The sequence below is a fragment of the Oncorhynchus masou genome, chromosome 15 (assembly GCF_036934945.1).
Source record: "Oncorhynchus masou masou isolate Uvic2021 chromosome 15, UVic_Omas_1.1, whole genome shotgun sequence".
NCBI lineage: Eukaryota > Metazoa > Chordata > Actinopteri > Salmoniformes > Salmonidae > Oncorhynchus > Oncorhynchus masou.
In genome coordinates, this window is record NC_088226.1 from 2767609 (window position 1) to 2874296 (window position 106688).

Genomic DNA, 106688 nt, shown 5'->3' on the forward strand with positions numbered 1-106688 from the left:
AGCATGATGTCAGGGACCCTGGAGTCTCTGTCTGGCCTGGGGGAGGATGGAAGCTCTATCGGGTCAGACTCAGAGATCAACGGCCTGGCTGTCAGACGCACTGACAAATATGGCTTCCTCGGTGGGACCCAGTACAGCGAGGGCAGGTGGGCATGGTAAAACAAAAACACACCCTCACTCTATGCACACACCCATGTAAAATACACATCTATTGTGTCTTCACTCTGACTGTAGATGGGCAATTACACTGGTTTGTTTTTTTCTCTCTTAAAGAAAATTATCATTGTCACATGCGCCGACTACAACAGGTGTAGTAGACCTTACCATAAAATGCTTACTTACTAGTCCTTCATTAACCAACAGTGCAGAGTTAAAAAAACAAAAAAACATTTGCTAAATAAACTAAAGGAAAAATAGTAACACAAAATAACTAAAATGAGGTTGTATACAAAGGGTACCGAATCAATGTGCAGGGGTATGAGGTTATTGAGGTAATATGCACATGAAGGGAGGGGTAAAGTCACTATGCATAGATCTAAACAGAGAGTAGCAGAAGCATAATGTGAATGGATATGTCTATGTGTAGCGTCAATATGCATGTGTGTTGGAATGTCAGTGTCGTATGTGGGAGTGTGGTTAGAGTCCTGTGAGTGTACAGAGTCTGTGCAAGAGAGTCAGTGCAAAAACGTATCAATAACAAAGGGGGGTCAATGCAAATACTCCAGGTGACCATTTGATTAACTGTTAAGCAGTCTTATGGCTTGGTGGTAGAAGCTGTTATGGAGCATTTGGTCCCAGACTTGGTGCCGCTTGCTGTGCGGTAGCAGAGAGAACTCTGACTTGGGTGGCTAGAGTCTTTGACAATCAACCGTCTTTCCTGGCTTGGTCATCTTCTCTGAGTCACCCACCTTGCCCTAAGTGATCTCTTCCCTCCCCACCCTTTCTGTCCAGTCTTCCCTATATCCACTCTAAACTTATCGGTCTGTCCTTCATCTCTCCTTTGTGTGACTCAGATAGATAGTGCTGAGAGCGCTTTTGTGACATATGTACTGACTGTGCCTCGCCCAGCCACTCATTTCCCTCTTTCTGGAGAACGTATCTTGCCCCTCCCCTCGGACAGTCTCTCTAAGTGCACTTCCTCTTCTGTTTTATTGATTTAGTTTGGTATTGATTAAGCCTGTTCCACTTCAGTGTCGTTATCAAAGGGTGTCTGTGTGAGAGAGAGTAGTGTAGGACAGAACTATTGTAAATGAGCATATAATATGAAGTATAATATAAATCTGTAGTTGAGTATTCCTTTTAAAGAATCTCAGGTCGCACAGCTTCTATTTAAAACAACTCTAGCTCCTGTTTGGAATCTACTGAATGAGCATGACCCTGTGCATCCAATCTTAGGATATCCATATTTAGATAACAGGGTTTTTTTCTGGATAAAAAAATGTGCTTAAGTGGTGGGCATGGCAGGGGTTGTGACAAGGGGCACAGTCAGCCCGTCAGTGGGGCTAGATTTTATTTAAGACACTTTCCTGCAATTCTCCAAACTTCTCCATGGCACTGAGATACATTTTGCTGTTTTAAATCTACTTTCCTGCAATTCTTCATATTCTGCCATGAAACTGAGAGAAAATGTTGCTAATTTCCTGCGTTTCTACACATTCTGCCTTGGAGCTGAGAACATTTTTGCAGTTTTTTTTAAGGTGAATTACCTGCAATTCTATGCATTTTGCCATTTCTAATGCTGTGTTCTTTTGCTCAAACATAACACATTTAATACTGTTCAATTAATTGTTTTTGTAATTTGTAGCTTTTATTTTGCTGATGTTCTCAGATTCTATTATATATTTTTTTAATATATGTTGGTCCATTATATTTTCTACGTACTTTGTAGCGGTATTGTTAGAGGGGTAAAGATGAGAGGTCGGCCGATTATGATTTTTCAATGCCAATACCGATTTATTGGAGGACCCAAAAAAAGCAGATACCGATTAATCAGCCAAATTGTTTTACATTTATTTATTTGTAATAATGAGAATTACAACAATACTGAACTTAACTTAATATACAGTGCCTTGCGAAAGTATTCGGCCCCCTTGAACTTTGCGACCTTTTTCCACATTTCAGGCTTCAAACATAAAGATATAAAACTGTATTTTTTTGTGAAGAATCAACAACAAGTGGGACACAATCATGAAGTGGAACGACATTTATTGGATATTTCAAACTTTTTTTAACAAATCGAAAACTGAAAAATTGGGCGTGCAAAATTATTCAGCCCCCTTAAGTTAATACTTTGTAGCGCCACCTTTTGCTGCGATTACAGCTGTAAGTCGCTTGGGGTATGTCTCTATCAGTTTTGCACATCGAGAGACTGACATTTTTTCCCATTCCTCCTTGCAAAACAGCTCGAGCTCAGTGAGGTTGGATGGAGAGCATTTGTGAACAGCAGTTTTCAGTTCTTTCCACAGATTCTCGATTGGATTCAGGTCTGGACTTTGACTTGGCCATTCTAACACCTGGATATGTTTGTTTTTGAACCATTCCATTGTAGATTTTGCTTTATGTTTTGGATCATTGTCTTGTTGGAAGACAAATCTCCGTCCCAGTCTCAGGTCTTTTGCAGACTCCATCAGGTTTTCTTCCAGAATGGTCCTGTATTTTGCTCCATCCATCTTCCCATCAATTTTAACCATCTTCCCTGTCCCTGCTGAAGAAAAGCAGGCCCAAACCATGATGCTGCCACCACCATGTTTGACAGTGGGGATGGTGTGTTCAGCGTGATGAGCTGTGTTGCTTTTACACCAAACATAACGTTTTGCATTGTTGCCAACAAGTTCAATTTTGGTTTCATCTGACCAGAGCACCTTCTTCCACATGTTTGGTGTGTCTCCCAGGTGGCTTGTGGCAAACTTTAAACTACACTTTTTATGGATATCTTTAAGAAATGGCTTTCTTCTTGCCACTTCCATAAAGGCCAGATTTGTGCAATATACGACTGATTGTTGTCCTATGGACAGAGTCTCCCACCTCATCTGTAGATCTCTGCAGTTCATCCAGAGTGATCATGGGCCTCTTGGCTGCATCTCTGATCAGTCTTCTCCTTGTATGAGCTGAAAGTTTAGAGGTGAAAGTTTAGAGGGACGGCCAGGTATTGGTAGATTTGAGGTGGTCTGATACTCCTTCCATTTCAATATTATCGCTTGCACAGTGCTCCTTGGGATGTTTAAAGCTTGGGAAATCTTTTTGTGTCCGGCTTTAAACTTCTTCACAACAGTATCTCGGACCTGCCTGGTGTGTTCCTTGTTCTTCATGATGCTCTCTGCGCTTTTAACGGACCTCTGAGACTATGACAGTGCAGGTGCATTTATACGGAGACTTGATTACACACAGGTGGATTGTATTTATCATCATTAGTCATTTAGGTCAACATTGGATCATTCAGAGATCCTCACTGAACTTCTGGAGAGAGTTTGCTGCACTGAAAGTAAAGGGGCTGAATAATTTTGCACGCCCAATTTTTCAGTTTTTGATTTGTTAAAAAAGTTTGAAATATCCAATAAATGTCGTTCCACTTCATAATTGTGTCCCACTTGTTGTTGATTCTTCACGTTTGAAGCCTGAACTGTGGCAAAAGGTCGCAAAGTTCAAGGGGGCCGAATACTTTCGCAAGGCACTGTAATACATCAATAAAATCAATTTAGCCTCAAAATAAATAATGAAACGTTCAATTTGGTTGGAGAAGTAAAAATGCAATATGTGCCATGTAAAAAAGCTAAAGTTAAGTTCCTTGCTCAGAACATGAGAACATATGGAAAGCTGGTGGTTCCTCTTAACATGAGTCTTCAATTTTCCCAGGTAAGAAATTTTAGGTTGTAGTTATTATAGGACTATTTCTCTCTCTACCATTTGTATTTCATATACCTTTGACTATTGGATGTTCTTATAGGCACTTTAGTATTGCCAGTGTAACAGTATAGCTTCCATCCCTCTCCTCACCCCTACCTGGGCTCGAACCAGGAACACATGGACAAAAGTTACCCACGAAGCATCGTTACCCATCGCTCCACAAAAGCCTCGGCCCTTGCAGAGCAAGGGGAACAACTACTTCAAGGTCTCAGAGCGAGTGACGTCACCGATTGAAACGCTATTAGCGCGCCCAACTCTAACTAGCTAGCCATTTCACATCGGTTACACCAGCATAGTCTCCGGAGTTGATAGCCTTGAAGTCATAAACCGCTCAATGCTTGAAATACAGCGAAGAGCTGCTGGCAAACGAACTAAAGTGCTGTTTGAATGAATGCTTACGAGCCTGCTGCTGCCTACCACCGCTCAGTCAGACTGCTCTATCATAGACTTAATTATAACATAACACACAAATGAGTCTTAGTTTCTGGATTTGACCATATTAATGACCTATCATTTCGTTCCGTTAGATAAGATACAGGTGGCAGTCTAAATATTCCTGTTACGTTGTACAACCTTCAATGTTATGTCATAATTACGTAAGATTCTGGCAAATTAACGAGCCAGGAGGCCCAAACTGTTGCATATACCCTGACTCTGTGTGCCATGAACGTAAGAGAAGTGACACATCCCTAGTTTAATATTGCCTGCTAACCTGGATTTCTTTTAACTAAATATGCAGGTTTAGTAAAATATACTTCTGTGTATTGATTTTAAGAAAGACATTGATGTTTATGGTTAGGTACATTCGTGCAGCGATTGTGCTTTTTTCGCAAATGCACTTTTGTTAAATCATCCCCCGTTTGGTGAAGTTGGCTGTCTTTGTTAGGAATAGTCTTCACACAGTCCGCAACGAGCCAGGCGGCCCAAACTGTTGCATATACCCTGACTCTGTTGCACAGAATGCAAGAGAAGTGACACAATTTCCCTAGTTAAAATAAGTTAATGTTAGCAGGCAATATTAACTAAATATGCAGGTTTAAAAATACTTGTGTATTGATTTTAAGAAAGGAGTTGATGTTTATGGTTAGGTACATTTGGTGCAACGACAGTGCTTTTTTCGCGAATGCTCTTGTTAAATCACCCGTTTGGCAATGTCGGCTATGATTCAATGATAAATGAACAGGCACTGCATTGATTATATGCAACGCAGGACAAGCTAGATAAACTAGTAATATCATCAACCATGTGTAGTTAACTAGTGCTTATGTTAAGATTGATTGTTTTTTCTAAGATACGGTTAATGCTAGCTAGCACCTTACCTTGGCTCCTTGCATAACAGGTAGTCAGCCTGCTACACAGTCTCCTCGTGGAGTGCAATGTAAGTGGCCATGATCGGTGTCCAAAAATGCTGATTACCGATTGTTATGAAAACTTGAAATTGGCCCTTATTAATCGGCCATTCCGATTAATCGATCGACCTCTAGTAAAGATAAAGATTTTATTTTGGGCACCAGGCAGGTATTAACCCTGCAGAAAGGAAAAGAGTAGGATAGAGTACCTCTACCAGACCCACTTACATCAGCAGAAGACTGCCTAGAGTGTAGCCTGTGTGCCAGATAGCCAGTGGAGAGAAAAGATAAGACACCATATAAAACACATGTCACAGCACAGGGGGAACCCAACCAATAATAATGGCAGAGCAATTTAAAGGCAACTTCATAGAAACAATTGACAAGAAAGAACCCAGTCATCAACATTAAATTATTTGCAATATTCTGCATTACCTCAGAGGGGGGCGGTATGAATGGGTGTGTGTTCATAGACAATACAAAGAAGGCCTTAAAATGTCCAAAAATCTTCTTGGCCAAATGTAAATAGTCCCACACAAAATCAATACAGTTCAAACTACAATAAACAATAACTAAAATGTCACACCAAATATGACTGGCAGGGGACTAATAGTCCAACGACACTGAACACCTCAAGGAGCATCTAGGACAAAAAGAGTCTGCTGCAGTAAAAAGCACAGGAGCGATAGAGGGAATATGAGAGGGCGGGGGGACTTGCAGTTACACCGTCTGTATGTCTGATACACCTGATGGTTTGTTTTTCAAAGCTTCGCAACAATGTTGTTACTACTCCATGCGAACAATGACGGGAGCGGTCCCAAAAGATTACAACCACGACCTAGAGCGGTAACACCAGTGATCGACTTAAACACTTTACAACTAAGCATGCTGAAAATGATCAATACTTCTGCAGAGTTGCACACATGGTCAAACTCACGCACCAACCGAGAGCTCTTCACAGAGCCGGAAGAGCTATCGTTATTTCCTCCTTCCTGACTGCTGATGCGCTCTTAAAGTGGCAGGACATGGTGAAGACTCTATGCAGGATTTTGCCAAAGCCTGTAGAAACAGAGAGGATGCAGGTTTTGGCAGGTTCAGATTTCTCCTACACTAAACCGGGGAAGTCCCCCTCCAAGAAGGGTTCCTGCAGGTGTTGTTTTTTTCCTCTTCTGCCGTAGGGTAGCAGGGCTTTAGGTCAACAACATGCACCGTCCTGACATCTTCCCAAGTGTCCTCCAAACAGACCAAGTAGTTCACCGGCCCCAACTGCTGCACCACGCGGTATGGATCTTTCCATCTTGAAGCTAGTTTGGCAGTGAAGCCTTTGACAGATTGATAATGGATCCAGACATGAGACTGGGGTGGGAAACACTCGTCTATGTTTGTCTTAGTTTCTGACCTGTCGTTGTTTGGCTTTGATTCTGCTGGCATCCACTCTGGCTAGCAAGGTGTGGTGCTGTTGGACTGCTTCAAATGCTGGGCAGTCGGGTGAAACGTTGAAACTTTGCAAGACTCTGTCCATCTGACTTTTAGTGGTCTTCCCAGGTGGAGTTTGCTGGGAGTGACCCCAGAAATCTACTGGACTGCGGATTTCAGTGCAAAGCGAAACTCGGAAAATACCGATCCCACCTTGGGTGCCGATCCCCCTTGAATGAAGTAATCGTCTCCTTCAAGGTGCGGTTTACCCTCGGTCAGGGTGGTCTGAGAATGGTAGGTCGTGGTCAGTTTGCCAGCTACACCCCAGTAGGTACTGAGCTCTTTGTAGATTCCTGATGTGAGCCGCAGACTTCGGTCAGAGAGAATTTGGTCTGGAATCACGAATCTGGTTAAAAACCCTCTTCGCGGATTTAGAGCGATAGCGGATGCAGTGGCTTTGCGGAGTGGAACCGACTCCAACCAGTGTGTGGTAGTCCACTACCACCAATAAAAATTAATTCCCGGTTCCCACGGCTGGGAGGAAAAGGTCCCATGAGGTAAATTCCCAGCACTTCATTGGGATGGTTCACCATGTCTGCTCCAGTTTCCAGGCATGTCTACCAATGTCTGGTTTGTATTTCTGGCAGACTTCCCACTGCTGTACAAACCTCTTAGTATCAACCCGTAAACCTGGCCAGTAAGCCACCTCCTGTAATCTTTGTTAGGTCTTGTAAACTCAGATGGCCACTCATGGGGTTGGCATGATAAGCTTGGATCATTTGGTCGGTAATGTAGAGGGGATGAAGATGTGGTAATGGGTGCTATGTGTTCCATCTCCTCTTAGAGTTTTTCGATACACTTAATCCTGAATTATGCTGAACTTCTAATTGAAGCGACTCTTCAAGTCTTCTTCAGACAGACTTGTGGATCGCCATCATTCTGCTGTGCTCTCCACACACTCTGATCATCCAGATGAAAGGAATAATCCAGACACTTAGCACCAGTGTAAGTGCTGCCCAATAGAGGACAAACATTGGCAGTCTCAGTAATCTGAGCTGGTTTAAATCGTTTACGCTGACAGTGGAAGCGTTTTTCCATCCTGAAAATATATTCTATATAAAAATAATTAGGTGCCCTGCCCAAGGATTTCAATGGCAGAAATATCCCTGGAAAGCAATAAATACACTGTCTTACATGCCCAGTGTGGTCCACATGCATGTGTGTTTGTTAACTCTTTTTCCATGTGTTACAGTGATAAGGAGATCAGAGTTGATGTAGCACGGCAGAGAGAGCTGAAATGGCTGGACATGTTCAACAATTGGGACAAATGGGTCTCAAGACGCTTCCAAAAGGTACTTAGCTACTTCCGTCTATGTATGGTATGAGATTGTTTCTATTACATACATTGTATGTGAGTATAACATAAGTGTATGTTCCAGGTGAAGTTGCGCTGTAGGAAGGGGATCCCCTCTTCTCTCAGGGCTAAAGCCTGGCAGCTGCTCTCCAACAGCAAGGAGCTCCTGGACTCCAACCCCGGCAAGTTTGAGGTACTGCCACTAACCCACACCCTTTGTCTTCATACTCACACTTCCACTATGCAAAACATGTCTATTGTGAAGCAGACACTCAAAGACTAACTCTGCCTATGTACTCTTCACCAATTCAAATCCGAGGCCATCTGTTACGAATCCCTTTTGGCCCGACAGTCTAGGGGGGGATGGTAATGAGACCCGTAACATAACATAACTCAGGCAAATTATAATAGTGACACAATAAAAGTGTGAACAAAATAACCAGGACAACTGAAATCTACTGTCAAACTCAAGGTTTATTTGAAAACACACAGTAATGGGGGGGGGTGCAGGAAAAAGGGCTGAGCTGGACCCAAGGAAAGAAAGATAAGTATTCAAAAACACCACTAAGCTAGACGAGCCTACTTTAACAACAGCTAACTAACCAAAAATACAGTGGGTGGTCCGCCCAGTTCTAACTAGTGTATTTAAAAGTTTACCTACGGGTAGTGTATGCCCATGGGCGACTTGTCTTGGTTTCCCCTTTTCCCACCAGCAAACAAACACCATAACCAAAACAATACTCACAGGTGAGGACAAAGTGCTATGGAGGTGCTCAAACAAAAGAAAGGTTAATACACCAAGAGAGAGTGAAACACAGAGACCTACAGACATGGCATTTACAGAGAGATTGAGCTCTAGAGTAAACAACTGACAGGGTTTTTAAACCAAGGGAGAGGAACTGTGATAGGGTAGGAAACAGGAGGAGGTGTGTCTTCTGATTGATGATTGGATTGGTGACTGATTGGGGAGTGATGATTTTCACCTGTGAGTGGAGAAGGAGAGAAAAGAACACAGGATACACACACACACAGGATACACACACAGGATACTGGTATCCGTAACACCATCATTCCTACAGCCTCTATTTAGGGTCATTGTAGTCCAACTGTATTTAGGGTCATTGTAGTCCAACTGTATTTAGGGTCATTGTAGTCCAACTGTATTTAGGGTCATTGTCGTCCAACTGTATTTAGGGTCATTGTCGTCCAACTGTATTTAGGGTCATTGTAGTCCAACTGTATTTAGGGTCATTGTAGTCCAACTGTATTTAGGGTCATTGTAGTCAAAGAACGTATTTGAATACAGAAGTTTTTCAGTGACCTCTAGGTAGACAGACTAACTCTCCAGGGGTGTTTATTAGGGGGCGCAGAGACCTCCCCAGCTCTAAGCCTCTTATCCTGGGTAGTAATCCAGCCTGACTGGGTCTACCTTCACAGACCTGGGGGTCTGGACAGATCATATCAGATAAACCCTTTTCCCTTCCCTTTCTCTGCTTTCACTCTGACACAGACATGCTTTGTTAAAGGCCAAGTTATACTCAGTCCTGTTCCATATTATGCTGCTCCAACTAGATATGTTGCTTTAAAGTTGCTCAATTAGAAATGATCTGAGCATTTCTTTCTCTAATCTCTGTAGGAGTTGGAGAGGGAGCAGGGAGACCCTAAATGGTTGGACATTATAGAGAAGGACCTGCATAGACAGTTCCCCTTCCATGAGATGTTTGCTGCTCGCGGTGGACACGGGTAAATGACCATTCTTTACTTACTATAATAGGATTTATTCAGTCCATGTAGAGCATGCTGACATGTACAATAAAAATGTACTTTGAGTGCATGTGTGCTAACTGTCTGTTCTCTTCTGGTGTGGCCTCCAGGCAGCAGGATCTGTACCGGGTACTGAAAGCCTACACAGTGTACAGACCTGAAGAGGGATACTGCCAGGCCCAGGCCCCGGTGGCTGCTGTCCTGCTCATGCACATGCCTGCGGAGGTGAGGGGCTGCTGGGGGACACAGAGAGAGAGGGGGACTGTGGAGGAGACTGGGAATGGGAACAATGTTCTAGAATGATGAAGTAGTGGGAAGGGGCTAGGTGTTTATAATGTGGTGTAATGTGTATATTCCCAACTTGCAGCATGCCTTCTGGTGTCTGGTGCAGATCTGTGAGACGTACCTGCCTGGATATTATAGTGCTGGATTGGTGAGTAAACAAACACACACACACACACTGTATCTTCTTCTTCGGTGTACACTGAGCCGACTCATCATTCTTTTAGGAAGCAATCCAGTTGGACGGAGAGATCTTCTTCTCTCTGCTACGTCGTGTCTGTCCCATGGCCTACCGTCACCTGAAGAAGTTTAAGATAGACCCCATTCTCTACATGACCGAGTGGTTCATGTGTGTCTTCTCACGCACCCTGCCGTGGTCCTGTGTGCTACGTGTGTGGGACATGTTCTTCTGTGAGGGTAAGACACACAGACACACACACACAGTGCACATGATGCTGTGGCTAACTATTAGCTAACTGTGCTGTTTTCTAGGAGTGAAGATAGTGTTCCGTGTGGGCCTTGTGCTGCTCAAGCAGATGCTTGGCTCGGTGGATAAACTGCGGGAGGTCCAGGGCATGTACGAAACCATGGAGCGCCTCCGGAACATCCCACCTGAGTCTGTCAGAGAGGACCTATTGGTGCAGGAGGTGAGACTGTAAACAGTGTATACACACACAGACATACACACACATACACGTGTTCTAAACATACTCCTACTCTGACTCATTGACACGAGTCAACTGACGTTTCACTGTCTGTGTGTCTAGATCTGGTTTGATGACTTCCTCTGTATGTCTCTGTCTGTGTGTAGGTGGTGTCCCTGGCGGTGACCGAGGCTCTGATCGAGAGGGAGTGCAGTATTCAGGTAAGGAAGTGGAGGGAGTCCAGGGGCGAACTGACCCACCAGCCTGTCCGAAGGCTCCACGGGACACGGGACATCCACGAGCACAAGCGTCGGGCCGCCGCCATCAGCTCCGGGGGTAGCTTCTCCTTCCTGGGGTCCATCCCCCCTCCAGGGCCTCTCAGGGCCTCCTCCAGCCTGCTCTCCCTCCCCGGCTTCCGCAAGTCCAAAACTCCCTTCCTCTCTCAGAAGAAGGGCTCCTTCTCTGGGGCCTCTGGGATGGAGGCCATGCAGCGACAGAACCCCTCAGCGGCAGCTTCAAGCCCACCCAGAGGCCCCGCCCACAAACCACCTATGTCTAGTGGCTCTGTAGCTAGGGCACCTGCCTCTCAGAGTCCTTTGGTTGGGTCTGGTCCAGGCCCCTCTTCTGGCCCAGCCCAGACCTCAGCACAGAGCCAGCCTGGTGCATCAGCCCCAGTACACCATACACCACCCAACACCCTCTCCCCCAAAGTCACTTCTGAGCAGATCACACCCACCATCCCATCACCCACTGCTAACAACACGCCTCTGCCCCCGTTCCCAGACGGAGGGAGGAGGAGGAGGAGGAGGAGGAGCAGCAGCTACAGGAGGAGAGGATGACAGGAAGAAGAGGAGGAGCAAGGAAGACAAGAAGAAAGAGAAGGAGGAGGAGAAGAGGAAAGAGAAGGAGAAGAAGAAGGACAAAGCAGACAAGGAGAGCCAGAAGAAGGAGAAGGAGCGGGCAGAGAAAGAGAAGAAAAGGGAGAAAGGGGGGAAGAAAAAGGACAGAGGGGGAGGAGAGGCAGAGGAGAAGAATGGAGCCACAGCACCAAGAGATTCGGCCTAGTTTCTCCTGTTTTCCTTCAGAAAGAAAACGGGGAAGGAAAAACAGAGGACATGGAAACAAAAGACCCCCAGAAGTGGAATGAGAGCGAGAAAAGGAGAAGGCCTCCTGTATAGTGCATCTTGAGGACTACATATAGTCAGGAGACATCTGGATCATGGTTTTATTAGCACCCCAGGGGTCATGTCCCCCCATATAACCCCCCATGCTTTCTTCATCAATGAGTTTGAATAAGTAAGATGGGACACGTTTCCTTTTGCAACTGGAGAATTGTCTGTGTGGTTCACAATGAATCTCCCAAGATCACACAACCGTTTCTCATTTAGTTTTTTATTTTATTTAGTTTTTAATCAGACTAAAGCTGGTGGACAGACAAGCCTTTGGACATAGAGTAGGTGGGAGTTATAAATTGGGTGTAAATGGAACATCCTAAATCCATGTAGGACCCTTGAGTCGTTCCCCATAATGCCCTGTCATGTTCAGTTTGTGGTCAGATGTCCAACCGGAATGCCTGCAGATAAAAGTAAACAATTTAAAAAATATCTCAAACCCAGGCACTGAGGACTGATTGCTGGTAGTACTATGGTATTTGGATGTCTGGGAGGACCTATTTATTGTAGTGTTTAGTGTTGTGTGAGTGTGTGCCTTAGTAGCGTAGCGAGCTGAGTTACCGTTCAATATTGCCACCCAGTTTCTCTGCTCTTTCTCTCATGTCTTTGTCTTCCTCTTTATTGAGTTGCTTGTTTTCTCCCCCCTTTCTCTCATCTATTGATCTTTAGTCCTCTGACCAGTGACGGAGGAATATAATCCCAACAGGTAAATGGAGATATGTTCACTGCGATAGGGAGAAATGAACATGACATTCTGAGCCTTGACAGACAGACATGCATGGATCAGGATGGCACCTCCCTAACAACACGGAGTGATTTAATTTTAGAATGCAATTATTTTTGTTTGTCTTTTCAAGTCTCTTGAGTATGTTTATAGTGGGAGATGATGATAGATACTGGTAGTTTAGCGAGGGAGGGTCCTTCTACATTCAATGACAACTCTGAATCTGCCCATCAGACCAAATGTCCATCTGTTATTTTTTTGCTTGTGGTAAATGAAATAATCTATATTTTATTTAGCCAAATGTTAATAAGGGTGAGGCTTTTAGTAAATTAACCCATTGGAATGTGATCTATTTAGAGTGATTTGAGAAACTTAAGTTGACCATTCCTGTTTGGTAGGTAGGTAGGTTGTTGAATCTCATCTGGATAGTTCATAGAGAATAATAGAGGCCTCTAGTGGCCAAAAGGCTGTTTTAGCATGAGCAAGGCCATGAGGGCTTCCACCATTTGAATGTAGTCAACTGGGTGGGACGTCCAACTTCATTGACCGATCCCTACTGGTGACCCTGTTGGAGTCGTGCAACCAGGTCATCAGGGGGGATCAGCCATTCGGGAAGAAGAAAATTGACTACTTTGAAATGGAGATTGCCTCAATGAAGCTGTCACAGATGCCATAATGGCACGGATACAATGATGAGGCCTCTTTCCATCTCTATGGGATAGTTTCACCTCTTACACCTGCGCCTTTAGGACCCATAGGAAGCCACTTTGTGCTGGGCGGGTCAGGTGTGCCAATGTAGCATTAACCTCTGAACTCTGACCTTCAAGCTCTGATGTATTTATGTACAAAGTTGGTTAATTTAATCAGATATTATATATGTATTATTCTTTATTTTGGATCTGACTGCTATTTTTCTATGCAAGTAAAGGACACCTGGTTAACTGGAAGGATGGCTGGCGATGTGAAGCCCAGTTTAAGGAGGATAATGTTAAGTATTGTTTTTTTTTAGATACTGGTATGGCTGTTTTGATTTCATTATTGCACATTTGTCTTCATCTTCTAAGATAAATCCTATTTATGTAATTTCATATTTCAAGTTTACTGTGGTTGCTATGGGTAATGTTAGGTCCACAATTCTCCAGTTACCTTATTACAGTATTAAACCTGACAGTGATTGGTTGATGGTCATTCCTCTGTTCTTCAATCAACTAAGATTCACATGAGTATTTCAGATATGACATAATTTGAGTGAGCCGAAGGTCATAAAGTACTGTATGAGATACTGTGAGGCGTTTAGTCAACTCTGACACGGGTTGTAAATTGAAGATCTGAAGTTGTCTGTCTTTGTCACGCCAGTATGTTGTAACCAACCACCATGATGATGTTTTAATAACTCCCTAACCCACTCACACACAGTGTTATGTAACGTATCTATACTGTACATTAGATGGATAGTGTCGGTTAGTTACTGTAACACCATTCCTTGGTGGAAACCGTTGATTCTCAACACTGATTCTCTGTACTGTTTTTGTAGGGCAGGAGAGGAGGGTCTTTAGTGTAATTGTAGCCAAAATGTCCTTTGTGTTCACTATTTCTTTTTTTTCCCAACTCGTGTTATTTTTTTAAGCTTCTGCTTTCCCCCTTCTTCCTCCACATTTTGCTTCGTCTTCTCAGAATCACTTAGATCAGAGTAGAGTCGGCGAAGATGACTTGAACATGTTTATGCAAACCTTACTGTTCACAAAGCATGTTGTCAAATAGCAGCACTGACGGCCACAATGCCACTGCTGAGATCAGTAGTGTTCATGGCAATAATTAGAAGTTGGAGAACCCTGAGAATGCTACAGAACCAATCAGGATAGAGCAATATTTCTCCAAGCAGGCCCTGGCCTCATCCAATTGGGTAGGCTCCTTAAGGCCCTCAATTCTGTGTTGAGTTATCAAGAGGTCATGACAGTCATTGCTTCCAAACTGATCTGGAATCAGTCCTCACGCCTGAAATAGCCAGGATGAGTCAACAGAGACACTTAGGTCCTGAGTGCATTTCTGCTTTGGTCCTGAAAGCCTTGAGCTTGATTGATTTTAAATGGGAGCATCCCACTGATTTGATTTTTTTAAAGTTTGTTGCTTTTATGTTTTTCTATTTTGTCATTGCTTTCTCCCCAACTGTGTCTTTTGTTTTAAGTTTACATGGAACTGTTATTGGTGGAAAATAAAATCCTAGATAATGAAATGCATTCCTTACCTGCAGAAAATCTACACATAATGTATTTAATTAATAATGACAGTTGTGATGAATAATAAACCATAATATATTAAAGAACCCTGCTCTGCCTTGCATTCTTGTTTCATATTGGTTTAGCCCGCATTCTCCCAATGAGCTGTGCATGAACATTTTATTCCATTCTGGAAAAACTTCATATTTCAGACAATCGTCCAGCAGGGGGCAGTAAAGGTGTATTTTTGCTGTCTTTACAAATGGGCCTCGTCTGCTGATAAGATTTTGGTGGTGTCAGAATTTGTATTTCTTCCCCCAATGCACACAGCACAGGAAATACACCCACACCAGCCCTGTTTCTCAATCCCACTCTATCAGAACCACTCATGAACAGAGACACTAGTGTACAAAAGATAAGAGCTTTTATTCACAGTTAGTCCCTTTTTTATTTGTTACAGAGGAGTTTCTGGTAGACTAAAGCTAGTCCAGGTGCAGAAAACAAAGGAGCTTATAGAAAACAAAGAGGTAGAACTAAAGGAGGAAAGGGAGGAGGGAAAGGAGGGGAAGACGAGTGTTTTCTTTGGGTCCTTTCTCTTCTCTCTTAGCAGCCTTTCACTTCTTGAGAAAAACGTAGCCGTCACTTTAAGGAGACCATGTTTTTCTCTAGCCTCATTCCTTCTTAGAATATCTCCTATTTTCGCACCTTATCTACAGGAGATAACATCTACAATATTTATAGATCGATATCCCTCTGTTTGGTTTATTTGCCCATCTGAGAGTTAAATTAAGGGGGAGTGAAAGGACTTCCAGGTCTAACCTCAGCTGTTGCAGCCGAGGCAAAGACTGGTGCTCCGTTTCACCTTGGGGTTTACACATCCATACCACAGCAGTGGAATACGACTTGCTGTGTGCATTTCTTCTAACAGAGAGACTGGGGAAACAACCAACGATAGATATGAGTAAGAGATGAAAAGGAGGAAGAGGGTTAAGGGAGGGGAAAGTGGATGAGAAAGAGATGGAGATGTTAAAAGATCATTTTTATTGAAAATAATCCCATATCCCCACAAACAAACATAGACAACCCATGAGCACCCGCTCTCACACAAATGTCTTGAGTGGAGACGAGTCTTTTAGAGAATTTGTGTGAGTGAGAGACAGAGCACATGAGTACACATAAAGAGAAGGAAGGTATGAGAGAATAGAAGGAAGAGAGGAGCAGGAAGATAGAATGGCAAGGGAGGCTGTTTTCTTTTCTTCTGTCTGTTTCATTACTCCTCCTTCTCCTCTCCGTGTGTGATGACATAGCAGATTTGCTTGTAGTCTACGTTGCCGGCCACATCTGGGGGGAAGGCAGCCCACAGGTTCTTCATCTGTGTGGAGGAGAAGGAAGGTCAGCCACTCGCCAAGTCAAGGGACAACGAGAGATCATGATGATATTCAAACTGAATGATTAGAAATGTATTCACCTCCTCTGCAGAGAACCTGTCGCACTGAGTGGTCAGGAGCTCCTGAAGGCTAGAGACAGAGAGGGAGACAAAGTCAGAAACATTCATGAAGCTGTGGATTCTGTTATGGAGTGCACTCATTACTACAACTGTAAAATAAGGAAGGAAATATTCTCACAAGTCCTTCTTGATGAAACCGGTAGCATCGGGGTCCAGGACCTTGAAAGCACTAACGATGACATCCTCGGGATCAGCCCCTGAGACACACAGAGCGTCAGTCAGGCATGTTACACTGGCAGCAAGACACCTGCAATGTCCTCAGATATGGAAGTGTACTTAGAAAGCCACTAACACTTTGAAGAGATTATAACCTGGTTATAACAAGTTAGACAGTGAGCCTAACAGAGTCAAACCAAGAAATGAGATTGTGAAACATAAATAGAGCAAGCAAGTACAGTGAGTTATAGACCCACCCTTGAGCTTCTCTCCGAACATGGTGAGGAAGACGGTGAAGTTGATGGGGCCGCTGGCCTCCTTGACCATGGCTTCCAGCTCCTCATTCTTCACATTCAACTGGCCTACAGAGCAGGGAGGCAGTGGAGGTTAGCTAGCACCATTATCTATCTCTCTCTCACACACACACACACATATACAGTACATATAGGACATTGTGGACATACTAAGGCACACTTTTAAGACAAATCAGTCACATAATATGTCCTCAGAATCTTAAAAGGTCTTAAATGTAACCCTTGCTCACCCATTGAGGCCAGCACGTCCCTCAAGTCATCCTTGCTGATGATACCGTCTCTGTTCTGGTCAATGATTGTGAAAGCCTGAGAAGGAGGGAAGGAGGGAGGGAAGAAGTGAGGAAGACAGAGAATGTCTGACATGACATGAACACCAGTCACCAGAGTCTGCCAAGTTGTCATCCCCAGTGGGACATGGAGGAGGGGTGTTCAGTCCTGTGTGTAGTGGGGCATGGGGGAGGGGGGGGGGTTCAGTCCTGTGTGTAGTGGGGCATGGAGGAGGGGGGGGGGTTCAGTCCTGTGTGTAGTGGGGCATGGAGGAGGGGGGTTCAGTCCTGTGTGTAGTGGGACATGGAGGAGGGGGGTTCAGTCCTGTGTGTAGCGGGACATGGAGGAGGGGGGTTCAGTCCTGTGTGTAGTGGGACATGGAGGAGGGGAGGTTCAGTCCTGTGTGTAGTGGGACATGGAGGAGGGGGTTCAGTCCTGCGTGTAGTGGGACATGGAGGAGGGGGATTCAGTCCTGTGTGTAGTGGAACATGGAGGAGGGGGGTTCAGTCCTGTGTGTAGTGGGACATGGAGGAGGGGGGTTCAGTCCTGTGTGTAGTGGGACATGGAGGAGGGGGGTTCAGTCCTGTGTGTAGTGGGACATGGAGGAGGGGGGGGGGTTCAGTCCTGTGTGTAGTGGGACATGGAGGAGGGGAGGGGGGGTTCAGTCCTGTGTGTAGTGGGACATGGAGGGGGGGGGGTTCAGTCCTGTGTGTAGTGGGACATGGAGGAGGTGGGGTTCAGTCCTGTGTGTAGTGGGACATGGAGGAGGGGGGGTTCAGACCTGTGTATAGTGGGATGTGGGTAGCATGTGGTAATTTAAGTGCCAGGTGCTGCCTATTTATGGCACAATGCTATCTAACCCTTGTTAGGCGAGACCTAAAAAGAACAGAAGAAATTGAAATTCTTACACGTTCATTTATGGAGAGCTCATTAAGTTACACCTATTAAATCCTTCTTCCACTGTCCCAGCCTGTCTCTGGACCTCATCTCTTACGTCTATGAAACCCAAGAGGACCCCCATGGATGGTCTTGAACTTAAAAAAGCAGCTGGTAATCCATCTTCCTGACTCACACACACATGCACACACTCCCCCCATCCTGGCAAAGTGTTAAGACTGTCCCAATGATGATGCCAGACATTCCTAAGTGAAACTTAAGAAGTCTGTATCACATACAGCAGCAAGAATTCCCTCCGTTAAGTCTGTGCCCATATTCCTTGACAACACTTTTGAAAACACATACTATCATATACAATCTCCCACCTACTGCCAGATCCCCATTTCCTGACCTTATCCATCCTTCCATACACACAGTATCCTTCCCTACACTCCTTCCACTTTCTACCCTTCGTCTTTCATCTACATACCGTTCACCTCTCCAACCTTCCTCTCCTCATAATCAGGTACACTATCCTGCCTTCAAAACTCTAGACCTTATCAGAAGCTCAAGAAGGTGCCACCCCCCACCCCTTCTGTTTCACTCTCTCCCCACCTGTTCTCCTCCTGTCCACCCCCCCCCCCCCCCAGTCACCCCCCATTCATCCCCGTCCCCCTCACTGCCCTTCCCTTCCCCTCTCCTCTGTGTGCAGAGTGCCAGCCAGGGCCCAGTTGTCCTGCCATACTTAAACATGCAGCCCTCAGCAGCAGAGGACTTAAGATGAGAGGTTGAGTGACAGCTGAAGGCTCAGACGAGAGGGAGGCCTGGAGAGCTCCAAAAGGTTACAGAAACTTCAGAGGGGGGTGGGGGGCAGACAAAATAGCAACTGCACTGAGAATTTACCAATCAGAGGCCAGCCCCCACAATCTAATTTGGGGTTCGCTCCTTTAATGAAACAAGGAAAAACAGTACATGATTGACTTATGTTTATAACAGTATCAATTTAGCCGCTGTGCCTGTCTGTTTCAGCCACTCTACAGCAGAATTAGGTTACAATGAAACTGACTGGTGGCCAGACTAGAGTCACTCACTCTCAGCCCAGATAGGGAGTTGAAAGGAAATCTGTCCCATTGACATTTTAAGGTGTGAAAGTGATGAGGTGCTGCATAGTGTGTTAAGAAATCCTCACCTCCTTGTACTCCTGGATCTGGCTCTGCTCAAACATGGAGAACACGTTGGAGGAACCGCCCTCTGCTGCTGCTCCCCTCCTCTTGGCCTTCTTGGGTGCCTGAAGGACAAACACATCAACTGCTTAACAATGGGACCTTCTAGGTCTGTTCATCCTGCAGCTGTAGCCCTCAGGAGGCCAATTAGTGACCTTTGACTTCAGTGTCAAGCTGTTCCTGGTCAGCGACAGGTGAAAGGCTGTCCTTGTGTGTAGGTCCAGTACACGGTTCCGTCTGCCATCTAGCGTTACAGTCTTTGATCTGACTATCAGTGTGATGTGGGGTGAATATATGTGGCCCACCATTAAATCCTGCCTCTATGTCTTACTAAACTAAATGTAGTTTAACATCCCTTACTACCGAGCTCTTGAAATGTTCTCAGAACAGTTCAGGTACAATCTTTCTCTGGCTCAGGACAGAGTACAGTGTTTTTGAATGTGGATGTATTAAAACATTAATTGTCCTCAGGTAGCTAACCTTTTACAGCATCTTCTATATAAATGTTGTTAATAAAGTGTTAACAAAATGTTTAGATCCTGTGAATGATATTGCATATCCAGGAACAGCTTTACACAAAATGTCTAAAAATGTCACCACCCAAAAATGTCCAAAGTACAGTTGAGTTTTAAAAAGTTCCAAAATGTATTTTTCAATCTTGCAAAAAAGCTTAAAATAGAAAAACAAGAAAATCTGGGAATGCTGTGTTATTCCTGGAGGTTCCCATCGACAGCACACAGTGTAGTGGACAGGTAAGCAGTCAGAAAGTGAGGACCGGTGTTACTCACCATCTCGAGACGGTATGTATGGAGGTTTGGATGGTCAACAAGAGAAGAGACTGATGTGAAGCCGCATTAAACCTCTATCCTCGGGGGCTTATATACCTCTGTAGACCGCGCTAACTTTAGCCACAGCCTCAAGTTTGGATTTGTAGAGGCAGAGAGAGGGAGAGAGGGAGAGAGAGGGATGAGTTTGAAGCAAAAGTTAAGCGACAGGCAGAATGAGGGACAAGCTATCACCTTACAGGAGATCAGAAATAGACCCAGGAGTCTTGGAATGAAGGGAACCCGATACAACAGGGACCAGGCCATACGTTTAGTGTCCCACGTGGACTAATATGGACATTCAGGACGTAAAAGGCTTGATGGACTGCTGGCTGGCTGGACACATCTTGGCACCGTCCCACCCCTCCATAGTCTCCATCATCATCACCCTTCAGTGTGGCTCATCAACCTATCATTGACTTTAGTTTTTACATTACAATATTAAAGGCTTAAATAAACACATTTTGTGCTCTTAGTGACTTGAAATGTACATTTGTATGCATGTGCATGCATGGGTAGATATATTTCTCTGTCTACACTTTCTATATTCATATGTCCAGCGATGTCCACAGGCAATTGCCTTCTCACATTTTGCATGGCACTGCACTGTCCAGCATGCATGTGTAATGTCATTACATAAAATACTGTCACTGCATCAATATTTTGAATATTTTGGGAACACTCTGGTACAGTGTTTGTGTATATTAGTGTTAATTGGTGGCGGTAGTGAGGTCTCCCATAATCGCTCTAGAGTCTAAGGGCCCGAGCCTGGGTTTCTATTCGGCTAACATATGGAGTTGTAAGATGGTTACACCAAGGACCATTCGGCTGTTTGATTTTGAATTGAAGGACCTCTAGTGGTATATATCTGAGTTAATAGGAAAAGGCCAAATTCAATGTTTCATTAAATAATAATAATAAAACAAATCATATATATATATATATATACAGTGCATTCGAAAAGTATTTAAACCCCTTGACAGCTTTATTCTAAAATGGATTACATACATTTTTTCCCCTCGTCAATCTACACACAATACCCCATAATGACAAAGAGAATTAAAAAAAATTGTTGTTGAAATTTTAGCAAATGTATTACATTTTTTGTTTAAATACCTTATAAGTGTTCAGACCCTTTGCTATGAGACTCAAAATGGAGCTCAGGTGCATCCTGTTTCCATTGATCATCCTTGAGATGTTTCTACAACTTGATTGGAGTCCACCTGTGGTAAATTCAATTGATTGGACATGATTTGGAAAGCCACACACCTGTCTATATAAGTTCACACAGTGGAAAGTGCATGTCAGAGCAAAAACCAAGCCATGAGGTTGAAGGAACCGTCCGTAGAGCTCAGAGACAGGACTGAGTCGAGGCACTGCAAATTGTGCAGCATTGAAGGTCCCCAAGAACACAGTGGCCTCCTTTATTCTTAAATGGAGAAGTTTGGAACCACCAAGACTCTTTCTAGAGCTGGCTGCCCTGCCAATGAGCAATCGGGGGAGAAGGGCCTTGGTCAGGGAGATGACCAAGAACCCGATGGTCCCTCTGACAGAGCTCCAGAATTCCTTTGTTGAGATGGGAGAACTTTCCATAGGGACAACTATCTCTGCAGCACTCCACCAATCAGGCCTTTATGGTAGAGTGGCCAGACGGAAGACACTCCTCAGTAAAAGGCACATGACAACCCGCTTGGAGTTTGCCACAAGGCACCTAAAGACACTCAGACCATGAGAAACAAGATTCTCTGGTCTGATGAAACCAAGATTGAAATCTTTGGCCTGAATGCCAAGCGTCACTTCTGGAGGAAACCTGGCACCATCCCTACGGTGAAGCATGGTGGTGGTAGCATCATGCTGTGGGGATATTTTTCAGTAGCAGGGACTGGGAGACTAGTCATGATTTGAAGGAAAGATGAACAAAGAAAAATGGAGATCCTTGAGGAAAACCTGCTCCAGAGCGCTCAGAACCTCAGACTGGGGCAAAGGTTCACCTTCCAACAGGACAACTACCCTAAGCACACAGCCAAGACTACGCAGGAGTGGCTTTGGGTCAAGTCTCTGAATTTCCTTGAGTGGCCCAGCCAGAGCCCGGACTTGAACCCAATCAAACATCTCTGGAGAGACCTGAAAATAGCTGTGGGCGACGCTCCCCATCCATCCTGACAGAGCTTGAGAGGATCTGCAGTGAAGAATGGGGAAACTCCAAATACAGGTGTGCCAAGCTTGTTGGGTCATACCCAAGAAGACTCGAAGCTGTAATCGCTGCCAAAGGTGCTTCAACAAAGTGCTTAGTAGGGTTCAGAATACTTAAGTAAATGTTATATTTCAGTTTTTTATTTGGAATAAATTTGAAAACATTTCTAAGAATCTGTTTTTGCTTTTTCATTATGGGGTATTGTGTGTAGATTGAGGATATAGTAAAATGTTTAGAGTAAAGCTGTAAGGCTGTAATGTAACAGAATGTGAAAAAGTCAAGGGGTCTGAATACTTTCCGAATGCACTGTATATAGAGTACCAGTCAGAAGTTTGGACACACCTACTCATTCCAGTGTTATTCTTTATTCTACATTGTAGAATAATAGTGAAGACAACACTATGAAATAACACATATGAAATCGTGTAGTAACCAAAAAAAGTGTGAAACAAATCTAAATATATTTTATGTTTGTGATTCTTCAAAGTAGCCACCCTTTCCCTTGATGACACTTTTGCACTCTCTAGGCATTTTATATATTATTAGGTAGAAAATGAAGGAAAAACCCTTGAATGAGTCAGCGTGTCCGAACTTTTGACCAGTTACAGTATGTGTATATGTTTCACAGTTGGTTGGTGGCACCTTAATTTGGGGGTGACTGGCTTGTGGTAATGGCTGGAGTGGATTAAATGGAATGGTATCAAACACATGGTTTCCATGTGTTTGATGCCCTTCCATTCATGCCGTTCCAGCCATTATTATGAGCCATCCACCCCTCCGCAGCCTCCTGTGTAGTGTGTGTGTGTATATATACAGTATTTTATTATTTGATGGAACATTGAATTTGGCCTTTTGCTATTAGCCTACAGAAATGCATTGAATGATATTCATACATGGCAAAAAAGGAAGTATGTTTTAAAAGTGTCTGTCCAATATCTGAGAGATGCAAGAAAGCTCAGGAAACTAATTTTAAATGAGTCATGTAATTTCCTGAGCTTTCTTGTATCGAATGGAAGATCACGAATGGAAGGGCATCAAACGCAAGTAAACCTAAATGCATGCTTTCCAACCGATCGCTGCCTGCACCTGCCCGCCCGTCCAGCATCACTACTCTGGACTGCTCTGACTTAGAATACGTGGACAACTACAAATACCTAGGTGTCTGGTTAGACTAAACTCTCCTTCCAGACCCACATCAAACAAGTTAAATCTAGAATTGGCTTCCTATTTCACAACAAAGCATCCTTCACTCATGCTGCCAAACATACCCTCGTAAAACTGACCATCCTACCGATCCTCGACTTCGGCGATGTCATTTACAAAATAGCCTCCAATACCCTACTCAATAAATTGGATGCAGTCTATCACAGTGCCATCCTTTTTGTCACCAAAGCCCCATATACTACCCACCACTGACCTGTATGCTCTTGTTGGCTGGCCCTCGCTTCATACTCGTCGCCAAACCCACTGGCTCCAGGTCATCTACAAGACCCTGCTAGGTAAAGTCCCCCCTTGCCTCAGCTCGCTGGTTACCATAGCAGCACCCACCTGTAGCACGCGCTCCAGCAGGTATATATCTCTGGTCACCCCCAAAACCAATTCCTCCCTTGGCCGCCTCTCCTTCCAGTTATCTGCTACCATTAACTGGAACGACCTACAAAAATCTCTGAAACTGGAGACTCATGTCTCCCTCCCTAGCTTTAAGCACCAGCAGTCAGAGCAGCTCACAGATTACTGCACCTGTACATAGCCCATCTATAATTTAGCCCAAATAACTACCTCTTCCCCTACTGTATTTATTTATTTTGCTCCTTTGCACCCCATTATTTATATTTATACTTTGCACATTCTTCCACTGCAAATCTACCATTCCAGTGTTTTACTTGCTATATTGTATTTACTTTGCTACCATGGCCTTTTTGCCTTTACCTCCCTTATCGCACCTTATTTGCTCACATTGTATATAGACTTATTTTTCTACTGTATTATTGACTGTATGTTTGTTTTACTCCATGTGTAACTCTGTGTCATTGTATGTGTCGAACTGCTTTGCTTTATCTTGGCTAGGTCGCAATTGAAAATATAACTTGTTCTCAACTTGCCTACCTGGTTAAATAAAGGTGAAATAAATAAATAAAGGCTTGTGGGTGTCGTAGAGCCAAACAACGATTTGTAGGTGTTCATGAGAGTCACAGCTTTCAATGGTGGGGTAATATTAATTGGATGCTACAGACATTTTTGCAAGAAGACTGACAAACACCACTGTGGCTCCGTCACTTTCCACTGCAGATGTAGAAGGCCGACATCGGCGAATGCGATGGATTGGAGACGCAGCCCATCCCAAAACAATTCAGATATCTCAAGCTTCAACAGATAGATTTTTATGGGGATTTTTTTTATTTTGCTAATTTGATTAGCACAGGGGTCCCGTTAAGAGGTTTTACCATCAGTGGCAGGAGTGCTAAAGAAACTATACTCCCTAAAACCAACCTCAGGTTGTTAACCTTTGGCAAAAACCCAAGAAACTTGAGGCACTGTTAACTTCTGACCAATGCCCTTTTTCTCCTAGGTTTTATTAGAGATCCTACTTTAGCGAAGCACACACGTTTATTGGTTTTCATAGTGCCATACACAAAGTCAGACAGCCCCCCTCCTCACACACACACACAAACACACAGTTTTATATTGCTATCCTTGTGGTGACCAAAGAATTGATTCCCATCCTAAAAATGATTTACCCTAACCTTGAACCTAACCGTAACCCTAACTTTATTCCTAAACCCCTAATCTTAAACCTATATCAAACCGTAACTCCTAACCTTAATTGTAACCCAAAACCTAACCCATAAGCCTAAAATAGCATTTTTCCTTGAGGACTCAGGATAGTTACACACACACACACACACACACACACACACACACACACACACACACACACACACACACACACACACACACACACACACACACACACACACACACACACACACACACACACACACAGTGCTCTCTCTCCTTCCTCAAGTGCTTCACTCCTAATGCCATGTTGGAGGGGATCACAGGGAGGGGGACTGAGGGTGCAGGAGGAACTCTGAGGAGAATATATATGAGGGACAGCTGAGAAAGACCAAAATAGCAAAGGAAACTTGTCCCCACCCACACACACATCATCAATTTTAAAACTGTCCATCCATAGTTCATCCACTCATCTAGTTATTTTTATATATCCCAGTCTGGTGTCTTTTATTTTATTTTAAACAACTTAAACCCAAAGTGCCGCCAGACAGGTGAGAAGCTTCCCCAGTGTCGGGAGACTAGGGTAGGGCCTGTAACCTGCCGTCGGTTGTCTGTGTTGTTCTATGACCTCTGATCTGCCTTGTTATTGCCATGGTAAACTGTAAAGTAAAGTCATGTTTCGTTATCCTTTAGTTTATTTAACCAGGGTAGTTACATTCAAGGATGTTTGGTCATATGGTGTACCATACATTATCTACACACATTTCTGTAACAGGACCCCATACTTCCTTATATAGAGTGCACATAGCCTACTTTATTATAAGACAGATTACTAGGGCTGTTCAATGTCGGTACTGGAGGGACAAAATACTTCTGGCTTTCATCCTCTCCTTCTAATAAGGGACTAATTCAGACCTGGGACACCAGGTGAGTGCGATTAAGTACCAGGTAGAAACAAAGTGTTTTGGCCCTCCAGGAAGGGAATTGAACAGCCCTGGGTTACACCTTATGGCTTGTTTATATCCTGTCACAGTGTGAGGAGGTGTTAGTATACAGATGTATGTGCTTTGTGTAAGGTGACACACTTCCACGCTCCCCTGGACAAATCTATCACATTCTATATGATTGGTATGAATTTCTGCTATGTGGTGAAGCCAAAGTCTCATCTTTGAGACGCACATAGAAAACCACTTTCACACTTCAACTTAAAAGGTTAAAGTTTCAACTTTTAGCTGACCCAGAGCATATATGGATGTGAGCCTTGCTCAAGGGCACATTCACAGATTTTTCACCTAGTCAGCTCAGGGATTCAAACCAGCAACCTTTGGGTTATTGGCCCAATGCTCTTTACCACTAGGATACCTGCCACCGTGTGAGCTTCAGTTTGATCCGTTGATCTGATATTCTTAAATACGTAACTTGTTTATTTTACCACTGGTGTCTCACTAGTGTACATTATATTAATCCTCATATATCCTTATCTCAGAACCCAGATCCAAATCTCACATCTGTCATGAGAGACTACATTGGTCCTGTTAATATTAACTCACTTTCATCTCTTGGTTTTTCAACTGAATGTGTTACATGTTGGCTGGTGGATGGATGTCCCATCAGGGCAATACCAGAGAGGGCTCTTTAATACTTATGTCTCTCTCTATAACAATATGATGATTGAATTAAACTGAGTCTTGTCACACTTTTTAATCGGTGGACATTAATGGTTTAATTCACAGCTAGTGTTTGTAGCACCCTCTGGTGGTCCAGCATGGCTGAGCTGCATCAACCTTTGTGAGCATTAAAGTTTCTTAAAAATAATGAATACATTTAACATGAAGGATATACACCTAATTATATAGTGCTGCACTGTAACTTATTTTTTTTGTTAAACGGGGATGTGAAGCCTTTACTTGACAGTGTGTAACAACACATCAATATATATGAAGTTTAACACATCACAAGGATGTTTTTACATTTTACATTTGAGTCATTCAGCAGATGCTCTCATCCAGAGCTACTTACAGTCAGTACATTCATCTTAAGATAGCAAGGTGGGACAACCACATAATCACAGGCATATAAAGTACATATATCCTCAATAACATAGCTATCAGTAGAAGCAGAGCTGGAAGGGGGGTCAAGCGCTGATGAAGTGTTGCCTGGTGCCAGGACAGAGAAGAGCTTGGACAGGGCTGATCGGGAGCTGCCCTCCTGTAGGGGTGGGAGGGCCATGAGACCTGAGGTGGCAGAACGGAGTGCTCGGGTTGGGGTGTAGGTTTTGAGCATAGCCTGAAGGTAGAGAGGGGCAGTTTATCTTGCTATTCCGTAGGTAAGCACCATGGTCTTGTAGTAGATGCGAGCTTCGACTGGAAGCTCTTTGCTTCAATATTGCATAACTACCCTGATTGCTGACAGAAAGTTAAGCTTCACACTTACCATCAATATTACCTAGAAAATATACCAGTGATTTTAATGATAATTTACAAACAGTAACAGACAAACCAGTAGGAGTGCCAGTACTCTGAAATAAGAAAGTGACTATAATTTGAGGAACTAGAGTGTTTAAGAGGAACCAGTCACCTGTGTATACAGCTTGAGCTGATTATAGTCCTATAGCCTAACGTAGCAGGCACAAAAGAAACACCCGAGCAGAGTTCCCACATCAGGGCTGTATCCCTGACAACCAGATGCATCTGGTTGTTTGCAACACCACTATGTGTGATAGTCTTATGAGTTTGATGATGAGTCTCTGCTTAGTGACAAGACATTTTTAGGCTCACCATCAACCTCATAGGACTATAATCCCATCATGATGTATACACAGGTGACTAGTTCTTCTTTAATGCTCTAGTTCCTCAAATTATAAAGGCACTTTCTTATTTCAGATTACTGGCATTCACACCAAAGTCCTCATCAAAATAACCAGAGTGGTGACTGTCTGATCTCTGTGGGTCAGTGTTCACTCAGGTCAATGAGATCCTCCTCAAGGTGCTCCTCTTCCTCCTGCCTCCTCCTCAGCCAATCAGCTCTCAGCTGCTTCACCTCCTCTCCATAGTAATCATGTAGCTTGGTGAAATCCTCTAGAGGATCAAAGTCCACTTGTGGCCATTCCCCATATGGTGGTGCTGGTCCATTTATAGGTGTGACATGTGCGTTTCTCTTGGGCCAATGCTTAGGGGACTTCTTATTGATGACTTTGCTGGGGATTGGAGGGGCTTGTAATACATTACTGGCACTGTGGCTTCCCCCTTCTCTCCTCACTGGTCCTGGCATGAGGAAGGAGGAGGAGCATGAGTTCAGGTAAGTCATGGATTGGGTAAGGCACATTGAGCCTGGACCAGTCACAGTGGTTCGTTGATGGGATTCAGCAGGGCCAGCTTGGCGTTTAGCCTCTGCTTAGTGACAAAAGAATACAGGTTGAGAGGCAGGAAAGGAACACATATTTTTGAAGCATGAATACAACAATACACACACACAGCGCACTTTCTCCACACACTCACCTTCGTACTGCTTCCCCAGGTCTCTGACCAGCAGTGAAAGGTAACAGTGGCTGGCTGTGAGCAGGGCTTTGACCCAGCTCTCCTGACCCAGCTGGTCCTCAGCAGCAAGCCCATAGGTTTTCAGCCCTGAACCTCTGAACACCATGGAGAAGGCAAACAGTCCTCCCTCAGACTCACAGCGCTGGACAGCACAGCCCTCTAGGACAATAACCCCCAGCAGGTGTCGATCTGCCGGACGCTCCTGGTAGAACAGGAGATTGGCTTTCAGGACAAACCAGCGCCTCTGGTAGGAGGAGGTCCTCTCTTTCTGATGTGGTATGTGTAAGAGGAGGATGCCAGGGTGGTGGGGTGAAAGATGGAGATATGGAGGAGTAAGTTACAATATTTGTGATGAAGGGAAGTTGTAGAGTGAGAGAATAGATACAGAGATAAATACAGAGATCATTTTACCCAAATGAGTGCCATTATACAAGCCCTCCATTTCAATGTTCTATTTATGTCAGTGATATATAAATAGAGGGGAGGGAGGAGGGGGGGGGTGACATTGATAATAATAAAGTAGCTTCATATATCAAATGACATATAATTATTATTAGGCAGGGAAACGCAAAATGCCAAGAGAAGACTGTGCTATAACATAATCTCACAGCATTTTGATATTGTAATTTGGCTCTTGCTTGTGTCTGTCAAGTTTTACAATACCTTTTTGTAGAGATATCCTTCTTTATCTATCGGTGAGGTGCAGGATAGGTAATGGGTTAAAATCTTCTCATGGATCTTCATTACAACGTTCTCCAACAAAGAGAGGATCCTTTAGAGGATGAAAGGCATCCTTGATAATATCAATCCAGCACCAGTAGTACAAACACATAACATTTGAGCCATGTTTGTCTGTCATAATACCTCCTTTCTTTTTCACCAGTAAAGCAACATTGCCAGTAACCAGTTGCCATCATCCTGTATTCAACTAGTCCATTCTTTATGACAATGATCTTAAATCTACACACAATTTCCACCTCTATCTCTTGCCAGTCTAGCGGAGGAGTAATATGTCATCCAAGCTTACCTCTCAGGGTCACTCTCTATCCATCCAATTGTATATGTTTTAGATTTTCTGCCACAAACCTTCACTTGTTCCTCTCAGTCTAATTCCCACAGTAGTTTGTGTTCACTGCAACACATCTAGAATAAGACATTGTTTAAATATAAAGTTTCAGGTTACGAACACAGGTCCTCCCATGGGTACTAGAGGACAAGTGTTGAAATATAAATAACTCAACCCACTTCCTGGAAACAAAACCCTGACACACAATATTCTCTTTCCCCTCAACGCTTAAGTCCACACCTACTACCCAGATAGTATACATTGAGGGGGTGTTCTTCCTCACTTCCCTGTTCTGTGTAAAATGTTAAGTTAATTTCCTCAGTGATGCTTTAGAAAAAAGTCTTACTATATCAAATTGTATTAAATGTGTTCTTGAAGTTGATTAAATGTTCCTTACTTCCTCTGGTGATCGATTCATAACCAAGAATCAATCCTCTCATTAAGGCCTAGTTGGACCCTATAGCACCACTACATTAACATGAGTGGTTATGAGGGCCAGAGCTTTATCATTGCAGTTTTTAACCTATTTAAATTAAGCATTTTTATGAACAATAAAAACAAAAAAGGACTAGAGAACAATAACAGTTATCTGACCTCGACCAAGGGAAAACTTGTGCTGGCACTGAAATCATAGAAGCCCAAAGATTATAAAAAATACTATGTGGCTTACCTGAACATAGTAACAACACAAGGACCCTAAGAAAAGGAGGAGTGTCATTGGCCTTCAATAAATTGGTGTCTAGAGGCAAATACACCCCCCCCCCCTCCCCTCCCCTCCAACATGGAGATAGATACGTTACAAAACATTTAAACACCTCGAAATTAACACACTCTGAATACACCCCGTTCTGGTGCTGAACGTTTTGAATTGTTTAGAGAACTTTTTGAGACCGTGACACCTCTTGAACATGCCGAAGAACTGTACGCATCAAGTTCGACATCACTTCCTGTTTAGTTGAATGGCGCTTGCAGACTTTTCGTATCGATAGCTAGTAGCTAGCGAGGTAGTTTTTGTTTTCCTTAGCTATCTGCATTTAGATACATGTTGTATTTTTAATTATCCTTATCCATACTCAGATGCACGCAAAGTGTTGTGAAGCTAGCTAACTTACGCCCCTTTAACGTTACTTACTAACTCTGCATGTGTCGATGTTTTCTTTGTACCTGCTAGTATCTTAACGTTAGTCAGCTAGCAAAACAAAACTAATTTAGCTAGCTATAGCTGTAGTAGTCACACTATTGTGGAGATAATCGTATCACGTAAGTTAACGTCACGTGGAATAGTGTATCGCTTAAATATCGATAACATACGTATTCAAAAGCTTCAGTAAATGGTTAGCTAACTAACATTAGTTAACGTTTGCTAGCGCAGTAGTTAGCTAACGTTTGCAAATTAGATTGCTTCCGTTTGATTCATTATAGTACAGTAATATGTAGACATGTATACTACAAACATGTACATTTAGATTTGTTTTTTCTTCTGTCATCAACAGAATGTCAAAAAGAAAAGTCACGTTTGGGGACGGCGATGGTGGAGAGTTGTTGGATGAGGACGTTCCAAAGAAAAAGGTACTGCAACAAACACTTGTTCTCAGATCAGTACAGTGCTACATTAAATTTTAACAGCATAGAGCGGGACATAATAATTACATATGCTTTTTGATGTAAAAATCTTTGTTACTTGTGTTAGCTAGAGGCATTTGTTTGAGGGTTTTCTATACTGACCAGTTTGCTTTATCTCACCTGGGATCTCGCCAGTTATGTGAGGACGTGGTTGGGCCGGGCTCCAGGTTCAAGGGGAAACATTCTCTGGACAGTGACGAGGAGGATGAGGAAGAAGATGGAGATAAGAGCAGCAAATACAACATATTGGCCAGTGATGATGTGGAAGGTTTGTCTTACCAATTTGATTGTCTTCATAACTGAGACCTGGCCCCTACAGTTATTTAAAGGTGGACTCTGAGAAATTGCATTGCCACAAGCAGCACCGCAGATATTGGGATGAGTGAGACACAAGACTTCCCTCTGACACAGTCACACACAGCATCTGCATATGTGCATGGGTTCGCCTTACCCATTGCAACGTGGTAGCCACAGGACCAAATCAGCAGAGAAGTTGAGCATCGCGCTTCAACACACTTAGCTGTTACGCAAATTGATCCACTATGCTGTTTAGTTTTTGCATCTGTCATATCGCTGAGTCTACCTGTTAATGTCTAAAAGTGCATGTTTTGTTTTAGGTCAGGAGGGGCCAACAATTGACTGTGACGAGGGAGTTCCCATCACACCCTTTAACCTGGATGAGGAGATGCAAGAAGGGCACTTTGACTCTGAAGGAAACTACTATGTCAAAAAGGATGAGGAGATCAGGGACAACTGGCTTGACAACATTGACTGGGTAACTGTGTCATTAGTTATTTGATTAGTTGTTCACTGCAGAAATGTCACACACAGTGAAGTAATGTATTTGTCTCGCTCTTTAGGTGAAAATAAGAGAGCAACCTACTAAACGAAAGAAGAAAGGTCTGGCAGCCAAGAGGAGGAGGAGAGTGGGGGATGAAGATGAGGCAGAAGAAGAGAAACAGCGAGAGGAGAAGCAGGCAGACAGTGACGAAGAGGAAGACATGGAAGAAGAAAAGGAGCCAGTTGAAGACCCCCTGGCATCCTTCAGCCAGCATCAGCTCACAGAGGCTGTGTTGGAGCTGCTATTACCTGGGGAGACTGTTGCCACAGGGCTTCGCCGGCTTGGAGGCCTAGGTGGGCGTAAGAAGGGAAAGCAGAGGGGAGAGAACGGAAAAGCAGAAGAAACAAATAAGGATACCGAAAAACTGGACAGGCTCACGGCACTTGCAGACAGACTGGTTGGGAGTGGGGTGTTTGAAATATACCAGCAGACGTATGAAAAACTGGCCTACACACTGAAAGGGAAGAGCCAGCAGCAATCAGTGGGGAGGTGTTTAAATGGGGAGGAGGAAGAAGATGAGCTTGACATGTTTGCAGACAAAATTGACGAGAAGCACAGTGTCAAAGCTCCGGACAAAGAGGATCAGGATGATGAGACAGGTTAGTGAGAGTAAATTGGTGTGCGGTCAGCTGGTTCCAAACCATTTACACTACTATTACAGGTGCAATTTTTGTTGACTTTTGAGATGTGTAAACATATTTTGTTTGTCTTAAGTGAGTGATGAGGTGATGTGGGAGTATAAATGGGACACAGAGGAGAATTCTGAACTCTACGGCCCCTTCAGCAGTCAGCAGATGCAGGTTTGAATTATCTCTCAATTTTCTATTACAGTATATTGGACAATAAATTAAGGGCAGTAGTATCTGCACTTCTGCTCTAGCAACTGTCCTAGGGGTAGGAACATCAACAGTACCTGCCATTCTGCTCATGGTCTGTTTTCCTGGTGGTTTATTGTCCTTCTTCCCTTATGATCCTGTACCTGGTTATACTGGATTAGGCCAGGCCGGTTCTGTCCAGTAATCTCTATTTTCTGTCTCTTTCAGGGCTGGGTGGATGAGGGCTATTTCAAAGATGGTGTTTACTGCAGGAGGATTGAACAGGGAAGCGCTCAGTTCTACAATTCCAAGAGACTAGACTTTGATCTTTACACATGACCATGATTAGTTCTTGACTAATAATTTGATGTATTATGTTGTTTCATGTGGACCCCAGGAAGAGTAGCTGCTGTGTTTGCAGTGGCTATTGGGGACCCTAATAAATACCAATGATAGTCTCTCGCTCACACCCACACACATATCCACATTCTCTGTTATCTGATCTCTTATTGTATGTAGCCTTCCTGTTTAAAAATAAACAAATTGGTCTTTTATATTGTCTATTTCTTGTCTGCTGCTAAGCCTACAAGCAAGGTCTTGAAACATTGCTAAATGCATTTTACTAAATATGTGTTGGGTTTCTATATAGTGCACAGTTACAACATTGGTTTTAAGAGCAGTTACACAAATTTGATAAAAATATTTTGTATTATACTAGCTTCTGAACCAGCTACTTTCTGGCTTTCTGATTGGTTCTAATATACATCACTCGAGGACAAAGACTGCTTTCTGACTTGTATTGGCCGTCCTTACCAAACAAGATCCCTTCACTAGAATGCAGTTGGTTGAGAGACGTTTATAGCTTTCCTTCATTGGTTAGATTTTCTGGAGGGATTTCTTCCATGTGAACGCTACCCTCTGATTGGTTTCTTGGTCGGCGTGCCAGTGGAACTTTTGATGAACGGACATTTGTGAAATGGTTAAACTTGGGCGCCGTCCTGCGTCGTGTTTACGTTAAAGATGTCTACACAATTATATTATAACAAAACTTCATATTTTTCTTACTAAATAATTGGGGCCGTGCGGTAAGTTTACTACTTTAAGTTGGCTTCATAAAATATGCATATTTTTAATGTTTATGACTATAACGTTATCTCAGCAGTGCATTGGCTGGCTGTGAACGTTAGCATATTTGCTAACGCTAGCTAGCTACTAATACTCACCCTACCGTCATTTTACGTTATCTTCCTTGAAATTATTGAATTCTCCGACTTTACCAAGCTAACTTAGCTAGCTGACTACCACATAGACCTTTCGCTGGCTATTGCATTGAAGTTCGCGATATGCACAACACAGACCTACTGCGAGTTAACGAATAACGAGCTCTTGTAGAAGTGGCCTCCACCGGTATACCATCCCCATGACAACACAAATAATGTGCTTTGTTCAAAAGAGTGCATGAAAAAGATATTGTCAATAGGAGGCAAAAATTATGCATTTGATCAAATACGGGTAGCTATTAGTGGCTTATTCACGTATTTGTTAGCTGACGAAGTAAAACTAATCAAATCACGTTTTATTGTTCATTCTGGAAAGGTTAAACTAGAAGGTGATCTGTATATGTGTTAGCTGGATGAAAATAAAAGCACAAGCTTGCTAACACTTTCCATTTGTGTACATTTTGCACAAATGTTTACTGTACAATTGTTGAACATATACCATAACCAAGCAAGCCAGTTCCTACCTATTTTGAAAATGAGATAAAAGCATGTTTATTTCTGTTGTCTTTACAGAGAAAGACAGATAGGGGGAGAGTGAGGATGTTGATCTAGTTCCCTGACTTGCTCCTCTAAATAGTCTGTCCAATGGAGGGAGATGCCAAGGTTCCCCCAACCCCTTTCTGTAATCCCCCTCACAGCGAAACTCCACCCCACCTTCTCCCTCTTTCCTCCATCACCCCCAGGTATAGTTCCCCTGGCACCTTTTGCTTTCCTCTTCCCCTATTGTATTTATGTTCTTGCTTGTTTGAAACCCATGTTTTTAACCACCATTGCAATTACTGAGAGCTACTGGTGAAGAGTCCAAACCATAACTGTTCATCTCCCACAGCTGTGAAGATGGCAAAAATCCTGGTGACAGGAGGAGGAGTGGGCGCATTCAGAAGACACCGAAGAAGCAGGAGCCCAAAGACACAGTGGCGGAGTCCAGACAAAATACATCCCCTGCCAAGAGGGAGAGCAGTGTGGTAGTTTCATGTTTAAGTCTTAATGGTTTCTTAGATATTATAGGCTACTTAAAAGGGTCTTGTTTGGTCATCAGTTTACTCCTCTCTGATCCTTAGATGCAACTGTCTCCGTCCCTGTCAGTAAAGCTAATGAGAGTTGATCCCCTCCGCAAACAACCGCTAAAAAAGGTATGCAATAAATGTCTATTTGTGCACGGGCCACTTTCTACTGTATCCACTCTAGATAATCTGTCTGTACATCAGTGGTGGTCGGTGCTGGTTAAGATTAGGGTGGACAATATTTTTAAACTACATTTTTATGAGCATGGCCTTATTTCTATTATAGCATATTGGATCACTGTCATTCATATTCCATTTATCCAGCTCAATGTAACATCGATAGGTTTAGGCTATTACATGATACTTCCACATGATTTTCCCTATACTCATCATGAGGTTGATACAACGTAGCCTTCGAATTCAAGTTTATAATGTAGGCGCACAGGCTGCGCAACAAATTGGAGTTATCAAGGTGACAGACAGTAACACATTAAATACCTCCTTGCACACTTGCCTGCATCTAGCTGATCTTGGTGTAATCATTAGTCCAAACAATTGCAAACGAGAGTTTCAATTGGACAAATTCAGGTAGGTTTATACCCGTTTCGCTCCATTTGCTTCCGTTTAACAAAAGTTTCTCAACAGAGTCGGCGGAATGAATACACCCAGGATCACCCGCACACACGGTTCACTTTCATAGCAGCCACATACAAACACCATCATCAATTTGCTCTACGTATAATTCCTTCTCCTTCCATCTACGCACTCTCCGCTCACCTTTTCCCTTCGCTTGTGGTCTACTGTTGGAATGTAGCCTAATGGAAGAAAGTCACAAATGCGCTTGCCCAGGTGATCAAGATGAAATAACAATAGCCTATGATTGGACCGGCTATAATATTAGTCTTTTAAAAGGTAGTGTGATCAGTCCAGAGGGGTTCCGATCTATGCGGTAGCAAGGGTTGACGTAAACCGAGGAAGAGTCGGGTTTTTAAGTTGCAAAAACAACGGATGTATTTAATGTTCACAGAATGGCACTTGACCGGTTCAAGAAAGGAAACAAAATCCTAGCTTGGTTCAGAGCACTTTACTTACACACCAATGAGCCTTTTGATAATCAACAAATTAAATAGTCTCTCTTGTGGCTTAGCTTGGCAATGGCTTGTGTTTACGGGAATCACCCACGCACGTTCTTCATCTTTTAATCCGTTCTTCTGTCCGTTTCTGGTTTCTTCGTTCTATATTTCTCCCTATTTCTTTGTCCATTCCTTCCTCTCCTCCTGCGTTTCCCACTGTTCTCTTTTTTTCCCCCTGTGCGTAATTGTCTCTGTGCCTTCACCTGCGCCGGTAATAAGTTATGTGATCGGAGAATCCTGTGACGTCGGCAGGGATTCCCTGAGCGCCCCCGACTCCCATTTACCCCCACACCTCCGGATGGTAATATAACTGATATCTGAGTTGTTTTTATGTACATGAGAAACATAGCCCTACCAATTTGTAAATCATTCTGCAACCCCCCTTCCTGAGAGAGAAAATAAACGATACGATCGCATATCAACGACGTTTGGACAGGACCATGTGTTATTCCAGACATGCCCAACCCTAGTGCACTGTGTTTTGGTAGTACAGTGCCCTACACAATGCCGTGGTGTAAAAGGTAGAAAGATGTAAATTAATCCTCTTACACGGTCTGCTGCATCTTAGAGATGCACAGCAAGGAGCAATAATTAGTGTCTGCAAACATGACTGACCTAACTAGCCGATAGCCAGACATCCTCGGTGATGTTTACATTAACAATCAGTTTTGTTGCAGATTGACTGACGGTGTCTCTATAAAAGCCATTTTGCAACCAAAAAACAAACACATTTTTTTTGTTTTGCATAAACTCTTTAATAACCTATTTATTTTTCATGGTCACTGCGTGAGAAAGGCAGAGGCAATTATTGGCAAAGTGATTACACTATATGGATATGTTTATGATGTAAATATTTACTTATTTTGCAGAGCGGTTTGGATCTCAATGTTGCATCAGAATGTCAAATGTCTAAGTGAGTATGATGACTTACATAGAAGTTCGATGTTTTTTGTGTGCATATGACTTGATTTGTTCAAATGTCTAGAAACTTAAGTGTTTTACCATGGGTGGAGAAATTGATTGAGTCAGTGGCTGTTTCCATTAACCTATCAAGTGATTTTTGTCAACATTTAGCAAGTTCGCATAGAAAATAGATACAACATTTACCTGCTTCGGTGCGTTTCCAATTAACTATCTTGTGTCGATTTAAAAACAGTTGGACGTAATGCCGTCACACCTAAACATATATATTTTTTAAATGAAGTGGTTGAAGTCTTTCCATTAACCATTTAGGCAAATTGCGCATTAATAAATTGGTTACTGCCTGTATGCCCTCCTACCCATCTGTTTCATGTTTTGTTTGGCCTTCAAAAGCCAGCATGTATAGAATGCTATATGCAGTTGTAATAAACAGTGATTTCTGTATTTATTTTTTACAAATTTTGATAATTTGAACTGTTTAAGCAACAACATATTATGACCCCATCACTGAAAGATGCAACTTTGTTTCCCTCTACAATGCCCACAAGCCGCACAGGCTCATTAGAACAGAGTGGACAAGACCAGGCACTAAATAAGACTGGGAGGAAAAGAACAAAACCAATGATAGTATTTTCTACAGAAAAGATCATACAAAATGATGGCCGATCTTTTGAACTTCCCAATACCTTTCTGGTGCATTTCAGTCACTTCAAACCATACTTCCGTCAGATTTAAATATTATCAAAAGCACTGTCGGACAGATTTGTAATAGACTGTCATAGTCCCAATGAAGAAAGTGAACATTGGCCGTTGATTCTATCACTTTATTTACATGGTAGGGTCCCTCCCATAAGGGAACCTCTCATATAATTCTCATGTGCCACTGAAACCTGCACTCCTGTAGATCTGAAATAATTGGATGGTGAAACTTGCATCCAGCCAACCAGAAAAGCAAGGCGAAGCAATTCAGGCTTTCTTGAAAGTCAAGACCAATCTTATCCTGCAAAGATACATTATTTTCATAGTTGAATAATACATTTAGTACACAGTAGGCATTTAGAATTAAATGTTGAGTGGAGCTTTATAGTTGGGTGATAACATGACGTGCCTCGCCCCGCGTACCCTAAATGATTCAGTAATAACTTGTTCAGAAAAAAAATATTTCCGTTTGTTGCAATAAAGATAAAGATAAACAAAAAGAGAAATCCTCCCCTGTCGAATGGATACAAATGTTGTTGATCTTTAGAAATGTTCTCCTATAGCTGCTGTTTTTGATTACACGTTGTTGTTTTACGGCATTGCTTTTGTCAAATAAACCTGGGTCAATGGAAACCTGCCAGTGAGATCAGTGATCATGGATGGTGTTGCTCAGTTGGCCAGGTTGATCTCTTTTGGGATGAAAAAGGATGGAGGAAAAATAGATGAAGTGAAATGGATGGAGTTAACATTTCAGATTAGTGGAAGGCTTGTCTGATTACGTTCAACTTCTTCATATCCCCAACTGTAGTTTAAGTTAGGGGTACTAGTCAGAATTATTTGGTTAAGATTCATTCATAAGTATTCATAAAAACAAGCTGGTAGTGCCTAGCCTTAGTTTGGATGAATAATACCATTCCACCTAATTGTAGTTTGTTAAACATACCTGTATTTTGTACAATAGTGTTGTTTTTCTCTGTTCATGTGTTCTTTTTTTCTCTTTTTTTCATTGTAGGAACAAAGATACAAAAGGCTCAAATGACAAAGTGATTCCATCCTCTTCCACATTATCTTTAGATGTAAATACTACTGGCAAGACTGAACATGATTTCAACCAATCAGGCATGGAGGCGGATGAAGAGGTTGGCTGTGGAAAGTCCCCTGCAAGCCCGAGCACTGTGAAGCGATGGGTGATTGGCCCTTTGTTTCAGTCATTTAAATCCAAGATGGCCAGTTTCACACAGATTGTCATGAGTCCCGTCCGACTTTTCAAACCCAATGGCTCCCCACCTGAACCAGATGTAGACGTCTTCTCTGCCTCTCATAGTTCTCACCAACAAGGACCTGGGTATGAGCTAACCTCTGGCACAGTGCAACACTTTGAAGCTGGAAGAGTAGGAAATGACCCTGCCTCTCGTAAACACTTAAAGTTCAGCATGGATCTAAAAACCCACGGCACTCCAGAAGAGGATGAGTTTTCTCTTGAGGGGAAACCAAATATAATGCCACCTGGAGATGCGCAAAGGGACACCTGTATGTCAAACAGCTCAGAAAAGGAGACTAATAATAATGATTCATTACCTTGTATGCAGCGTAGTCCTCTACTCAGAAGCAGTATCGAGTGTTGTTCTGAATCAACGGAGTCCCAGTTCAACTCATGCTCTTCCACATCCTTTCAACCCCCTGACCCCTCAAGTTCCTCATGTGGGTCCAAGCTGTCTCTCATTGTTCAAATGAAGGAGCAGGTGGATTTGACAGGAGCTCACCGGAGACCATTGTGCCGAAAATGTGTTTTTCTAAATGAATCTGCATCACAGAGCAGTCCCTCTGCTGCAGTTAACCGCATCTCTAGTTTGCCAGCTGAAGTAGGAATCTGTGAGCCCAAGACTAAACGGCTTGCCACAAAATCGTATGTAGAGTACAAAATCTGGGACTGTATTGACAGTGAAACATCTAGTCCATTATCATCTTCTATCTACAATACCCCTTCTGAGAGTATATGCCAGGCAGATGATGACAGCATAAAAGCTGTTGGTCTGCCTCAAGACCGAAACATGTTGGTGTGTGGTTCCCAGTCACATATGTCTATCCGGAAAAGTCCCAGAAAACCTGTAAACACAACACTGAACAACTGTGCCTCAGTCAGTCAGTGTCTTCAAAAGCAGATAGGTGAGTGTGAAGGAAAGCAAGGCTATATGGCAGGCTCAGCAAAGGAAGTTAAGAGGAGATGCAGAGCAACTCCTTTTACAACGATCAAGAGAGATGCAGAGAAAAAGAAAAGAGTGAAACTGATGAATAGAGAGCGATGTGAAGAGGTTAGAAAAGAAGAAAGGGTAGCTGTTGATTTAGAAAGTTACACATTAACATCGGTAGAGCACGCAAGTGATGTAGAACTTGTCCAGCCGGGGGTTGGATCAAAACCGTGTGCAACTTCTAAATCTCAGTCTCTTAAAAGTAGGGTGCTGCTTCGGGTTAGCCAGAGTTCTACCGTATACATTGAAACCACTCAAAAACCCTCTGAAACACATGTACCTCTGATGGAGGTGATGAAGGACAAAGGTAGAGGTCGAAGTGGGCGTATTAAGAAAAATACGTCTCTCACAGTAATGGCCACTTCAAGTAATGGGAGTGTGCTAGAGCACAGTAATGACAGTTTGTGTGACAACAGCATAGCAGCCAGCAATAGTAGGGGTATGACCAGTGCCTTGAGTTATGGTGACACTGACTCTAGTTCAGCATGTAATATGGAAATGGTAACTACCATGACAACTGCTTTGATGAAAGAAAATCATGAACTGCCTGTCTTTGATCAGCACTTGGATATCAAGGGGAAGTGGCCTCAAACGGCATCCAAAAATCAGCAAAAATACATCTGTAAGAAGAGGAAGATTTCCCCAGTGGTTGACGTGGAGTCATCTCAAAATCAACAAAAGTGTCTGAAGTTGAATGAGATCACTTCAGAAGTGAGTCGTCCACTGAAACCACCGAAACAAAATAAATCCAAGAGGTCTCATAAATCACGCTCAACCCAACAGATTGGCACGTCTTCAGGGCTGACTGGTGTTGGTGACGATCACTTGCACTCTTTGAAGCCCAGCAAAGATGACAATGTCCATGTAGCTTCTAGATCTTCAGACGTTACACAACAGACATTACAGACGACCGCAGTGGTGGCTGTCCACAAAGACGCAGGTTGGGGAGCAGAAATGAGTGGGTCTGACTCTAGCAAGAGCCCAAAGAAGAGTCGGAATGGATCTAATAAAATGTCTGTCAGTGATGTGTTACTGGTGGATAAGAGGTTTGTGGAACCCCTTGGTGGACGTAAGAGAGTCAGCCGAGGTCCGTCCACAGAGGACAATGCCGAGACAACTCAGTCCCTGCAACTTACTCAAATAACAGTTGAAGAAAAAAAGGGAACTGTGCCTTGGCCTGTGCGAACTTATCCCAAATGTTCAATCAAGCTGAACAAAAATATAGTGAAACATTCTATGGCTTTGCAAGGAAATTATGTGGCAATGGACTCTGATGTCGAAGTGTTTTCGACTGCCTCTGAACCATCTAACCTTGGCCAGAACAAGACTATTGACCAGGTGATGGAGGAGGAGCAGGGGAAGGAGGATGAGTGTTCTGAACTGCCTGTACCCTCTGAGATGAGGCTCAGGGGGAGGGGGGGAAAAAGAAGCCAAAGAAAGCAGCGACTCAATGTAGGAAGCACAGGCCTGTGACTAGGAAGAGGGGGCAGGAAGAAGAGGAGGAGAGAAATACCGCGCAGATGGACTTTTCATCAGATAACAACACCACCCTTAACAAGCGTCTGTTGCGCAGCTACTCCTGCCCAGAGATCCCTGCTCTCCTCCACCATGACAGCCACTGGACCACCTCTCTGCATGGCAGGATCCTCTCCGTACCCCGGCTCCACCCCGCCCTCTTTCCTCCTGTCCCCACTCCTCCCGCACCGTCCAGACGTCCACGCCGTCATACTGTCTCTAGTGTGGAAATTGAGCGGGAGATAGCTCCGTTATGCCTGCGTAAAGAGGTGTTCCCCTCAAAAAGGTCCTATTCATTGGGCAACCCGTCCTACCACCTGTTACCCAGTGTGCCACTCTCCACTTCCATCTCTGTCTGGGCCTCCTGCTTCCTGTCAAGCCCCCTGGCCTTCCTCTCCAGGAAATTGCAAAAAGGAAGTCTAGCTGCCACTAGTAGTGCTTGCAATCATGATACCTCCCCTTCCTCCTCTTCCATTTCACCATCCTGCTCTTCTGTACGTCACCTGTTCTCCAGTTCCGACCCCTGTGACCTGACATCAGACATATCCTCTGCTTCAGTCTCCTCCCTTTGCAGGTAAAACACCACTTTGTCCTTTGTTCAAAAATACATATTTTCCATTTTGATTACAGTAGTTAAAAATGATTAATTCCACCATGTTTCCAGTGCATTGTCAAAGATTCCCTTGGAGAATGAGACAAGCCAGCAGCATGAGGAGGATGGGGAGAATGTGGAGGACAGAAACCGTTTCAGGAATGAGTTCGAAGCCATGGGGAGGAGAGAAGAAAAAGCATTGTCAGATTCTGAAATTAAGGTACACTCACCACGTAATATTTAATGTGAACTATGTCATTTACATATGACATACAGCATGTGATTAGTTACGAAGATGAGTAGATAACTGAGTCTGGCTTTAACCCACCTTCACCACGGTAATACTGTGGTGGTGTTTGCACAGTTGGAAACCGGCAAATATGAGGAACGAAGGAAAGTGTCATCCATTCGAATTCGCAAAGCCTTACCCAAACCCCTCCACAACCTCACACCCATGGGCCTGCCCAAGCCTATCAGGTATGTGTATTTGAAGTGTGTGATGGTGTGCCTGTGTGTATATGGTAAACTTGCCACCTGTATTTGTAAAATGTTATGACATGGATGACAAAAACCCCAACTAATCTGTTGTGTTCCAACAGGGTGAAGAAAAAGGAGTTCAGTTTGGAGGAAATCTACACTAATAAAAACTTCACCAAGCCCCCTGAAAGGTTACTGTTCACTCATGCATCTTATTGTTCATCATACAGTACATGTAATCATCATTGTAATGACTGACTGTCACTTTCCTTTCATTAACAACTTCCTTGCTCTGTGTTTGTTTTTATTCGTCCCAGACGGCTGGAGACCATATTTGAGGTGCCACTCAGTCGACGCGATGGGTCTCATTCCCTCCTTGGTCTGAAGCGCATGAAGCGTTTTGTGGAGTTCCCAGAGGTTGGTGTGGCCAGAAAGCCAAGGAAGCCACTTGTTGGTGCTGGGGCAGGGGGTGTTTTACCCAGGAAAGCTGGGGTTGGCTCTCCTTTTGGAAGGCCCAAGCGCGGGGGTTGCCTCTCTTCTAAAGATCACCCCACCCTCAATCTGCAGGAGCTTGATTCACTTCTTTGCTCCAAGCTTGACCAGCTGGATTCCTGGTTATCTTTTGACCAGAATATCTATTGACAAATGCCAATCAAAGGGGTAGACAATAGCACATTTACATTTTCGAAAATATTGTTATTACAAATTGCCCAGCCCCGTTGCCTCCCATCCAACATCAAGCTCGTCCTCATCTTCTGTAATTGTTTACAATGTTTTTCTTTTGTGGGGGTGTATTATTTACCTTCCATTGAGTCGTTTAAAATAATCATTGAAGAATTTTTGTATTTTCATTGTGTACTATTTGTCGATAACGATATAAGAATATACTGTTATTGTAATATTTGATTATCTATGGATGTAATGCATTTTATATCATTGGTTTAGGTCAGTGAGTGCATAAGTGTTTGTATTTAAAACTGCTACTATTTCTGCACTCAGTTTTGTTGATAATCTGTATTCTTAATATGCCAAAGCCTCAGCCTTTTAATCATTATTAAACACGTCCTGCTTTATTAATCACTTGCTACTGAATCCTACATTTGGAAGCTCACATGCAACTCAAATCTTTGTGGATATTATCCATTGACATCAATGTGTATTTACACAGCAGTTATTGAATGCACATACTTCTCAAGTAAGGTTTCTTACTAGCCAAACAATTTCCAGATGATAATTCCCAATTGCGCTGTAGGTGCAAACCTGTTATTGGCAACTAGCATCAAAATGGCAGATACTTTCAATATATATTGAATGTTGAGAATTCTGTTTTTGGCCAAATTACAGCTGTAAGAAAATGTTTCTGGTTCTGACAATCACAGACTTCATATTTTCTTTTAGAACCGTCCTTTAATTGTTGCCTGACTATTCCTGCCAATTCTCGCCTTGTATACACATTAAATTGTATTGTTTTCTTCACCTCCGGATTATAACTATAGCAAATAAAATGTATATTGTCCGTTTTATACAGTTTTGTAAAAAATTCTATGTAGAATTGTTACTTGTGTAAAATTGAACGTAAACGTCATGACACTCCAATGAGTATTTCTATGGAAACATTAGCATGAATATTTTCATCAATGCAGTTAGTTTAATGTTTTGTATCATTGTGGATTGTAATATTTGTTTTGATAGCAATATTTAATTGAAAATTACTAGTATATACAAATTACTTTTCTATTACATCACATTTTTTGTAATTATATTTCTGAAAATATTTGTCTTTACTGTGTGGTATTGAATAAATGTATTTGTATGCATTTTTCTGTTACAGCTAGAGAGTGGCTTTATATTAAGTAAAAGGTATTTGTAGCTATATTAACTTAATGTAAATTAGGAAAATAGCCTGAAAAGAAACTTAATTCAGATCAAATTGATGTAAATGTATTTTCATTTAATTACAAAATCCTTTAAAACATGCAATGTATAAATATAAAATACAAAGGCAATAACACGAATACAGTAAATGTAGAAATAGTCATGTAACCAAAATGAAGTATTGTAAATTCTTGGTATTTAAAACCAAAGGCAGTTTTCACTATTACTGTAAATCAGAAACACTGCCCCGATTTAATTATACCTAGTTCACAATCTGTCCTTTATAATTAGACATTTATAGTTCGTTCTTCACATATACAAATAATTTATTTCACTGCTAAATAAAAATATAACATTGTTAAAAAATAAAGTTCATGTTGCATATCATAAATGATAAAAGTGAAATGTCAAGGTTGAGACAGATAGTGGACATGGGAGTGTTTTGAAATCAGGCCCCTGTATAGTGGCTCACAGTTTGTTTTGAATTTATACAGGATTTAAAAAATCTCTGCTGTTTTATACTCATACAGTCTTGGAGTCATGTATGTCAGCAAATAAACCGTGTCCATTAAATTCTATCTCAAAAACAAGTGGTTATTTTGTGTCCACTTGCTCATCTCTCGTCTCCGAACCAACCTCTTATTCAGGAAGAAGGTAGTTTAACTACAGTCCTTACTCTAAGTGCTAAAAGTCTGGTTGGGCTACTGATAAATGTCAATATTTAATATTTATAACATATTTATAGCTGTGGCATCACTTGAATGTTAACTATAAACCAGTCTTCCAGCGATAAATTCCAGAGTGACACAAAAGAAAGTTAAAGGTGCCTTTGTAAATCCTTATCAGCAAGACTTATCAGAATGATACTCAGGAAGGCTGTATACAGTGGAGTCTCCCTGAGTCACCAGAGGTGCTTTTCCATCTGTTCCCACCTCACAGTGTCACGGCAGTCCAAGGTCAATACTAAAGAAGTTGGACCGCTGTCCTGTAGCCATCCTTATGGTACAGTACATCCACCTTGGTGGTTCCTGGGAATTGGTCAGTCTATCAGAGTGAGTATGTATGACACCAGTACCAATAGTAGTGGGCTGAGTACCAGAATCACCACCCACACCACAATAGAAATGATCCCAAACGTTCTTGCCCGTTGGGAGTATTGTTTAGCCTTCTCTGGAGTCGTCTTCCTTGCCTCTCGAGCCTGTCATAGGGATAGAAGAGTACATTATATTTTGATATGACTCATATCTAAGATATAGACTCTAAGTGTAGATGTGTACATTTTGAGAACCAAGATGGTCCCTAAAGGGGCAACACCTTTTATTACATTACAGAATGTTTACAAAAACAGGTTTAAAAAAAAAAAAAAATTGAAATTACCTTGACTGAGTTGACCAAAGCTAAAATGCCAATGCAGGAGAGTCCACAGATGATGCTGCTAATGGCCAGTCTCCTATAGTCCCTGTCCTTGGCACAGGAGGGAACAGTATGGTCACGACCACAGCAGGTGATCACTTGAAGGCAGGTGGTGTCATTTTGGGCATCTGTCGTTTTACCTGTACCTGGGACAGCAGTCAGTGGAATGTCCTCCATTGTTGCTGATTGGGAAGACATTTCTGAGGAGAAAATAGATGCAGCAGAGTTCAGAGGATAGATCAAATGCAGAACAAGGGAATACAATTATTCAAGTCTGATAGTACTGTATTACTTGCAGTTGTGACATTGTCATAAAGGATATAAGATATGGGTTTACTGAAACTAAATTAGTTTGTTTGTAATAGTCTTTCACTGACATGCCAAAAAAAATGGTTTGAGATGCTCATTCTTTGCCAGGGTACTTTCTACAGACAAAACACTGTTATGCCCCATGGGATGAGGTATGCATTGCTATCAATCAAACAGGAGCCTGAAGAACTGGAATGATTACACTGCAGTGTGCAAGTGAATATATGCCCGAGTTAAATCATTAGCCATGGAGAAATGTTATGATTTTATGTCCACTGAGTATACCAAACATTACAAACACCTTCCTTATATTGAGTTGCACCCCAACAAGTTGGCTGGATGTCCTTTGGGTGGTGGACGATTCTTGATACACATGGGAAACTGTCGAGCGTGAAAAACCCAGCAGCGTAGCAGTTCTTGACACAAACCTACTACCATACTCCGTTCAAAGGCACTTCAACATTTTGTCTTGCCAATTCACCCCCTGAATAGCAAACACCCAGTCCATGTCTCAATTGTCTCAAGGCTTCTTTTTTTACCATGTCCTCCCCTTCATTCATCTACACTGATTGAAGTGACATCAATAAAGGATCGCCTGGATTCCCCTGGTCAGTCTATGTCATGGAAAGAACAGGTGTTCTTCATGTTTTACTCAGTGTATATCACATTTAAGGGTGTTAGATGTCATTAGATACCATCAACATTATCTTACTGCTGTAATGTTAACATGAGAAACCTTTTCCTGTCCCAGTTTCAGACTTGACCTGGTGAATTCCAGTAACTTGATATGTATTCTTACGGCAAAGATCATATCAAGAATAGTTACATTGTAATCGTCCCTCCCTTCAGCCTTTGACAACAGAACATTATTGGGGGCTTTTCTTGACCTCTCCTCATCAACTGATCATAAAGGAGAAGTATTTTAGGGAAATGACTTCTCAAAGGGAATTACATACGGAACAACATAACAGTATTTTTGTGGATTAACAAAGCACACAGAATCTGAAATGAAACAATAGTATATGACACACAATAAATATAGCACAGATAATAATTGGCTTACTAGTCCAGGCTTGATCTTGATTGGGAAAGTACAGCTCTGTATGCCTCTGTCTACTCTCCAGTCAAACTGAAATCCTCACTTATGACGGCTGACAGAGCTGTGAAGAAGAAAGCTGATCTTTTCTTTGATTTATTTTCCTTCCTGGATTTAGTTAATGATCACAGCTGCTAGTTGGTTGTGGCTTCAGGATCGTGAAGATTTGAGTTAACATATCCAAATGTTATCCAGATATTTCTTGTTTATAATATTTTCTTGAGCAATCTGGCTGTCTTTCTTTTGCAGTCTCAGTTTTGGTTGTGGTCACCATGAACTTTAGTGGTGTCTGAAAAAGGAGAAGGCTGGGAGTGGATTTTAACTCTTTCTTGTGTGAAACCTCCACGCCCCTTTACTGTTCACACTTTAACCTCCTCTGTCGTCCCACACGTCGCCCTATCTTTATCTATATCTAACTACACTCTACCTCCATACTTGTTGGTTCTCCACATTCTATGATTCTATCAATCACGATGTTATGGAATACAGTGCCTCTTAGCTCCTCTTCTCTCTCTCTCTCTCTCTCTCTCTCTCTCTCTCTCTCTCTCTCTCTCTCTTGCTCTCTCTGTGCAACATTCCTGAAAACTTGCATAGGTGAGTCAAAACATGCCTTGCCTTGAGGGAAAACAAACAGCTTGGTTTCATGTACTCTGTTCTTCTTTATCCTCCTCTGTACATATTAATAGTATTTTTATGACACTGTATTCATGTCTGTCTCCCCCTGTATCCCTCTTTTAAACTCACACCTTTCATGCACGCTTTGTTTCATTCACACACATACGATTCCCAATATGTTTGGTCCATCGTAAGTGAGAATGATTTAGGTAATTGGATAACTATGTGTTGAGACATGCCCACTCTCTCAAGGTCTCTGTTGTCTATATCTAGACAGCAAATTGTTTTGCTGTCTAGTCTAAGTTAACGTGCACACCCTGTTTCAATACTTCTGCCAAACTACTCTCTGTTCTCTGACCCAGAGGTAAGGAATATTTATTTCAGTACTTGGGGACAACCAGACTGCATTCTTCAACAGTGATGTCACTCAAGCAGACACACATAACACTCGCACACATGCATTCTGACGCCACACACTCCCACACTTTCACACACACTGCTGCTACTGTCTATTATCTATCATGTTGCCTAGTCACTTTACACCTATCAATATGTACATACTGTAGCTACCTCAATTACCTCGTGCCCCTGCACTTCGACCCGGTACTGGTACTTCCTGTATACAGCCATGTTATTTTACTCATTATTGTTATTATTTTACTTTTCCATTTCTGTATCTTTAACTCTGCATTGTTTGGAAATTGCCGGTAAGTAAGCCTTTCACTGTTAGTCTACAGTTGTTTTTTACGAAACATGCGACAAATACAATTTGATTGATTTTATTTGACACACACAGACGCCCACGCACAAATACTTACAAACAAGCAAAATACAAATGTCTGTGGAAAATTATCTGTGACTTCTGGATCAAGCTGTCCCAGAGCAATCGCGGGATTGGTCTAAACTGCAGGGACAGTTTCAGTCCTTAGCCAACAGAAAATACAGAATTTGTACAGCTGACATGGATTCTGAAAACACGTAAGTAAAGTACTAATGCATAAAATTCACAACTAAATATATTATTTACAAACATCTGTCTCACCGTGCAGGTGGTGTTTCATTAAATTGAGAAAGAGAAAATGCCAGTGGTGGCAACGGAGAGATATGGCTCCCTCGAGTCATGGAAATATCAGTTGAAGGATGGAGTAATGGAGAGAGAAAGAGAAGGGGGCAACGGTGGGACGACTGGAAAAAACATCATTGGCGTGTTCAAAGTGAGACATTTTTTTTAACATTATAATGAATTTTGATAAAGGCTCACTGAATTTTGTCTCATAACTGCTAAGGGAGTGAACGTTATTTATAATAAGGGTTACATGGAGAAAATCAGACATCTCTGAAATGAAAATGGTTGGACCTCTCTTCAGCAAAATATATTTTTCCTAAACCCTCCCTGAACGCTTGAAACAATAAGTGACCCTCATGTATACCCAAAATAATAATTAAAACAGACCAGGGGCCTAATTTATAAACCTTTCATAAGTACAAAATAATACCCCAAAATGTGCTTGTGCCACTTTTCCCGCAAAAGTTTACTTTAAAAAAATGTTAATTGTGACTGTGAGAATGTTCTCACCTCTCTCCAAACTTTAGACCATGTGTACGCACATCTGCTAGTGATTGAAATAATGTATTGCAAGTAAGCAGTGGCGATTTTAGCATGTAAATCTTGGTGGGGCAAAAACAAAAATGTGGGATGCATGCCAGCAAAGCCACAACACAACACAACACTAAACAGTCCATTAATTGCACTATAAAGGGGACAAATGGTGCCCACAAACTGTTAGGGCCTACATAAAGCTGTCTGAGCGAAACAGGGCCTTGTCTGGCAGCGAAACAGGGCCTTGTCTGGCAGCGAAACAGGGCCTTGTCTGGCAGCGAAACAGGGCCTTGTCTGGCAGCGAAACAGGGCCTTGTCTGGCAGCGAAACAGAGCCTTGTCTGGCAGCGAAACAGTTCATTCAGCCTCATTTACTGCCCTATAAAAAAACATAGGTGATATGGCTGACTTGCTTCAACAAATGTAGTTAATACTGACAATTGAGATACAAACTAACTATGGCATAAGGGGACGACAAGCGGATAAGAGGAAATCTGTCATTTCGATTAAGACATTAATGAGCGAGCGAGAACGGACGTAGTCAATATAACTATTTTTTTCAGCACTTTTGAAATGTACAGCGACAGAATTCAGAACACGGGCCGTTCTTACAGTGAACTCCCTGTACAACAAGTCAGAACCGTAGGATAAATAAAGGAGGTATATAAGCAGACAATGAAAGTTCTTGCAATATTCAATGATTACATTTCTCTAAAACAGGTTATAGGCTACATGTGCACCACCAAGTTAGAACAGTAGGTGAAATTAAGGGATGAAAACAGACCAAATGATTTGGGTGAGGCACATTGAACGATGTTTGGGTCTTTGCGTGTCAAAAAAGATGCACGTCATAACACTATTTGACGCATTAAATAAACTTTTAATTTGACATGTCAAATAACAGCATTCTATTGTATAATGTTGTGCGTGCTGAATTTGCACGTGCAACCGAGACACCACCACTGCTATCAGTAGCACTGTCAAAGCTGTACAAAATAAGTTGGCAAACAAGCACACACCGGCCATGAACGGCATGGGCTACTAACAGCTTACTACACAACATACACTTAGTATTACATTCTTAGTTACAGTATACATATCTTCCTGGCATATTACATCATTTATGCAACAGCATACAATACATTTTTGGACTCACCTTGTGAAGGTGGTGCGGCGGGCCTTTGTGGGCACATTTTGTCAACAAACTTTGTCATCAAAGTCTTCCATTCTCTGGATTTATGGTGGGAACTCTGAAAAAAACACTCCATTGAATAGAGGGCTAATGTTAGTGGTTGCTTTGCAGTGCTTGCAGTTAGCCACTGAATCCTTCTAAACAACTCATTGGTGAATTTGCTATTTCCAACTTGTTGTGTAATCTTTATGTCCAATGGACGATGAGCACCGATACGTTTTATCTATAATTTATCTTCATATGACAAGGATTTAAAAGCATTTGCCAGTAGATTGTCAACTTTTTTTTTTGTTTGCTCAAAACTGAACCCCACCTGCCCTGAATGACGGGTCGCCACCGCAAGTATGTATTTTGTGCAAATGGGGGATATGATGAAAAGCTTCATAAAAAAAACTAAAAACAGGAAAACATATGAACAAGAATTCAACCATTTACCATTAGTGAGAAGAATGAAAATCTACGTGTTTTATATTTAGAATCTAAAATAATTAGACATAGAAATCTTATAATTAGACATAGAAATCTTATAATTAGACATAGGAATCTTTTTCCCCTTTTTAGGGAATATATTTGCAGTATATATTCCTCACTTTTTCTGGCTGTGATGGGTTCACATTCTCAAAGGAGCCATACAACAAATTACCATCCACATCTCTCATTTAATTGGACCAAGTGGCCTTGTATATAGATAGGCTGTATGTGTTTCAAGTTTTGCAAAATCATAGACAGCGTGGATTATAATTTATTTATTTAATTGTATTTATTTCACCTTTATTTAACCAGGTAGGCTAGTTGAGAATAAGTTCTCATTTACAACTGCGACCTGACCAAGATAATGCATAGCAGTGTGAACAGACAACAACACAGAGTTACGCATGGAGTAAACAATAAACAAGTCAATAACACAGTAGAAAAAAAGAGAAAAAAAGACGAGTCTATATGCATTGTGTGCAAAAGGCAGGAGGTAGGCGAATAATTACAATTTAGCAGAGTGATACTTGACTGGAGTGATACTTGATCAGATGGTCATGTGCAGGTAGAGATACTGGTGTGCAAAAGAGCAGAAAGGTAAATAAATAAAACAGTATGGGGATGAGGTAGGTAAATTGGGTGGGCTATTTACCGATGGACTATGTACAGCTGCAGTGATCAGTTAGCTGCTCAGATAGCAGATGTTTAAAGTTGGTGAGGGAGATAAAAGTCTCCAACTTCAACGATTTTTGCAATTCGTTCCAGTCACAGGCAGCAGAGAATTGGAAGGAAAGGCGGCAAAATGAGGTGATGGCTTTAGGGATGATCAGTGAGATACACCTGCTGGAGCGCGTGCTACGGGTGGGTGTTGCCATCGTGACCAGGGAACTGAGATAAGGCGGAGCTTTACCTAGCATGGACTTGTAGATGACCTGGAACCAGTGGGTCTGGCGACGAATATGTAGCGAGGGCCAGCCGACTAGAGCATACAGGTCGCAGTGGTGGGTGGTATAAGGTGCTTTAGTAACAAAACGGATGGCACTGTGATAAACTGCATCCAGTTTGCTGAGTAGAGTATTGGAAGCTATTTTGTAGATGACATCGCCAAAGTCGAGGATCGGTAGGATAGTCAGTTTTACTAGGGTAAGTTTGGCGGCGTGAGTGAAGGAGGCTTTTTTTGCGAAATAGAAAGCCAACTCTAGATTTGATTTTAGATTGGAGATGTTTGATATGAGTCTGGAAGGAGAGTTTACAGTCTAGCCAGACACCTAGGTACTTAGATGTCCACATATTCTAGGTCGGAACCATCCAGGGTGGTGATGCTAGTCGGGCGTGCGGGTGCAGGCAGCGAACGGTTGAAAAGCATGCATTTGGTTTTACTAGCGTTTAATAGCAGTTGGAGGCCACGAAAGGAGTGTTGTATGGCATTGAAGCTCGTTTGGTAGACTGCCCTACTATGTTTCAGAATTTACGGGTTCTGAATCATATTTAGGTTGGGGGAAAAGTCCATGTAAAACATTGTTGAATTATAATGTTCTGCTGACAGGTCCACGAAAATGTGCCATTGTTTTCTCGTTCAGAAACTGACAGTTATTTTCCAGTTACAGCATAAATTACTGCTTAATACATTAAATAGGGCAGTAGTTTAGGTAAAATATTTCACAGTATGTATAGGCTACAGTATTGCTGTGCGATAGAAATGCGACATCATTGCCTATTTAATCTCAGAGCCTATACCAAGGCACGGCATATAAACCGTGGCCTAATGCCAATAGTTCCAAATTATACAGCAAATAAAGGGTGTTATTGTCACCATAAAAGGTGAATGTAGGGTGTTATTGTCACCATAAATGGTGAATTGAGGGTGTTATTGTCACCATAACAGGTGAATGGAGGGTGTTTTTGTCACCATAAAAGGTGAATGGAGGGTGTTTTTGTCACCATAAAAGGTGAATGGAGGGTGTTTTCCAGGCTGAGTTGTAAAGCTTGTTCACACCAGTGGAGGCTGGTGGAAAGAGCTATAGTAGGACGAGCTCATTGTAATAGCTGGAATGTAATTGATGCAACGGAGTCGAACGTGGTTTCCATGTGTTTGATATGTTCCATTTATTCCATTCCAGCCACTATAATGAGTCTGTTCTCCTATAGCTCCTTCTCATATTCACCCTCTCCTTCTTAACCCGAATCACCTTTGTTTTCTGAAGAAGCCTTTGACTCTCCTGAACTGCCACCGTAGGCCTACAGAGCACAGCCATTGGTTAGGCATTGGTCAGCAAGAACAGAGCAGGCTGGGGCTCAGGGTTGGAATATCCATTGCAGTGTGTAAGGCAGTGTGTAAGGCTTCTCCGAGTTGGGCATCTCCGGTGCAGGCCCACGCTTGGATTGCGTTCTACCTGACAGGTCGCTCCTACCAGGTGGCGTGGCGAGAATCTGTCTCCTCGCCACGCGCTCTCACCACTGGTGTCCCCCAGGGCTCTGTTCTAGGCCCTCTCCTATTCTCGCTATACACCAAGTCACTTGGCTCTGTCATAACCTCACATGGTCTCTCCTATCATTGCTATGCAGACGACACACAATTAATCTTCTCCTTTCCCCCTTCTGATGACCAGGTGGTGAATCGCATCTCTGCATGTCTGGCAGACATATCAGTGTGGATGACGGATCACCACCTCAAGCTGAACCTCGGCAAGACGGAGCTGCTCTTCCTCCCGGGGAAGGACTGCCCGTTCCATGATCTCGCCATCACGGTTGACAACTCCATTGTGTCCTCCTCCCAGAGCGCTAAGAACCTTGGCGTGATCCTGGACAACACCCTGTCGTTCTCAACTAACATCAAGGCGGTGGCCCGTTCCTGTAGGTTCATGCTCTACAACATCCGCATTTTGAGTACGACCCTGCCTCACACAGGAAGCGGCGCAGGTCCTAATCCAGGCACTTGTCATCTCCCGTCTGGATTACTGCAACTCGCTGTTGGCTGGGCTCCCTGCCTGTGCCATTAAACCCCTACAACTCATCCAGAACGCCGCAGCCCGTCTGGTGTTCAACCTTCCCAAGTTCTCTCACGTCACCCCGCTCCTCCGCTCTCTCCACTGGCTTCCAGTTGAAGCTCGCATCCGCTACAAGACCATGGTGCTTGCCTACGGAGCTGTGAGGGGAACGGCACCGCAGTACCTCCAGGCTCTGATCAGGCCCTACACCCAAACAAGGGCACTGCGTTCATCCACCTCTGGCCTGCTCGCCTCCCTACCACTGAGGAAGTACAGTTCCCGCTCAGCCCAGTCAAAACTGTTCGCTGCTCTGGCCCCCAATGGTGGAACAAACTCCCTCACGACGCCAGGACAGCGGAGTCAATCACCACCTTCCGGAGACACCTGAAACCCCACCTCTTCAAGGAATACCTAGGATAGGATAAAGCAATCCTTCTCACCCCCCCTTAAATGATTTAGATGCACTATTGTAAAGTGGCTGTTCCACTGATGTTAGAAGGTGAATTCACCAATTTGTAAGTCGCTCTGGATAAGAGCATCTGCTAAATGACTTAAATGTAAATGTTAAATGCTTCCTAGTTTTATTTACTCCATCCCAACAGCTATCTTAGAAATATAACTTTGCTCTGTGCTTCTCCTAGCATGCACATATAGGCTATGGATCATTTGATTGAGACCACACTAAATAGCCTATAAGCACACTTTGCATGCCCAGTGGAGAATCAGAGATGAGTGGAGGCATTGGGCACACATCGATATATAGCCTAGTTGTAACGGATCTCGTCCTCCTCTTCTGAGGAGGAGTAGCGAGAAGGATCGGAGGACCAAAACGCAGCATGGTAGGTGTTCATGATGTAATATTTCATGAATCAAAACTGAACACTGAAATACAAAAACAATAAAGTGAACGAACGAAAACCGAAACAGTCCTGTCTGGCGACATACACAAAGACAGAAAATAAACACCCACGAAACCCAGGTGGAAAAAGGCTACCAAAGTATGATTCTCAATCAGAGGCAGGTGTCGTTGGTTGTCTCTGATTGAGAATCATACTTAGGTAGCCTTATTCCACCTGGGTTTCGTGGGTGTTTATTTTCCATGTTTGTGCCACACGGGACTGTTTCGTTTGTTTCACGTTGTTTGTTTTGTATTTTGTAGTGTTCAGTTTTTCTTATTAAATTATGGACACTTACCACGCTGCAAATTGGTCCGATCTATCTTACTCCTCATCAGAGGAGGACGACGAACATTACAGAAACACCCACCAACCTAGGACCAAGCAGCGTGGTATCGAGCATCAGCGATCTCCGGACTCCTGGACATGGGAGGAGATACTTGACGGCAAGGGACCCTGGGCACAGGCTGGGGAATATCGCCGCCCCAAGGCAGAGTTGGAGGAAGCGAAAGCTGAGCGGCGGCGATATGAGGAGGCAGCGCGACAGGCACGAGAGGCAGCCCCCCAAAAATGTTTGTGGGGGGGGCACACGGGGAGTGGGGCAGAGTCAGGTTGGAGACCTGAGCCCACTCCTCGTGCTTATTGGAAGAAGCGCAGTACTAGTCAGGCACCATATTATGTTGTCAAACGCACAGTGTCGCCAGTACGCGGTCATAGCCCGGTGGGCTATAGGCCAGCCCCCCGCAAGTGCCATGCGAGAGTAGGCATCCAGCCAGGGCATGTTGTGCCAGCCCAGCGTGTTTGGTCTTCAGTACCCCGTTTCGGTCCAGGGTATCCTGCGCTGGCGCTGCATGCTGTGTCTCCAGGGCGCTGGGAGGGTGCAGTGCGTTCTATGCCCGCGCCGGGCGAATGTGGGTATTGAGCCGAAGGGAGAGGTGCAAGCGGTATGCACCAGAGCTCCAGTGCTTACCCACAGCCCGGTTCAACCTGTGCCTGCACTCGGGAGGGTCCGGGCTAAAGTGGGCATCCAGCCTGAAGGAGTGGTGCCAAGGCTGCGCACCAGAGCTCCAGATCTCCCCCACAGCCCGGTCCATCCGGTGCCTCCTCCACGCACCAGGCCTCCTGTAAGTCTCCCCAGCCTGGTGGGCCCTGTGGCAGCCCCACGCACCAGGCTGTCTCTCTGTCTCCTCCCTACAGGTGCTCCTGCCTGTCTGGCGCTGCCAGAGTCGTCCTTCACTCCGGCGCTGCCGGAATCTCCCGTCCGTCCGGCGCTGCCGGAGTCGTCCTTCACTCCGGGGCTGCCGGAATCTCCCGTCCTTCCGGTGCTGCCGGAATCTCCCGTCCATTCGAGACCCGTGGCGAGGGTCCCCAGTCCGAGGTCGGCGGCAAGGGTCGCTGCTCATAAGAGGCCACGGGGGCGGTTGAGGAGGCGGACAAAAACTATGGTGAGGTGGGTCCACGTCCCGCGCCAGAGCCGCTACAGCGGACAAGTGCCTACCCAAACCCTCCACTATAGGTTCAGGTTTTGCGGCCGGAGTCCACACCTTTGGGGGGCGGGGGCAGTCTGTTTGTTTTTCTATGTTGGTTTTTGCGTTCGACCTAGTATGGTTCTCAATCAGAGGCAGGTGTCGTTAGTTGTCTCTGACTGAGAATCATACTTAGGTAGCCTTATTCCACCTGGGTTTCGTGGGCGTTTATTTTCCATGTTTGTGTTTGTGCCACACGGGACTGTTTCGTTTGTTTCACGTTGTTTGTTTTGTATTTTGTAGTGTTCATATTTTTTCTTATTAAATTATGGACACTTACCACGCTGCAAATTGGTCCGATCTATCTTACTCCACATCAGAGGAGGACGACGAACATTACACTAGTAAGCAACTAATTCTAAAACACTGAGAAATATAGAAATGTATGCAATTACAAATTAAATTACCCTCCCCTGGACTATATTTAAAAAATACTAAACCCTCCCCTTGACTGAAATTGAAAAAGCATGACCCTCCCTCATTATCCTCCAGGTACCCATACTGTACATTTCAACCCCCCCCCACTCTTTCTTTCTCACTCTCTCTCATATCTCTCTCTCTCTCTGTCTCTCTCTGTCTCTCTCTGTCTCTCTCTGTGTCTCTGTCTCTCTCTCTGTCTCTGTCTCTCTCTGTCTCTCTCTCTCTCTCCTGCTAGAGTGTTTTCTTGCCTCAGGGGTATACAGAGTGTGTCAGTGGCGATTACCTGCAGTATCAATTTTGGGATACTCTTCAGGTAGGTCTGTGTGAGAAAGAGAGATGATGTTGTTTTGTGGATATGTGTGCCGTTATTTTGAAATGTAACATTTATTATGTACATTTTAACACTGTTGCACTCTCTCGCTCTTTCTCTCTGACACACACACACACACACACACACACACACACACACACACACACACACACACACACACACACACACACACACACACACACACACACACACACACACACACACACACACACACACACACACACACACACACACACACACACACACACACACACACACACACACACACACACAGGCCTTCTCCAGTTCTCTTTCTGGTACTCTTGGTACCCAGGCCTCTTTAAGGGGTGTTGGTGTTGGAAACCAAGAGGCAACAGTTGCTGCTGCAACAATTACCTGGTTATTACGAGGTTAGTGTTAATGACTGTGATAAGACTATTGTCTTCTTTCCTGTTAAGGGGTTTTATTTTTAAAAAATCTACATTTTAGATGGCACAGGCATGCTTGGAAGAATCCTATTTGCCTGGCTTAAAGGGTGAGTTTTGATTTGTTTTGTAATCTACTATTAGTCGTTTTCAATATTATTTTTCAAATGTTGTCTTTCTCTGTGTTTTAGGAATAAACTAGACTCTGATACCAAACAATGGAGGTAGGGATGTCAAGCATCACCAAAGTGAGTGTTCATTGTGTGTTATGGAATTATTGGGTATGTCAATGCTTGTGCTGTTTTCCTTCGGCTTGTTGCTGATGTTCTCAATGATATTGCCATGGTCATGGAAATACTGGCTTCTAACTTCCCAACATGCTTCACTCTAACTATGCTCTGCTGGAATATTCAAGGTAAATCTGAATACCATATTCTCACAAGCATTGATTTTGCAGATAGCAACCAGCTATTTTGAAGGTTTTACTTGCAATGTTCCAAATATGTGGTTGTTTTACCTACTTTGGTTGAATGCAATGATTGTAATTCACCCTGAATAAGAGCGTCTGCTAAATGTTAATGTACACTGTTCGATCTCTCTCTGTGTTTGTCAGTCCATTGTCGGGGTTGCAGGGGGGGCCACCAGAGCTGCTTTGACTCTTCACCAAGCTCGCAGAGACAACATGGCGGACATCTCTGCCAAAGATGGCAGCCAGGTGCTCCATAAATATTTCTCTACTTGATGATACAGTAACTAACCCATGGCTTTTACTGTCCTGTCTGCTTTAAGATGAGGATCTTATTGTAATTCATGTGTTCTTTACAGGAGACTTTAGTGAATCTGGCTGGCCTGCTGGTCAGTCTGATCCTTATTCCTCTTGTCACTGACAGTCCACTGTGAGTCCTCTATTGCACTGCTTACACTGCCACTGTATGAGATAGGACATGACAGCTCTATATAGCCAACCTATTGGTTTTTTGATGGAGATTGATGTTTTCCATCCCTTCTCAGATCCTCGGGCTGATGTTCGTCCTCTTCTTCCTATTCACCATCCTCCACCTTTTTTCAAATTAAAAAGCAGTGCATTCGGTTGTCATGGAGACACTCAACGAAGCTCGGCTTGCTATTGTGCTCCACCAATACCTGAGAGATGGACGGGTCCTCGGTCCAGTAGAGGCCAATCATAAAGAGCCTGTATTCTTGGGTATGGCTGACATTCAGTGAATAATAAACAATGAAATGGCTTGTTGATCATTATGGCTATCAACTATCAATGGCTTGAACATACTTTTCTGCTGTTTATTTTTATTTAGAGTTCAGGAGGACCATGCCAATCAAACTGGGAGTGAGGCTAGGGGAACTTGTTTATACGTAAGTTGGTCTGGCTGGACTGCTGGTCAGTCTGATCCTTATTCCTTTTGTCACTGACAATCCACTGTGAGTCCTCTATTGCACTACTTACACTGCCACTGTATGAGATAGGTCATGACAGCTCTATGTATTATGTACATTTTGGTGTGAAAGTGAAGTGTGCTCAGATTTGGATGTTCGTGCTCAATGATATAATTTCTTTAATTTTGTAGGTCAGAAGACCTTAATTTGGCCATGAAAAACAACCACAAGCCCTTCCTTATCGGAGTCAAATGTGGTGTGTATAACATCTTTCAGTAATCCCCCATCAACTGCTGTACTCAGTTGTGATGTGGGTTGTTTCTAGATGGGTGTACATTACATCATGTCATTTTAATAGATGGTGTATGTCATCTGAGTGTTCTTGAATGTGCTATTTCTCTCCCTTAGGCTCTGTGTGTGTTTGTTTGGGACCTAATGCATCTGTATGTGATGAGATCAGGGCTGTGTACCAAGCAGTGTGCCTCTGCACTGTGTTACACCCTGTCTCACCACTAGAGGGGGCTCTCAAACAACTCTCAATGTCACACAGCAACAGCGAGCCTTTCATGATCATCTTTATATGACAGTTTAAACCAATGTCTTTGTCAATGCTGTGTTATAACTCTGTTATCCCTTTTTCCTCTGTTATCCTTTCCCTCAAGATCATTGGGAGCTGGTGCATGAGAGTCATAAACTTATGGACCAAATCTTTCAGCCATTCCTCAAAGGTAAGCTCAGTGTAACAAGGTGTGCTCAGTCAGTAGCTGTTTACTCCCACCGTGTATGTTGGGATGTTGTAAGTGGCGTCCGTTCAGCTAAACCTAGGGTATGCCCCTCTCCCAAGGAATTGTTTGGAAGTTGAAGCTCATTTACTGCATTTCTAGACAGTTTAAAATGCTATTTGGAGAACAGCAAAAACCAATAAAAATGATCCCAGCCATTAATTATCACCTCAATATTGGGTTTAAAGGTCTGTGGAATGGTGTGTAAAATGTCAACCACTACTCAACTTCCAAAATTGACTCATTTACTTGTGAAACAGCACATACAGTGAACATGAAATAGATGCATAATACAGGCTAACAAGTCACAACAAGGTCGATTTTCAAATGCCGATATCAATGTTATTATTTTTTTATCCCAGGCCCCGTCCCCGCAGGAAGGCTTTTGACTTTTGGTAGACCGTCATTGTAAATAAGAATTTGTTCTTAAGACTTGCCTAGTTAAATAAAGGTTAAATACATGTGAGTATCAGGTGCATAAAACAACTGACCGTGAATGTAAACTATGCCAGATAAATCATAAACATGTATTGAAATAAAAAGCATAGGACTACAAAAAATGACTTACTTAGGCCTACAACTGACAAGGACGCATGACCCGACCAAAGAATGTCCAAAATCACGAAATGGAAAATCTACACATGCCTTTATAAAAAGGGAGCTAAGACCCCTTTAAATGTCACCTTATCAAACCATAGAGATAGATAGAAGTTTAATCTTTTATATGTGCCATCGTAGCGTATATGAGCAGCGTCATTGAGGCAATCTCCATTTTGAAATAGTCAATTTTCTTCACTATTGGCCGAACACGGTCACCAGGAGGGCTCAGGCAATGAAGTTGGAAGTCCCATCCAGTTGACTACATTAAAATGGTGCTGCCCATGCTAAAATGGTCTTTTGGCCACTAGAGGCCTTTATCATTCTCTGTGTGAAACCTATATACAGTATTTCCAGTAGTTATATTTTCTCTTATTGCGCTGCGTAATGTGTGCGCCAAGCTCATTTTATAATCTCTGAAATATTCACCAGGGAAGGAAAACATTCAATGAATATTGAGACATTTTTATCAACAAGATGCCTCAGATTATTTAAACATTCTATTAACCAATGATGTGGCACTGAAAATATTGATGTAAACGTCCCTTTTTCAGGACCCTGTCTTTCAAAGATCATTCGTAAAAATCCTAATAACTTCACAGATCTTCATTGTAAAGGGTTTAAACACGGTTTCCCATGCTTGTTCAATGAGCCATAAACAATTAACTAACATGGAAGGGTCGTTAAGACACTAACAGCTTACAGACGGTAGGCAATTAAGGTCACAGTTATGAAAACTTAGGACACTAAAGAGGCCTTTCTACGGACTCTGAAAAACATCAAAAGAAAGATGCCCAGGTTCCCCGCTCATCTGCGTGAATGTGCCTTAGGCATGCTGCAAGGAGGCATGAGGACTGTAGATGTGGCCAGGGCAATAAATTGCAATGTCAGTACTGTGAGACGCCTAAGACAACGCTACAGGGAGACAGGACGGACAGCTGATCGTCCTCGCAGTTGCAGACCACATGTAACAACACCTGCACAGGACCGGTACATCCGAACATCACACCTGTAGGACAGGTACAGGATGGCAACAACTGCCCGAGTTACACCAGGAACGCACAATCCCTCCATCAGGGCTCAGACTGTCCACAATAGGCTGAGAGAGGCTGGACTGAAGGCTTGTAGGCATGTTGTAAGGCAGGTCCTCACCAGACCTCACCGGCAACAACGTCGCCTATGTGAACAAACCCACCGTCGCTGGACCAGACAGGACTGGCTAAAAGTGTTCATCACTGACGAGTCACGGTTTTGTCTCACCAGGGGTCACATGTCAGGATGCACCGGACTGGGGACACGCACTTCAGGGAGAGTGTGAGGAGTAGGCACAGGACGTACCTGACTGGGAAGGTGCACTTGAGGGAGAGTGCGAGGAGCAGGCACAGGACGTACCGGACTAGGGAAACGCACTTCAGGGAGAGTGTGAGGAGGAGACACATGATGTACCGGACTGGAGAGGTGAACTTGAGGCCAGAAGCGTGGAACCGGCACAGTTTGCACCAGACTGCTAACCGGATCCTCTGGTCGAATGTTGAGCAGAACACACTTGCACAACATCTCTCTCATCTCACTCTCTCCCAACTTCGCCCTTGCCTCCCTGACAGTCTTTGGCTCTTCCCTCTGCTCAGTCGCCAGCTCCATGTGCCTCCCCCAAAAAACTTGGTTGTTCTTGGGCTTTCTGTAGCCACGAACCCTGTCGTCATCGCTGTCCTCCATTATGTCCTTCTGATGTCCAGAAATCCTTCACCTGGTGAACACGCTGATTGGTCCTGGTTTGATGGGATATTCTGTCACGGTAGTCGAAATAAATATCGGACCAAGGCGCAGCAGATGTTGAGTTCCACATAATTGAATGATAAAGTGAAACTTAACAAAGACAAAAAACAAATAAACAATAAACTAACAACGAACTGTGACTACAGAGGTGCTATGTGCACTCAAAACAATATCCCATAAAACACAGGTGGAAAAAATGCGTCTTAAATATGATCCCCAACGAGAGACAGCAATCACCAGTTGCCTCTAATTGGGAACCATATCAAGCACACTAACCTAGAAATATGAAAACTAGAATACAACATAGACATACATATACTAAATCACCCCCCTAGTCACGCCCTGACCTGCTATACCATAGAGAAACATTGGTTCTCTATAGAGAAACAATGGTTCTCTATGGTCAGGGCGTGACAGTCACGTATCAATGCCCTTTTATGGACATCCTGTCCGGATGTTCTCACGCTATAGAGTGAGTGCTTACCTAATATGATAGTGCAGCTCTTCCTTTGAAGTCAAGCAAAAATGTAATGTTGATTGATGTGTACTGACTTTGTTGAACTGTTGAATGTGTTTGAACATTTGAAACAGTTGGGAATGGTGTGATTGATACAAGTAAAGGACATATGGGTTACATTTTCCAACAAGACGATTCAACAGTGAAGATTTTGACAGCTGCCTCAGCACACTTTTTCAGCCAGAAACTGGGAGTTTTTCACCTTTGTTGCGCATGAGAGAATGGCTTTAAGATAAGACTTGCTCTATGTCAGATCGAACAGGCCCTGAGTGGAACATCCCTGCTTGGGTAAGCATTGGAAAAGGTAGTCTGTGGTCGAGATGATTTGAAAGCCATAAGAATCTCTTCAGTGACCAGACTCCAAAGTGACAATTTTAGGTTGTGCCGAATTCAATAGCTCAAATGCCACCAAATCTTTTAACAAATACAATTGAAGTCAGAAGTTTACATACACCTTAGCCAAATACATTTAAACTCAGTTTTTCACAATTCCTGACATTTAATCCAAGTAAAAATTATGTTTTAGGTCAGTTAGGATAACCACTTTATTTTAAGAATGTGAAATGTCAGAATAAATAGAGAATTATTTATTTCAGCTTTTATTTATTTCATCACATTCCCAGTGGGTCAGAAGTTTACATACTGTACACTCAATTAGTATTTGGTAACATTGCCTAAATTGTTGGGTCAAACCTGTCGGGTAGCCTTCCACAAGCTTCCCACAATAAGTTGGGTGAATTTTGGCCCATTCCTCCTGACAGAGCTGGTGTAACAGTCAGGTTTGGAGGCCTCTTTGCTCACACATGCTTTTTCAGTTCTGCCTACACATTTTCTATAGGATTGAGGTCAGGGCTTTGTGATGGCCACTCCAATACCTTGACTTTGTTGTCCTTAAGCCATTTTGCATAACGATGGTCATGATGGCCAAACAGTTCTATTTTTGTTTCATCAGACCAGAGGACATTTCTCCAAAAAGTATGATCTTTGTCCCCATGTGCAGTTGCAAACTGTAGTCTGGATCTTTTATGGCAGTTTTGGAGCAGTGTCTTCTTCCTTGCTGAGCGGCCTTTCAGGTTACGTCGATATAGGACTCGTTTTACTGTGCATATTTTTGGACCAGTTTCCTCCAGCATCTTCACAAGGTCCTTTGCTGTTGTTCTGGGATTGATTTGCACTTTTCGCACCAAATACGTTCATCTCTAGGAGACAGAACGCATCTCCTTCCTGAGCGGCATGATGGATGCGTGGTCCCATGGTGTTTATACTTGCGTACTATTGTTTGTACAGATGAACGTGGTATCTTCAGGCGTTTGGAAATTGCTCCCAAGGATGAACCAGGCTTGTGGAGGTCTACAATGTTTTTTCTGAGGTCTTGGCTGATTTCTTTTGATTTTCACATGATGTCAAGCAAAGAGGCACTGAGTTTGAAGGTAGGCCTTGAAATACATCCACAGGTACACCTCCAATTGACTCAAATTATGTCAATTAGCCTATTAGATGTTTCTAACACCATGACATCATTTTTCTGGAATTTTCCAAGCTGTTTAAACAGTCAACTTAGTGTATGTCAACTTCTGACCCACTGGAATTGTGATACAGTGAATTATAAGTGAAATAATCTGTCTAAACAATTGTTGGAAAAATTGCTTGTGTCATGCACAAAGTAGATGTCCTAACTGACTTGAATTAAAAGTGAGTGAAATCAACCTGAAATCTGTCCACGTTAAGCAGATCCTTAATTATTAAGCAGGCAGGGAGTTTTTGTATGGGGGGCAATGAGTGTCAAATATAGTCAAGAAAAACATGAATTGCTATTTTGATAAGTGAGACTTATCTGATCTAATAGAAGTTTCGTAATGATTAGGTTGTTACGAGTGTAGTGATATAAGTGTGATGCAAGTAAAATCCTGTCAACTTTGATTAAAAAAAACACTTTACATCGGAGTCCCTGTTGAACTTCAAGATGGTCTAAGCATCTCACTTTCCATTGAATACACATGGTTGACGTCAACACTCCTCATAAAATATTCAAAATGATTATTCAAATAAGATGATTCCACAAATCCAAAGAGGAATAAGCAGGAGCAACGAATCCCATTGTCATTATATATCTCTGGTTTGATTATGTGTGTGTTTATGTGTGGTCAGAGTGTGATACTTCCATCTGGTGGCATCCAGTCTTGCCAATTTAGGGACTTTGTCACTATATTTTTGCGAATTTTCAGTACCCTCCAGTGACTATTGGTAAAAGGGTCTATCAACAAATTCAGCTACTTTTCAGTCTGCATTTGGGGAGTTTTCACACCGAAGGTTTCTGTTTTCTTTTATCTTGTGATCCATCAATGATTTGGTTAATTATTAGCTATAATAAAACCAACGTTTTTAAATGCAAAGTGGTAATCTGATGTCTTATACAAACTCAGCTTGCAAGCTTAACATGATGTTTGCCCTTACTCATACTTTTCTTGACCCAAAATAGGTTTACTACAAGCATTGTTTTTAGAATGGCATGTAGACAAACAAATTGACAAATATTGAGTTTATTTTCAAAATCCACAACTAATCCGCAAGTAAAACGTACACAGTTTCACAGAAATGTCTATTTTTGAAATTGGCAGATTTTTTTTCTGATTTAAGATAAACCCTGCTACTTTATTTGGCACTTACTATAGTAATTTATTTAACATCTTGAAATGAGAACATGTTATTATGTTGAACTCATGACCGAATGTTAAAATTAGGTGAAAGAGTTACACTACACAAAAGGTACTCAATTGGTGGAACAACCCGCACACTTTCCTCCCAGGTATTTTGTACCAGTTTCCGTCTCTGTACAAAGGCATGGTCTTAAAGCTATGGAAGATGGCAAAACATTTAATAATAATAGATTGGACTTACAGGGCACTTTTCTAGACACCCAAAGCACTTTACAGTGTAAGGGAAAACTCACCACCCTAACCCCACTGCGATAAGTGCCATGGAAGTGACCACAAAGTTGGGACATCCGTTTAAGTCCCATCTTCAATTTTATTGAGGAACATTACATTGTTCTTTAGCACTTCAACATTATTAAAAGGAAATTGTTGTAAATTGGTACAGTATAAATTACAGTGATCTGTCTTTGAACTTCCTGCCTTTCTGTTCATTTCAGAAGCATTTTTTTATTTTGTTAAGCTGTCTTTCCCCCTGGTGGCATTCATACATCTTCGTGCACACAATTTGAAAGGGAACACCATTGAATGTGAGACTTTTACTCACCCAACTCAGTTTTTTTTCCTGACAAAGGCTGAGCATCTGAAGATCAAGAATATGATATATTACTATTAGAAATATAGTGCAACGTTGTTAGTTTCCCTACAAGCCTATCAAATAGAATAACTCCTCCATGCTTGGACTGGAATCCCTTATACTAGATAGCTAATCTTAAGTGAGTAGCAGAAGGTTAGCCTCATAAGAACCATCCTGATGTCACGTTCTTTCAAAATCGAACCCAGAAGCAGACCAGGACAAGGAGAGTAGGAAGTAGGTGAGTATTTAGTTACAAGTGAATATGAATGGGTAGATTTATCCAGGTGGCGTAGCGGGCAGCTGGTGGTGAGTTGATGGGAGTAAATAGGTGGATCCAATGGGGTAGCGAATTCTCCGACGACCAGGCGGGAATGGGGTAAATGATCCGGGTGAGTAACTGAAGACAGAACAAACGGAGTTAAGTTTAAGGCAAGCAATACCTAAAAAAAACAACAAAACAAATTCTATCTAACTTGAGGCTGATACTATGGCACAACATACTGTTCATGGCTAACGATCCGGCAGGGAATGGATGTCAGGTCCGGGCTTATGAAGAGGAGAGATGATGATCAGGACCAGGTGTGCAGATGGGAGTTCTGATTACCCGCAGCTGTATCCCAACTGGCTACATTGCCCGGCAACCAGACAGGGTGTGTTCCAGGATGCTGGAAAAAAAACACTCCAGGACAGAACACAGGCAAAAAAACAGACTCAGGAAACTGGATTCGTGACAGTACCCCCCCCCTCCGACGAACGCCACCGGGCGGACTACCCGGAGCGCCAGGGTGGAGGCGGTAAAAGTCACGAAGCAGGTCATCGTCAAAGATCTGACGCCGAGGAATCCAACTCCTCTCCTCAGGACCATATCCTTCCCAATCCACTAAATACTGGAACCCTCTACCCTGCCATCTGGAGTCCATGATGCGGCGCACTGTGTAGACAGGACCACCTCCGATCATCTGAGGAGGAGGGGGCAACAGAGGACTGAGGAGAACCGGCTTGAGGCAGGAGACATGAAAGGTGGGATGTACTCTTAGTGTAGCAGGCAACTTGAGTCGGACCACAACAGGATTAATGATCTTCTCCACTACAAACGGACCAATGAACTTCGGTGACAGTTTCCTCGACTCAGTCCGTAGAGGAAGATCCCGTGTAGCCAACCAAACCCTATCTCCGACGGTATAAGCGGGGGCAGGAATACGGCGACGATTCGCCTGGATCTGATACCGGTCAGAAACATTAAGGAGGGCCTTCCTGGCCCGATGCCAGGTGCGGTGGCAACGACGAATGTGGGTCTGGACAGAAGGAACTGAGAGATCCCGCTCCTGAGAAGGAAACAAGGGAGGTTGGTAACCGTACAGGCACTGGAAGGGAGACATCCCAGTGGCAGATGAAGGGAGAGTATTATGAGCATACTCGACCCAGGGTAATTGAGAGGACCAAGAGGTGGGATCAGAGGAAACAAGACAGCGCAGCGTGGACTCCATCTTCTGGTTGGCTCTCTCCGCCTGACCATTAGATTGGGGGTGAAATCCAGATGTGAGACTGACTGTAGCTCCAATGGCCAAACAGAAGGATTTCCAGACAGCAGAGGTAAACTGAGGACCACGGTCAGAAACAATGTCACAGGGCAACCCGTGGACCCTGAACACCTCCTTAACGAGGATCTCGGATGTCTCAGTGGCAGAAGGCAGCTTGGAGAGGGGAACAAAGTGGGCAAACTTGCTGAATCTATCCACAATGGTTAGAATAACCGTGTTACCAACAGAAGAGGGCAACCCCGTGACAAAATCCAGGGCCAGATGCGACCAAGGTCGCCGGGGAAAAGGTAGGAGGTGAAGAAGCCCAGAGCTGGCCCGATTGGTACTCTTATTCTGCGCACAAACAGGACAAGCGGCAACAAACCTCCGGGTATCTTCTCCCATGGCAGGCCACCAAAATCGTCTGCGCAGTAGCGCCATAGTCCGAGCAACACCAGGGTGACAAGCTATCTTGCAGGCGTGGGACCACTGAAGGACAGCAGAACGAACCGACTCAGGCACGAACAACCGACCGGATGGACCGTTACCGGGCCCAGGCTGTGTCCGAAGAGCCGCCATCACCTCCTCCTCAATCCTCCATGTAACGGCTCCCACGACAACGTTCTGGGGAAGAATCGTCTCAGTCTTGGCCCCACTCTCCTCCATCTTGGAGAACATCCGGGACAGGGCGTCCGCCTTCCCATTCTTCGACCCAGGTCGGAACGTCAGGGAAAAATTGAAGCCTCCAAAAAACAAAGCCCACCGGGCCTGACGGGAATTGAGACGTTTAGCCGATTGCACGTAAGCCAGATTCTTGTGGTCAGTCCAGACCACAAACGGTTGCTCCGTTCCCTCCAACCAGTGACGCCACTCGTCCAAGGCAAGCTTCACGGCAAGAAGCTCCCGGTTACCCACATCGTAGTTTATTTCAGCTGGAGAAATACGACAAGAGTAGAAGGCGCAGGGATGGAGTTTACCGTCAGTGGAGCTACGCTGGGACAGGATGGCGCCCACCCCCACATCAGACGCATCCACCTCCACAACGAACTGACGGGAAGTGTCAGGTTGAGAGAGAATCGGGGCGTTGGTGAATCGGCTCTTCAAATCTAGAAATGCTCGGTCTGCCTCAGGAGACCAACAGAACTTTCTGGTGCAAGACGTCAGTACAGTTAAAGGGGCGGCCACCCGGCTGTAATCACGGATAAACCTCCGATAAAAATTCGCAAACCCCAGGAATCTCTGGAGCTGCAATCTCGTAACGGGCTGGACCCAATCCCGAACCTTCTCTTGGTCCATCTTGATCTCTCCCCTGGAGATGATGTACCCGAGGAAGGACGTCGTGTGGAAGTGAAAATCACACTTCTCAGCCTTCACAAACAGACGGTTCTCCAATAACCGCTGCAGGACCTGCTTGACATGCTGAACGTGGCTAGAAAGCTCCTTCGAGAAGATGAGGATATCATCCAGGTAAACGAACACAAAAATACCAATCATATCGCTCAGAACGTCATTCACCATACTATGGAACACAGCAGGAGCCTTGGTCAGTCCAAACGGCATCACCTGGTACTCGAAATGTCCCATCGGAGTATTGAACCCAGTCAACCACTCGTCCCCCTCTTTGATCCGAACCAAATGATAAGCATTACGTAAATCAAGCTTCGTAAAAACCGTAGCACCCTGTAAAGAATCGAAAGCCGAGCTCATCAAGGGCAGGGGATACTTGTTCTTGACGGTAATATCATTCAAACCCCGATAATCAATACACAGTCGAAGAGAGCCAACCTTCTTGCTCACCAAAAAAAATCCTGCTCCCAGAGGTGATGACGAGGGCCGAATTAGACCTGCAGCTAGAGACTGCTTGATGTAGGTCTCCAAGGCCTCACATTCAGGTCGAGAGATACTGTATAACCGTCCCTTCGGAAAGGCAGCTCCAGGAAACCGATTAATCGCACAGTCATAAGGTCGGTGGGGAGGAAGGGACAGAGCCTTCTGTTTACTGAATACTTCACCCAACTCGTGATATGTTTCTGGAACCAGGGACAAATCAGGAGGAGCAGAGTCACTGACCTGACTGGAAACGGCAGGAGAACAGGCAGTCCTAAGGCAGCATGACAATCAATGCTCCAACTAGTTACCTTACCCGTCACCCAATCAAACGAGGGATTGTGTTCCTTCAGCCAGGAGTAACAAAGAACCAGAGGAACATGGGGTGAGGACAGAATGAAGGAGATAAACTCTGAATGATTCCCCGACAACAACATCTTAACCTGTTCAGTCCTCATAGTGATCCGTGCCAGACTACTGCCGTTCAGAGTGGTTGCTTCGATGGCTTCCGGTAATTGCTCCTTGGAAAGCCCCAGCTGTTCCACTAAGTCGGCATCAATGAAGCTGTCATCGGCACTTGAATCGATGAAAGCGTTAATCGCTAAACTCTGATTCTTATTTATGAGGGTAGCAGGAAAACGAGGTCTGACAGGGCTCTTGAGAGGTTGAAACTGGCTCGCTAACATTCCTCCCAAAACTAGCGAGCCGGGCAGTTTAACGGGCGCTGTGGACAAGCAGAGATGTAATGTCCCGAGCTACCACAGTAGAGACAGCTGTTGGTCTCACGTCTACGTTGGCGCTCCTCCTTAGTTAGTCCGTGTCGCCCCACTTGCATTGGTTCAGGATCTGGTGACAAGACCCCTCCACTAATCCCGTGTGGGGAATAACGATCAATACGTTCTGGTTCACTTCCTGAACCAAATGGTAACCGAGTTGCTGATTGATTGGATGGGCCCCACTGCTTCTCCCTCCTCTCTCGGACTCTATTCTACCCAAATAGATAAAGTGACCAAGCTGTCTAGGTCACTAGGCTCTGGATAGGATATCAGCTCGTCCTTGAGTTGCTCCGACAACCCCTGGTAAAAAGCCGCTTGTAGTGACTCCTCATTCCAACCACTCTCCACAGACAATATCCTGAACTCGATCATAAAGTCTGCCACACTGCGAGCTCCTTGGCGAAGAGTGAACAAACGTTTATAGCTGCGTCCTTACCTCGGACTGGATGGTCAAAAAGCTTTCTCATCTCTCCCGTGAACTCCTGGTATGAAGCCATGCAGGTCTCCTGTCGTTCCCAAACGGCTGAAGCCCATTCCAGAGCGCTTCCACGCAGCAGTTCAATAACAAAGGCTATCCTAGCCTTGTCAGTGGCGTAAGAATGGGGCTGCAGATCAAACACTAACCCACACTGCATAAGAAACGAACGGCATCTTCCCAAATCCCCTTCATATATATCAGGCGTCGGTACCTTGGGTTCACGGAAGGAAACCGCACCAGACACGGCAGGTGAGATGGGTGAAACAGGTGGTGAATGAATCGCCGGCAAACTGAGCTGATCCTGGATTTGTGTCAAGCTAGCAGATAAGTTCTGGATTGAATCCGCTATCTCTGTAGCGCCGTCTTGTGTTGTCCCAATATCTTCCCCTGCTGGGTAATGGCATGGCAAACGGAGTCCAGGTCCGCTGGGTTCATCGTTCTGTCACGTTCTTTCAAAATCGAACCCAGAAGCAGACCAGGACAAGGAGAGTAGGAAGAAGGTGAGTATTTATTTACAAGTGAATATGAATGGGTAGATTTATCCAGGTGGCGTAGCGGGCAGCTGGTGGTGAGTTGATGGGAGTAAATAGGTGGATCCAATGGGGTAGCGGAATTCTCCGACGACCAGGCGGGAATGGGGTAAATGATCCGGGTGAGTAACTGAAGACAGAACAAACGGAGTTAAGTTTAAGGCAAGCAATACCTAAAAAAAACAACAAAACAAATTCTATCTAACTTGAGGCTGATACTATGGCACAACATACTGTTCATGGCTAACGATCCGGCAGGGAATGGATGTCAGGTCCGGGCTTATGAAGAGGAGAGATGATGATCAGGACCAGGTGTGCAGATAGCTGATGGGATACAGGTGCGGGTAATCAGAACTCCCAACTGGCTACATTGCCCGGCAACCAGACAGGGTGCGTTCCAGGATGCCGGAAAAATAACACTCCAGGACAGAACACATGCAAAAAACAGACTCAGGAAACGGGATTCGTGACACCTGATCTCGCAAGCTTACATTCTGTGTTGCGAAACATCATGTAAGTGCGCGCGATCAGGATGTTCGTATGAAGCTTTCACTACAATGAAAAATAACTTTGGTGGTAATATTCTACACTCGGAATGTGACCCCTTTGGTCACTTTATTTGTCTTGTGATCAGTTACAATGACATTACACTCATTACTGTAAACTTCTACGGGTACAACACCAAACATGAGAATGATGAGTTGCTTGAATCTATAGAGAAACATATACTTCATTGGTTATCTAAATTTCCCAATTCGTTATTATTGATAGGAGGGGACTTTAACATTACAATAGATAATTCAACTGATAGATGGCCCCCAGGTAGGCCAACCAATCAGAATTTGGGTTTAATACTTTTTATGGAAAAGTTTGATCTTACTGATATATGGAGAGAGAGGTTTCCGGCAGACAGATCATTCACTTGGAGTAATAAAACAGGCTCCAGACAATCCAGAATAGATTTTTGGCTTATATCCAAATGTATTGATGGTGAGTGTGTTACTACAAATATTTGTACTACTCCCCTCACAGACCATAGGGCTATTTACATTGATATCAAAATATTTACCCCTGATACGAACCTTGGTAGAGCATCCTACTGGAAGCTAAATAGCTCATTATTAAATAATGATATAGTTAAATTTGAGGTTAAAGATCTGCTCTCACACTTTTGGGAAAGGGCTTGTGAAGAAAAATCTTATTGCAAGAACTGGGAGCTCTTTAAATTTGAGGTGTCCAAATATCTTAGAAAATATGGTAGTAATCTTGCTAAGACCAGAAGAGCTGAGGAGGAAAAGGTGATCATTAAGATAACTTTCCTTTCTCAGAGGTCCCCAGCCGACCTCTCGGGGGAGGAGAAGATGGAACTAATTGAGTTACAAAATAAACTGGATAATATATAGAAATTAAAAGCAGAAGGAGCCTTTATTAGATCTATGAAAAAATTGATTGAGGAGGGAGAACAGAATTCATCCTATTTCTTTAGACTTGAGAAAATTCACTATAAAAATAACACTATCCATAAGTTAAACATTGATGGTGTTATTACAGATGACCAAAAATTAATCGCTAAATACTGTAGCAATTTTTACAGAAAATTGTATAGCTCAACGTACTGTCAGGAATCCACATATATGTTTTTTTTACTCACTGAATAATGTTCACGCTATCAGTGATATAGAATCTAAACAGTGTGATGAACCCATCAAAGTTGAAGAGATTATAGAGTATATCACACATCTAAAGAACAATAAATCACCAGGTGTTGATGGAATTACATCAGAATTTTACAAATTATTTTCTGAACAAGTAGCTCCCTTCCTACTTGAAGTCTTTTTTAGAGAGTATTAATAACAATGTTCTCCTTCCTACAATGAGTCAGGGGTTAATAACACTGATACCTAAGCCTAAAAAATAAGTGATGCTCATCGATAACTGGCATCCAATTTGTCTTCTTAATAATGACTATAAGATATTAGCCTTAATACTTGCAAAAATAATTAAAGAAGTCCTGGATGCAATCATTGATGAAACACAGTCTGGCTTCATGAGGAACAGACATATTTCTAACAATGTCAGACTAGTATTAGACATACTTGACTACTCAGACCTAATAACTGAGGATAGCTTCATATTATTTTTAGATTTTTATAAAGCATTTGACACAGTAGAGCATCAGTTTCTCTTCCACTCCTTTGAGAGACTTGGCTTTGGGGATTTTTTCTGTAAGGCTATTAAGACTCTCTATGCAAATGGTAATAGCTCTATCAAATTGAAATATGGCACCTCACCTAGATTTGAGTTAAAGAGAGGAATTAGGCAAGGTTGTCCTATCTCTCCATACCTGTTTTTATTAATTACCCAACTTCTTGCAAATTCTTTAAATAATAGTCCTGTACAAGGTTTTTCCATAGCTGGTAAAGAAATTATTATAAGCCAGCTGGCTGACGATACTACACTTTTTCTGAAAGACGCTAACCAAATTCCCATATCGATCAATGTGATACAATCCTTTTCCAAAGCGTCTGGTCTATATCTTAACATTAATAAATGTGAACTCATGGCTGTCAAAGATTGTGTGACCTTCATATTATGGTATTCCAGTAAAAGAAGAACTTACATATTTAGGCATAACCATTACAAAGGATCAGAAGTCTAGAGGCTTACTAAATTTTAACCCTCTTATTAAAAAACCCCAGAAGAAACTAAATCAATGGCTACAGAGGGACTTATCTTTAAAAGGTAGTCCTAATAACCAAGGCTGAAGGTATCTATAGAGCACCATATGTTAGTCTATCTTTATATCTTGACAGTAAAATAAGCAAGGAGATTGACCAGATGCTTTTCAACTTTCTTTGGAGAAACCGTACCCATTACATTAGGAAAACTGTTGTAATGAACACTTATGAGAATGGTGGACTGAATTTTCTGGACTTTACTACTTTAAATAATACTTTTAAGATCAATTGGATAAAACAATTCCTAAGAAGACCCACTTCTATTATTCCTCATCATGTCTTCTCTACTTTTGGTGGCCTTAACTTCATGTTGTTTTGCAATTATAATATTGACAACGTTTCAGTGAAACTTTCTGCTTTTCATCGGCAGGTTTTCTTGTCATGGTCCTTAATTTATAAACACAATTTTCTCCACACAGATATTAGTTATGGAATAATCGGGATATATTGTATAAAAATACGTCTCTGTTTTTAGAATATTGGTTCCGAAATAATATCCTATTGGTGAGCCAACTGGTAAATGCAGAGGGTCTTTTACCCAGTTATAAGGAATTCTTATCACTTTACAAGGTCCCTGTAATACCTGAAGATTTTGCAATTGTTTTAGATGCCATTCCCTCAGGTGTTGCTCTGTTATTCAGGAACGTGTCAAGACCTGACCCTCAGAGCCTACCTTCTATTGACCCTGTTGACTCATCAGTAGGAAAGATTTGTTTCTCTTTTGGTCCATTCAACAACAGAGCAATACGAACCTTGTTTCAGCAGGATGATGTATACCTTATGTCATGCCTTATTGGAATGGATTTATTGATAATATCTGTTGGAAAAAAGTTTGAATGTTGCCACACACATACCTACTTGTTAACAAAATTAAGGAAGTTTCCTTTAAAATTATTCATAAATATTATCCTGCCAACCACTGTATGAAGAAGTTTAAGGAAAACATCGACTCAAATTTCTCCTTTTGTAATGACCACCCAGAAACAGTTTTGCATCTTTTTTGGCATTGTATGCATGTAAGAAAACTGTGGGAAGACATCAGTAGGTTTATAATTGAACACATTTATGAAGATTTTACACTATTGTGGAGAGATGTACTGTTTGGATTCTTTACATACAATAGAAATAAGCGGAAACATTTTTATGTAATTAATTTCATTATTCTTTTGGCCAAATTTCATATACACAAATGTAAATTTACAAACAGAAAACCACATTTTCGTACCCTACAAAAAGAAATTGAACTGTATTTTAAGACGGTTAAATGCTCTACTAACAAAAAAGCTGTTAGAATTGTAAGTATATGCATGTCCCTTAAGGTCCTTGTGTAATTGTAATGTGATATTGTACCCCCTAGCTCAATTGTCTATTGTTTGTAATATATGTATTCTTGTTTTCCCTCATGTGCTTTATGTATTGATTTGTTGTTAATAAAATATATATATATATATTAAAAAACCGAGGCTTGCAAAAGGCTGGGTCAAAGACAGTACAGTATGTGCGCAGATAGAACAATGAACCAGATATTTCAGGAGATGCATACATTTGAAGCATCCGGTTAGCGTTTCCACTCATTACCAAATATGGTGATGAAAGGAAGTCCAGTGGCGGGCAGTGGGATCTTTTTATTTTAATTTAAAAAAAAAAGAAAAACTTTTCATCCCGCACAGTAGGTGGCGGCAATACAGCGTTTTGGAAGTAGTGCTTCGTTAAACCCCAACAAAGAAGAATTCTCACTGAAATATAATTGGCAACACCTCAGAGAGTGGTTAGCTAGTTAGTAGTTCTGCGTGGTTAATATTTGTTCCTGTCACACAGCGACAAGAATGCCAACACTGTCACTGTGTTCAGCATACAACTGCAAAAACCGCAGCCCCAAAACTGGTGTGGGATTTTTTAGGTAAGTATTAGTCTACTGTTAAAACTACCTCGAGAGCCACGTTTGATGCCTAGCTAACTAAATTACTACGGCAGCTAGCTTAGGCAAACGCATACTAAAGTTCTAACCAGCTGTTGTAGCTCGTGAAACAGAAAGCTCCGATTCACAATGTCTGCAAGCGTTATAATATGATTATATTAACAGTATATAATAACCGCAGTTAACCCCCGAATATCCTAAAGTAAAAACAAGTTAGGTCTCTGACGGAAGGTCCCTAGTATGAGTGATATATCTAGTATCATATAACGGTAGAGAGCAAGGTGCACCCTTTGTTTTTACCAATAGTCGAACCAAAGATTTGTATAACTAACCCAAGATGGACCAGAGCCTCTTCCAATGTGGGTAAATTAATCATAGTAGGCAGAACAAGCAAGGAGGTGGGCAGAGCCAAACACGAGCGAGTGAAATTCTGTTGGCACGTTCTAGCATTTATTTGCATATTTATTTTAGGGAACGCCTACTCTGACCTGTGCAATAACTCAATTCGCCCTTGCACCCCAAAACAATGCCATTTTTATCAACTTTAGCGAAGCGTAAAGTCTAGAAAATGTAGTCGACTGTTTGACAGATTTTAATTTTGTAAACAGAACTGAATGGCATTAAAATGTTTCAGCAGATGACAAAATTTGCCTATTGTCTGACAAAAGCCATATATGTGTGTGTGTGTGTATGTTAGGCAGATGTTATTGTGGGTGTAACGAAATGCTTGGGTTTCTTGCTTCAACAGTGCAGTAATATCTAACATCACCATATTTGCTAGCGAGTGGAAACGCCAACCGGATGCTTCACATTTACTCTTAACAGAGCCGAAAAGGAGGCAATATGCTGTTTTCTGGTGCTCAGCTGGTCTAGGACTGTTGTAAAAGTGCAATGCCGGTGATTGCATGTGTAAGCAAAACAATGTTTGCATTCCCGTCCAGGAGGTTCTTGCCATAATATGAAGATTACACACACTGCATAGGGACTCCAGTTGCCGAATTGCCCAATATTTCTATTAGTTAAGTTTAACTACTATGCTATATTTCACCAATTTACAAGGGTACTTTTCAAACCCTTCAAATCCAGGTGAAATGAAGATGTAAAACGACAATGTGAAGTCACTGACCCACCCCCCACCCCTCCATTCCATGCTACATTCAATAGAATTTCAGTTTACCACTGATTGGCATATTTCAATACCTTCCTATCCATATGCTCTACAGACAAAGGGTGGTGGTTTCCTTCAATTCTCTTATCAAAGTTACACTTTTTTGTTCCTCCCCTTTGATAGCCCTATTTGGTAAAATACCAAGTCCATATTATGGCAAGAACTGCTCAAATAAGCAAAGAGAAAAAACAGTCCATTACTTTAAGACATTGAAGGTCAGTCAATCTGGACAACTTGAAGAACTTTGAAAGTTTCTTATAGTGCAGTCTCAAAAACCATAAAGCTCCATGATGAAACTGGCTCTCATGAGGATTGCCACAGGAAAGGAAGACCTAGAGTTACCTTTGCTGCAGAGGATACGTTTATTAGAGTTCCCAGTTCCTCAGATTGCAGCCCAAATAAATGCTTCAGAGTTCAAGTAACAGACACATCTCAACATCAACTGTTCAGAGGAGACTGCGAGAATCAGGCCTTCGTGGTTGAATTGCTGCAAAGAACCCATTACTAAAGGACACCAATAATAAGAAGATGCTTGCTTGGGCCAAGAAACACGAGCAATAGAATTAGAGATTTTTGGTTCCCAACCAGCATGTCTTTGTGAGATGCAGAGTAGGTGAAAGGAAGATCTCCGTATGTGTGGTTCCCATTGTGAAGTGTGTGGGGGTGCTTTGCTGGTGACACTTGTCAGGGATTTATTTAGAATTCAAGGCACATTTAACCAGCATGGCTACCACAGCATTCAGGTTTGCACTTAGTGGGACTATCATTTGTCTTTTCAACAGAACAATGACCAAACACACAGCCTGGAGGTGTAAGGGCTATTTTACCAAGAAGGAGAGTGAGTGAGTGCTGCATCAGATGACCTGGCCTCCACAATCACCTGAACCCAATTGAGGTGGTTTGGGATAAGTTGGCTGCTTTTCCTTCACTCCGCAGTCCAACAAGTGCTCAGCATATGTGGGAACTCCTTCAAGACTGTTGGAAGTGCATTCCAGGTGGTTGAGAGAATGCCAAGAGTGTGCAAAGCTGACGTCAAGGCAATAAAATAAAAATGTAACTAGACAAGTCAGTTAAGAACTAATTCTTATTTACAATTTTTTTATTTTTTTATTTCACCTTTATTTAACCAGGTAGGCAAGTTGAGAAGAAGTTCTCATTTACAATTGCGACCTGGCCAAGATAAAGCAAAGCAGTTCGACACATACAACGACAGAGTTACACATGGAGCAAAACAAACATACAGTCAATAATACAGTATAAACAAGTCTATATACGATGTGAGCAAATGAGGTGAGATAAGGGAGGTAAAGGCAAAAAAAGGCCATGGTGGCAAAGTAAATACAATATAGCAAGTAAAACACTGGAATGGTAGATTTGCAATGGAAGAATGTGCAAAGTATAAATAAAAATAATGGGGTGCAAAGGAGCAAAATAAATAAATTAAATACAGTAGGGAAAGAGGTAGTTGTTTGGGCTAAAATATAGGTGGGCTATGTACAGGTGCAGTAATCTGTGAGCTGCTCTGACAGTTGGTGCTTAAAGCTAGTGAGGGAGATAAGTGTTTCCAGTTTCAGTGCTTTTTGTAGTTCGTTCCAGTCATTGGCAGCAGAGAACTGGAAGGAGAGGCGGCCAAAGAAAGAATTGGTTTTGGGGGTGACTAGAGAGATATACCTGCTGGAGCGTGTGCTACAGGTGGGAGATGCTATGGTGACCAGCGAGCTGAGATAAGGGGGGACTTTACCTAGCAGGGTCTTGTAGATGACATGGAGCCAGTGGGTTTGGCAACGAGTATGAAGCGAGGGCCAGCCAACGAGAGCGTACAGGTCGCAATGGTGGGTAGTATATGGGGCTTTGGTGACAAAACGGATTGCACTGTGATAGACTGCATCCAATTTGTTGAGTAGGGTATTGGAGGCTATTTTGTAAATGACATCGCCAAAGTCGAGGATTGGTAGGATGGTCAGTTTTACAAGGGTATGTTTGGCAGCATGAGTGAAGGATGCTTTGTTGCAAAATAGGAAGCCAATTCTAGATTTAATTTTGGATTGGAGATGCTTTTTAATTTTTGGATTGGAGATATTTGATATGGGTCTGGAAGGAGAGTTTACAGTCTAACCAGACACCTAAGTATTTGTAGTTGTCCACGTTTTCTAAATCAGAACCGTCCAGAGTAGTGATGTTGGACAGGCGGGTAGGAGCGGGTAGCGATCGGTTGAAGAGCATGCATTTAGTTTTACTTGTATTTAAGAGCAATTGGAGGCCACAAAAGGAGAGTTGTATGGCATTGAAGCTTGCCTGGAGGGTTGTTAACAGTGTCCAAAGAAGGGCCAGAAGTATACAGAATGGTGTCGAACAATGACGGCCTACCGGAGAACATTGTGTTATCCCTGACTTTGTTCTGGGGCAGAACGACACATTTTGACCTTGTCAGCTCAGGGATTCGATCCAGCAACCTTTCAGTTACTGGCCCAACGCTACCTGCCGCCCCAAAGGGTGGCTACTTTGGATATTTTTTGATTTGTTTAACACTTTTTTTTTGGTTGCTACATGATATGTGTTATTTCATAGTGTTGATGTCTTCGCTATTGCCCTAGAAAGTAGTAAAAATAAAGAAACCCATGAATGAGTAGGTGTCCAAACTTTTGACTGGTACTGTAAGTCTCTGACCTCCCTCGTTGTCCATAGTAGGCTACACCACTCAGAATTGCTTCTTTTATTTTTTATTTCACTGATTTTACATGAATAGTTCCTGTGATGGGTCTAATTTTCAATAGCTCACTTTCCATATGCACTACAGACCTACAGATCATTGCGGTGGCTTTGTTGCCTCTTATCAAAGGTACACCTTTTTATTTTCAAAATTCCTCGCCTTTGATTTTCTACAGACACACTGTACTCTACACTAAGCTTTTTTATTAAGATGATTTATGAGATTGGAGAACACGTTGGGAGGAGTCTTAGACCTTGTTTCCATTCAGAATCTTTCTAGATCCTTTATTCTTAATTCTGTGCATATGGAGTAGAGGTCGACCGATTATGGTTTTTCAAAGCCGTAACCGATTATTGGAGGACCAAAAAAAGCCGATACCGCTTAATCGGCCAATTTTTATTTATTTATTTGTAATAATGATAATTACAACAATACTGAATGAACACTTATTTTAACTTTATAATACATTATTAAAATCAATTTAGCCTCAAATAAATAATGAATCATGTTCAATTTGGTTTAAATAATGCAAAAACCAAGTGTTGGAGAAGAAAGTAAAAGTGCAATATGTGGCCATGTAAAAAAGCTAACGTTTAAGTTCCTTGCTCAGAACATATGAAAGCTGGTGGTTCCTTTTAACAGTCTTCAATATTCCCAGGTAAGAAGTTTTAGGTTGTAGTTATTATAGGACTATTTCTCTCTATACCATTTGTATTTATTCTACCTTTTACTATTGGATGTTCTTATAGGCACTTTAGTATTGCCAGTGTAACAGTATAGCTTCCTCGCCCCTACCTGGGCTCGACCCAGGAACACATTGACAACATCCACCCTCGAAGCATCGTTACCCACCGCGAACCCTTGGAAGCAACTACTCCAAGTCTGATTGAGTGACCTTTGAAAAGTTATTTGCGCGCACCCTGCTAACTAGCTAGCCATTTCACATAGGTTACACCAGCCTAATCTCGGGAGTTGATAGGCTTGAAGTCATAAACGGTGCAATACTTGAAGCATTGCGAAGAGCTGCTGGCAAACAAACAAAAGTGCTGTTTGACTGAATGCTTACGAGCCTGCAGCTGCCTACCACCACTCAGTCAAACTGCTCTATCAAATATCAAATCATAGACTTAATTATAACATAATAACACACAAATATGAGCCTTAGGTCATTAATATGGTAATCTGTTCGGAAGAAATAGTCTTCACAGTTCTCAACGAGCCAGGCGGCCCAAACTGCTGCATATACCCTGACTCTGTTGCACAGAACGCAAGAGAAGTGACACAATTTCCCTAATTAAAATAAATTAATGTTAGCAGGCAATATTAACTAAATATGCAGGTTTAAAAATTATATACTTGTGTATTGATTTTAAGAAAGGCGTTGATGTTTATGGTTAGGTACATATTGGTGCAACAACAGCGCTTTTTATTTCGCGAATGCACTTGTTAAATCACCCGTGTCGCGGAGTAGGCTATGATTCAATGATAAATTAACAGGCACCGCATCGATTATATGCAACACAGGACAAGCTCGATAAACTAGTAATATCATCAACCATGTAGAGTTAAGATGGATTTTTTTTATAAGGTACGTTTAATGCTAGCTAGCACCTTACCTTGGCTCCTTGCTGCACTCGCATAACAGGCTGCCACGCAGTCTCCTCGTGGAGTGCAATTTAATCAGCCATGATCGGTGTCCAAAAATGCTGATTACCGATTGTTATGAAAACTTGAAATTGGCCATTCCGATTTAATTGGTCGACTTCTAATATGGAGTGCCATAGGGTTCAACCCATAGGGTTCAAGTCCGGAGACTGAGATGGCCATTGCAAAATGTTGATTTTTGTGGTCAAATGACAATTTATTTGTGGATTTTGATCTGTGCTTGGGGTTCCGGATTAAGCGAGTAGTATGTCAAGAAGCAGTGCGTAGGGGAGTTGCAGCGATGAGACAAGACTGTAACTACCAATTAGGATACCACGAAAGAAAAAAATAGTAGATCTGTATGTGAAATAATAGCCACATTTTGTAATAAGATAAATATTTGTAGTAAAACAAAGGGGAGGAATAATAATAGAAAATATTATAAGACAGGTCAAAGAACCCACCACACTTGTCTTTAGAGATCTATAGCTCATATGGACAGTGAGCTATTGAAAATTAGACCTACCAGAGGAAATATTCATGGAAAATCAGTGAAATGGAAAATTAAATTTCCCTCCTATGGAGGAGAGATCAGTGACCTATTATTGAGTGGTTTTAGATGTGTATGTCATGTGGACTGGAAGCTATTGAAAATGTTTTCTTTATGTGGATTAATAGAGGTCAGGGAACACCACACTTGACTATCAATCTCTAGTATGTGGATTGGAAGCCATTAAACATTCATTATTTGTATGTTTGAGCTCATTCTTAAACAAAATACGTTAAATCATATATCTATATATTTTTTAAAGGCTGTACCTTGGCCTCTATCGTCATCTGATTTTAAATATGTCATCCTAGGACCTTCCGTCAAATAGGTATTGATGAGAGAACTCTGAATGTATTAACCAATATCCAAAGGGAAAACAAATTGAGTTGTTGTAGACTTTTGACCTGTGTGTGCCGGTAAGGAGTGATTTACATTGGAGGTGCTTTTTCGGTTGCTTGTACATTTTTATTTAGAACTTTTTTGGAAGTACACACCGGCCGTAACGGGATTAAATGAAGAAAGTTGCTCAGCTAAACTCTTTGATGATAAACTAATGTATATTGACATAACACTTGTAGAGTTTGAATCTGAGCTTTCTGAGTGTTAGAGGTCTGGTTCAACTAGCTAGTACAAATGGTTTGCAGGAGAATTTAGCTATGCTGTTCTCTTAGAAATCTGTTGCATAAACCATTCATGGATTTACTCTTCATTTGATAGCTGTAATTCTGATGCCAATTTGACGTATGAATGTTTTGGTAACAGATTCCCCAAAAATGACCCTGAAAGACGCAAACAATGGATTATTAATATGAAGTGTAAAGGGTGGAATCCGCAACAAAACCACCGTGTGTGCTCTGTTCACTTTGAAGACAAGTATATTTGCGGGAGGGACATACGTCAACGCCTCACGCCAGACGCAGTCCCGACTATATTCGACTATCCAAAAAACTTTCAAAAGAAGGTACTTTTAATACAACCTGACTTTTTCCTCATTTGTTGCTCAACTCGGCCTTGATGTACTACGCAAACTGAGGTTCAATTGGCACATGTTCATTGGCGCTGAGTTGAGCAACGCTATTGCTTTGCCAGATGTACAGGGATTATTTCCTGGAGTTTTGCTCGAAGCAGACTTTTTCATATTTTCACCATATTGATCTTTACAGAGTATTACCTGGGCAGTCAAAGATGTTTCCCCGAAGGTAAGTTGTTTACTCGCAAGAACAACCAAAAGCTTATGCTATATGCCAATAACTGATGCAAAAAAAATATCAACGATACACTTCATTTTCAGGTGGCATGTGAGAACATGGAGTTCCAACTTCCACTCCTCAAGCACATAATAGAGGTAATGAAGGATGTGTAAACATTCAGTCTCTAATACAGGGTTAGGGATAGAGCCTCCAAGTTGCTCATTGATTCATTGGCATGTCTTTTTCTAATGCGATTGTGACAGTTAACCTCTGGATCTAAAACCAAGAAAGGTCTGATGAACATGTTTAAGTGTCATTAAAACAATACTATATATTGTCTTCCGTTCTTACCCAGATCAAAGACGCATGGGAGTGGCTGGTTATAGACATCAGAGGGCCGCTACCCTTGACATTGAACGGACACCAGTACGTTCTGACCTTGACAGACTTCTACTCCAAATGGGTGGAGGCCTTCCCCCTGAGAGGTTGTAGCTCTACTGAGGTAGCACAACATGTAGCAGAAGTCATCTCTCACTTTGGCTTCCCTTTTGGAATCCTTGTTCGACTGAAGAAGAACTTTACCAGTAAGGTGAGATATATTTTGTCACATCATGCTTTTATATATACACGGCTCAAAAAAATAAAGGGAACACTTAAACAACACAATGTAACTCCAAGTCAATCACACTTCTGGGAAATCAAACTGTCCACTTAGGAAGCAACACTGATTGACAATAAATTGCACATGCTGTTGTGCAAATGGAATAGACAACAGGTGGAAATTATAGGCAATTAGCAAGACACCCCCAATAAAGGAGTGGTTCTGCAGGTGGGGACCAGACCACTTCTCAGTTCCTATGCTTCCTGGCTGATGTTTTGGTCACTTTTGAATGCTGGCGGTGCTTTCACTCTAGAGGTAGCATGAGATGTAGTCTACAACCCACACAAGTGGCTCAGGTAGTGCAGCTCATCCAGGATGGCACATCAATGCGAGCTGTGGCAAGAAGGTTTGCGGTGTTTGTCAACGTAGTGTCCAGAGCATGGAGGCGCTACCAGGAGACAGGCCAGTACATCAGGAGACGTGTAGGAGGGCAACAACCCAGCAGCAGGACCGCTACCTCCGCCTTTGTGCAAGGAGGAGCAGGAGGAGCACTGCCAGAGCCCTGCAAAATTACCTCCAGCAGGCCACAAATGTGCATGTGTCTGCTCAAACGGTTAGAAACAGACTCCATGAGGGTGGTATGAGGGCCCAACGTCCACAGGTGGGGGTTGTGCTTACAGCCCAACACCATGCAGGACATTTGGCATTTGCCAGAGAACACAAAGATTGGCAAATTTGCCACTGGCGCCCTGTGCTCTTCACAGATGAAAGCAGGTTCACACTGAGCACATGTGACAGTCTGGAGACACCGTGGAGAACGTTCTGCTGCCTGCAACATCCTCCAGCATGACCGGTTTGGCAGTGGGTCAGTCATGGTGTGGGGTGGCATTTCTTTGGGGGGCCGCACAGCCCTCCATGTGCTCGCCAGAGGTAGCCTGACTGCCATTAGGTACCGAGATGAGATCCTCAGACCCCTTGTGAGACCATATGCTGGTGCTGTTGGCCCTGGGTTCCTCCTAAAGCTGGACCTCATGTGGCTGGAGTGTGTCAGCAGTTCCTGCAAGATGGATGCATTGATGCTATGGACTGGCCCGCCCGTTCCCCAGACCTGAATCCAATTGAGCACATCTGGGACGTCGTGTCTCGCTCCATCCACCAACACCACGTTGCACCACAGACTGTCCAGGAGTTGGCGGATGCTTTAGTCCAGGTCTGGGAGGAGATCCCTCAGGAGAACATCTGCCACCTTATCAGGAGCATGCCCAGGTGTTGTAGGGAGGTCATACAGGCACATGGAGGCCACACACACTACTGAGCCTCATTTTGACTTGTTTTAAGGACATTACATCAAAGTTGGATCAGCCTGTAGTGTGGTTTTCCACTTTAATTTTGAGTGTGACTCCAAATTCAGACCTCCATGGGTTGATAAATTTGATTCCCATTGATAATTTGTGTGATTTTGTTGTCAGCACATTAAACTATGTAAAGAAAAAAGTATTTAATAAGAATATTTCATTCATTCAGATCTAGGATGTTATTTTAGTGTTCCCTTTATTCTTTTGAGCAGTGTATATAGCGTATGTGTAACAGGTATGTGGACACGCCTTCAAATTAGTGGATTTGGCTATTTCAGGCATTCCCGTTGCTGACAGGTGTATAAAATTGAACACACAGACATGGCCTTACTGAAGAGCTCAGTGACTTTCAATGTGGCACTGTCATAAGATGCCACCTTTCCAACAAATCAGTTTGTCAAATTTCTCCCCCGCTCTAGAGCTGCCCCGGTCAACTGCTAGTGCTGTTATTGTGGAGTTACTGCCTTTGGAAGCAACATCAGCACAAAAACTTTTTGTCAGGAGCTTCATGAAATGGGTTTCCATGGCCAGGCAGCCGCAATGCCAATCGTCGGCTGGAGTGGTGTAAAGCATGGACCCTGAAGCAATTGAGATGTGTTCTCTGGAGTGACGAGTCACGGTACACCATCTGACGGACAAATCTGGTTTTGTTATAGTGCCAACCGTGAAGTTTGGTGATGGAGGAGGAATAATGGTCTTGGCCTGTTTATTATTTATTTTTTATGGTTCTGGCTCGGTCCCTTAGTTTCCGAAGGGAAATCTTAATGCTACAGCATACAATGACGTTCTGTACGATTCTGTGCTTCCAACTTCGTGGCAACAGTTTGGGGAAGGCCCTTTCCTGTTTCAGCATGACAATGCCCCCATGCACAAAGCACGGCCCATACAGAAATGTTTTTTTGAGATCAGTGCAAAGAACTTGACTAGCCTGCACAGAGCCCTGACCTCAAACCCATCAAACACATTTGGAAAGCAGATTGCAAGCCAGGCATAATCGCCTAACATCTGTCCATGACTTCACTACTGTTCTTGTGGCTGAATGGAAGCAAATTCCTGCAGAAATGTTCCAACATTAGTCCAAAGCCTTCCCAGGAGAGTGGAGGCTGTTATAGCAGCAAAGGGGGACCAACTCCATATTAATGCCCATGATTTTGGAAGGAAATGTTTGACAAGCTGGTGTCCACATACTGTTGGTCATGTAGTGTACCTTGCAGAAGTACAACTTTGATGTTGGTTCATATATGCGGTAGAGGTCAATAAGTCAGAAGCGGTTCATTAAACCACCATGAGCTGTTTCCATTTATTCATGTTTCAGATCAACGTTGCTTTGAAGAGTCTTCTGAAGCTGAGTGGGTTCTCTCTCTTATACCGTCATCGGCAAGTTGGATCACTGGATCTGACCACACAAACCCTGATCAGCAGGTTTGTGTTTTAGATACATTTCTTTCTATGACTTGGCTAGTTAAAAAAGGTAAAATTATATATATTTTAAAAAATGGTGTTTAATTTCATATTTGACCATGGTGACCTTAACACCAACAGGATGGTGTCTGATCTTGTGAATGACCATCCATACAACTGGGATGTCTGCCTCCCTGCAAAGGTGTTCAGCCTGTGTTTCAAGGAGCACCCCAAGACCAAGCAGAGACCTTTCTCTCTGCTGTGCTGCAAAGGACCACAGCCGGTCACCACCCCTAGGGATCTGTCTGTAAGTTTACTTTTTAGTTATAGCTGAACTCTTATCATAATGGATTGCATTTCAATTGAATGGGTGTGTTTCTGCCTGTCCTTTTTATATTTCCTACAGTTCAGTCCTGCAGAACTCAGAGAGAGTTCCTTTGCAATCCAGTCAAATCAAGAGGGTGGGCATGACACTGATCCGCAAGGTGAGTGTAATTCCTGTACCATAGCAGGGATTTTTCTGCCATTGTAATACTTTATCGGGTCACTTAAGTCCAAACGGTAAGAAATGTATTTATATAGTACCAGTCAAAAGTTTGGACACCTACTCATTCAAGGGTTTTTATTTATTTTTATTTCCTACATTGTAGAATAATAGTGAAGACATTAAAATGATTAAATAACACATGGAGTCATGTAGTAACCAAAGAAGTGTTAAACAAATCAAAATACATGTTATATTTTAGATTCTTCAATGTAGCTACACTTTGCCTTTGACAGCTTTGCAGACTTCTGGCATTTTCTCAAGCAGCTTTATGAGGAATGCCTTTCCAACTGTCTTGAAGGTGTTCCCACATGCTGAGCACTTGTTGGCTGCTTTCTTTCACTCAGCGGAACAACTCATCCCAAAACATCTCAATTGGATTGAGGTTGGGTGATTGCCTGGAGGTGTGTTTTGCGTCATTGTCCTGTTGAAAAACAAATGATAGTCCCACCAATTTAAAACCAGATGGGATGGCATATCACTGCAGAGTGCTGTGGTAGCCATGCTGGTTAAGTGTGCCTTGAATTCTAAATATATCACTGACAGTGTTACCAGCAAAGCACCCCACACCATCACACCTCCATGCTTCACGGTGGGAACCACACATGCAGAGATCATCCATTCACCTACTCTGCGTCTCATAAAGATACGGCGGTTGGAAAATAAAATCTCCAATTTGGACACATCAAACCAAAGGACAGATTTCCACCGGTCGAATGTCCATTGCTCGTGTTTCTTGGCCCAAGCAAGTCTCTTCTTATTGGTGCACTTTCAATAGTGGTTTCTCCACAGAAATTCGACCTTGAAGTCCTGCTTGACGCAGTCTCCTCTGAACAGTTGATGTTGAAATGTGTCTGTTACTTGAGCTCTGAAGCATTTATTTGGGCTGCAATTTCTGAGGCTGGTAACGCTTAATAAACCTATCCTCTGCAGCAGAGGTAACTCTGGGTTGTCTTTTCCTGTGGCGGTCCTCATGAGAGCCAGTTTCATCATAGAGCTTGATGGTTTTTGTGACTGCACTTGAAGAAACCTCAAGTTCTTGACATTTTCCAGATTGACTGACCTTCATGTCTTAACATAATGATGGACTGTCATTTCTCTTAGCTTATTTGAGTTGTTCTTGTCATAATATGGACTTGGTATTTTACAGAATCTTCTGTGTACCACCCCTAAAACTGATTGGCTCGAACTCATTAAGAAGGAAATTCCACAAATTACATTTTAACAAGGCACACCTGTTAATTGAAATGCATTCCAGGTGAATACCTCATGAAGCTGGTTGAGAAAATGCCAAGAGTATGCAAAGCTGTCATCAAGGCAAAGGGTGGCTACTTTGAAGAATCTCAAATGTAAAATATATTTTGATTTGCTTAACACTTTTTGTTGGTTACTACATGATTCCATGTGTTATTTCATAGTTTTGATGTCTTCACTATTACTCTAGAAAGTAGTAAAAGTAAAGCCAAACTTTTGACTGGTACAGTGTATAGATAGAGAGAAATATATATCTATATTTTAAAGAAATATCTACATTGCCAAGATGGGTCTTTTTAAAATTATTTTTAACACTGTTTTTTTGTGTTTGAAAACGTTTTCTGTTCTTAACTTAAACGACTCTAAAACCAGATTCAAAGAATGTAGAAAATATTATCTATATAAACTCAACAAAAAAAGAGGTCCCTTTTTCATGAACTTTCAAAGAATTTGTGAAAATCTAAAACTTCACAGATATTAATTGTGAAGGGTTTAAACACGGTTTCCAATGCTTGTTCAGTGAAACAAACAATTAACAACCGTTCCACTGGTGCATGTTCATTAAGACACTAACAGCTTACAGATGGTAGGCAATTAAGGTCGCAGTTATGAAATCTTAGGACACTGAAGAGGCCTTTCTACTAACTCTGAAAGACACCAAAATAAATATGCCCAGGGTCCCTGCTCATCTGAGTGAACGTGCCTTAGGCATGCTGCAAGGAGGCATGAGGACTGTAGATGTGGCCAGGGCAATAAGTTGCAATGTCAGTACTGTGAGACGCCTAGGATAGCACTACAGGGAGACAGAACGGACAGCTGATCGTCCTCGCAGTGGCCGACCACGTGTAACAACACCTGCACAGGACCGGTACATCCGAACATCACACCTGCGGGACAGGTACAGGATGGCAACAACTGCCTGAGTTACACCAGGAACGCACAATCCCTCCATCAGGGCTCAGACTGTCCGCAATAGGCTGAGAGAGGCTGGACTGAGGGCTTTTGTAGGCAGGGGGCTGTTTGGTGAGGACCTGCCTTACATCACCAGCAACAATGTCGCCTATGGGCACAAACCCACCGTCGCTGGACCAGACAGGACTGGCAAAAAGTGCTCTTCACTGACGAGTCGTTGTTTTGTGTCTCCAGGGGCGATGGTCGGATTTGCGTTTATCGTTGAAGGAATGAGCGTTACACCGAGGCCTGTACTCTGGAGAGGGATCAATTTGGAGGTGGAGGGTCCGTCATGGTCTGGGGTTTGTGTGTCACAGCATCATCGGACTGAGCTTGTTGTCATGCAGGCAACGCTGTGCGTTCCAGGGAAGACATCCTTCTCCCTCATGTGGTACCCTTCCTGCAGGCTCATCCTGACATGACCCTCCGGCATGACAATGCCACCAGCCATACTGCTCGTTCTGTGTGTGATTTCCTGCAAGACGGGAATGTCAGTGTTCTGCCATGGCCAGCGAATAGCCTGGATCTCAATCCCATTGAGTGTGTCTGGGACCTTTTGGATCGGAGGGTGAGGGCTAGGGCCATTCCCTGTAATAATGTCTGGGAACTTGCGGTGTCCTTGGTGGAAGAGTGGGGTAACATCTCACAGCAAGAACTGGCAAATCTGGTGCAGTACATGAGGAGGAGATGCACTGCAGTACTTAATGCAGCTGGTGACCACACCAGATGCTGAATGTTACTTTAGATTTGACCCCCCCCCCTTCTGTTAATCACATGTCTGTGGAAATTGTTCAGTTTCTCAGTCGTTGAATCTTGTTAATACAAATATTTACATATGTTAAGTTTGCTGAAAATAAACTTGGTTGATGGTGAGAACGTTTCTTTATTTTTTAGTTTATGTTTATATATTTTTGAACTACTGGGAGAATTGAAAATGCCCAAAACAATTAATTTAGCACTGCATTAGCCATGGCTAAATTCTTTAGGTTGCAGGAAATTGATTTATATGCGAAAATGTATCTACACGGCCAAGATGTGGCCTTTAAAAATGCCACTAAGCGCCTTTTGATCCAGAATTCTTGCTTCGACAGAATAGGTAGAATGGTATGGTTCCCAGCCAAGGTTGAGTTTGTGCCGTTCCCAGCTATCCCTTCAGTTCACTAGATACAGTTTTACCTCTTCAGACTTTTCAAAAGATGTTTGAGAATAACTTGGTCTCAACATATCTTTTGAATTAAGTGAATACTTAGTGTATTACATAGCGTGTTAACTGTTCTACATTTTATTGTAATTGTTACGTTGCAATTTGTTGGTCATATTGTGTTTATGTGCATTTGTTATTACAGGCATGGTTGGCATTGAATCTGGGAAGGAAACGGCTGGAAAGAGCACAGTTACAAGGGTCTCCTTTTTTAGGAGCAACACAGAGAGTAACACAGACGGTAACCCCAACAGTGAACCATCCTCTGAAGATCATCATGCCATGGAAACCTGAATCATTTATTGGATCAGTGCTCTATCAGTCATGCTGCCATATTTTTGGGGAATAGGTTATTTTGGTTTTCTAAGGTGTCTTCATTTTGTTGAAAAACACTTCGGTTCAATGTTTGGCTGGTGCACTGTTTCAAGATTGTTAGCAGAGACATCAGTGTGGGTCAGGAATTTATGTACCACCTGCATCAATTCAATCAGCCAAAACATCATGCATAGATGATTGATTAATGATAAGGTGATCCCTAAAAGCAATTGCTTTATTTTGAAATCAAATTGTATTTGTCAAGTGCTGAATTCAACAGGTGTAGGGTGTACTGTGAAATGCTTACTTAAGAAAGGAAACGGTAAAAATAAAGTAACAACAACCAGGATCTATACAAGGAGTAACAGTATGGAGTTCAATGTGTAGGGTACGTGGTAGTTGAGGTAATATGTGGGGGTAAAAATGACTAGGCAATAAGGATAGATCATTAACAGAGTGGCAGCTGTGCTGTGTGTGTGTGTTGGAGTGTCAGTGTAGTATGTGTCAATGTGTGGGTAGAGTCCAGTGAGTGCATAGAGCCAGTGCAAAAAGGGGGGTCAATGTAAATCGTCGGGGTAGCAATTTGATTAGCTGTTCAGCAGTCTTGTGGTTTGGGGGTAGAAGCTGTTAAGTTGCTTTTTGGTCCCAGACTTGTCGCTCCGGTCACGCTTGCCACGCGGTAGCAGAGGGAAGTCTATGACTTGGGTGGCTGAAGTCTTTGACCATTTTTAAGGCCTCCCTCTTACACCGTCTGGTGTAGAGGGTCTGTGTAGCATGGAGCTTGGCCCCAGTGATGTACTGGGCTGTACACACTACCCTCTGTAGCGCCTTGTGGTCGGATGCCAAGTAGTTGCCATACCAAGAGCTGATGCAGCCAGTCAAGATGCTCTCAATGGTGCAGCTGTAGAACTTTTTAAAGATCTGAGCGCCCATGCCAAGCCTCCTGCGGGGGGGGGAGGCATTATCATGCTCTCTTCACAACTGTGATGTCTTTGAATCGTGATAGGTCCTTAGTGAGTTGTACAACGAAGAACTAGTAGCTCTCAACCTGCTCCTCTAGATGTGAATGGGGGTGTGCTCAGCCCACTGTTTCCTGTAGTCCACTATCATCAATTTTGTCTTGCTGACGTTAAGGGAGAGGTTGTCCTGGCACCACACTGCCAGGTCTCTGACCTTCCTGTAGGCTGTCTCATAATCGGTGTTCAGACCTTACTTGATCTTGATTACAAAGGACATGAAGACAAATGCATTTCTTGCTATTTTAATCATATGTACCATACTAAGCACTCTTGAGGCCATATTATAATTCCAGTTGGGGGCATGGGAGCAGCCATGCTGGTGGGAGCACGGTCACTGATGTCTGACATGGGTAAATCCGTTTTTAATTTAATCACTTTTTAACAGCAACCCTTTTGATTTGAACAAAACCTCATACGCATACTGAACCAAAATATAAACAACATTTCAAAGATTTTACTGAGTTACAGTTAATATAAGGAAATCAATCAATTTTTAAATAAATGATTTAGGTCCTAATCTATGGATTTCACTCCACTTGACTGGGCAGGGGTGCAGCCATGGGTCAGAATGCATTTTTACCCACAAAAGGCCTTTTTTACAGACATACTGTTTACACGTGGTCTACAGTTGTAAGGCCAGTTGGACGTAGTGCCAAAATATCTAAAACAACGTTAGGAGCTGCTTATGGTAGAGTAATGTACTTTCAATTATCTGGAAACCGCTCTGGTGGACATTCCTGCAGTCAAGCGTGCCAATTGCACGCTCCCTCAACTTGAGACATCTGTGGCATTGTGTTGTATGACAAAATTGCAAACAATTCTAGGATATTTTATTTCAGCTCATGAAGAATGGGACCAAAACTTTGCATTTAAAAAAAAAAATTTGTTCAGTGTATTTTATAATTTCGTGAAAGAAAAAAATGAAATATCTACTGAAATAGCAACTCGTGCTTGTCTTTTATTTTCAGTTCATCCACCAGCTGAAAATACTTTTATTTTTTAGTTTATTGAAAAGCTATTTAATGGTACAATGATTCTGAACACTATGGCTTGAAAAAAATAAAACTATCATTCAACTGCTCTGCAGCTATACAAGGGACATTTTCTGAATTTCAATGCAAAAATATTACGTATAGCTTCTTTAACCGGGTCAACTTTGATCTCCTTGGCATTCAGGTCCAAAAATTAACTTTCTTACTAATTCCATGATCAAACATGTTGGAAAGCTTTTTTTTTTAAAGCATCCCTTTTGATTTAAACAGTGATCGTATTCAAATATTTTTACCCACTTGCAAATATTTCTCATGGCTCTCATCAAAGGCTGGAATACGAACCACATGGAATTGAGTTATTTGTTAAATGCAAAGACGTGTATGCTTTATAATGTATTTATTATGGGTGTCTCTTGTTATTGTGGCGCATGCAGGTGGAGTTTTAACCAAATGTACAATTTAAGAAATATTCTCAAAACAAGGGAAGTTTAAAAATCCAGCAAAAGCTACAATAAACAAACCCAAGCCATGGCCAACACAATAGTATTTTATAAAGGCAGTGCCTGTCTGCTTGTTATTGAACTGCCCATTTTTTTTGTCTATATATTGCCTCTAAGTCCTTTTGTAAGCTTGTTTTGTGTCGGGGAGTAGGGTTACGGATGAAGCTGCTGTGGGTGCCGGTGTTGTCTGGAACGTCACATGGGAAACAAATGGCACAAAGCACTGTCCAGGGCAGTTCAGGGCTGGACCAGTCCACCACTACTGGTGCCACAGACATCCGGGGCTACAGACAGCTGGCGCTTCGGCGAATAGCTGCATCTGTGCATGATTGGAAGTGGTCCAGCCGGTGCTGTGCGTGTTTAGTTTTGCCTGCCCTGCTGTGTTTTGGATAGCTGTTATACATGCTCTTCTTGGTTGTATTGAGGGGCAGCAGGGCAGGTTTTTGCAGGTTGCAGAGGCTCTGTGGCTTATGGGCATGGGTGAGGGAGCTGAATGCCCTGGAGGAGCACTGACACATCCTGAGTCTTCTACCTGCTGTTGTGCCACTGCACTCAGGTATTCTGGTTCACTTCATACAACTGCAGTATTTGTCACCACACGCTGTCTGATCTTCTTGGAGTCCCTTGTCCGAGCTGCCTTCCCCATCTTCTGAGGACTAGGTGAACACGGTCGGTAGCCTAGTGGTTAGAGCGTTGGACTAGTGACCAGAAGGTTGCAAGTTCAAACCCCCGCACTGACAAGGTACAAATCTGTCGTTCTGCCCCTGAACAGGCAGTTAACCCACTGTTCCTAGGCCGTCATTGAAAATAAGAATTTGTTCTTAACTGACTTGCCTGGTTAAATAAAGGTAAAATAAACCTGATAAGGGAATGTGTTTAAAGTAATGACTAAAGGATTCCACCCTGAAATCATTGAAATGTGTTAGTCATAATTCCATAATATGTGTGACTAGATCATTGTGTTGCTGTGTAGTGGTGTGAGAGTTGAGAGAACAAAGAACAACAGGAAAGAGGCTCCTTCCAAGGTCCCTCTTATCTGGGGAGGAAAGGAACGGAGAGAAACTGCCAAGGCGGGTAGAAAAGTGATCAACTCTGTGTGTGTGTGTGTGTGTGTGTGTAAGTAGGTGGGGGTGAGAGTTATAAAATGACATGTCTTTGCATTTCGGACTTTAGAACATTCTCTGAATAAACCTTACGGACCTTTTGCAGAAGTTGAGTCTTTGCCTAATTATTATTAAACCCAGGTTCTTATAAACCTCGGATTGGTCAAAAATTAAATAATTGTTTAGCTATCATCATTGGGATTGAACATTCTCGTGACACTACCACATGGCAGTGGTCAGCCCACTGGGCATATTAACCCCCGCTTCCCAGAGTGCATCTCCTTGTGATCTCCTCTCCAGGGATACAGGTATTGTTTTTTGGTGACTGGATGCAATCAATCACCAGCCTGTCTTGGTGAGGGGTAGCATAAACTATCTGGTTCTTGTCACGCTGGCTCAGCTTCCACAAGGATTTTATAGTGAAAGCTGGCTGGTTTGACCGAGTGGGGCCAGAAGAACTATGTGGCTCTACCAGGTACTCTGCCAGCTTGTCATTGTTGGCCATGCCAGTGAAGCCATCCTGATCCACAGCCTGTAATTACGTACGTTTTAAGTGCTGTGATAAAATGTTAATCATGTCTTCAACCCGTTTAACAACACAACCCCTGAAATGGTGAACTAGCATTTACAACTACCTCACCAGGGACTTCTGTAGTGTCACCAGGGATAGACTCAAGCATCTCTGCTGTGATGTCATCAGATACTATCTCCGGGATATCAGAGAGCCGCAGAGCACCAACAGTTCATCCTCTGTTCCATCCCTGAAGTCCTCATCTTCTTCGAGTGATGTGCTCCAGCATCTTATTGGCTGCCTCTGCATGCATATTCTGGAAGGGCTGGCCGGTCTGGTTTTACAGGTACTGAATACCTATGAGCTCTCCTGGAAGGAAATGTATATTCAGAACATTCAAAACTTTACATAAGGCACAAATAATTTGTTCCACTGGCTGTCCTTTGAGGAGGTAGAGCTGAAATTGAGTTTGTTGGGCACTTGCTTCCTAAACGTAAACTCTTTAATATAAGTATCCACACAAAAACTCTTCAATCTGAATGTGGTTATAATAATGTCAATGTAATTAACATTTTATTAGACAAAACTGGGATAAATCTGTTCAGATGAAGATGGAAGGACTCCAGAGATGTGGCGCTTCTGGCACACACATTTTAACATGAGGCGAAGTTGAGAAGAAGTGGGTCTACAGTAGACCGCTGTGAGTCTTTCTGGGTAGGTCTCTAAAAGCTTTCCACACCTGGATTGTGCAACATTTGCCTATTTATTCTTTTCAAAATTCTTCTAGCTCTCAAATTGGTTTTTGAACATTGCTAGACAACCATTTTCAGGTATTGCCCTAGAATTTCAAGTAGATTTTTAAGTAAACTAACTTGGCCACTCACCATCTTCTTGGTAAGCAACTCTAGTGTAGATTTGGCCTCGTGTTTTAGGTTATTGTCCTGCTGAAATGTGAATTAATCTCCCAGTGTCTGGTGGAAAGTAGGCTGAACCAGGTCCTCTAGAATTTTGCCAGTGCTTAGCTCTATTCGCTTTCTTTTTTTGTACAGGCTTCCTTTTCAGTGTCATCTAGGATAGTATTGTGGAGTAACTATGTTGTTGAGCCATCCTCAGTTTTCTCCTATTACAGCCATTAAACTCTGTAACTGTTTTTTAAAATTGTCTTTGATCTCATAGTGAAATTCCTGAGCGGTTCCCTTCCTCTCCGGCAACTGAGTTCGGAAGGACATCTGTACCTTTGTAGCAGTGGAGGTTGCTGAGGGGAGAATGGCTCATAACAATGGCCAGAACGGAGCAAATAGAAGGGTATCAAACACTTGGAAAATTTGTTTGATGTATTTGATAACATTCTGCACCAGTCATTACCACGAGCCCCTTCTCCCCCAATTAAGGTGCCACGAACCTCCTGTGCTTTGTATTGACTGGGTGTATTTATACACTATCCAAAGTGTAATTAATCATTTCACTATGTTCAAAGGGATATTCAATGTCTGCTTTTAGTATTTTTACCCATCTACCAATTTTTTTATTTTCACTTTTTTTAACCAGGTAGGCCAGTTGAGAACAAGTTCTCATTTACAACTGCGACCTGGCCAAGATAAAGCAAATCAGTGCGACACAAACAACACAGAGTTACACATGGAATAAACAAACATACAGTCAATAACACAATAGAAAAGTCTATATAGTGTGTGCAAATGAGGTAAGATTAGGGAGGTAAGGCTATAAATAGGCTGTAGTGGCAAAGTAATAGTAATAGTGGCGAAGTAAGCAGCTAACCGATCGCTGCAGCTGTACATAGTCTATTGGTAAATAGCCCACCCATTTTTACCTACCTCATCCCCATACTGTTTTTATTTATTTACTTTTCTGCTCTTTTGCACACCAATATCTCTACCTGTACATAACCATCTGATCATTTATCACTCCAGTGTTAATCTGCAAAATTGTAATTCGCCTACCTCCTCATGCCTTTTGCACACAATGTATATAGACTCCCCTTTTTTTTCTACTGTGTTATTGTTACGGCAAATGAGTGAGGAGGTGTGGAGTCAGGCGCAGAGAGCAAAAGATGTGGGAAAAAACACGCTTTAATGTCCCGGAAAAATAACATGAACAAAAGTAGGAAAACAAATGATCAGAAATATTAACAGACAGCGCAAAGCCCAAAATACAAACAAAATACACTCAAACATAGAACAGACAAACAAGCCCGCACGAAACAGAAGCGGGCTGAACAAACTATATATAACCCTACCCTAACAACCAACCAAGAAACAGGTGATACCAATCAGACAAAACCAAAGGAACACAGAACGGATCGGTGATAGCTAGTAGACCGGCAACGACGACCGCCGAGCGCCACCCGAACAAGAAGGGGAGTCACCTTCGGTAATATTCGTGACAGTACCCCCCCCGACACGCAGCTCCCGCAGCGCGCCGACGCTGGCCTCAGGGACACCCGGGGGAGGCGCTGGGCGATCCGGACGGAGGCGATGGAACTCTCTCAACATAGATGGATCTAGAATATCCCTCACCGGAACCCAGCACCTCTCCTCCGGACCGTACCCCTCCCAGTCAACGAGGTACTGCAAGCCCCTCACCCGGCGTCTCGAGTCCAGAATAGCTCGTATCTTGTACGCCGGGGACCCCTCGATGTCCAGAGGGGGCGGAGGAACCTCCGGGACCTCACCTTCCTGCATGGGACCAGCTACCACCGGCCTGAGAAGAGACACATGAAACGAGGGGTTAATACGATAATACGAAGGAAGTAATAATCGATAACAAACCTCGTTTATTCTCCTCAGGACTTTAAATGGCCCTATACACTGCGGACCCAGCTTCCGGCAGGGCAAGTGGAGGGGCAGGTTTCGGGTCGAGAGCCAGACCCTCTCCCCAGGTGCAAACACGGGGGCCTCACTGCGGTGACGGTCAGCGCTCTTCTTCTGCCTTTCACTTGCTTGGCGTAATGACTCTTGGACAGCCCTCCAGGTCTCCTTAGAGCGCTGCACCCACTCCTCCACCGCAGGAGCCTCAGTCTGGCTCTGATGCCACGGTGCCAGGACTGGCTGGTACCCCAACACGCACTCAAATGGTGACATGTTGGTAGAGGAGTGGCTTAGTGAGTTCTGGGCTATTTCTGCCCAGGGAATATATCTCGCCCACTCCCCGCTCGATGTCCGCGTCCACATCCCATACTACTGGTGCCAGCAGCTTAGCTGCCAGAATGATGGGAGTAGGATCGATGGACCTGTCCTCAGTGTCATAGAGTCTTGACAGCGCGTCGGCCTTAGTGTTGAGGGAACCTGGTCTATACGAGATAGTGAAACGAAATCTGGTGAAAAACATGGCCCACCTTGCCTGACGAGGATTCAGTCTCCTAGCTGATCGGATATACTCCAGGTTACGGTGGTCAGTCCAGATAAGGAAAGGGTGCTTAGCCCCCTCAAGCCAGTGTCTACACACCTTCAGGGCCTTAACCATAGCCAACAACTCCCTATCCCCCACATCATAATTCCGCTCCGCTGGCCCGAGTTTCTTCGACAAAAAGGCACAGGGGCGGAGCTTCGGTGGCGCACCCGAACGCTGTGAGAGCACCGCTCCAACCCCAGCCTCGGATGCGTCCACCTCCTACTATAAACGCCAAAGAAGGGTCCGGATGCGCCAACACCGGCGCATCAGTGAACATCGCCTTCAACTTATGAAAAGCTCCGTCCGCCTCTGCTGACCACTGTAAACGCACCGGCCCCCCCTTCAGCAGTGAGGTAATAGGGGCAGCTACCTGACCAAAACCCCGGATAAACCTCCGGTAGTAATTGGCAAACCCCAAGAACCGCTGCACCTCCTTTACCGTGGTCGGAGTCGGCCAATTACGCACAGCCTTTACGCGGTCACCCTCCATTACCAACCCAGAGCTGGAAATGCGATAACCCAGGAAGGAAACTGATCGTTTGGAAAACTCACATTTCTCCGCCTTCACATACAGGTCATGCTCCAGCAGTCGTTTAAGAACCTTGCGCACCAGAGATACATGCGCAGTGCGTGTAGCGGAGTAGATCAAAATATCATCAATATACACCACTACACCCTGTCCGTGCAGGTCTCTGAGAATCTCATCCACGAAGGATTGAAATATAGCTGGAGCATTCTTTAAACCGTATGGCATGACGAGGTACTCATAATGGCCAGAAGTAGTGCTAAATGCAGTTTCACTCATCTCCATCCCGCATACGCACCAGATTATAAGCACTCCTGAGATCCAGTTTAGTGAAGAACTGCGCTCCGTGAAATGATTCCACTGCCGTAGCAATGAGAGGTAGTGGGTAACTAAAACCCACCGTGATGGAATTTAGACCTCTATAATCAATACACGGATGCAAACCACCATCTTTTTTCTTCACAAAAAAGAAACTCGAAGAGACAGGTGACATGGAGGGCCGAATGTACCCCTGTCCCAGAGCCTCGGTGATATAAGTTTCCATAGCCACCGTCTCCTCCTGGGACAAAGGATACACATGACTCCTGGGGAGTGCAGCGTTACCCTGGAGGTTTATCACGCAATCCCCCTGCCTATGGGGTGGTAATTGGGTCGCCTTCTTTTTACTGAAAACGATAGCCAAATCGTCATACTCAGCTGGAATACGCACGGTGGAAACCTGGTCTGGACTCTCCACCGTTGTCGCACCGATGGAAACCCCTACACACCTGCCTGAACACTCATCAGACCACCCCTGGAGAGTTCCCTGTTTCCACGAAATTGTAGGATTATGAATAGCTAGCCAGGGAATCCCCAGCACCACTGGAAACGCAGGTGAATCGATAAGGAACAAACTAATTCGCTCCTTGTGATTCCCCTGCGTAATCATCTCCAACGAAATTGTGGCTTTCCTCACCAGCCCTGACCCTAATGGTCAACTATCTAAAGAGTGCACGGGAAAAGGGGGGTCTACTTTTACTAATGGAATCCTCAACCTCTGAGCGAGTCCGCGATCTATAAAGTTTCCAGCTGTGCCTGTATCTACCAGTGCCTTATGCTGGAGAGAAGGAGAATAATTAAGGAAACAAATTAATAAGAACATGTGACCAACAGGAAACTCTGGGAGAGTGTGGTGCTTACTCACCTGGGGTGACCGAGGAGTGTTCTGCCTGCCTTCTCGATTCCCAGATGAATTCCTCCAGCACCGACCAGACGTGTGCCCTCTCCAGCCACAACTGGTACAGGAGGAGCTTCCTCCTCCGATCTCCCTAGACGCGGTCCCTCCTAGCTCCATCGGGATAGGAGCAGGAGGGTCAGGAGGTAGAACTGACAGGACCCTTTCAGAACGTCCGCGAGCAGCTAGCAGATGGTCCAACCGGATCGACAGGTCTATCAGTCCATCCAGGCTAAGTGTAGTGTCCCGACAGGCCAGCTCCCTGCGGACGTCCTCTCTCAGGCTACATCTGTAATGGTTTATCAGGGCCCTGTCGTTCCACCCTGCTCCAGCGGCCAAGGTCCGGAACTCCAGCGCGAAGTCCTGCGCGCTCCTCGTCCTCTGTCTGAGATGGAACAATCTCTCACCCGCCGCTCGACCTTCTGGAGGGTGATTGAACACGGCCCTAAAACGGCGGGTGAACTCCGGGTAATTGTCCTTAGCTGAGTCGGGCCCGTTCCAGACCGCATTAGCCCACTCCAGGGCTCTACCCGTAAGGCATGTGATGAGGACCCACACTCTCTCCTCGTCCGAGGGAGCCGGCCGAACGGTGGCCAGGTAGAGGTCTAGTTGAAGCAGGAATCCCTGGCACCCCGTCGCTGCTCCATCGTACTCCCTCGGAGGCATAATGCGCAGAGTGCTGGAACCGGATCCAGATGGGGGAGATGGTAGAATTGCTGGTGGGAGGGTCGGTGGGGTAGTAGGGAGACCATTCCTCTCCCAACGATCCATCCTCTCCATCATTTGATCCATCGCTGATCCTAGGCGATGGAGGATGGACGTGTGATGAAGGACTCTCTCTTCCATAGTGGTAAGAGGAGTGGTCGCTGCTCCTGCTGACTCCATATCGTGGTGCGGGCTTCTGTTACGGCAAATGAGTGAGGAGGTGTGGAGTCAGGCGCAGAGAGCAAAAGATGTGGGAAAAAACACGCTTTAATGTCTCGGAAAAATAACATGAACAAAAGTAGGAAAACAAATGATCAGAAATATTAACGGACAGCGCGAAACCCAAAATACAAACAAAATACACTCAAACAGAAGCGGGCTGAACAAACTATATATAACCCTACCCTAACAACCAAACAAGAAACAGGTGATACCAATCAGACAAAACCAAAGGAACACAGAACAACGGATCGGTGATAGCTAGTAGACCGGCGACGACGACCGCCGAGCGCCACCCGAACAAGAAGGGGAGTCACCTTCGGTAATATTCGTGACAGTTATTGACTTGTTAATTGTTTACTCCATGTGTAACTCTGTGTTGTCTGTTCACACTGCTATGCTTTATCTTGGCCAGGTCGCAGTTGCAAATGAGAACTTGTTCTCAACTAGCCTACCTGGTTAAATAAAGGTGAAATAAAAATAAATAAATAAATAAAAAATTACAATTTAGAAACTAAACACTGGAGTGACAGATTTGCAGAAGATTAATGTGCAAGTAGAGATACTGGGGTGCAAAGGAGCAAAAAAGTACAATAATAATGAATAACAATATGGGGATGAGATAGTTGGATGGGCTAGTTACAGATGGGCTATGTACAAGTGCAGTGATCTGTAAGCTTCTCTGATAGCTGATGCTTAAAGTTAGTGGGGGAGATATGAGTCTCCAGCTTCAGTGATTTTTTGCAATTTGTTCCAGTCATTGGCAGCAGAGAACTGGAAGGAAAGACGGCCAAAGGAGGAATTGGCTTTGGGGAGACCAGTGAAATATACCTGCTTGAGCGCGTGTTACGGGTGGGTGCTGCTATGGTGACCAGTGAACTGAGATAAGGCGGGTTTTACCTAGCAAAAACGTATAGATAACCTGGAGCCAGTGGGTTTGCCAACGAATATGAAGCGAAGGCCAGCCAACGAGAGCATACAGGTCGCAGTGGTGGGTAGTATATGGGGCTTTGGTGACAAATGGATGGCACTGTGATAGACTGCATCCAAATTGCTGAGTAAAATGTTGGAGGCTACTTTGTAAATGACATCGCCGAAGTCAAGGATCGATAGGATAGTCAATTTTAATAGGGTATGTTTGGAAGTATGAATGAAGGATGCTTTGTTGCGAAATAGGAAGCCCATTCCAGATTTCATTTTGGATTGGAGATGCTTAACGTGAGTCTGGAAGGAGAGTTTACAGTCTAACCAGACACCTAGAATATGTGGATAACTAGTCTGAACCGTCCAGAGCTGTGATGCTGGACGGGCAGGCAGGTGCGGGCAGCGATCGGTTGAAGAGCATGCATTTAGTTTTACTTGCATTTAAGAGCAGTTGGAGGCCACGGAAGGAGAGTTGTATGGCATTGAAACTCATCTGGAGGTTAGTTAACACAGTGTCTAAAGAAGGGCCATAAGTATACAGAATGATGCGTAGAGGTGGATCAGAGAATCACCAGCAGCAAGAGTGACATCATTGATGTATACAGAGAAAAGAGTCAGCCTGAGAATTGAGCCCTGTGGCATCCCCATAGAGACTGCCAGAGGTCTGGACAACAGGCCCTCCGATTTGACACACTGAACTCTGTCTGAGAAGTAGTTGGTGAACCAGGCGAGGCAGTCATTTGAGAAACCAAGGCTGTTGAGTCTGCCGATAAGAATCTGGTGATTGACAGAGTCGAAAGCCTTGGCCAGATCAATGAATACAGCTGCACAGAATTGTCTCTTATCGATTGCAGTTATGATATCGTTAGGACCTTGAGTGTGCCTGAGGTGCACCCATGACCAGCTCGGAAACCAGATTGCATAGCGGAGAAGTTACGGTGGGTTTCGAAATGATCGGTGATCTGTTTGTTAACTTGGCTTTCAAAGACATTAGAAAGACAGGGTAGGATAGATGTAGGTCTGTAACAGTTTGGGTCTAGATTGTCTCCCCCTTTAAAGAGGGGGATGACCGCGGCAGCTTTCCAATCTTTGGGGATCTCAGACGATACAAAAGAGGTTGAACAGGCTAGTAATAGGGGTTGCAACAATTGTGGTGGATAATTGTAGAAAGAGAGGGTCCAGATTGTCTAGCCCATCTGATTTGTATGCGTCCAGATTTTGCAGCTCTTTCAGAACATAAGCTATCTGGATTTGGGTGAAGGAGAAATGGGGAGGCTTGGGCAAGTTGCTGTGGGGGGTGCAGAGCTGTTGACAGGGGTATGGGTAGCCAGGTGGAAAGCATGGCCAGCAGTAGAATAATGCTTATTGAAATTCTCAATGATTGTGGATTTATCGGTGGTGACAGTGTTTCCTAACCTTAGTGAGCTGGGCAGCTGGGATGAGGTGCTCTTATTCTCCATGGACTTTACAGTGTCCCAGAACTTTTGGGAGTCTGTGCTACAGGATGCAAATATCTGTTTCAAAAAGCTAGCCTTTGCTTTCCTAACTGCCGGTGTATATAGATTCCTAACTTCCCTGAAAGGTTACATATCGCGGGGGCTATTCAATGCTAATGTAGTACGCCACAGGATGTTTTTGTGTTGGTCGAGGGCAGTCAGGTCTGGAGTGAACCAAGGGCTAAATCTGTTCCTGGTTCTAAATGTTTTGAATGGGGCATGCTTATTTCAGATGGTAAGGAAAGCACTTTTAAAGAATAACCAGGCATCCTCTACTCACGGAATGAGGTCAATATCCATCCAGGATACCCGGGCCAGGTCAATTAGAAAGGCCTGCACGCTGAAGTGTTTTAGGGAGAGTTTGACAGTGATGAGGGATGGTGACCGCAGACCCATTACGGACGCAGGCAATGAGGCAGTGATCGCTGAGATCCTGTTAGAAGACAGCAGAGGTGTATTTAGAAGAAAGGTTGGTCAGGATGATATCTATGAGGGTGCCCATGTTTATGGATTTGGGGTTGCACCTGGAAGGTTCATTGATCATTTGTGTGAGATTGAGGGCATCCAGCTTAGATTGTAGGATGGCCAGGGTATTAAGCATGTCCCAGTTTGGGTCACCTAACAGTATGAACTGAATATGGATGGGGGCCAATCAAGTCACACATGGTGTCCAGGGCACAGCTGAGGGCTGAGGGTGGTCTATAACAAGCGGCAACGGTGAGAGACTTGTTTCTGGAAAGGTGGATTTTTAAAAGTAGAAGCTCGAATTGTTTGGGTACAGACCTGGATAGCATGACAGAACTCTGCAGGCTAATCCCCCCTTTGGCAGTTCTATCTTGTCCGAATATTTTATAGTTAGGGATGGAAATTACAGTTTTTTTGGTGGCCTTCCTAAGCCAGGATTCAGACATGGCTTGGACATCCGGGTTGGCAGAGTATGCTAAAGCAGTGAATAAAACAAACTTAGGGAGGAGGCTTCTAATGTTAACATGCATGAAACCAAGACTTTTACCGTTGCAGAAGTCAACAAATGAGAGCGCCTGGGGAACGGGAGTGGAACGAGGTGCTGCAGGGCCTGGATTAACATCTACTACAACAACAGAGGAGGAGTAGGATAAGGGTACGGCTAAAGGCGATAAGAACTGGTTGTCTAATGCGTTCGGAACAGAGAGTAAAAGGAGCAGGTTTCTGGGCACCGAAGAATAGATTCAAGGCATAATGTACAGACAAGGGTATGGTAGGATGTGAATACAGTGGAGGTAAACCGAGACATTGAGTGACGATGAGAAAGATGTTGTCTCTAGAAACACCATTTAAACCAGGTGAGGTCACTGCATGTGTGGGAGGTGGAACAAAAGAGCTAGCTCAGGCATATTGAGCTGGGTTGGAAGCTCTACAGTGAAATAAGACCATCACTAACCAAAACAGCAATGGACAAGGCATATTGACATTAGTGAGAGGCATGCATATCCGAGTCATCATAGGGTCCAGGAAGTAGCTAGGCAAGCTGGAGACACAGCGATTCAGACAGCCTGTGGGCCGGGGCTAGCAGAAGGGCCTTAGGGGGATGTTGCGATAGAATAGTTTTTTTAGCCCCCTCGGACGGTTACGTCGGCAGCTGCGGCGTTCTGGATGAGTTGTAGGGGTTTAATGGCACAGGCAGGAGCCCAGCCAACAGCGAGTTACACGGGAGAGAGGGTCGTACTCTGCGGATGTTGTAGAGCATGAACCTACAGGACGGGACCGCCATGTCAGGATCACGCCAAGGTTCTTGGCGCTCTGGGAGGAGGACACAATGGAGTTGTCAGCTTCCAGCCACCTGGTTCAGAAGGGGAAAGGAGAAGATTAAGCGCTCTAGCAATGATAGGAGAGACACATGAGTTGAAATGGCAGGGCTCCGTGTAGGCAGTAAATGGGTCCAGGCCAATTGGCAGAATAGGTATTGTAGCCCAAGAAATTGCCTGATGGACCTCTTCAGCTAGCCAGGAGGTGGGCCTAGCTCCAGGCTAACTGGTGCTTGCTTCGGGACAGAGATGTTAGCCAGGAGTAGCCACTCGGATAGCAGCTACCTGGCTAGCTGCGATGATCCGATGTAAAGGTTCAGAGCTTGTGGTAGGAATCTGGAGGTGTGGTAGAGGAAAAACAAAAACAGTCCGATATGCTCTAGACAGCTAGCAGTTGAATGGGCCTGACGGTCATTCTGAGAGAGATAGAGGGAGAGCAGGCTAGTAGATGGGCCTTCAGCGGACATCGCAACGGAGGAGCCTGTTGAAACCCCCTCGGGCGGATTACGTCGGTAGACCAGTCGTGATGGATCAGCAGGGCTCCGTGTCGGCAGTAAAACAGGTCCAGGTCAATTAGCAAAATAGGTATTGTAGCCCAAGGAGTGGCTGATGGACCTCTTTAACGCTCCGTGGCGTAAAACAGGTCCAGGTCAATTAGCAAAATAGGTATTGTAGCCCAAGGAGTGGCTGATGGACCTCTTTAACTCGCCGGGAGATGGGCCTAGCACGAGGCTAGCTTCAGGCTAACTGGTGCTTGCTTCGGGACAGAGACGTTAGTGTGGAGTAGCCACTCGGATAGCAGCTAGCTAGCTGTGATGATCCAGGTGAAAATGTTCAGAGCTTGCGGTAGGAATCCGGAGATGTGGTTGAGAAAAAGCAGTCCGATATGCTCTGGGTTGAATCTCGCTATGCAGCCTGGCAGGAGTTGACCAGGCTAAGGTTAGCTGATGACCACTAGCAGTGGCTAACTGACTACTAGCTTATAGCTAGTTAGCTGGCTAGCTTCTGTTGGGGGTTCCGGTTCTAAAGTATAGAAAATACCACATTGCGTGAAGAGGGTTGCAGGAGAGTATGTTGAAATGGAGGTGAAAAATATAAAAAATATATACGAAGAAAAAATATATATATACACGGGACATGACAAAGACGTCTGACTGCTACACTACCTTGGATTGGTGCCCTTCTTCGCGAGGTATTGGAAAACCTCCCTGGTCTTTGTGGTTGAATCTGTGTTTTGAAATTGTCAGGGTTGCGTCAATTCGAATCTGATATCATTTATTTATTTTTATTTCACCTTTATTTAAGCAGGTAGGCAAGTTGAGAACAAGTTCTCATTTACAATTGCGACCTGGCCAAGATAAAGCCAAGCAGTTCGACACATACAACGACACAGAGTTACACATGGAGTAAAACAAACATACAGTCAATAATACAGTATAAACAAGTCTATATACGA

At 43.4% G+C, this 106688-nt stretch overlaps 8 protein-coding genes and 1 long non-coding RNA gene across 13 annotated transcripts in view; 6 read left to right on the top strand and 3 right to left on the bottom strand.

Moving 5' to 3' along the window:
• The window catches only part of LOC135555320 (TBC1 domain family member 10B-like), a 17620-nt gene extending 2689 nt beyond the window's left edge, over positions 1 to 14931 (top strand). Inside the window, 10 exon segments of the mRNA XM_064987657.1 lie at positions 1 to 146; positions 7921 to 8020; positions 8108 to 8215; positions 9659 to 9765; positions 9897 to 10011; positions 10154 to 10219; positions 10296 to 10485; positions 10561 to 10715; positions 10880 to 11533; positions 11535 to 14931. The exon segment at positions 1 to 146 is cut by the window's left edge and continues 1015 nt beyond it. Coding sequence (XP_064843729.1) covers positions 1 to 146; positions 7921 to 8020; positions 8108 to 8215; positions 9659 to 9765; positions 9897 to 10011; positions 10154 to 10219; positions 10296 to 10485; positions 10561 to 10715; positions 10880 to 11533; positions 11535 to 11777 — 1884 coding nt within the window. The 3' untranslated portion in view covers positions 11778 to 14931.
• Positions 14932 to 15231: 300 nt separating this feature from the next.
• On the bottom strand, positions 15232 to 20095 carry LOC135555321 (myosin regulatory light chain 2, skeletal muscle). Its single transcript, XM_064987658.1, has 7 exons — positions 19956 to 20095; positions 19134 to 19232; positions 17032 to 17107; positions 16745 to 16849; positions 16450 to 16528; positions 16293 to 16341; positions 15232 to 16196 (listed from the first exon to the last, which is right to left on the bottom strand). The coding sequence occupies exons 1-7, from the start codon at positions 19956 to 19958 to the stop codon at positions 16095 to 16097; spliced, it is 513 nt and encodes a 170-aa protein (XP_064843730.1). The 5' UTR covers positions 19959 to 20095; the 3' UTR covers positions 15232 to 16094.
• A 5511-nt stretch (positions 20096 to 25606) lies between these two features.
• LOC135555322 (sesquipedalian-1-like) lies at positions 25607 to 30229 on the bottom strand. Of its 4 annotated transcripts, XM_064987662.1 has the most exons (5): positions 30194 to 30229; positions 29485 to 29600; positions 29121 to 29229; positions 28419 to 28725; positions 25607 to 28310 (listed from the first exon to the last, which is right to left on the bottom strand). In XM_064987662.1, the coding sequence occupies exons 3-5, from the start codon at positions 29199 to 29201 to the stop codon at positions 27871 to 27873; spliced, it is 828 nt and encodes a 275-aa protein (XP_064843734.1). In that variant the 5' UTR covers positions 29202 to 29229; positions 29485 to 29600; positions 30194 to 30229; the 3' UTR covers positions 25607 to 27870. The 4 variants fall into 4 exon arrangements, with proteins under 4 accessions (XP_064843734.1, XP_064843735.1, XP_064843732.1 ...); XM_064987663.1 differs by lacking the exon at positions 30194 to 30229 and having other exon boundaries at positions 25607 to 28184; positions 29485 to 30110; XM_064987660.1 differs by lacking the exon at positions 30194 to 30229 and having other exon boundaries at positions 29485 to 30106.
• Positions 30230 to 30430: 201 nt separating this feature from the next.
• LOC135555325 (CD2 antigen cytoplasmic tail-binding protein 2-like) lies at positions 30431 to 33356 on the top strand. 2 transcript variants are annotated; one of them, XM_064987666.1, is made up of 7 exons: positions 30431 to 30527; positions 31017 to 31092; positions 31282 to 31414; positions 31764 to 31921; positions 32007 to 32586; positions 32702 to 32787; positions 33031 to 33356. In XM_064987666.1, the coding sequence occupies exons 2-7, from the start codon at positions 31018 to 31020 to the stop codon at positions 33139 to 33141; spliced, it is 1143 nt and encodes a 380-aa protein (XP_064843738.1). In that variant the 5' UTR covers positions 30431 to 30527; position 31017; the 3' UTR covers positions 33142 to 33356. The 2 variants fall into 2 exon arrangements, with proteins under 2 accessions (XP_064843738.1, XP_064843739.1); XM_064987667.1 differs by lacking the exon at positions 30431 to 30527 and adding an exon at positions 30537 to 30783.
• Positions 33357 to 33749: 393 nt separating this feature from the next.
• Positions 33750 to 41561, top strand: LOC135555323 (uncharacterized). The gene is made up of 6 exons (XM_064987664.1): positions 33750 to 33887; positions 34596 to 34765; positions 34912 to 35047; positions 35144 to 35215; positions 37089 to 37132; positions 38852 to 41561. Exons 2-6 carry the CDS (start codon positions 34668 to 34670, stop codon positions 41559 to 41561), a joined length of 3060 nt encoding a protein of 1019 aa, XP_064843736.1. The 5' UTR covers positions 33750 to 33887; positions 34596 to 34667.
• A 47-nt stretch (positions 41562 to 41608) lies between these two features.
• On the top strand, positions 41609 to 44489 carry LOC135555324 (proline-rich protein 14-like). The gene is made up of 5 exons (XM_064987665.1): positions 41609 to 42177; positions 42268 to 42415; positions 42560 to 42672; positions 42795 to 42863; positions 42990 to 44489. Exons 1-5 carry the CDS (start codon positions 41609 to 41611, stop codon positions 43312 to 43314), a joined length of 1224 nt encoding a protein of 407 aa, XP_064843737.1. The 3' UTR covers positions 43315 to 44489.
• A 663-nt stretch (positions 44490 to 45152) lies between these two features.
• LOC135555326 (uncharacterized) lies at positions 45153 to 47848 on the bottom strand. Its single transcript, XR_010457859.1, has 3 exons — positions 47333 to 47848; positions 45925 to 46160; positions 45153 to 45745 (listed from the first exon to the last, which is right to left on the bottom strand). It is a non-coding gene; the product is annotated as an uncharacterized LOC135555326 (long non-coding RNA).
• A 710-nt stretch (positions 47849 to 48558) lies between these two features.
• Positions 48559 to 62856, top strand: LOC135555329 (RUS family member 1-like). Its single transcript, XM_064987669.1, has 11 exons — positions 48559 to 49194; positions 56323 to 57384; positions 57677 to 57791; positions 57998 to 58054; positions 58420 to 58521; positions 58632 to 58702; positions 58818 to 59010; positions 59120 to 59177; positions 59390 to 59454; positions 59861 to 59926; positions 61841 to 62856. Exons 7-11 carry the CDS (start codon positions 58902 to 58904, stop codon positions 61900 to 61902), a joined length of 360 nt encoding a protein of 119 aa, XP_064843741.1. The 5' UTR covers positions 48559 to 49194; positions 56323 to 57384; positions 57677 to 57791; positions 57998 to 58054; positions 58420 to 58521; positions 58632 to 58702; positions 58818 to 58901; the 3' UTR covers positions 61903 to 62856.
• Positions 62857 to 75757: 12901 nt separating this feature from the next.
• LOC135555328 (uncharacterized) lies at positions 75758 to 94568 on the top strand. Its single transcript, XM_064987668.1, has 9 exons — positions 75758 to 75927; positions 82780 to 82978; positions 83181 to 83216; positions 83309 to 83362; positions 83563 to 83796; positions 86479 to 86585; positions 86706 to 86871; positions 86971 to 87049; positions 90660 to 94568. The coding sequence occupies exons 1-9, from the start codon at positions 75854 to 75856 to the stop codon at positions 90806 to 90808; spliced, it is 1098 nt and encodes a 365-aa protein (XP_064843740.1). The 5' UTR covers positions 75758 to 75853; the 3' UTR covers positions 90809 to 94568.
• The last annotated feature ends 12120 nt before the right edge of the window (positions 94569 to 106688 follow it).

What these genes read in the sequence shown, in the direction of transcription:
- LOC135555321 (XM_064987658.1), bottom strand. An exon ending in GGACGTGCTGGCCTCAATGG is followed by an intron (nt 16,850 to 17,031) that starts GTGAGCAAGGGT and finishes CCTGCTCTGTAG; the next exon opens with GCCAGTTGAATGTGAAGAAT. An exon ending in GTTCGGAGAGAAGCTCAAGG is followed by an intron (nt 16,529 to 16,744) that starts GTGGGTCTATAA and finishes TGTGTGTCTCAG; the next exon opens with GGGCTGATCCCGAGGATGTC.
- LOC135555322 (XM_064987662.1), bottom strand. Translation starts at nt 29,201, where the DNA reads ATGAAGATCCATGAGAAGATTTTAACCCATTACCTATCCTGCACCTCA. An exon ending in AAGGATATCTCTACAAAAAG is followed by an intron (nt 28,726 to 29,120) that starts GTATTGTAAAAC and finishes ATACCACATCAG; the next exon opens with AAAGAGAGGACCTCCTCCTA. An exon ending in CCTGGGGAAGCAGTACGAAG is followed by an intron (nt 28,311 to 28,418) that starts GTGAGTGTGTGG and finishes GTCACTAAGCAG; the next exon opens with AGGCTAAACGCCAAGCTGGC.
- LOC135555325 (XM_064987666.1), top strand. Translation starts at nt 31,018, where the DNA reads ATGTCAAAAAGAAAAGTCACGTTTGGGGACGGCGATGGTGGAGAGTTG. An exon ending in GGATCAGGATGATGAGACAG is followed by an intron (nt 32,587 to 32,701) that starts GTTAGTGAGAGT and finishes GTTTGTCTTAAG; the next exon opens with TGAGTGATGAGGTGATGTGG. An exon ending in TCAGCAGTCAGCAGATGCAG is followed by an intron (nt 32,788 to 33,030) that starts GTTTGAATTATC and finishes TGTCTCTTTCAG; the next exon opens with GGCTGGGTGGATGAGGGCTA.
- LOC135555323 (XM_064987664.1), top strand. Translation starts at nt 34,668, where the DNA reads ATGGAGGGAGATGCCAAGGTTCCCCCAACCCCTTTCTGTAATCCCCCT. An exon ending in CTTTCCTCCATCACCCCCAG is followed by an intron (nt 34,766 to 34,911) that starts GTATAGTTCCCC and finishes CATCTCCCACAG; the next exon opens with CTGTGAAGATGGCAAAAATC. An exon ending in GCAAACAACCGCTAAAAAAG is followed by an intron (nt 35,216 to 37,088) that starts GTATGCAATAAA and finishes CTTATTTTGCAG; the next exon opens with AGCGGTTTGGATCTCAATGT.
- LOC135555324 (XM_064987665.1), top strand. Translation starts at nt 41,609, where the DNA reads ATGGACTTTTCATCAGATAACAACACCACCCTTAACAAGCGTCTGTTG. An exon ending in GGCCTGCCCAAGCCTATCAG is followed by an intron (nt 42,673 to 42,794) that starts GTATGTGTATTT and finishes GTGTTCCAACAG; the next exon opens with GGTGAAGAAAAAGGAGTTCA. An exon ending in TTCACCAAGCCCCCTGAAAG is followed by an intron (nt 42,864 to 42,989) that starts GTTACTGTTCAC and finishes TATTCGTCCCAG; the next exon opens with ACGGCTGGAGACCATATTTG.
- LOC135555329 (XM_064987669.1), top strand. Translation starts at nt 58,902, where the DNA reads ATGGAGACACTCAACGAAGCTCGGCTTGCTATTGTGCTCCACCAATAC. An exon ending in CTAGGGGAACTTGTTTATAC is followed by an intron (nt 59,178 to 59,389) that starts GTAAGTTGGTCT and finishes TTAATTTTGTAG; the next exon opens with GTCAGAAGACCTTAATTTGG. An exon ending in CTTTCAGCCATTCCTCAAAG is followed by an intron (nt 59,927 to 61,840) that starts GTAAGCTCAGTG and finishes TTGTCTCACCAG; the next exon opens with GGGTCACATGTCAGGATGCA.
- LOC135555328 (XM_064987668.1), top strand. Translation starts at nt 75,854, where the DNA reads ATGCCAACACTGTCACTGTGTTCAGCATACAACTGCAAAAACCGCAGC. An exon ending in CAAAAAACTTTCAAAAGAAG is followed by an intron (nt 82,979 to 83,180) that starts GTACTTTTAATA and finishes TGATCTTTACAG; the next exon opens with AGTATTACCTGGGCAGTCAA. An exon ending in TCCTCAAGCACATAATAGAG is followed by an intron (nt 83,363 to 83,562) that starts GTAATGAAGGAT and finishes GTTCTTACCCAG; the next exon opens with ATCAAAGACGCATGGGAGTG.